A 132,146-nucleotide genomic window follows, 5' to 3' on the forward strand; every position below is an offset into this window, starting at 1 on the left:
TCTGAGTTGTAATTAACCTTGGCTGAGTTGTAGCATTCTGACCTCTGAGGCAGAAGGTTGATATTTAAGCACCACTTGTGAACACCTTTTGATCACATCACTTTCCAGGGTGTGTTTATATCATGATGTACATATTGCACTTGTGTGGGACAGGCTGGACAGACCAGTAAATCTTTTCCTGTCTTTCATTACCTGTTATTTAAGTTGTTGTGCGAGATTAGTGAAATAAAAGCCCCAACTCAGACATGCCTGCACCACCATCTCATTCATAAATTGAGACAAACTCTTAAAAAATCAAGAGGTTTGGTATAAAAATCAGTTGCTATTTTGTCAAGCATAAACCAATATAGACTGATAGTTGGTTTATAAACTTCATTAGTGGCTTACTTAATCTTTAACTATTCAGAATGCCTTACAAAAACTATGGACTGGATTTAATGCCGCCTGTCATGGTGGGAAAAATGGCAGCTGGGACCATTTAATCATGGGAGAGGCCCCGTTTCAGTCTTCTGGTGGAGGCAAAACCTCTCCTTCATTAAGTCGGACCATGGAAGAGGCTGACATGAAATTCTTAGCCGCTGCCATCTGAATGTTAATTACGCTCATTAACGAGCCAACTCACATCCATTATTCCTGAGTCCACAGCAATTTAATGATGACTCAGGGGTTAAATGGAGGCTGCATAGATTTCCCCTCCCTCAGAAGGTCACAAACAGTGACCTCCTGGGGCCTCCCTCATAGTTAGGCACTCTGTGCCCAATCGAGGGACGCAGCATTGGGCGGGGGGGGGCAATGAAAGCCATTCTTCTGCCCTTGCCTCCGATCATCCCCACTCCCATCTTCCCACAATCCCCAACTGCCTTCCCTCACCTTTGGTCTGGGGTATCATGATGATCCTGGGTGTCTAGTGGGTGCATTGACACCAGAAGCCACTGCTGTCGCGGGCCTCTGATTGGGAAGCGGTTCTCAACCTGTGGGACTCCCAATGCCAGGGATCTCAATCACAGGGAAGGCCCAATGGTGACCACTTCAGGGCACTTGATTCCGTCAGACCTCCCCCATGGAACCTATAGTGGTTGCATCTGAAAACAAAAATTCTTTCAAAAAATCCTCACCATTTGTGCATTCTGACTCAACGTATTTGCTGGCTTACTTTCTCTGTTTTATGAAGTTGGTAAATGGGGTGGATATATTGATAAACTGTTCTGCCTACAGCTTTACATCTGTTCTAGACCAAATATGCTTGCAAATAATCAATTACAAATTACAACACCTCTAGAAGTATTGTATTTTGATTGACAGTTTTGTAGCCAAAAACTTACAAAAATAAGGTATGATGTGCTTTTCCTTGTTGACTAAATCTCTTTTCACGGTATTACTATAGGTTCATTAATGTACTTTGGGTAGACTGTAAATAAAAAGAGTAGATCCATCTGACCTGACATTACACTCAGAACATAAATTATCTGAAACCCCAACTTCAGTGGACTGGGCACTCAAATTTGGCATATTTCCTCTATAACGCAATGTCAGCCCTCGGACGCTCCGTAACTCACTCTTATCCCTCCAATAATCTGCACATGCCTTTCTTTGTTACCTCTAGACATGACTGTTCCAATGCATTCCTGACTAGCTTCCCACATTCTACCCTCCATAAACTTGAGGTCATTCAAAACTCTATTACCTGTGCACTCTCAATTACTCACACCAAGCCCCATTCTCCCATCACCCCTGTGCTTGCTGACTTAGACTACTGTCAGTTAAGGAGTGCCTCAATTTTAAATTGGGAGGCAAGCCCAAATATTGTATAACTCACTGCCAGCTCTCTATTACTCTCAATGTTGCAACTTACTGCTAGCACTCTATTACTCCATAACTCGCTCCCAGCCCTCTATATGTATGTGTGTAATAAATTCCCAAAATGAATTGAAATTCGATTCTTTCTACAGTGACTTATTCTCCAGATTAGCACTTAATTCTGTGCACTCTTGGTACAATTGCATTTCCAGAGTATGTGCTGTGTTTTACAGATATATGTAAAGAGCTTAAATAATGTCCCAGCAATGTCTATAACCCCTTACCTTAACCTGGTCCTGAATGGAGGTGTCCAGGCTCTTCACTGCTGAAGAAGAGTATTGCGACCTGGAAAATGGGGACACAAGGTCTCAAATCTTTTAAGGGCTATAAAGTTTAGTGAAAGAAATTTACATCCCTAATTGCCCTTTGTACGGTAACGGTGAGCCAACTACTTGAACTACTGCAGTCCATCTGGTGTAGATACACCTACAGTGCAGTTAAGAAGGGAGTTCCAGGTTTTTGACCCAGAAGCAGTGAAGGAATGGCAATATAGTTCAAAGTCAGGATGGTGTGTTACTTGAATGGGAACTTACATGTGTTGGTGTTCCAATGCATCTTTTTCACCTGTCAATCTAGGTGATAGAGGCCATTAAATGGAAGGTGCTGTCGAATGACCCTTGGCAAGTTGTTGCAATGCATCTTGCATTTGGTGCACACTGCAGCCAGTGTGTATCAGTGGTGGAGGAGTGAATGTTTGAGGTGGTATATGGAGTGGTTCTTGAATGTTGGAGCTATACTCATCCAGGCAACCGAACAGTGTTCCATCATACCTCTGACTTGTGCCTTGTAGATAGTGGGCAGGCTTTGGGAAGTTAGGAGAGGAGTTACTCGCCACAAGTTTCTGGTCAGTGATAATGGGGGATTCAGCAATGATAATGCCATTGAATGTTAAGAGGCAATGGTTAGATTCACTCTTGCTGGAGATGGTCATTGCCTGGCACTTCTGTGGCATGTATGTTACTTGTCAGCCCAAGCCTGAATGTCATCTATATCTTGCTGTGTGGGGGCTCCAAATGGTTTTGATTTTAGGCATTTAAAATAAAATGCTTTTCAAGTTAAAAAAAAAACAGGTTAGTGATCCCTGCGCTTGGAGAATGAGTCAAACAATGGTAAATGGTATTTAACCTAGACATATGCAGTGTGATGAACGTAGATAGGACCAACAAAGAACATACTTAGCATTCTTACAGGGAGCATATTGAAAATAATTGCGAGAGAAAAGAATCTAGATATTGTGTACAGATCAGTCAAGGCTCACAACTAATGCACAGAAGCTATAACCAATTTGAATTGTATTAATAGATCCATTCAATACAAATTAAAGAACACAATTCTGTCCTTATGCAGGTCCTTAGATATACTGCACCTACTACTGCACCGATTTTTGTGCCCCTCACATGGTAGGTGATATTATGGCCATGTAAGTCGTTAAGAGAAGGGTTGCAATAATTATTCCTAGCTTAAGGAACCTTAGTTGTTCCGATAGACTTAAAAAGCTGGGTCTATTTTAGAGAAGTGCAGACTCAGAAGAGACATGACAGAGGTGTAGAAAATATTGATATGTTATTTTAGTTTGATGGACTGGGGAAGGCTTGTTCGTGCATTTGGATCTAAGACAATTTTTCTTTTCTCAGAGTAGTGAGACTCTCCAGCGTCTTGCTGGCATGTGCAGTGACTTGTTGCATCTTCAAAAGGGAGCTGGACTACTTTTTGGTTGAGACAGAGATCATATAATTTAAAAGATAAGTAGATTAACAAATGGCACATGTCCAATGTGATTTCCCGAATTGGTTTGAATCGCAGGGTGGGGAGGATGTTGTGAGAGAAGCGTAAAAAGGAATTTTCCATATTTTCCTTTCCCTTATTGGTTCTGTTTACTTTCCCTTTTCCAGGACATTGTTTGGCTGCTGGGGTGGGGGGGTGGGGCATGTAAAATTGATGGATCAGCTGAGTCTTTTTTTATGCCCATTATTTCCATATATTCATGAAAAATGTAAATAAAGCTTACACATATAGGGGAATATTCAATGGTAATTCACAAAAGATGCTAGAAGTAATAGATTTGTTTCAAGATCCATCAAACGGATATTCCACTTTATTAAGATCCACGCTGGTCACCATAGCATTCTGTTTCTTCAGACTTGGTCAAGAACAAACAACAGGATTACTCACTATTGTTTGCTCTCATGTTAAGTCCACGCTAGCTACTGTTTGTCCTGTCAATGGTGAGGTAATCAAGCAATAGAGGAAAACATACTGCATATTACCACCAACTCACTGAATTCAGACAGGTTCTTCTCCTAAATTGAAATTGGTACAAAGCAGCAATGTTAGGTAACAAATTTAAATTATATCAACACACAGGATATGGCTATCAAGGAATTCTTATTTTAATGAAAAGCAGGAACATGCCTGTTTTCTCACCCAGCAATTAATGACTGATTAAAATTGTGGCTGTGAAATATAATTTCTGAGAGTACATTTGTTAGGTTAATTAAAGAAAAGCAGACAATATCTAGTTTATTAGAAGAGCAGTTACACCCCTACAATCTTGTTACTTGTCAAGTGAATAGGACAGGTGTTTGTGAGCCTACTTGTCTTATGAGGATGGTACTAGGAATGATTAAATTTATGCTACAATGGTTCAATCACAGTGAATCACAGAGAGAATTGTAGGCTTCCAAACGTAGAGGTAATAGAACAATCTGCTGAAGAAGAGGAGGTACTTCATTACACTTACTGGATGTGTTTTCTATCCAGGGGACAAGTACTGGTAGTGTTATGGCCTTTTGCGCACAGATTTTCAGAATGATATCTATCCACAATATTAAACTGTTGTCTTTTGCAGACGTTGACACACTACCACTTTTTAAATTGTGAATTTCTAGTGGTTATAGGTATACTATAACTTTTTATAATTATTCACATGTCCAACATTTCCTCATTTTCATTGACAATATCACTGTAGTAAGTTTCCAAGGGGCAGGCACTGCCTCTGACCGCCCCTTTTTCCTTACGTAATTAATATGCTTATTTTGATGTCCCTTACACATTTCTCATCATATTCCCTTTTTGTAGCTCTTACTTTGTCACCCTTTGCTGTTCTTTGTATCTCACCCCTTTGCCTAGATCTGTGCTATTTATTGCATTATTGCATGCTGTTTCTTTTAGATTTGTTTTCTCTTTAGTCATCCAAGACAGTCCCTTTTTTAAGCAAGTAGATCTCTTGCCCCTTTGCGTTACAAACTGGCTCTATATCACAATTTTTTTTAAACACTTCCCACTGATCTTCTGTGATTTTCCCAAATTTACCACAGGTAGTTTCTATCTCATGCCATTGAATCAGCCTCATCTAAACCTAGAATCTTCTAACATTTTGTGTTTCTCCTTTTCAAACACTATATTAAACTTGAGCATATTATGATTGCTGTTAGATAAATATTCATGCACCAATAAGTGGTTATTCATAACTAAGTTTAATATGGCATGGTCCCTTGTTGGTTCTAAGGCATAGGGGAGAATTTTCTCCCCATTGGGGGGGTTGTACAGGGGCAGGCACGCAGCCAATCGGTGCCCTCGATCGGCTGGGTGCTGCCATTTTATATGGGCAGGCCAATTAAGGCCCATCTAGCGTGATGTGCGCCCGGAAGTGCTGAGCGCTCCCTGTGTGGGTGGGGGGCCTGCGCTCTTTCACGCATGCACAGAGCTGCCACAGGGAGATTAGTTTCACATATAAAACATTGAATAAAGGGAGAAAAATGTTTTAAGGACATGTCCCCTCATGTGAAACTGTCACATGAGCTAGGACATATCTATTAAATGTTAATAAAAAATTTTCCAACACTTTAAAAACATTCAAGAAACCTCATCCCGCCCGTGGATGAGGTTCCATGATAAATGCGAAGGCCACCTGGCCTCTTCGCCTGCCCACCAACTTTAAGGTTAGACGGGCAGCTCAGGTCAATGATTTAATTGATTGTTAAATGACCTTATTGGCCTTTGAGTTTGGCCAGCGGGCGCATAGCCGGGTCGGCTGCGCGCCCATCAAACTGAAAATCTGAATGACATGCAGTGACGTTGGGACGCATGCCTGACGTCACCCCATTTACCCCTCGGCAAGCAGGCCCCGCTCTCGCTTGCCGAGCCAAAAATTCTACCCATAATATAGCAGAAAACCTCTAGTCTAATCTCTGCTTTAATACATTCTGCCAATTCACAGCTGCTGTGAAGGGACCTATAATACACAACTCCTACTATACAGTCTTAAATCCTTTTCTATTCCATTATTCTACCCATAACAACTCATTTTAACATTTTAACCCTCTCTTAACATTGAAGTGATTTCATTCTTAATCATTGAAGCTACACCCCTTCCCTCAACCATTTTTCCTAACCATCTTGTAGACCTTATAATCTGGTACATTTAGTTTCCAGTCCTGACCATCTTGCAGCCATATCACAGTAATGGCTACCATGTCATACCCTCCAAATTAAATTTGGGCCTGCAATTCATTCAATTGGTTTCTTATACTCTGTGCATTTGTATGAAGAATGCTTGTTTGGGACACAGACCTTAACCTGAGCTGCTGCTCTAACGTTTTACGCAAATGTTTTTTTTCTCTCCTGGTTTAATTACTTGACTTTTTTTTTAAAAAATTCACCTGTGGTGCCTAAAGTACAACTCCTGACTGTTACTCGATTCTCTTCCCTTTCATTTGAATAGAAGCTTTTATTAATACTGCCTTTTCCACTTGATCCTAGGGTTCTAAAAGAGGTAGCTGCAGAGACAGTGGATGAGAGAGAGCGCAAGAGCAAAAGAGTGAGTGAGTGAGTGAGTGAGAGCGAGAGAGAGAGAACGAACGAGAACTACTTGTTAGTTACTCTAAGAATCCTGACAAATCACTACATCATGTTACTTGCTAATTAATGAAGGGCGACGTAGTGGTGATGTCACTGGACTAGTAATCCTGAGCCCCAGGCTAATGTTTTAGGGACATGGGTTCAAATCCCACAATGACAGCTGGTGCAATTTAAAGCTATTATAATGGTGACCACGAAACCATTGTTGATTGTTGTAAAAACCCTAATAATGAACTAATGCCCTTTAGGGAAGGAAATCTGTTGTCCTTACCTGGTCTGGCCTACATGTGATTCCAGCCCCACAGCAATGCCCTCTGAAATGGCCTAGCAAGCCACTCAGTTATATAAAACCACTACAAAGCCTAAGAAAAAAAGGAATGAAACCAAACAGACCATTCAATAATGACCTAAGCACAGGAAATGACCACAGCAAACGCAGCCCTGTTGACCCCGCAAAGTCCCCCTTACTAACATATAGGAGCTTGTGTCAAAATTGGGATAGCTGACCCATAGACTACTCAAGCAACTGCCTGACATAGTCATACTCAACGAATCATACCTTACAGACCATGTCCCAGACACCACCATCACCACCCCTGGATATGTCCTATTCCACCAACAGGACAGATCCACCAGAGGTGGTGGCACAGTGGTACACAGTTGAGAGGGAGTTGCGCTGGAAGTCCTCAGTTCCAGAACCCATGACGTCTCATGGCATCAGGTCAAATGGGGCAAGGAAGCCTCCTGCTCATTACCACCCCACCTCCCCGCCCTCCCTTGGCTCCTGAATCTGTACTCCCTATGTTTAATACCAATTGGAAGAAGCACTTAGGGTGGCAAGGGTACAGATGTATCCTGGGTGGGGGACTTGGATATCCATGACCAAGGGTGGCTTGTTAGCACCTCTACTGACTGAGTTGGCCAAGTCCTAAATGACATAGCTGCTAGACTGGGTCTGTAGCAGATGATGAGGGAACCAACAAGAGGGAAAAACCAACTTGACCTCATCCTCACCAAGCTATGTGTCGCAGATGCATCTGTTGATGACAGTATTGGTAGAATTGACCAGCATCCCCTTCGGAGATGAAGCCTCGCCTTCACATTGAGGCTATCCTCCATCACGTTGTGTGACACTCACCATGCTAAATGAGACAGATTGGGCATCCATGAGGCTATGAAGGCCAACAGCAGCAGCAGAATTGTACTCAACCATAATCTGTAACTCATGGCCCAGCATATTCCCCACTCTACCATTATCATCAAACAAGGGGATCAACCCTAGTTCAAGGAAGAGTGCAGGAGCGCATGCCAGGAGCAGCACCAGGCATCCCTAAAAAATGAGATGTCAACCTGGTGAAACTACAACACAGGGCTACTTACGTGAACAGCGGAAGCAGCATGCGATAGCCAGAGCTAAGCAATCCCACAACCAGTAGATCAGATCTAAGCTCTGCAGTCCTGCCACATCCAGTCATGAATGGTGGCGGACAATCAAACAACCAGAGGAGGCGGCTCCACAAATATCCCCATCCTCAATGTTGAGGGAAGCGCAGGACATCAGTGCAAATGACATTTTCAACCATCTTTAGCCAGAAGTGCCATGTGTTCCATCTTGGCCTCCTCTGGAGGTCCCCAGCATCACAGATGCCAGTCTTCAGCCAATTCGATTCTCTCCACATGATAACAAGAAATGACCAAAGGCAGTGAATACTGCAAAGGCTATGGGTCCTGACAACATCCTGATAATAGTATTGAAGACTTGTGCTTCAGAACTAGCTTCACCCCTAGTCAAGCTGTTGCACTACAATTACAACACTGGCAGCTACCCAGCAATGTGGAAAATTGCCCCGGTATCTCATGTCCACGAAAAGTAGGAGAAATGCAACTGGCCAATTACCACCCCAAATAGCCTACTCACAGTCAAAGTGATAGAAAGCATCATCGCCCTGGTTGAGGTTTTTTTTTCCATCTCCACATGGCTCCAGATTGTCCAGTTGTGGATACTGGATGATTGGCTATTGAGGTGGCATATGGGTATAAAGGGGACATGAATTGAAAGAGGTGCATAAAAGGGCTATTGGGGCATGGAAGGGGCTGGGGAAGTGGTGGTTGGAGGGGTGAGAAGGCACGAAGGCTGGAGCCATTAACAGCTTTTAAACAAATGGAAAGAAGTCCTGGGGAACTGAGGTGAGCCTTCTAACCAACCTGCCTTGGCACTCTTCTGCATCATGGTCACCTCAGATCTGCTTCATGGGTTGGCGGGCCTGACTCAATCTTGCCCCCACCTGCCCAGAGCGAAGATTCCTGGTGACGGGGCCCAAGTTGGACCTGCTGCATCAGAAAGTTTCCCAACTCAAGCTACCCATTTTGAAATTCCGGCCCAAAATTCCCACTCAACAAATTCCCTACAATTGCACTCTATTTATAATGCTCTCTTTTTGCAACTGCTCTGCATCAGCAGATTAATGGATGTTTTATTGGTTCTGATACCTGTATTTGGGGATAGGAAATGGGAGATTAGTTAAGTCTGTTGGAAAGTATGTATTTGAACTCTTCCCGGTTCAGGGCTGCCTTCAGAGACAAGTATGAGACTCTTTGTGAAAGCAAATAAAGTTCCTGTAATGTCTGAAACATACTTGAGTGAGGAAGGAAGAGTCTTCTGGACACCTTCAGTGTCTGCGTTGTGTGGGTACAGTAGTCTAGCAACAATGGTATTGTACTGGGTGAGAGGACCTGATGCTGGGTTCAAATCTCACCATGATGAACTGTGAAAAAGAATTCAGCAAAACAGCTGTTGGGACAATTAGAGAATGGTAATAACCAGACATTACCATCCAGAGAACAAATATGTAAAATAAAAATGCCCAATATTAAGTGCTTGCATGGACAATACTGATCAGGGTAGCTGGGCTTTCCAGAAATAAATTTATGCGAATTAGTCAGTTGGGATCTTATTACCAGAAAGTAAAAATATGAAAGGCTAGGTTTGAATTCTAACATCTAAATAACACAAATTATAACGTGCTGCAGAAAGATTGAGCAAACTCACTTCATACTGATAAAATTAGTAATAAAATTAATCATTAATGATATCAATGGGTAATTGTATCTCTGCAATTTGGTTGAGATATGAAAGCCAATTAATGTGAAAAACATTAAACTTCTCAATCAAAAAAGTGCAATAGATAACGAGAGACATAGGCCTAAAAATTGGTCTGCACCAGTTCTTTTGGGGGGGGGGGGGGGCGGCAGTACTGGTGGTTGGGGACTTGCAATTTGCGAACTGTGTGCCTGTTTGAGCAGGCAGTAGTTGGGCTGCCAACTCATTTCCACTTTGTGTAAAATTCAGCAATACTCGAGCTATTCACTGCCTGCATTCACAAAAGGAGGCCTAACAGTATGCAAGTGAGAGAGAACAGGAGGCATGGAGGCTGGGGGGGCAGGGGTGGTGGAGCAAAACACGCAGCAAGAGAGTGAGCGCATAAGAGGGGGAAGTGAAACCCACACCAGTGATGAGGAAGCACTGTCATTTGCAGTCACCAGATACTGGCATTGTGCAAGCTCTTGCAGGCTAGCATCGGGGTTGGATATACTCATGGCAAGTCACCGTGCATGGGTGGGCTGCAGCAGGCCAGGAGAAAAGGATAGTGTCTACACCAGATCACCCTAGGATAAGGTCACAATGAGTTCTGCTACAGGGGACACAGATGAGAACTTTGGTCGGGCAGCATGCAAGAGAACACTGATGAACATGCACATCAAGATACTTAATATATGGTATCTAGCCTGCCAAATGCAGTCACCTTTCACTGTCAAGGAGCATGGAGGAATCTAACTTGGTAGAGGGCATGGAGGCCAAATTTTCCACCATGGAAATGATACCAAATCCATGGCAGTACAAATGGATTCAGCTGTCATTCAGCACCTGGTTGCCAATATCTCAACTTCCATTGCACCACAAACGGAAGTCACTCAAAATCTTAGTGCCACAGTGGAAGTTCAGACAAGATCCATGCTTGCTGCTATGTAGGCACACACTGCTGCCATCATGGCTACAGAGCATCATGCTCAAAGGAACATGTAGGCTTGAGATAGTCGAGCAATTGGCAGCAGTGCCCGAGGTGATTCTGCTTCAACATGGACATGGTCACAAAATTGTGGTAACTCCTATGACCTGGAGCCTTACACTATGACAAAGATGGTGCTATGGGAGTGGTCATGGCTCCATGAAGGAGGAACCCATCACTGCCACTCACCAATGCATTTCCCATTCAGCCCAGACTGCTGCCACCTATGCCAGTGGTACAGTCCTAAGCTGGACGCTCAAGGCCCAGAACACTTCAAGGATGCCCTTCAAGGCCAAATGCCGCCTTACCCAGCAAAAATCAACACCCTTCCACCAACTATGCCACAGCCATTAGAATTGCACTGCTTAGGAGCACTGGGACAGCCAAAGGCAAGACAGCACCAAGGGATTTCACAAGGGTGAATTATTCGTTTCCATTTATATAATTACATGTGATGTTGAATAAAGATGTTAAATTAAAAAGATTTCTGTAGGTGGCTTCTATTATTTGATTGTGCCAAGGGGACATCTAACATAGAAGTAAAGGCAGAGGATGGTGGATCCACGGTGGTCAAGAGTAGTAGTTTTATTTAAAGTCTCAGCAGGTGCTGTCTGACAGCCATCTGGGGCAACGTGGAACAGGATGCATCCTTCCTGCCTCATCTTCCTTCCTCAGTGATCTCTAGATACCTGGAGGTAGTGAATGCACCCTCATGATGATTATATATCAGGCACAGCAAACTACCATAAACTTAGACACCTGCTCCAGTGTGTATTGGAGGGCTCCCCTCAAGCAGTCTAAGCAGTAGAAGCAGACTAATTGTCTGCCCTACAACGTGCTTGATGGTTCCATGGCTTTCATTTTACATATGCTGTCCTCACATGACTGAGGAAGATCATCAGTCTAGTGTGCCAGGGGTAGACTTTCTCCCTAAGCAAGTAACTTCTGGTCCTCCATGGAGGCCTAAAGATAGCTGGAAGTGCTGACTGCCTCAGAATGAATGCATCATGGCTGTTACCAAGATAGCAGGCATTCACCAACATGTAATGTGACTGGTTGTACACCATTGCTTGTTAATAGAAAGGTAGCCCTTACTATTCCTTTACCTGTCTCACTGCACCATTGGAAATTCAAATATCCTAGCAAAGCCACATGTCCACTCATCCTGCTTCTTCCTGCTGAAGGATGCACTCATTTCTGACACATCTGGCCTCTGTCACATCCTGAATGATCTAATGGATGGTATATTGGGAGATGTCACCTACTCCTACCTGGAAAGATCTGGACGTATAAATGTTCAATGAGTAGGTAACCTTTAAGGCCAACGCAGCATCATCTTTGCCCTAGTGTAAGGCTCCAGGTCACATAAGAGTTATCACAATTTTGTGACCATGTCCTTGTTGAAGCAGAGCTACCTCAACCCCTGCTCCTAGATCAGGTGGAGGGAGAAATACTTTTGACACTTGGTGGAAGAGGGCCTTTTGTAAGAACCCTCCTCCACCTCCTTCTTCAGAGCTTTCCCTCTCTGCAGAATACAGTCCATTTGCTGGTCATGTTGCAGACCGAGAGTTATTGCAACCACAGCCCCATACCCATCACCACATCCTTTGGCTTCCCTGATTTTTATGCAATAATTATTCAAAACACCTCCAGAAAACAAAAAACACAGTACTTTGAATAATTTTGTCTAAGCAGATGAATGTCAAAAGTTCTTTAAGTAATGCTAGTGAGATGTTCCTTGTGCTGCTGATCACACTGGAATTGATTAGCACTGGTGCTCAGTGCACATGCACGGACCAAATTTGTTAAGCAATTAAGTGCCAAATGTATCAGGACAGCACTGCTCCTGGTGCATGTACACCCATGCTAGCACCCTTCCTGGAATGGGGTGCCAGATGGACGGTGCCAGAAATACGCACATTGCCATTGGGACATCCACTGTGCCAGAACCAGAAGCTACAGAGTCTAAGGCCATGGCCCTAGTCTTTAAATTTAGTGTAACTGACAAATGAGCACAGTAAGAGCTAATACATCTTTCCCCAATTTATATTACTTGCCTAGAAGTGGGATAACTATGCAATGCTAATATTTTTAATGTTTTAATTTTCTGCGAGAAACAGTTACTCCAAGGCATCCTTACATCCCTAAGTCATCTTAAATGTACAATACTAGTTTCTGAATAATTGTAGACAGTACAATTAAAATAGTTACAAATACATATCTGAATTCTTAAAGCCAGCATTATTACAAAAGTAAACATTTCTAGTCATTGCAAATATACAAAATCTAGCAAGACATCAAAAGCAGCTATACCTATTATCTATCCCTTTGAGAAACACCTAACCAGTTATTTTAATGTGTATTATGTTTTACAGTGCATGTCTGAAAATATTCTAGATGGTATCACATGTTACAAGGTGACATTTAACAGCATTATTTAACTTGGATCATTTCACCTTTTAATCCAGAATTCATTTTGATAGAATGCATATGGTCTTTTCAATTAGACTCTCCCACTATTGCAAACTCCAAGGAATAACTCTGAATAATAAAGTGCTATGTTAGGTATTCTGGGAATATGACAACAGAAGTGTGGAACACAGATAAACAATACTGCAGCAACAGTCAAATTATTTTTACACTAATATATAAAATACATGGATTAGTGGATATCCTAAGTATAATACTATTGAGGCCAACTATTACATTTCTCAAATCTGTTCACTCTCCAAACTAAAAAGATTTATTATATCATTTAAGTCCTTATGCCATTCCACACTTAAGGCATCATATAGGCATCTACAAGACTCAGTTTATAAAGGTACTCTTGGAACCAAGTCACACTGACCAGGAAAGTTTCAGGTTTGACCCTGGTCTGCATAAAATTGTCTCAGTCTTAATCTGGGCACTAAAATATGCCTTGTACTAGACAAGGTAAAGTAAATAGCTGATTTCCTGCTCTTACTTGACTCCCATTGATCCAACTGAAAAAAACTCATGCGTAGAAGTTGAAATAAAATTGAGTTATGTTACAAAAAGGCCATATTTCACTTCTGTACAAAAATAAATGCACAAATTTAGCTACCTAAAACAATACACGTGAGCAAGACTTAATGCTTCAGTGAAATATAAACTTTAAAAATCCACTTGAATAATGGCTTTATTCTTTCAGTAACTGCAATATGTTGTTGCCTAACAAAAATTTAAAAACATGGAGAAATATAAAAATCTTCAAGGAAAATAATAGCAATTTGTAGAAAAATGATCAGTTATTTTCTATTAAGTAATTTTGCTCGTAATTTTATTTTTCAATGTGTATTTTAGCTAGGCAGTAATAGTCAATAAACGGTTACATTAAAATGAGCATTTCTGCTCAAAGTGCTACAGTGGTAGCATGAACCTCAATAATACCGAGATAGATAGGTTCTTGATTGGTAAGGGGATCAAAGGTTACAGGGAGAAGGCGGGAGAATGGGGTTGAAAAACTTATCAGCCATGATTGAATGACAGAACAGACTCGATGGGCCGAATGGCCTAATTTCTGCTCCTATGTCTTATGGTCTAATAGGACTGACTTTTGCAAAAACTACCAAGGATGGTGTTGGTTCCACAAGTCAGCGTCTTCCATTTCTGGAAATCGTGGTTGACCAAACATAATAGAAGTTACTGATGAGAGGAGATCCTAGGAGTTGAAACACTATACACTATTGTAAATATATACTATTGTAAGTAGCTTTTGTTTATAAAAATGCCTTTGAAAAGGGATGAAAGATTTAAATGTATATGCGTGTATATGAATGATATACACATACATACATGCACATAATTTAAATATACAAGATAGCTACATAATTCAGTTCAATTAAGTTCATATAAAAATTCTACATTTACATTACTACCTTGAACTCAGTTTTTTTTTACACTAGCAAATTTCTCCTCAAAATACAATTCCATTAAATGTGGTAGAAATAGCTAACAAAATAACAAGTTCTCAATGATATAAAAAGCTAGACAGGTCAAATCAGAAACAAATTATTACAGGTGTTTCTTCAAATGAGAAAGTTCTAGGTTTTCCATTATTATTAAAGTTAATTGCTCAAAAGATAGTGTTTGGATAAAAATACAGAACACAAATGCACATTAATAAAGGGTTCTGAAGAGTTATGCACCATCCCTTTTCATTGATGTTCAATTAATACTTTAGTTTTTACAGGTACATTAATGATAAAAAAAATGAAACCTCATACAGTACTTATACTCTGTAAAAAATACAGTTTTGCATTGACAAAAATCAATTTATACTGATTACAAAAAATAGAATCTTTTCTTTAATGCCCATGTTGCAAAGTTACATATCTGGTGACAGATGAACATTAAAACCAGGTGAGCAGTGTTGTTTCTGCTGTTGTGGGATGGAAGCTTGAAGGTCTTGATCAGACACAAGTGCAAGTCTGTCATCCTGAAGGCTGCAAGCGGAGAATCGGTTGGATTCTGCTATATTCCTATTTGCGGCACTGGCTGGACTGCTTCCAATAAAAACACCACTAACCTGTTCAAAGGATTTACTGAAGAGGGTTGTAGCTGTGCTAGCCAGATTGTGGCTTCCTGGTTTAGGCAGGGACTGACTACTCGTTAGAGTCAGTCTTTTCATGGCCACAAGCTCTAGATTCTCACTCACTGCTCTTCGAGAGTGCTTACGAGAAAAGTGTTCACGGCAGGTCTCATCTGCTATTTCTTTATCTCTGCAAGGTTTGTGGCCTAATGGTTTCCATTGACTTTTCCCAGCAGATGCCTTGTTGCTTGTATTTCCAATTATAATATTTGTGTTTGTCACCTTAGAACAAAATCCTTCATCCATTTCAGAGATGTCCATAAGATCCTCCTGGGCTTTTAAGTCTATTGCTTCTAGAAAAAGATGACAAAGATGAAAAGGTCCAACCTCATTAGATCAGGATTGATCCAATCTGACTACCTCTCACTCACACATAGCAACAATAAATTTACATTTTTAACTGGTAGAAGAACTAACTCATTAAACAATTCCTCATTCTACAAGTGAAGATAGTTTTAAAATAAATAATGTACATCTGTACATTATATTCCTATAAAAACACAAACTGAAAATATGAAAAATATAATGCAACTGTTGGAGCTACATAAGAGAGTATAGTCAATGTGGGAGGGAAATACTTACACCGTCATGCTCATTACCTGAAATTCTCTCAATTCCAACCTTACCTGCCTGGAGGGAACAGAGCAGGTTCTGGTCGGACATCTGTTTTAGATCTCATTTTGACTTTAACTGCGAAAATAGGATGGGGTGCAAACTGAGCACCCAGCCTAAACCATTCCTGCCAAGTGAATTAGGTTAAAGTTAGGGCCAATGACTTGCATATCAGCTTTTGTAATTAGTTGGTGTGGCTCAGGTTACAATTTCTCATCTTTTCCCTGGTTAGCTTCTCTACTCTCGAGGGAGGTGAAGCAGACAAGCCATTCCCTCCCAGATCTCCAAAACCACTCTTTAAAATCAGCAGTTCTGGAGGATTTCCGCTGTGGAGAGACCACAAGGCCTCTGGCCTCTCACCTTGCCACAGTGACACAATATAGATATGATGTGAACTCCTGCCATTCCTCTTTGGCACAATAAATTAAGGTTTCAAAACACCACATTAATGCTGGAATGAAAAGATTTCCACAAGGAAGCATTAACTAATATTGGATGCATGCTAAAATGTTATCCTCTTCAAAAGCAGCACCAGATGAACTTCGACAAAAAAATTAAGTTGCAAGGAGGTTTTTAAACATTCTACACAAAAGCACGTCTCATGTGAAATAGCTATTTTTTTCCTATGAGCTCTAGTTAAACTAGCACATCATAGTACAGTAGGCCAGCTATACTGGCATTTTTGTGCAGCTGAAAAGCAGCTTCAGTTGCATAGACAGTCTGCTGTATAGATCAGGATTGATGGTTACAAATGCATTATAGGCTACTTTAATTGCAAGAGTTGGGACCAAACTTTAGATGGTAGTTCCGCACAATTTGCTTTTTATATCTCATTTCTAAATGTTTTTATTCATTCACAGGATGCACACTTCGCCAGCTGGGCCAGCATTTATTGCCCATCCCAAGTTGCCCTTGAGAAGGTGGTGGTGAGCTGCCTCCTTGAACCACTGCAGTCCATGTGGTGTAGGTACACCCACAGTGCTGTTAAAAGGTAGTTCCAGGATTTTGACCCAGCGACAGTGAAGGAACAGCGATATATTTCCAAGTCAAGATGGTGAGTGACATGGAGAGGAACTTGCAGGTGGTGGTGTTCCCATCTATCTGCTGCCCTTGTTCTTCTAGATGGTAGTGGTCGTGGGTTTGGAAGGTGCTGTCAAAGGAGCCTTGGTGAATTCCTGCAGTGCATCTTGTAGATGGTACACACTTCTGCCACTGTGCGTCGGTAGTGGAGGGATTGAATGTTTGTGGGTGTGGTGCCAATCAAGCAGGCAGCGTTGTCCTAGATGGTGTCAAGCTTCTTGAGTGTTATGGGAGCTGCACTCATCCAGGCAAGTGGCGAGTATTCCATCACACTCCTGACTTGTGCTTTGTAGATGGTGGCCAGGAGAAGGGCTACTTGTCGCACAATTCTTAGCCTCTGACCTGTTCTTGTAGCCACAGCATTTATATGGCTAGTCCCATTTGGTTTCTGGTCAATGGTAAATCCCAGGATGTTGATAGTGGCAGATTCAGTGATGGTAATGCCATTGGACATCAAGGGGCAATGGTTAAATTCTCTCTTGTTGGAGATGGTCATTCCCTGGCACTTGGGTTGATAAGTGGCAAGTAACATTCGCGCCACACAAGCCTGGATATTGTCCAAGTCTTGCTGCATTTGGACATGGACTGCTTCAGTATCTGAGGAGTCATGAATGGTGAACACTGTGCAATCATCAATGAATATCCCCACTTTTGACCTTATGATAGAAGGAAGGTCATTGATGAAGCAGCTGAAGATGGTTGGGCTGAGGACACTCCCCAGAGGAACTCCTGAGGTGATGTCCTGGAGCTGAGATGACTGTCCTCCCAACAACCGCAATCATCTTCCTTTGTGCTAGGTATGACTCCAACCAGCGGAGAGTGTTCCCCGATTCCCTGACTTCAGTTTTGCTAGGGCTCCTTGATGCCACACTCGGTCAAATGCAGTCTTGATGTCAAGGGCAGTCACTCCCACCTCAACTCTGGAGTTCAGCTCTTTTGTCCATGTGTGTAAAAGAATTCTGAGGCAGTCCACTAATCACACAGGATGCCCTGGGGAGCAGGGAGGAGGGGCATGACTCTTTAATATATTTTCTCTGTATGGACTTACTTCCTTTAGCTTGGGAAGAAGCATTTACATAATTACGTAAATCCACTACGAGCTACCAAAATGTGTGGGATGGTGGGCTGGCTCTTCACATTGCTGGTCCAGAGGGTTTGTAGCTCTGCATTATCACCAAGGGAGGTTGAGAAGTGCAGGGGAGTTAAATTTTTTTCACGCTGCTGGGGCCAGGTAAGCAGGTTCTGGCGATTGGAGAAAAAAATCCTTCCAGTGATGGCGTTGGGGCTATGGCGGTAGCCTTTGATGCCAGTGGCCCCTCCTGAGCTATGGAGCTTCTAGCTGCCTGGCCCTCAACCCCAGAAGCTACCAACATGCAGCTGGTGGCCTCCCTGCATGGCGCAGGGCCACTCCCCCACCAGCAACATGCCAGTAGCCTGGGATGATAGCCCTCAATTGGGCCTTTTAATTGACTTGAATAAAAGCAAAATGCTGGAAAAACTCAGGTGGTCAGGAAGCATAAATGGAGAGAGAGAGAGAAACAGAGCTAATGCTAGGAGTCCAATATGACACTCAGGTTCCGAATAAGAGTTATATGTGACTCAAAAGTTAATTGTGTTTCTCTTCACAGACGTTGCCAGGCTTGCTGAGTTTTTCCAGCACTTTGTTTTTATTTCAGATCTCCAGAACTGCAGAATTTTGCTTTCCTTTTAATTAGCTAAACTTGCCACCTGCCTCCAGTCGGCAGACAGCTAAGCTGATGCTAATAAAGCCACTGATTAAATGGCCTGCCAGTGGGACTGCATCAGGGATTGCTCCTGACACGGTTCCCTGGCTCTTTAACCGCCTCCCAGCTGAATGCCAGGAAAATCTTGCCAGGCAGGATGTAAGCAAAGAATAAAACAATTATTAAACTTTGACATTTATGTATACTTTAAGTGCTAAGTTTAAGTGATAACTAATCTCAACTTCCAGCAGTGTGAGCAAGTGCTAAACAGGTTACTGCTATAGCTGGGTGAAAATAAGTGGGAATGTAGGAAAGTGTGCTGAATGCAGAAAGGTTAAAAGCATAATTGAATGTTTAGTAGTAGCACATGGTGAAAAAGTGCATTTGCACTTCAATGATAAACAGTGCTCAATCAATTTTACTTTGGCCTCCTAAATTAGCTTTTGCTGCCATATATCATAATAACTGAGACCAATGTCATTCTACAGGAAGTAACAAAAATGGAAAGCTTTGCAATACAATTATCTAAATTCCATGATGAAAAACTCACTTTTTTTATTATTCATTCACGGGATGTGAGCTTCGCTGGCTGGGCTAGCATTTATTGCCCATCCCTAATTGCCCTTGAGAAGGTGGTGGTAAACTGCCTCCTTGAATCTCTGCAGTCCATGTGATGTAGGTACACCATTGTGCTGTTAGGAAGGGAGTTCCAGGATTTTGGCCCAGCGACAGAGAAGGAAACTTGCAGGTGGTTGTGTTCCCATCTATGTCCTGCCCTTGTCCTTCTAGATGATAGTGGTCATGGGTTTGGAAGGTGCTGTCGAAGGAGCCTTGGTGAATTCCTGCAGTGCATCCTGTAGATGGTACACACTGCTGCTACTGTGCGTCAGTGGTGGTGGGAGTGAATGTTTGTGGATGTGGTGCCAATCACGCAGGCTGCATTGTTCTGGATGGCGTCCAGCTTCTTCAGTTATGGGAGCTGCACTCATCCAGACAAGTGGGGGAGTATTCCATTACACTCCTGACTTGTGCCTTGTAGATGGTGGACAGGCTATGGGGAGTCAGGAGGTGGGTTACTCATCGCACAATTCCTAGCCTCTGACCTGCTCTTGTACCCACAGTATTTATATGGCTAGTCCAGTTCAGTTTCTGGTCAACGGATTCCCCACTATCAATTTCCTGGGGGTTGCCAGTGATAGCAATGCCATTGAACATCAAGGGGTGATGGTTGGATTCTCCCTTTTTGGAGGCAAGATGAAACTTAAATTCACAAGTTTTTTTTTGGAGAACATGAGAATCACTACTTCAGTACTCCATTTCTCTTAATGGAGTGTAATACAGCTTAGTAAAGGCAAAAAAACTCCTGAATATTGCCACGGTAATTTAATTGATTTTAAATATCAAAACAGCATTGGTAAGAACCACCAGGCCAGCTTGGCTTAATTGGTAGCACTCATCTTCAAGTCAGAAGTTTATGGGTTAAATGTATAATTATATGCAGACACTAATATAACTCTAAGCAAATGCTGCTTCATTAGGAGTGCCATCCTTTGGATGAGATGTTAAACTATTTGTCATTTTAGCATTTCAGCTGGATGTTAAGAATCTTACGCCACTACTTGAAGAACAAGGAATTCTACCTTCATCCAAGCAGAACTAATACCACAAAGAAAAGCTCAACAAAGTTGGCTGTCTCACTATTGTGAGACTTTATATCCAACATGGTAGCTGCATTAGATTATATAAATATATTCACTGTGATTCAATTAATTGTAAGGCACAAAGAATTTCTAAGTTACTATAAGTGGAAATCTTATTTGAGTTGTGCGTCTGGGGTTGTACTTTTTGCAGGTGTGAAGTGAGCTTGTATGTCTTTGTGGTTTCATCTATTCAAAAATTGTCACTGGGTCAAAATCCTGCAACTCCCTCAAACACCATTGTGCGTGTACCCATACCACATGGACTGGAGTGGTTCAAGGTGGCGGCTCACCACCACCTTCTCAGGGCAATTAGGGACGGGCAATAAAAATGCTGGCCTAGCCAGTGACGCCCACATCCTGTGAAATAACTTTTTTTTTAATTCACATGACAAAACATTGTTACATTAGCATGGAAGAAACTGTCAGTCTTTGTCAAAAGGCAAATTTGACGGCTACTCAATTCCAAAGTGCACACCCCAGACTGCAATCATTATTTATAACTCTTACTTTATCCAATGATTGACTTTCATGTCGTGCTGAACCAAATTCCAAGATTTTCTATTACTGATGCCCTATTAAAGGCTTAACTGAAATGTAAATTTTTAACCATGAGCATTTCCACAAATAGAAAAAAATATGGTCATAGCTCATTGTAAGTACATAGTTGATAATGAAAGCAAACACTTTATAACTGAAGTTGTGCTCCTGGATTCCTTTGGTGGCATATCACTAAGTGGCAAAATGCATTATGGGAAAGCAATGTGCACTGGTTACAGTATAGAGAGTTCTGTGAACACTTCAATCAACAATCTTTTCCATTATTTTAATTCAAGTTTGTGTTATCATAGTCATAAATCTATTTTAACTTGTGTTTGATAAAAGGAAATATAAAACTACACTATAAATATCTAGACAATTTAAAGTTAGTTAGAAAGAGTTGCGTTAGTTGTTATACATTTCCTATCCAGAAGGCTGCAGTACATTTCTGTTCAAATGGTTAGTTGTTGATTTCCAGTTTTAGAATGCATGTGGTTATTATTTTTAGGCTGTTGCCAGAGACTTTCATTTTGTGAGCAATTCTATTCAAGAATCATCAATAGATTAATGAGGTTCACTCAGTCACTCAACACCCTTTAAATAGCTATCTTGAGTGATAATTAACACGTTGATTTTAAGCAAAGTTTCTAAAGGATAAGTTATCAGTGCTGTTTTTAGATACATGCAATCTTTCTGTTAATAGTTAGAATTGTGGATCATGCATAATTGGCATATTACTCAGGTGGATATTTTACATTGCATTTAGTATCAATTCAAGATTCCCTTTTTGGACTTCCAGAATATTGTATTATGAGGTTCTTAACCCTCAACTCCCAGATACCTTTGGGTGCTAGCATGGAGCACTCAGCTAGTACTAGACTCTGCTAGAGGCATGTACTCCATCCTCCATCTTTTTCCTCAGAGATTTTTGTCTCTTGATTTCTTTGCCATCTGTCTTAGGATCTGAAGCTGGTTCTTGTATACCCTGATAATGCTGAGCATCATTCTCTGTTTGTATTTTGCTTCTCTCCCCATTATCATGTTTATCTTCTTGTACATTTGTCACATGAATGTCTGATAAAGGAAGCTTGTGAGATTCGACTGAGTCAGTATGGTTGGTAGATATATCTAGGATTGAAAATGACAAGATGTATGATGGCTGAAACACAAAAAAAAAACAAAAAAATGTAGAAAATATACATGGCAAGCAAGTTTGGTTTTAGGCTAATTTTTGATTAATGAACATATTTCCAAAAATGGATGAAGGGGGAAGTTGTACCTTTATTTAAAATTAATGCACTTTTGATACATGGTAAATTCATCCCTCCTAATACAAACAGTAGCATTTCTTATAAGAATTTAAAAGCCAATTGATTACTGTATCTTTTAAAAATAGTTCTAATGTTTACTGTTCCTCAACATCAAATAAATGTTAAATGACAAACTAAAATGTTACAGCCTGGCTAAAGTTTACTATAATAGCCAAGATCCTCATACTCACTTGAGGTCAAGAGGGGGAAATGCCAAAAGATATATTCCATTTTTTACCTATTTTGTGAAAGTACATTTTTTTGATTTCACAAACTAAGTTATAGCTCCTTCAATTTTTCTTAGCCTAATTAGCACAGTGCACAAATTATCTACTGTAGTGCATATCACAAGTGACTACACTTCAAAAGTGCTTAATTGTCTATAAAGCACTTTGGGACCTCCTGAAGTCATGAAAGGCAGTATATAAAAATGCAGGTATTAATTCTATAATACAGCAATATAATGTATCTGGACCAGTGAACTCACTTTAACATCATGAATTTGCAATATAGGTACTCAAAGGTCTACACTAAATTGCATCACTTGGTTAATCAGTTTAATGAAGCAAAACTTATACTTAGAATTGAGAAATTGACCTATAGATTACACCAATCACTACAGGATCCCCCATAATTTTCTGCAGATTTCTACAATTTCTCATTTCCCTTTGCCTGGATCACATGGATTGCAGCGATTCAAGCGGCAGCTCACCACTATCTTCTCAAGGGCAATTAGGAATAGGCAATAAATGCTGGTCTAGCCAATGATGCCCAGACCCAATAAACAAATAAATTTTTAAAAAATGAAAATTGTGTACATTATTTAATCAGTCCTCAGACAATACACATGCACAATCTTACAAAATGATAGTGTTATGCAGTAGCAGCTATTTTTACATGCCGAGAGAAGGCCTTTGATCAAGTCATCTTTAACTCCCGAGCTCATCAATTGTCATGTGTGAATGTCTCCTACTAGGAGTTCTCAGAAATGAAGACTAGTTTCTAGCCCCCTTCAGTATACAAAGGAACAAGGATGCTTGTAATCTTTAACTAATTATTTTTCAGCTTTAAATTGCAGGTAATTCAATCTTAAGGCAGGGTATAAAATTGCACATATTTTAGGAACAAAGGATCCTTTTATCTGATTAATTTTATTTTAAACAAAGAGGCAACTAAAATGACCAGTGCAAAATAATTTTGATTAAGCCAGTTTTTGTGATAAAGAGCAGAGGCAAATCTCCCAAATGAAGACTCAGAGCAAATGCAAATTTCTTCCATCCTATTACAAATATAAAACTTGAAATAAGAAGCACTTTTTGCTGAGCCAAATATTTTTAATTAAGTATTCAATTTTGCACCTTTAATTTTTAAGTTTGAAGTAATTTTGTCTGTGACTTTAGATGACTTGTTGTAACCACCAAATTAGTAACTTAACCCAGATAAACCAATTAATAAAGCTAAAATAATTGAATCAATTAATGACTTAACTAATCAAATAAATAAATAAGGTTAAACAGACATGGCAGACTGTAACTGCAGTATGTGGGAGTTTGTGGACAGCATTGTTTTCCTGGGCAACCATATCCGTATGTGTTGCAGCTCGAGGAACTTCGGCTCAGAGTTGGAGTCTGAGCTACAGACGTTGCAGGGCATCATGGAAGAGGAAAGTTATCTGGACGCTTTGCTCCAGGAAGCAGCCAGTCACATCCCCTCCCCTTAGGTGGAGCTGAGAGTTGATCAGTAACAGGAGGAGGATGCAACTGCGAGTCAGGCAAATATGGGGATTCAGAATATAGCAATGGACGAGATTCAGCCTTCGACTTAGACCAGCAGATACAAGGTAATTGTAACCTAGGTAGATAAGGACTGCAGGGTAGATGGGCAAACTGACCATAGCTTCATGTTGCAGGAGGCATGCAAATGAGGGAAATGTAAAGGAATGTGGTAGTAATAGGGGACATTATTGTTAGGGGAATAGATACTGTTCTTTGCAGCCATGGCCAGGATTTCCAAAGGTCGTGTAGCCTGCAAAACACCAGGGCTAAAAATATCTCATGCATGGAGTGGGATCCAGTTGACATGGTCCACATAGGAATCAGACCTAGAAATAATAGTGAGCTTGAGGAGTTAAGTCCAAATTAAAACACAGAGTCTCAAAAGTAATAATCTCTAGATTGTTACCTAAATCATGCACCGAATGGCAGGGGATAAACAGATTAGAAGGTTAAATGCGTGGTGGAAGGAGTGATGTGGGTGTGGGAGACAGGGTTTCACTTAATGGGCCAGTGGCACCAGTACTGGGGAAGAGCGAGCTGTTCCCTTGGGCTCCACTGGGCTGGGACCAGTGTCCTACAAATAACCAGGGCAGTAATAATGTTGGGGGCAGGGGGGTTGTTTGGAAGAATTCAGGAAAGGATACATTGAAAAGCAAGGGAATATGCGAGTCCTAGAGCACAGAAGTATTTTGGACAAAATAAGCCAACGTCGAGGAAGGGACAGCGAGAGTAACAAAGGTAATGGCATTAGTTGTTTTTAGTTATTTCATGGGATGTGGGTGCCACTGACAAGATCAGCATTTGTTACAGGGAGGCAGTGGCATAGGGGTATTGTCACTGGACTAGTATTCTAGGGACCCAGGGTAATGCTCTGGGTACCTGGGTTCGAATTCCACCACAGTAAGATTTGAATTCAATAAAAATTTGGAGTTAAAAGTCTCATTATGATTATTGTCATAATTCACTAATGCTCTTTAGGGGAAGGAAATCTGCTGTCTTTACCTGATCTAGCCTACATGCGACTCCAGACCTGCAGCAATGTGGCTGACTCTTAATTGCCCTTACGGCAATTAGGGATGGGCAATAAATGCTGGCCTAACCAGTGATGTCCACATCCCATGAATAAATAATTAAAAAAAAAAAACCAGCCCTAATAGCCTTTGAACTGAATGATTTACTAGGTCATTTCAGAGGGCATTAGGGAGCCAGATGGGTTTTTACAACAATGATAGCTGTTTACTGACTAAGCAATGTATCACAGATTCATAAAGTGGCTACAGCCATTCTGAAGGCGGCAATTTGGCCTGCATGTACGTGTGTGCTCTCAACAAGAGCAACGCTGCTGGTCTCCATTCTCCCACACTTTCCCCATAACCCTCAAAATTCTCTCTTCCAATGCAAAGTCCCTTTTGAAAGCTCCAATTTGTATCTGCTTCTAACTCGAATTTCAGGTAGTGCATTCAAAATCTTAACCATCTGCTCTATATAAAAGATATTGAGTCACCGTTGATTTTTTTTCTCCAGCCCCCCCCCCCCCCCCCCCCCCCCTTTCCTAAACACACTGAAGCCTTCCTGAAGCGCAGTTCCAGTGCGCTGGACACAATACTCCAGTTGAGGCTGAACCACAAATTTATAAAGGCTCACCATTATTTCCTTATTTTTGTACTCAATGCCCTGTTTATAAAGCCCAGGATCCCAAATGACTTTTTTAACCCCTAATCTGGGCTGGGATCAGTGTCCTGGTGAATCATATAACTAGAACAGTGGAACTGTAGATCATGCTTTAAACCAAAAGTGGGGAGGGGGAGGGGGGGAGGGAGGAGGTCCTTGGCTGAAGGGAGTTTATAGGAATCAGAAAATTTGAGGTAACAGTGATTCTGGTGAAGACAAGCAGAATGGGATAGAAAGAGACAGACTTTAATGATAAAAGTGCATCAGCGAATAAGGTCTAGACAAAGAACAGAAGTAAAGAAAAACTCAATACGATTGTTTCACACATTCAGGTGTAGATAAATTAGCGGTACAAATAGAAATAAATTGTTTAGATCTAACTGCCATCAGAGACATGGTTACAAGGTGACCAAAGGTTGGGAAATAAATATTCCAGGTGCACAGCATTTCAAAAAGACAGGATGCTAAAGGAGTAATAGTCCTGATAGTAAAGGGTGGTGTAAGGACAGTAGTGAGAAAAGAACTTGGTTCAGAAAATCAGGAAGTAGAAATCAGAAAAAAAAGGAACTACAGTCTAATTAACCTGACATCAGTCATCAGGAAAATTCAGGAAACCATTATTAAGGAAGTCTTAATAATGTACCTTGTCTGATCATACTATGATTTTTCTGAGTCCAAGTAGTTTTAGGAAAGGAATATTGAGTTTGATAGATTTAGAGGTTTTTTTGAGGACGTATCCAGTTGGGTAGATGAAGGGAAGCCGGTAAATGCAGAATACTCGAATTACCAAAAGGCATTCAATAAGGTGCCACACAAAAGACTAATGCGCAAGATAAGGGTTCTTGGAGTTGAAGGTAATATATTAGTATGGATGGAGGATTGGTTAAGTGACAGGAAACAGAGACTACCAACAAATGAGGCATTTTCAAGTTGACATGCTGTAACTAGTGGCATGCCACAAGAATAAGTGCTGGGGCCTCAGCTATTTAATCTATATCAATGACTTAGACAAAGAGACTGAGAATAATACAGGAAGAACACAAGAATTAGGAGCAGGAGTAGGCTATTCAGCCTCTCAAGCCTGCTCTGCCATTTGACAAGATCATGACTAATCTGACTCTGGCTTGAACTCCACTTTTCTGTCTGCCCTCTATCACCCTCAACTCCCTTGTCGATCAAAAATCTAGCTCAGCCTTGAATATATTCAATGACCCAGCCTCCACTGCTCTCTGGGGAAGAGAATTCCATAGACTAATGAGCCGCAGAGAAAAAAAATACAAGAATTAGGAATATATGCAAGTTTTCTGACATACAAAGTTAGGTACAAATGTAAGCTAAGAGATGCAAATAGATTAAGTGAGTGGACAAGGTGGCAGATGGCATGTAATGTGGGGAAGTGATAGTAAATATAGATTATTTTTTTTAAAAGCATGAAACTCAGAAATGTTGATGCTCAGAGAAACTTGGGTGCACTCATGCAAGGAACACAAAGTTAGCATTCAACTACAGCAAGCATTTAAGGCAACAAATATTGCAAGGGAGCTGCAGTACAAGAACATGGAAGTCTTACTACAATTATATGTTGCTTTGTTGAGACCACACTTAGAGATCAGATTGGAAAATAGCAAATTTGACTCCTCCATTAAAAGGAAGGAGGCAGAAAAGCAGGAAACTACACACCAGTTAGCTTAATATCTGCCGTAAGGAAATTGCTGGAACCTTTTAAGGTGGTTATAGTGAGGCATTCTCAATGCATTCAAGCAGAGTCAACATGGCTTTATGAAAAGGAAATCATGTTTAACTAATTTATTGGAGTTTTTTGAGGAAGTAACAAGCAACATGGATAAAGGGGAACCTGTTACCTGTTAACTTTCATGCAAAGAATTATGAATTTTTGGAACTGTCCACCCCAGAGGGTTCTAGAGACTCTATCATTGAGTATATTTAAGGTTAAAATAGACAGATTACTGGTCTCTGAGGGAATTAAGGGATATAGGGAGTGGGCAGAAAAGTAGAGTGAGGCAGGTCAGGCTGAAGGGGTCAACTCTTTCTCTCTCTCTCTGGGGGTCCATCTTCGAACAAAGGCCCACCTTTCCGATACAAACATAACAATCCATATGCACTCATATTTGAATCTCATAATTGTTATGAATGCTGTGATCACGATCATTTGTATTGTATGAAAATAAATAAAATTATAGAAGGCATTGGTGAGACCACACCTGGAGAAATGTGTGCTGTTTTGTCTCCTTGCCTAAAGAAGAACATACTTGCCATAGAGGGAGTGCAACGAAGGTTCACTTGACTGGTTCCTGGAAAGAGGGGACCATCCAGTGGGAACAAACAAACGAGACGTGATCTAACTAAAATATACAAAATTCTAAGGGTCTTAGATGTTGAGAAAACATTTCCTGTGGTTGGGGAATCTAGGACAGAGTCAAAGTCAGAATAAAGGTTCAGCCATTTAGAACTGAAATAAGAAGAAACTTCTTTACTCAAAGGGTTGTGAATCTTTGGAATTCTCTACCCAGAGAGCTGTGGATGCTGACTCGTTGAGTATATTCAAGACGGAGGTTGATTTATTTCCCTTGGTACCCAGAAATCTGAGATATGAAGAAAGCACAGGAAGGTAAAGTTGAAGTAGAAAACCAGGCATGATCTTGCTGAATGGCTAAGCAGCTCAAAGGGCCAAATAGCCTACTCTATTTCTTATGTCCTTGAGTTTAATATTTGCTACTTTGGTTTCCATACACAATCATGCTTCATGCATTTGATTAAAAGCTTTGTGAATTCTATAACTACTTAATATTTTAATATGCACAATGATCTGGACCTCAAAACCAGTGAGCTACTGTTAAGAATAAAAGTAATCCTTAGGTTCTAAGAAAAGATCTTCTCCAACCAGAGACATTTTAGGATGTTAATCACCACTTCCTTCAAATCCTCATTTTCCATTGTCTACCCAAACTTCTTAAAGGCCAGCACTGCTTTCATCTCAGCTTCTGCGTCAAGCAATTTCTCACCCTGAGTGATTTTAAACCTGATGTCAACTCACCTTTGCACTCTCTGCATCGAGTTTACTCAGCTTTTATCATCTATTAATCTCTCCATCCCACAATCACCGCCATATCCTCAATATTATTATCTCACCTGGTCTCTCTATTCTCCTATACCCTATCACAGTTAAGACCATTTCTGTTCATTGTATACCCTGCCATTCAAATCTCCCTTCCCCCTTGCAACTCCATTTCTTTTTATATTTGCCCCTAGGAATTTAAACAGTGCCCCAATCCACTACAAATTTTCAACTGTCCAGCCTTTGGCCCTTCATGCACTACAATGCACTTATAACTTGCTTGAGCACATCCTTATCTTTTCCCACTAAAACCCTCACTTTCTCAACCTGGTTATTCCCTTTAGTACAGCCTCATTTTCACTTCCTAAAGCCAAGGAACACATATTGATGACACACAACAGGCTTAGTTCTTCGTTGCCAGGTCTGGCTTGACCATATCAAACACCATCTTTGCTAAAACTGCTTATTCGGTCCTTGGCCCAACCATCTTCAGCTGCTTCATCAATGACCTTCCTTCCATCATAAGGTCTAAAGTGGGGAGGTTCACTGATAATTGCGCAATGCTTAACACCATTCACGACTCTACAGATACCAAAACAGTCCATCTCAAAGGCAGCAAGACCTGGACAATATCTAGGCTTGGGCTGATAAGTGGCAAACAACATTTGCACCACACAAGTGCCAGGCAATGACCATCTCCAAGAAGAGAGAATCCAGCCATCTCCCCTTGATGTTCAGTAGCATTACCATCACTGAATCCTTCACTATCAACATCCTGGGGATAACCATTGACCAGAAACTGAACTGGACTAGCCATACAAATACTGTGGCTACAACACCAGATCTGATGCTAGGAATCCTGCGATAACTCACCTCCTGACTCCCCAAAGCCTGTCCAACATCTACAGGGCACAAGTCAGGAGTGTGATGGAATACTCCCCACTTCCCTAGATGAATGCAGCTTCAACAACACTGAAGAAGCTTGACACAATCCAGAACAATGCAGCCCACTTGATTAGCACCACATCCACAAACATTCATTCCCTCCATCACTGACACACAGTAGCAGCAGTGTGTACCATCTACAAGATGCACTGTGGGAATTCACCAAGGCTCCTTCAACAGCACCCGTGACCACTACCATCTAGAAGGACAAGGGCAGCAGAAAGATGGGAACACTACCACCTGGAAGTTCCCCGCCAAGTCACTCACCAGTCTGACTTACCATTCCTTCACTGTCGCTGGGTCAAAATCCTGGAACTCCCTTTTAACAGCACTGTGAGTGTACCTACACCACATGGACTGCAGCGGTTCAAGGCTGCAGCTCACCGTCACCTTCTCAAGGGCAACTAAGGATGGGCAATAAATGTTGGCCCTGCCAGCAAAGCCCACATCATGTGAATGAATTTTTTAAATGCAAAGATAATCCCCAGCTTCTTTCATCAACTATCAAGGGTCTCCTTAAACCCCTCTCCATGCATCCTCCAACAACACTTTGTCACTAAGATGGAGACAAATCCATTCAGTTGCCTATGTCACATGCTTCTTCCCTAGTCCACCAGGTCAAACAATCCCCAATAATTTGATCTTCCCTAGTCTTGAACCCACATCTTTCTCTAGTTTCACTTCCATCACATCATATATACTCATGGAACTCATCTTGTCCATGACATTCACTTCCTGTTCCCTTTACTCTAGTCCCTCTTCCTTTCAAGTCTGCCATTACCACCTGTCTCCACAAAAAAAAAGCCAAACTAGATCCCTCTGCCTCACCGATCTTAAATGTTCCTTCATCTCCAAAGTCCTTGAACATGTTTGTAGCCTTGCAAATCCCTGCTTAACTTTCCTGCAATTCCATGTTTGAACCTCTCCGATCAGGTTTCTGCCTCTGTCACAGACTTGAAACGACTTTAATCAAAGTTACAAATTACATCCTTTGTGACTGTGACCGTAGGGCACTATCCTTCCTTAGCCTTTTTGATCCATATGCAGCTTTTTGACATGGGTGACCACACCATACTCCTCTATGTTCAACCAGGCTTTTGACTTATTCTGTTCCTCTTTATTCAATCGTAGTTAGAGAATCTCCAACAATAGCTTCTCTTTTCAGTGCTCACAGCACTGATCCTTGTAGAACACCTTCTGCCAACCTGTGTAACCATCTTTAATCCTAATGTTTTCCGTTTTGTAATTCGCTTATATCTATTTTGCCATTTGTCTTGATTCCATGTTCTGACCTTGATTCTACTATGCAGTACCTTAAAAGCCTTTTGAAAATCCAAATATATTCTACTACATTGCTTTTGGTACCCTTTGTTACTTCTTCAAAGAATTCTATAAAGCTGGTTAAGCTTAAACTTCTCTTTTGAAATCTGCATGGAACACTAATATTTTATGTTTTTAAATGTTTATCTATTACATCTGAGTAAGAAATCCATTATCTATCCTACCGCTGCCATCAAGCTAATTGGTCTATAGTTCCCTAGACTTGTTCTATATTCATTTTTTAAATATAGGAATCGCATTAGCTGTCCCCAGTCCTCTGGCACTGTCCTTTTTTCTGATGAATAGTTTTACATTTTTTTATAATACATTAGTGCCTCTGTCATTTCTTCCCTAACTTTTAATACATGCAGATGCAATCCATCTGGATGAGAGTTTTATCCTAGCAACAACTTCGAGCCTCCTTTCCAATTTTTTTTTTGAGAACTGTCTAAACTTCAATGATTTCTTCAATGTATATGTCAGTCAGTGGCTCACTGAAATCTTCCTATGTCTTCCTCTGAAGTAAATGCAATTAGCTCTAGAGCTGGGAATCCCAATGTAAATTTATTATCCATTACATCATATTGTAAGAGTGGGTGACTACATAGCCAAGGCACGAAAACAATTCCTAGTTTTGTGTTGCTGAAGGACATGCACGAAAGTTTGACAAATTTCCCTTGCTGCCCAATTTGACTACACAATTCTTCCTATCGCAGATATATTTCAACTGGGTTTATTGGGAGGAGTTTCACCTTGTAATTTGAAAGTAATACATTTCCACCACTGACAACAGAATAAGCATTAGATGTGTGGAGTAAGAAAGTAGAAACAGATTAAGTCTACTGTACTTTTCCTAACAAATTAAACTGGCATCCAATTCCTATGCATCTCAGGAGTATATTCAGAAAATACAAAAAGCTGCATTATTATAATCAATTACCAAAATGGCAATATTATGGTATAGTAGGTAACTCTTAGCTGAGGTAGGTCAGAATTCAGATTACCAAACTTCCCTTCATTTGGATCTCTCGCTGTTTATAGTTATTCCTCTATACATCATAGAATCTGCAACAGAATGGATAAGCAGCTGATCTGCTGGTAATCATTTCCCACTTCCCCCAAATTGCTGCTAGTGAGTGGAGATATCACTTCCAGAACTTGAAGATATTTAAATTTATTACCATAAATATAATTTCTGTTTCATTGAGTTCAATATCTTGCAGTTTTCCTGAAGGATTAAACTGAACAAGCAATAGTTAGGTTTGTTCCACCCAGATAAATGAAATAACTTATTTTTGCTACTGCAAAATCATGAGCCCTTGTATTAGATGATCAGAACAAGTGAATTAAGTGGCTAACTTTTTGAAAACAAAAGATGAAACATTTTAAAGCACAAATTTCATGTACAGAGCTTATGTTCCTATATATTTGTTCCCAGAGCATGGGTGACACTGCAAGGCTATATTTATTGCTCTTAGGTCATTATGACTCTAGTGTGGGACTGGAGATCTCATTGAGAAATGGCAGATCCTGCTCCCAGAGAGTCGAGTGAACCAGTTAGGCTTCTGCATTTACAGAAAGCTTTTAGGTTCATTTTCTGGTACAAGCCCGCAAAATGACCAGATTTGTTGACTTCAATTTTACTAATGCCATGCTGGGATTATAAACTCAAGCTTTGGTCAATCACCGTGGTACCATAGCCATTACAGTTAACATACCCTTTATGCAACCTAAAAAGGGCACACGTTTTAATCTTTTCAAACAGTAATTTATCAACCATACATGTTCAGTTAAATCACTTTAGATTTATAAGTTTCAGTATTTAATGTAAATGAGGGAAAATAGTTCCCATATTTTTCTCACTTTCTTTAGGTACATCTTCCTTTCCTCTACATAACTCTAAAATAGTATCCTAATAACCAACTCCTTGGTCCGAGTCAATGTCTCAAAACAAGAGACCAAGAGACTTCTGGGAAGTACTTGGCGAGGAATGCACATTGACTAGCCTTTTAAATTTTACACTCCTTGCTATTCAGTTATATTGGAAATCATTTTTTTCTTCCCCAACTAAAATTTACAATATCCCTTCCTGCAACAAGAGGCAAATTAGTTCAAAGCAAGGTATTAAATGTTTACTTGAAGTTTTTTTTTTAAATAAAGCTTTGTTCCATGGGGATTAAATCTATGGAACCTTATTCATTCTGCTCATATTAATCTCTTTCTTACCATTCCTCTTCCATCGATGCCCTCTAATTGATAAACTGGTGACTGCATTCCTTGATATTCTGGACGATGTTGGCGTTATCTCCACCTGAATAGATCGTGGAGCATCTTTAGATGACTTTAGGGCACCAAATGGTAACATATTTTTGATTGCATTGCCAACCTACATAAAAAGAATTACATACAAAAATTGAAATGCAAGGTGTTTATTTAGTGTTTTTCCATTTAAAAAAGCTTAATAGAAAGGGTTGGACAAAATATACATAAACAAGTCTTATTTTTCAGTTTTCATGGCAGAATACAAAAATAAGTAAGCTTGTTGAGATTGTTACCAAGTCATTTATTTCAATGTGATGGCAAAATTAGGACAATATAGAAAGAGATGAATATCTGGACTTGAGCATAGAATAATTTCAAGTTCGGATATCAGTTTAAAGAAATTTCACATTGATTCAAAGCTTTAAGATTGCTGGAAACAAGTTTGTACATGTGAACACTGGATGAGACATAGTTGCAACACCCCACACAATCTATCAGCCATTCTGCATTCACCATCAAGTCTCACAGATGGATAATTGTCACTTGCATGAGGCACCAAAAGTGACCAATATCCTTACAAATAAGTTGTATCTTTCAAAGATGGGAAAAGGAAAATTGATTAGTTTAAAAACAAATGGAAAAAATATTACCAGCCATTCATTGAATTTTTTAACATTTTTTTCAAACAAGGAAATATCCTGTAGCATGGAAAATGCTGAACTGAAGGATGTGCTGTTTTATGATAGAAGCATTATGGAATGCAATGTGTACTGTAATGTTAAACAGCCCGATTTCCTTGTTTATGGAAAATTTGGGGTTGCGCCTGCCCAACATGCAGATTCACTGGTGCAGAGGGATTGAATGAATTTTCAGATACCTTTCCTTCCAGTCTAGGATGAACAGACCAGAGACTGGGGTAAAGCTTAACCAGAAATCTTGGACTGTGGCACATTTGACTGGAGGTCAGAAAATTCACCTAGGAATTTTTAACACAATGTAAGTAGCCATTAAAATTGAAATGATACTAGAAGCAAAAAAAGTGGAGAAACTAATCAAATGGGTAGCAGAGATATCTGGATAATACTGCTCCCTTTGACAATAAATAGTTAAAAAGGTCCTGCCGTAGGAATTGCACCAAAGGAAGGTGGACACTTAACATCAACCTCCAATAAAAGCATTGGTACCAGCTGCTTTGATTCTGCCTCAATGAATTATCTGGTCGCCAGTCAAATGTGCCGCAGTCCAAGATCTCTGAGCAAGTTTTACTGGAGTCTGTGACCTATTCAAATTAGTTGGGAAGTACTGGTATCTGAAAATTCTGCAAAGGCAAGTCATCATGGGAATTTTCCAAAGTCAATGCAATTATCAAAATCCCTTAGACATAGATGCATTTGAGAAACAAGTTTTCTGATCAAGAGGAAGGCAAAGGGAAGTTCATTCCTCACTTGTGTACACATTCCTTCTGAGGCCCATCAAGCATAGCATACCGAGATAATCCATTTTACCACATTCACTGACTGTGTCAAAGCTGGTGTGACAAAGTATATTTTGGTTTATTGTGAAGGAGGTTTATGGGTGTGATTATAGTTGGTTTCGTCTGTGTGATTTAATTACATTTGGGAATCAAGTAGACTAAGTTTGGAATCATCAAAAGAAGCTAGGTATAGAAATGTGCTTGACATGCTAATGAGTAAACATGGATGCTGGCTTAGTATGTAAGGTATGAAGGGAATTTGCATTTTTAGGTAAATGAAGGGATTGTTGGATTTCAAAGGGATCTTACTCTGTTTGCAGCTAGCCAGATAAGCAAGGCTAAGGAGCATGTTTATATTTCACAAAGGTTACTGGCAATATTGGCAACATGAAAGTTTTTACATTAAGAGGAAGATAAGGTTTCAAAGACATATGGAACAATAGACTTCACATATTAGAAAGAGAAGAACGTATATAAAGAAGAATGAAAGGCTGTGTGGAGAAGGCCATGTAAGATCTAACAGGAATGTGCGTTAAACAACCTTCAAGAGGCCTCCAGCCATTTGTGCTTAAGTCTACATAAAGTAATTGAAGTTTGGGAAAACCATTTGGAATTCCATTGTCAAGTGGGTATTGTGTTAATTTGCTGGTTCTGTTTTAAATCAAAAAACTATTTTGGACTGTTACCTTAAAAGGTGTATGTAACTGGCAGTCAGGTTAATTAGGAGTCTTAGGATTTGTTATAGTAGTAGGTAATTGTAGTCTTATGTGCATGCTTTAAATCTTTTATTTTGTTAATAAATATTTTAATTTAATTTTTAAAAGGTCTTGGTGGACTCATTACTTCTGAAATCAGTGCACACATTTTCTTGTCGTAAATACAAATGGCAAAACTGTTGTGACAGGGCGACCAAGTTTCCCTTGTGGATTTAGTCCACCTGGCACATATCATCTGCCATGTCATAATGCTGAATAGAGTGCCTTTTCTGCAGGAGAAAATGTCAGATAATCCAGCTCCCAATCAAAGGAGCTCACTGCCTGTTGTGTTACTTCTTAATAAGGAATTCCGATGAAATAACATTTAAATAATTATTCATAGGAAATGAGGCCTCAAAAGGGAAACTAAAGTGGGGGATTAGATTGCATAGTACATAATAATGAAAGACGTGTGCATATAAGGTTGGACTTCAAGAGCAGGGGGCAGAAAAATACTGTAGGTGTAGGAGATTGGAATTTCAGAGTTTTTGCTTTAGCAATGCACTAGATGTTTTGCCTTCTAACTCTTGAACCAATTGGTTATGTGGCATTTCAAAAACATCCCTGAAATCAAGATGTATTTCATTTTCAACAGGGTGCATTATTTCAAAGAATTCCTGTAAATTATTACACAAGATTATACTTCCAACAATACAGCATTTTCTCAACACCTCACTGAAGTACAAGTCTAAATTACATATTGAAAGGGAATGTCAAGGCAAATTGTGTGTCCTGGACCTTGCTATGGTTAGCTTTTCATCACCAGATCTTCCTGGCACCATCAGGTCTCCTGCTGTCCTTTGCCAAAACTGCTCTGCGTGCAAGCATATTCCTGGAATGCAAAGATGGCCTCCAGCATTTCTTCACTACAAGTAGTTTTCTTAAACCCTTCTCACTGTAACTCTTCCACTCACACCTCTAAATAAGTGGGAGCAGCTTATGGACATCTTTGTCACATAGATTGAAACCATATGTTCAATTACCACTTCCCTCCGTTCTACTAGCTCAAGGAGCCAAATTATTCCTAAGCTTCCCCTCTGCCCTAGCATCTTTCTTTAGTTTCGCTCCCATCTCCCCTCATGCCCTCTCCAAGACATGCACCACCTGCTCCCACAATTCTATCCCCAAACTGGTGACAACCCAACTTCCATTACACTGGCCCCAAAGTCAACAGATACTGATGGTTCCTCACCTCAGGAACAGTCCCACCCCTACCATTCAAATCTGCCACCAAAACCCCCTCAAGAAATATACCCTTCACCCCTTTCCTCCTTGCAAACCATCACCACACCCCCTTTCCTCTTGGATTTGAAGTGATAATATTCAAGGAATTCCATGCGCATATTTCCCACAACTCCAGAGTGGAAGATGGTGGCATAGTGGACTAGTCACTGGACTAGTAATCTAGAGGCCCAGGCTAATGCTCGAAGGGCTCAAATCCCACCACGGCAGCTGGTGGAATCAAATTCAATTAATAAATCTGGAATATAAAGCTAGTCACAGCATTGGTGACCACGAACCTATTAAATGTTGTAAAAACCCATCTGGTTCACTAACCGTCTTTAGGGAAGGTAACTGATCATCCTTTTCTGGTCTGGTCTAGATATGATTCCAGACCCGCAGCAATGTGTTTGACTCGTAATGGCCTTCTGAAATAACCTAGCAAGGATTACTGGGGGTGGGCAACAAATATTGGCCTTGCCAAAGATGCCCACATCACACAAAAGAATAAAACAAGTCCCATTCACCCATCACAACTGTACAAACTGACCTACACTAGCTCCCAATTTGGCAATGCTTTGATTTTAAAATCCTCACACTTACCAATCCCCAACTCCACTAGCCACATACCCTTGTGAAATCTCTGTGCTGCTCTAATTCTGGTCTTTTTGTATATTCACATTTTAATCGCTTGACCTTAGGTGACCATGTCTTCAGATGCCAAGACCCAATTACTGGTATTTCCTCCCAAACTATTGTAAGGTGTTGGGCATAGTTTGGTAGATTTTAAGGTATTAGTAGTCTTAGGTAGTTCAACAGCAAGTAATTATCAACTACTAGAAACTGTATACAAAGGTACAGTAAAAGTCCAAGCTAAGAGATGTCTACATGCTTGCTTTTACACACGACCCTGTCCAACACTACACTGACCCCTAGGTGCGGGTCATGTGTTCCCTTACATCACTGTGTAGGCAGCACTGTATTCAGTCTACCCTTTCTGCACCAGACCCTTATACCACACTTTCCCCAAGTCTTTATCCAATGTATTTACAAATTATCCCATGTATAACATCATTACTACTACCCCAGCTCACTGGCAAACCAGCCCCCCCGCTGTCCTTCAAGTCTGCATTCATAGGTTCAGGCAGCCTGAAGGCCTTCCCTTGGCCGGAAGTGTCCCTGTTTGTGCTGTTTCACGAACTAGAAAGTTTACTTTGTACCATGGTTTGCTTTCTCCCCTTAATACAGATTTCAGATTGCCTGACAATAGGATAGCTCTCTCAAGGGTTAAATCTTCCTTCGCTTGAAACGTGTCTGAATACATCATCTGTCACTCCTGCAACTATTCTGTCTGTCCCTCATTAGTTCAGATTTCAGGTCACCATAATCACAGCCTTCAACCTTTTTGTACAGCTCATTAATGAATAGGTTGGCAGGTTCTCCTGGCTGCTGGACACATTTATTAAATTTAGCCCTTTAAAGGATTTTGTTACTTGAGGTTAAAATAAGCATTGAACGACTTTAAGACTTCAAATTTTACAGATGATTTGTTGATCCCTTGTCTAGCTATTATATCATCAGCTATCAGGCCTATCGAATAAAGCAATGCGTTAACTTGTGCAGCTTCTTATCCAGACTTGAAGCAATCATGTATCTAAGGAATCTTTTTCCAGAGTCCCCAACTTTGAGATTGATTGGGCCTTGGATAAGTCCAACTGATCTGGAAGAGTGGATTTCTGATCCATAGTTAAAATTTTTAAATTGCAGGTTCAGCTTTAAGAGGTTTCCAAAAATTCAAAATGATGCTGCAGTACATTCTGCACAAAGCTTTGCCCGTGCTTGCCAGTTTTGGCGGGCACCCATAGTAATGGCGTTCATGATCTCAGCTTTTAAATTTTTCCAACCATGGCTGCCTGGATCGACTGGTTAGAGTCTTCCCCATTTTAGCACAATGTTCTTGGGTCTTGGAAGTGTCAAATCCTGGCTTCTGTCAGGTTTTTATACTGTCTACTCAGTCGTTAATAATTTTTATAAAAGCAAAAAACTACGCATGCTGGAAATCCAAAACAAAAATAAAAATACCTGGAAAAACTCAGCAGGTCTGACAGCATCTGTGGAAAGGAACACAGTTAACGTTTTGAGTCCGTATGACTCTTCAATAGAACTAAGGAAAAATAGAAAAGAGGTGAAATATAAGCTGATTTAAGGGATGGAGTGGGTGGTGGGACAGGTAGAGCTGGATAGAGGGCCAGTGATAGGTGGAGATAGGCAAAAGATGTCATAGACAAAAGGACAAAGAAGTGTTGAAGGTGGTGATATTATCTAAGGAATGTGCTAATAAATGACATTAAAGGTAGAGAGCAGGACGAACAAGGTACAGATAGCCCTAGTGGGGGTGGGGTGGAGGGAAGGGATCTAAATAGGCTAATAGGTAGAGATAAAACAATGGATGGAAATACATTTAAAAATAATGGAAACAGGTGGGAAAGGAAAAATCTATATAAATTATTGGAAAAAAGGGGGATCAGAAAGGGGGTGGATATGGGGGGGGGGGGAGTTCATGATCTAAAATTGTTGAACTCAGTATTCAGTCCAAAAGGCTGTAAAGTGCCTAGTCGGAAGATGAGCGCTGTTCCTCCAGTTTGCGTTGAGTTTCATTGGAACAATGCAGCAGGCCAAGGACGGACACACGTGGGCATGAGAGCAGGGTGGAGTGTTGAAATGGCAAGCGACAGGGAGGTCTGGGTCACGCTTGCTGACAGACCGAAGGTGTTCCGCAAAGCAATCACCCAATCTGTGTTTGGTCTATCCATTGTAGAGGAAACCTCATTGGGAGTGGTGAATGCAGTAGACTAAATTGAGGGAAGTGCAAGTGAACTCAATATTCAGTCCAAAAGGCTGTAAAGTGCCTAGTCGGAAGATGAGCGCTGTTCCTCCAGTTTTGCGTTGAGTTTCATTGGAACAATGCAGCAGGCCAAGGACGGACACACGTGGGCATGAGAGCAGGGTGGAGTGTTGAAATGGCAAGCGACAGGGAGGTCTGGGTCACGCTTGCTGACAGACCGAAGGTGTTCCGCAAAGCGATCACCCAGTCTGTGTTTGGTCTATCCATTGTAGAGGAAACCTCATTGGGAGTGGTGAATGCAGTAGACTAAATTGAGGGAAGTGCAAGTGAAATGCTGCTTCACTTGAAAGGAGTGTTAAGGAAGAAGGAAGACATGTCAGAGGAACTGTTTTTGAAAGTGGCATCATCAGAATAGATGCGACGGAGGCGAAGGAACTGAGAGAATGGGATGGAGTCCTTACAGGAATTGGGGTGTGAGGAGCTGTAGTTGAGGTAGCTGTGGGAGTCAGTAGGCTTGTAATGAATATTGATGGACAGTCTATCACCAGAAATTGAGACAGAGAGGTCAAGGAAGGGAAGGGAAGTATCAGAGATGGTCCATGGAGATAATTCCTAGCTTGGACCTTTACTAGAAACTATATGCATGAGTACAGTAGTTTAAATACTTATTGTTGAACTACCTAAGACTATGGATACCTTAAGACCTACCGAACTATGCCCAATACCTTACAAACATGGTGGCAACGAATGGAACAGCTCAAACCTTGCACAGATTGCAGAAGAGAATTTAAATCCTGGAAAACTGAAGGAAAAAAAATCAATGAGGCATTCTGACCTGAAGAAAAGCTCAATCACAAAAATACTTCCAGATCAGGAGGAAATTACAAGAGAAAAGCTCCAAAGGAAGGCTTGGAAGCTGAAGGCAGAAATTAAATTCCTCACTGCAGCAGAAGACTCTGCTGAATTCTATCGAAGTCCAGCTTCAATACCCAGAGTATGCAGAGTCAGCGGACCTAGCAAGGATGAGCTAAAATGTTAAAATTCCTGTACAACACAAGTCATGAAAAATGTTAAATACTGTAGTGGTCAGAAATTACCATTTAAATCACAGCCCAAGAAGCTCAATTCCCAAGTTGGTGCTTGAAAACATGGTGATCAAGCTTGCTCTGAACAAAGGGAAAAAAATTAATTAAAAATTAATAACAAAGTAAAAATACCTGGAAAAACTCAGCAGTCCTGTTTGTAGATTTTGGTGCTGTTGTTGTCTGGCGCACTGACCTCTAACTCGCAGAGGCTGAGCGTCAACTCGCAGACATTTCCTCCTACCTCCCCCTGGACCATGAACCCACCACTGATCTTCAAGCCATTGTTTCCAGGACTGTTACTGACCTCATCTCCTCTGGAGATCTTCCTTCGACAGCTTCCAACTTCATAGTCTCCCAAACTCCCAAACTTCTACTTCCTACCCAAAATCCACAAACCGGACTGTCCCTGCAGACCGATCGTGTCAGCTTGATCCTGTCCCACGAAACTCATTTCTTGCTATCTTGACTCCATTCTCTCTTTCCTTGTCCAGGCCCTTCCCACCTACATCCGAGATTCCTCTGACACCCTACATCATATCAACAATTTCCAGTTCCCTTGCCCCAACCGCCTCTTCACCATGGACGTCCAATCCCTTTACATCTCCATTCCCCACCGGGATGGTCTGATGGCTCTTCACTTCTTCCTCGAACAGAGGCCCGAACAATCCTCATCCACCATTACTCTCCTCCGTCTGGCTGAACTTGTTCTCTCACTGAACAATTTCTCCTTAAACTCCTCTCACTTCCTCCAAATAAAAGGTGTGGCTATGGGTACCCGCATGGGCCCCAGTTATGCCTGTCTCTTTATGGGATATGTGGAACATTCCTTGTTCCAGTCCTACTCTGGCCCCCTCCCACAACTCTTTCTCCAGTACATCGGTGATTGCTTCAGTGCTGCTTCATGCTCTGGTCTAGACCTGGAAAAATTTATTAATTTTGCTTCCAAATTCCACCCCTCCATCATTTTCACATGGTCCATCTCTGACATTTCCCTTCCCTTCCTTGACCTGTCTCAATTTCTGGTGATAGACTGTCCACCAATATTCATTACAAGCCTACTGACTCCCACAGCTACCTAGCTACAGCTCCTCACACCCCGCTTCCTGTAAGGACTCCATCCCATTCTCTCAGTTCCTTCGCCTCCGTCGCATCTGTTCTGATGATGCCACTTTCAAAAACAGTTCCTCTGATATGTCTTCCTTCTTCCTTAACCGAGGTTTTCCACCCACGGTGGTTGACAGGGCCCTCAACCGTGTCCGGCCCATCTCCCGCGCATCCGCCCTCACACCTTCCTCTCCCTCCCATAACCATAATAGGGTCCCCCTTGACTAACTCTTGTGGGGGGAGGGGAGGGAGGGTGTGGACATGTAAGGAGAACAGAAGGAGTTTAACTGAGGGGAAATTTAGAAAGTCAAGGAGGAGAAGGGAAAAGGCAACAGTGCGGGGTAGTGATAATGTAAATGACATACTTTATTTCTGTTGGACTGTAGATTAAAATTATAATGGCTGCAGTTTGAAAGACATGTCTACTGGAACAGCGTGAGGGATATCCACAATGTTTCTGTCCTGGAACAGAGTGTGCCATGAAAGACGGGATGGTGCCAAGGAGGAGTTTGGTCTAATGGGGAACTGCCTGGCAACATCATTTTAATTGATTCCTAACCAGGTGACCAGGGTTTGAGAGAGAGCAGTGCAGCAAGAGAAAAGGCTCCTAGCCTAAAAAGAGAAAAGACATAAAACCCCTTTCTCCTGTGGGTGTAATCCAAAGATTACAACAATAACTAGCTGTTTTTCCCCCTCATCTCTCTATAATCTACTCTCTCTCTGAAAAACCTCTGTCAAGAGGAAAAGGGGAAAATCACCATTATAGACATTGAAAAGCAAGTGCTTAACCAGTGAACTAAAGACTGAAAGTGCTGGAAGACATCAATCAAAATCAACCAATCAAATCCTGTACTCCGGAATTGATGCTATTGAACTGTTTTATCCCACCCTTAAAATCCATGTTTTTGGTGTGTCTTGTATATGCGTATAGGGATAAGAAGGGGTAGAGTTTAGGTTATAGAGTTAGAAATTAGCAGTTCATATTTCTCTCTTTTGCCACTGGTTAAAGACAATTTATTCAATAAACAGTTATTTACTTAAGTTTACAAACCTGGTGCTCGTATTCTGTTAATCTAAATTAAACTATTATGTGGTTTGATCAAACTTGTCAGTTGTTGCGGCTCACGCACTATCCCCAGTGAGTCGTGAAATAACCAGAGTGCAATAGGAAAGGACAGAATGTACAAATATAAGGAGTGCACCAGCAAATAGGATCAGAGTGGTAAAAATCAAAAAAAGATGGAATTAAAGGCTCTTTATCTGAATGCACCCAACATTCATAACAAGGGAGATTACATGATGGCACAAATAATGGGAATGCTATGATAACCTATACCAAGGCCTAGTTACAAGGGTACTGAACATTCAGGAGTACTTGACATTTTGAAATGATGGGAAGAAAGGAAAAGAAGGTAGGGTAGATCTGTTAATGAGGACGAGATCAATACAATAGTGAGATACGATTTTGGCTCAGAAGATGAAGATGTAGAATCAGTTTTGGTGGAGATAAGAAATAACAAAGGAAAGAAGCCACTGGTGGGAGTTTATGCACCCCCCAAACAGTCGCTACGCTGTAGGAGAGAGCCTCCATTATTTGTTGTTGTAAGAAAGGCACTACAATAATTGCAGGCAACATTAATCTTCATATAGATTGGAGAAATTAGCCTTGAGGATGAGTTTATTGAGTGCATGCGGGACAGTTTCTTAGAATAATGTGTTGTGGAACCAACCAGTGAACAAGATATTTTAGATCTGGTAATGTGTAATGAGACAGGATTAATGGTCTTATAGTAAAGGATCCTCTAAGCAAGAGTGATCATAATATGATGAATGTCATATTCAGTTTGAGGGTGAGAAACTTGGGATCTTAAACTTAAATAAAGGTAACTACAAAGGCTAAGTTGACAGTTGGCTACAGTGGACTGGGGGAGTAGATTAAAAGGTAAGATGGCAGATAAGCAGTAGAGGTAATTCATAGTTCTTAAAGATATATTCGATTGAGTAAGAAAGATTTCTACGAGAAGGATGCACCATCCATGGCTAACTAAGCTAAATGGTATCAAACTGAACAAAAAAGCAGATCATATTGCAAAAATTATTGGTCAATCAAAAGATTGAGAAAATCTTATTAGAAGCCAGCAAAGGATGGCTTAAAAAAGGATAGAAAATTGATCAAGTGTAAACCAACAATATAAAAAACAGACAGTAAGAGCTTTTGTGATTACTTAAAAAGGAAGAAAGTAGCTGAAGTCTACCTCCCTTAGAGGTGAAACTGGGGAATTAATAATGTGAAACAAGAGAATGGCAGATACTTTGAACAAATATTTTGTATTAGTCTTCGTGGTAGAAGACACAAAAAGCATTGCAATAAAAGTAGAAAGTCAAGGGACAAGAAGGGAAACTTAAAATAACCACGATCACTAGAGAAAATGTGCTAGGAAGACTTAAGACTGACAAGTCCCCTGGACTTGATGGCCTGTACCCTAGGATCTCAAAAGAAGTGGCTTCAGAGATAGTGGATGATTAATTGTCCAAAATTCCCTAGATTCTAGAAAGGTCCCGGCAGAATCCAGAAAGCCGCAAATGTAATGACCCTATTCAAGAAAAGGAGAGAGGCAAAAGGCAGGAACTATAGGCCAGTTAGCAAAACATCTGACATTGGGAAAAAGCCAAAATCTCAAAGAATTTAGGAATAGGAAGGGACAATGTACGAAATTAAATCCAAAAATTAAGAACGAGAGATAATCTTATTGAAACATACAAGATTCCTAATGGGAAAAGCAAAATACTGCGGACGCTGGAAATCTGAAACAACAACAGGAAATTCTAGAAAAACTCTACAGGTCTAGTAGCATCTGTGGAGAGAGAAACAGAGTTAACATTTCAAGTCTATATGACTCTTCAGAGCTCTGAAGAAGGGTCATACGGACTCTAACCTTTAACTCTGTTTCTTTCTCCACTGATGCTGCTAAACCTGCAGAGTTTTCCCAGCATTTTCTGTTTTTGTTTCAGATTCTAAGGGGGCTTGATAGGGTAGATGCTTAGTTGATGTTTCTTCTCATGGGGTAATCTAGAACTGGAGGCACAGTTTTAAAAGTTTAAGTTGGAGAAAAGGCGGAATTTCCTCTCCCAGAAGGTGGTGAGTTTAAGGAATTCTCATCCCCAGAGAGGTGTGGAGTCTGAATCTTGAGTATGTTCAAGGTTGAGACAAACAATTTTTTTTAAAATGGGGAACAGACAGGAAAGTAGAGTTAAGGCCCAGATCAATCATGATCTTATTGAATGGCAGTGTAGGCTCAAGTGGCCTTAGGAATTACACCTACTTGTGTTCTTATGCACTGCATTGAATAATCATTTGTTGTTCTATATTTTGTACCAGTGATTCAGTTTAAGCCAAAAACTTAGAAGTTACTGCTGGTGATACTAGCAGGCATACACAATGATTTTATTTCTGTCATTTTAGTTGAGATTATAAATCGGTTTAAATTGCCTTCTAATAACTTGAGTTTTGTTAATTTTGCTCATGTAGGCACATTCCATATTCACATATGTAAAATTATCTGTTTACATTAAAGACCTGGCAGTCCTGTTCCATTATGCTGAGCATACTTCCATTTTAGGAATGATAATAAACCTAAAAAGATCTTCTTTTCCAGAAAATAAAAAAGAATCTTGATTAAGTGCCAATGGAATGCACGGAAGAATGAAAGTGGGCGTTCTGGGAAATGGGTTATCAAACTAAATGCTGAAAAGCAATTTTCAGTCATGTTTAATAAAACCACCCTTCAGGCATAGCTTTATAGATAGGTGCACTTTTCTTCATCCATGACACAGCCAACTAAGCCAAATGCCCAATATGTAATGAAAGATTTTTCCCCCCTATTGGACAGCAACAATAAAGTAAGAGTTCAAATCAGTGGGACTGTGCTTCAATTCTGAATGATTCAAAAAGAGTAACAGAAGATTTAATACCTTCTGCAAAAATATCTAAAAACTACTTTACTACCCAGAAGGCAACCAGAAGTATAATCCTATAACTAGTAATGAGATGGAAGATCAATTAATTTATTATTTAGTGATGGTTGAGGGAAGGACTTTGGTCAAGGCACCAGATGAATGACTTTTTTATAAGTTATCAACACTCACTTGTTGATGGAAAAAGAGAGGACATACTATGTTAATTTTTTAGCGAAATATTCACAGGTGAGATGCCTACACCCGTTGCATCTTGTAATCAAAGAGACTCTTATATTAGCAATAATATTTGCATAAGAAAATTGGAAGGAAGTATCTAGAAAACTTCTGAGAATTCATTATGTGCCAACAGTAGTAACAAATTCAATTTTTTTCCCTTAAAAAAGTTATTTTCCTTTTACAGTTAAATATCATGTCATCCATTTAAGTTGAAAGGGTCAGTTGACTACCCACCAGTAAAGGTTCTGGAAACATCTCCAACTGTGCTCTATATAATACATCATCCAACGCTTTGCAAGCCAAGTCCCATTCTCCATTATACCTGAAGAAACATGAAATAAAGCTTAATGTTCAAATAGTATGCACTGTCAAAGCAGTTATTCTGTTTAACTACATTGTAGCATTGGATATTAATCTATACATAATTTATGAAAATAGTGAGGAAGTATTGGAAAACATTCCAAGGCTGATGTGTGGAAAGCACTTTTTTGGCACATCTCGGATGTTTAAATTCTGACTGACAGCAGCTGAACTCTTGGTCTGTTTGCAGTGATGAAGAAATTCTAAAAAGACTGCTGGAAAAAAACGCTAATATGGCGTGCAAAATAATCCATGTCTGGGGCAGTGTTGATGTTCATTCTGTGGGTATTTCATACACATCACCACCAAGACAGACCACATACACCACAGATGCAAACTTACAATTTGTCCTTTTAATAGATTTATCATTCCTCTCAATATATCAATCACAAGTAATTCAAATCAAAGCAAAATATTTCTTGGCTTGAAATCATATTCTATCTTATCAACATAGTTGCTAACACTCCAGCATTTTCCCCAAAGTCCCCAACAAGCAAGGAAGAGCTTTTTTATGTAGTGACTAGTAGTGACCTGGAACAACTCTGCCTGCAAGGGTGCTGGAAGCAGAGGCGGTCAATGATTTCAAAGGAAATTGGATGGGGAATTGAGGGAAGGAAACTTGCAGGACTATGGGTATAGAGAGGGGAGGAATGGAAATGGCTGGGTTGCTCTACAGTGAGCCAGCATGGATTCGATGGGTCAAATGGCCTCCTGTGTCATTATGACCTCATGACTCTTAAGGTGTGACTTAATTGCCTTGGAAGCATTTCAGAGAAGGTTCAATCAGCTGATTTCTGGGATGAAGGGTTTGTCATATGAGAAAAGGTTGAGCAAGTTATGCCTATACTCACTGGAGTTTAGAAGAATGAGAGGTAACTTTATTGAAACCAAGGGGACTTGACTGGGTGGATGCTTGGAAGATGTTTCCCCTTGTGGGGGAGTCTAGAACTCGGAGGCACAGCTTAAAGATAAAGGGTCTCCCATTTAAGGCAGAGATTAAAGGAATTTTTTTCTATCAGAGGGTCGCTAGACTTTGAGATTCTCTTCCACAAAGAGCAGTGGAGGCTGAGTTATTGAATGTATTCAAGGCCAAGTCAGAAAGATTTTTGATTGACAAGGGATTCGAGGGTTATTGGGGTAGACTGAGAAATTGAGTTAGGGCCACAGTTAAATCAGCCATGATCTTACTGAATGCAGAACAGGCTCAAGGGACTGAATTGCCTGCCCCTGCTCCTATTTCTTATAGTCTTATGATCTTAAGTAACCAACTGAAAATCCAGTGTTTTTGTCCTTTAAAACAGCCCATTAAGCAACTCAAAAGATTAAATACAATATTTATACTTACATAGCATAATAAATAGCTGTTAACATGTGTACCATAAACTCAGATGAGACAGGTATTCTACTTTCAACATCTTTGTATTCCTTCTGCAACTTTCTTGGATACCCACTAATACATATTCTGTAAATGAAAAAATAGCATGCATTACATTTTAAATGTTTTTACTTTAAGCACCAGGAATTCAAAAGTTTACATTTTTAAAAAAATCCTCAATCCTCCTTCCCTACACCCCACATGTGAAATGCGAGGCAAATGATCACAAGTTGTACATAAAGTACAAATGGTCACTGGCACATTGGCTTTTCAATGATTCGGATGAATGCCCATCAGTACCACTTGGAAAGAGGTAAATAAAGCACTTATGATAACAATGAATAGGGGAATAGGGTGTAGAACGTACACTGGGTGGGGGACTTCAATGTCTATGACCAAGAGTGGCTCGATAGCACCACTATTGACTGAGCTGGACTAGTCCTAAAGATCATAGCTGCTAGACTGGGTCTGCATCAGATGGTGAGGGAACCGATCAGGGAAAAACATACTTGATCTTATCCTCACCAACGTGCCTGCCACAGATGCATATGTCCATTATAGTATCAGTGGGAGTGACCACTGCACAGTCCTTGTGGAGACAAAGTCCCGCCTTCACACTGAGGATACTTTCCATGTTGGTTGTGTGGCACAACCACCACGATAAATGGGATAGATTTCGAACAGATCTAGCAACTCAAGACTGGGCATCCATGAGGCACTGTCAGCAGCAAAATTGTACTCAAACACAATCTATAACCATAACCCAGCATATCCCCCACTCTACAATTACCATCGAGCCAGGGGATCAACCCTGGTTCAATGAAGAGTGCAGGAGAGCATGCCAGGAACAGCATCAGGCATAGCTAAAAATGAAGTGTCAACCTGGTGAAGCTATAAAACAGGACTACTTGCATGCCAAACAGCATTAGCAGCAAGTAATAGACAGAGCTAAGCGATCCCACAACCAACTGATCAGATCTAAGCTCAGCAGTCCTGCCACATCCAGTTGTGAATGGTGGTGGACAGTTAAACAACTCACTGAAGGAGGAGGCTCCATAAATATCCCCATCCTCAATGACGGAGGAGCCCAGCACATTAATGCAAAAGATAAGGCTGAAACATTTGTTGCAATCTTCAGCCAGAAGTGCTGAGTGGATGATCCATCTCGGCCTCCTCCAAAGGACCCCAGCATCACAGGTGCCAGTCTTCAGCCAACTCAATTCACTCCACATGATATCAAGAAACAGCTGAAGGCACTGGATAATGGAAAGGCTACGGGCCCTGACAACATTCTGGCAATAGTACTGAAGATTTGTGCTCCAGAATTTGCTGCCCCCCTAGTCAAGCTGTTCCAGTACAGCTACAACACTGGCATCTACCCTGTTTTGTGGAAAATTACCCAGGTATGTCCTGTACAAAAAAAGCAGGACAAATCCAACCCAGCCAATTACAGCCCCATCAGTCCACTCTCCATCATCAGTAATGGAAGGGATCATCAACAGTGCTATCAAGCAGCACTTGCTTAGCAATAGTCTGCTCACTGACACCCAGTTGGGTTCTGCCAGGGCCATTCAGCTCCTGACCTCATTATAGCATTGGTTCAAACATGGACAAAAGAGCTGAACTCCCAAAGTGAGGTGACAGTGATTACCCTTGACATCAAAGCTGAATTTGACCGAGTGTGGCATCAAGGAGCCCTAGCAAAACTGGAATCAATGGGAATCAAGGGGATAAAACTCTCCACTGGTTGAAGTCATACCTAGCACAAAGGAAGATGGTTGTAATTATTGGAGGTCTCAGTTTCAGGACATTACTGCAGGAGTTCCTCAAGGTAATGTCCTCGGCCCAAGCATCTTCAGCTGCTTCATCAATGACCTTCCCTCCATCATAAGGTCAGAAGTGGAGATGTTCGCTGATGATTGCACGATGTTCAGCACCATTCACAACTCCTCAGATACTGAAGCAGTCCATCTCCAAATGCAGCAAGACCTGGACAATATCCTGGCTTGGATTGACAGGTGACAAGTAACATTCGCACCATACAAGTGCCAGGGAATGACCATCTCCAACAAGAGAGAATTTAACCATCGCCCTTGACGTTCAGTGGCATTACCATCACTGAATCCCCCACTATCAACATCCTATAATGGTATAATTACCATTGACTAGAAGCTGAACTGGACTAGCCATATAAATATTGTGGCTACAAGATCAGGTCAGAGGCTAGGAATCCCGTGAAGTATAACTCGCCTCCTGACTCCCCAAAGCCTGTTCGCAATCTACAAGCACAAGTCAGGAGTGTGATGGAATACTCCCCACTTGCCTGGATGAATGCAGCTCCCACAACACTCAAGAAGCTTGACACCATCCTGGACAAAGCAGCCCGCTTGAGTGGCACCACATCCACAAACATTCACTACCTCCACCACCGATGCACTGTAGCAGCAGTGTGTATCATCTACAAGATGCACTGCAGGAATTCACCAAGGCTCCTTAGACAACACCTTCCAAACCCACAACCACAACCATCTAGAAGGACAGGAGCAGCAGATAGATGGGAACCAACTAGAAGTTCCCCTCTAAGTCACTCACTACCCTGACTTGGAAATATATCACTGTTCCTTCATTGTCCCTGGGTCAAAACCCTGGAACTCCCTTCCCAACAGCACTGTGGGTGTACCTAAACCACATAGTCTGTAGCGGTTCAAGGCGGGAGCTCACCACCACCTTTTCAAGGACAACTAGGGGTGGGCAATAAATGCTGGCCCAGCCAGCGAAGCCCACATCCCATGAATGAATTTTAAAAAGCTATGTTCCAAATAATTCACTGCATCATCTGTTTATAAGGAAATAAAACTTTGCTGACTCAAATCTTTGGTGACGATATTAGTCTCTGAAAAATGTGCAGTTTCAACTCAGTGAAGCATAGTAATTCAAATTTCATCTGCCTGACAACACTATTTTATTGCCTTTGTACTAATTCAGTGGATCTTTCGCTGTTACTACAGTCATGTATTAGCTATGTTACCACCCTGTGTTTAGTCTAACTAATTATCAAATTCAGACGCCACTGCAACACAATCGGATTTTAAAAATATACAAATGAAAGTTCTGAAGTTGGAAATAGTACAGTAATTAACTACTCTTGAGTATGTTAGACAAAATGCATCATCCACACTGCAAATGCCTTCAAAAGCTTGATAGCATACACTTGGAGATGAATGCCAAATAAGCTCTTATGAAAAATATTTTTCAAATAATTGCATGATTCTCAGTAATGCAGATTTTGCTGCAGCAGGGCATCGAGTGACATTTGTCATTTGTTAGATTTTCCATAGCCATGCAAAAATTGAAAAAAATCTACATGACAAGTTGTTGAAAGTCACATGGGGAAAACCAGGCATCCAGGATTTGAGCAAACAGTGCAAGCAACTGTCTCCTCAGTCAGATTGAAGGATTATCACAAAGACTAAGAGGAAAGTGTTATGATCCCCCTTAAAGACTGATAACTTTTACAAAGTAATTCAAACTTCAAATGACTGAAAGGATCACACAAGATTTCAAGTTAAGATTTTTACCATAAACTAAATGCAACATTGGCTAAACACTATTTCAGTAGGCAACTCTATTTTAAAACTATGAAATAGATACCCATTAAACTTTTACAATGATTAAAAATGCCCCTGCCACATTTATACTTTAGATTTCCCTTAAGTGGACAATTCATTCTTCAGGAACCAGTGCAAAGCTATGCTCAGCTCCCCAAACTGACTTTCACAGTGAGGGACAATTGGAAATCCCTCCCTCTAGGCATCTTGCTCAAGCCTTACATACAGGTAAAAATGCTAATAAGCTATTCTCCAGACACCCGAATAGACAGTTTAAAGTATAACTGTTTACAAAGCCCGACAATCCTAACACCTCCCTGGTACTTGAAGCTACCCACCAATAGCATAGCTGCCCTTGGCCATTGTTTACCAGTCTGAATATCTTACACCTTCTTTAACGAGCAAACTAGAATTTGGAGGTCACATGACCCTATTAATTTAGGGTAGAATGGAAGAATAAAAGGAGAGTCAAGAAACACAACAATCTTGTAAACCACATTTGTAACAGGGTAAATTAGCGGGTGAATTTTATGTCAAATCAGGTAAGGAGGGAGAGAGAGAGATAGAGAGAGAGCGAGGGGGGGGCGAAAAAGGGAGAGCGAGGGGGGGGCGAAAAAGGGAGAGCGAGGGGGGGGGGCGAAAAAGGGAGAGCGAGGGGGGGGGGCGAAAAAGGGAGAGCGAGGGGGGGGGGCGAAAAAGGGAGAGCGAGGGGGGGGGCGAAAAAGGGAGAGCGAGGGGGGGGCGAAAAAGGGAGAGCGAGGGGGGGGCGAAAAAGGGAGAGCGAGGGGGGGGCGAAAAAGGGAGAGCGAGGGGGGGGCGAAAAAGGGAGAGCGAGGGGGGGGGCGAAAAAGGGAGAGCGAGGGGGGGGCGAAAAAGGGAGAGCGAGGGGGGGGGCGAAAAAGGGAGAGCGAGGGGGGGGCGAAAAAGGGAGAGCGAGGGGGGGGCGAAAAAGGGAGAGCGAGGGGGGGGGCGAAAAAGGGAGAGCGAGGGGGGGGGCGAAAAAGGGAGAGCGAGGGGGGGGGCGAAAAAGGGAGAGCGAGGGGGGGGGCGAAAAAGGGAGAGCGAGGGGGGGGCGAAAAAGGGAGAGCGAGGGGGGGGCGAAAAAGGGAGAGCGAGGGGGGGGCGAAAAAGGGAGAGCGAGGGGGGGGGCGAAAAAGGGAGAGCGAGGGGGGGGGCGAAAAAGGGAGAGCGAGGGGGGGGCGAAAAAGGGAGAGCGAGGGGGGGGCGAAAAAGGGAGAGCGAGGGGGGCGAAAAAGGGAGAGCGAGGGGGGCGAAAAGAGAGCGAGGGGGGCGAAAAGAGAGCGAGGGGGGCGAAAAGAGAGCGAGGGGGGCGAAAAGAGAGCGAGGGGGGCGAAAAGAGAGCGAGGGGGGCGAAAAGAGAGCGAGGGGGGCGAAAAGAGAGCGAGGGGGGCGAAAAGAGAGCGAGGGGGGCGAAAAGAGAGCGAGGGGGGCGAAAAGAGAGCGAGGGGGGCGAAAAGAGAGCGAGGGGGGCGAAAAGAGAGCGAGGGGGGCGAAAAGAGAGCGAGGGGGGCGAAAAGAGAGCGAGGGGGGCGAAAAGAGAGCGAGGGGGGCGAAAAGAGAGCGAGGGGGGCGAAAAGAGAGCGAGGGGGGCGAAAAGAGAGCGAGGGGGGCGAAAAGAGAGCGAGGGGGGCGAAAAGAGAGCGAGGGGGGCGAAAAGAGAGCGAGGGGGGCGAAAAGAGAGCGAGGGGGGCGAAAAGAGAGCGAGGGGGGCGAAAAGAGAGCGAGGGGGGCGAAAAGAGAGCGAGGGGGGCGAAAAGAGAGCGAGGGGGGCGAAAAGAGAGCGAGGGGGGCGAAAAGAGAGCGAGGGGGGCGAAAAGAGAGCGAGGGGGGCGAAAAGAGAGCGAGGGGGGCGAAAAGAGAGCGAGGGGGGCGAAAAGAGAGCGAGGGGGGCGAAAAGAGAGCGAGGGGGGCGAAAAGAGAGCGAGGGGGGCGAAAAGAGAGCGAGGGGGGCGAAAAGAGAGCGAGGGGGGCGAAAAGAGAGCGAGGGGGGCGAAAAGAGAGCGAGGGGGGCGAAAAGAGAGCGAGGGGGGCGAAAAGAGAGCGAGGGGGGCGAAAAGAGAGCGAGGGGGGCGAAAAGAGAGCGAGGGGGGCGAAAAGAGAGCGAGGGGGGCGAAAAGAGAGCGAGGGGGGCGAAAAGAGAGCGAGGGGGGCGAAAAGAGAGCGAGGGGGGCGAAAAGAGAGCGAGGGGGGCGAAAAGAGAGCGAGGGGGGCGAAAAGAGAGCGAGGGGGGCGAAAAGAGAGCGAGGGGGGCGAAAAGAGAGCGAGGGGGGCGAAAAGAGAGCGAGGGGGGCGAAAAGAGAGCGAGGGGGGCGAAAAGAGAGCGAGGGGGGCGAAAAGAGAGCGAGGGGGGCGAAAAGAGAGCGAGGGGGGCGAAAAGAGAGCGAGGGGGGCGAAAAGAGAGCGAGGGGGGCGAAAAGAGAGCGAGGGGGGCGAAAAGAGAGCGAGGGGGGCGAAAAGAGAGCGAGGGGGGCGAAAAGAGAGCGAGGGGGGCGAAAAGAGAGCGAGGGGGGCGAAAAGAGAGCGAGGGGGGCGAAAAGAGAGCGAGGGGGGCGAAAAGAGAGCGAGGGGGGCGAAAAGAGAGCGAGGGGGGCGAAAAGAGAGCGAGGGGGGCGAAAAGAGAGCGAGGGGGGCGAAAAGAGAGCGAGGGGGGCGAAAAGAGAGCGAGGGGGGCGAAAAGAGAGCGAGGGGGGCGAAAAGAGAGCGAGGGGGGCGAAAAGAGAGCGAGGGGGGCGAAAAGAGAGCGAGGGGGGCGAAAAGAGAGCGAGGGGGGCGAAAAGAGAGCGAGGGGGGCGAAAAGAGAGCGAGGGGGGCGAAAAGAGAGCGAGGGGGGCGAAAAGAGAGCGAGGGGGGCGAAAAGAGAGCGAGGGGGGCGAAAAGAGAGCGAGGGGGGCGAAAAGAGAGCGAGGGGGGCGAAAAGAGAGCGAGGGGGGCGAAAAGAGAGCGAGGGGGGCGAAAAGAGAGCGAGGGGGGCGAAAAGAGAGCGAGGGGGGCGAAAAGAGAGCGAGGGGGGCGAAAAGAGAGCGAGGGGGGCGAAAAGAGAGCGAGGGGGGCGAAAAGAGAGCGAGGGGGGCGAAAAGAGAGCGAGGGGGGCGAAAAGAGAGCGAGGGGGGCGAAAAGAGAGCGAGGGGGGCGAAAAGAGAGCGAGGGGGGCGAAAAGAGAGCGAGGGGGGCGAAAAGAGAGCGAGGGGGGCGAAAAGAGAGCGAGGGGGGCGAAAAGAGAGCGAGGGGGGCGAAAAGAGAGCGAGGGGGGCGAAAAGAGAGCGAGGGGGGCGAAAAGAGAGCGAGGGGGGCGAAAAGAGAGCGAGGGGGGCGAAAAGAGAGCGAGGGGGGCGAAAAGAGAGCGAGGGGGGCGAAAAGAGAGCGAGGGGGGCGAAAAGAGAGCGAGGGGGGCGAAAAGAGAGCGAGGGGGGCGAAAAGAGAGCGAGGGGGGCGAAAAGAGAGCGAGGGGGGCGAAAAGAGAGCGAGGGGGGCGAAAAGAGAGCGAGGGGGGCGAAAAGAGAGCGAGGGGGGCGAAAAGAGAGCGAGGGGGGCGAAAAGAGAGCGAGGGGGGCGAAAAGAGAGCGAGGGGGGCGAAAAGAGAGCGAGGGGGGCGAAAAGAGAGCGAGGGGGGCGAAAAGAGAGCGAGGGGGGCGAAAAGAGAGCGAGGGGGGCGAAAAGAGAGCGAGGGGGGCGAAAAGAGAGCGAGGGGGGCGAAAAGAGAGCGAGGGGGGCGAAAAGAGAGCGAGGGGGGCGAAAAGAGAGCGAGGGGGGCGAAAAGAGAGCGAGGGGGGCGAAAAGAGAGCGAGGGGGGCGAAAAGAGAGCGAGGGGGGCGAAAAGAGAGCGAGGGGGGCGAAAAGAGAGCGAGGGGGGCGAAAAAGAGAGCGAGGGGGGCGAAAAAGAGAGCGAGGGGGGGGGGAAAAGAGAGCGGGGGGGGGAAAAAGAGAGCGGGGGGGGGGAAAAAGAGAGCGGGGGGGGGAAAAGAGAGCGGGGGGGGGAAAAGAGAGCGGGGGGGGGAAAAGAGAGCGGGGGGGGAAAAGAGAGCGGGGGGGGAAAAGAGAGCGGGGGGGGAAAAGAGAGGGGGGGGGAAGGGAGAGAGGGGGGGGGGAAGGGAGAGAGGGGGGGGGAAGGGAGAGAGGGGGGGGGAAGGGAGAGAGGGGGGGGGGAAGGGAGAGAGAGGGGGGGAAGGGAGAGAGAGGGGGGGGAAGGGAGAGAGAGGGGGGGGAAGGGAGAGAGAGGGGGGGGAAGGGAGAGAGAGGGGGGGGAAGGGAGAGAGAGGGGGGGGAAGGGAGAGAGAGGGGGGGAAGGGAGAGAGAGGGGGGGGAAGGGAGAGAGAGGGGGGGGAAGGGAGAGAGAGGGGGGGGAAGGGAGAGAGGGGGGGGGAAGGGCGAGAGAGGGGGGGGGAAGGGCGAGAGAGGGGGGGGAAGGGCGAGAGAGGGGGGGGAAGGGCGAGAGAGGGGGGGGAAGGGCGAGAGAGGGGGGGAAGGGTGAGAGAGGGGGGGAAGGGCGAGAGAGGGGGGGGAAGGGCGAGAGAGGGGGGGGAAGGGCGAGAGAGGGGGGGGAAAGGGCGAGAGAGGGGGGGGAAGGGCGAGAGGGGGGGGAAGGGAGAGAGAGGGGGGGGAAGGGAGAGAGAGGGGGGGGGAAGGGAGAGAGAGGGGGGGGAAGGGAGAGAGAGGGGGGGGAAGGGAGAGAGAGGGGGGGGAAGGGAGAGAGAGGGGGGGGAAGGGAGAGAGAGGGGGAGGGAGAGAGAAGGGGGGGAAGGGAGAGAGAAGGGGGGGAAGGGAGAGAGAAGGGGGGGGAAGGGAGAGAGAGGGGGGGAAGGGAGAGAGAGGGGGGGGAAGGGCGAGGGAGGGGGGGGAAGGGAGAGAGAGGGGGGGGAAGGGCGAGAGAGGGGGGGGAAGGGCGAGAGAGGGGGGGGAAGGGCGAGAGAAAAGACAGCGACAGCGAGAGAGAGAAAAGACAGCGAGAGAGAGAGAAGACAGCGAGAGAGAGAGAAGACAGCGAGAGAGAGAGAAGACAGCGAGAGAGAGAGAAGACAGCGAGAGAGAGAGAAGACAGCGAGAGAGAGAGAAGACAGCGAGAGAGAGAGAAGACAGCGAGAGAGAGAGAAGACAGCGAGAGAGAGAGAAGACAGCGAGAGAGAGAGAGAAGACAGCGAGAGAGAGAGAAGACAGCGAGAGAGAGAGAAGACAGCGAGAGAGAGAGAAGACAGCGAGAGAGAGAGAAGACAGCGAGAGAGAGAGAAGACAGCGAGAGAGAGAGAAGACAGCGAGAGAGAGAGAAGACAGCGAGAGAGAGAGAAGACAGCGAGAGAGAGAGAAGACAGCGAGAGAGAGAGAAGACAGCGAGAGAGAGAGAAGACAGCGAGAGAGAGAGAAGACAGCGAGAGAGAGAGAAGACAGCGAGAGAGAGAGAAGACAGCGAGAGAGAGAGAAGACAGCGAGAGAGAGAGAAGACAGCGAGAGAGAGAGAAGACAGCGAGAGAGAGAGAAGACAGCGAGAGAGAGAGAAGACAGCGAGAGAGAGAGAAGACAGCGAGAGAGAGAGAAGACAGCGAGAGAGAGAGAAGACAGCGAGAGAGAGAGAAGACAGCGAGAGAGAGAGAAGACAGCGAGAGAGAGAGAAGACAGCGAGAGAGAGAGAAGACAGCGAGAGAGAGAGAAGACAGCGAGAGAGAGAGAAGACAGCGAGAGAGAGAGAAGACAGCGAGAGAGAGAGAAGACAGCGAGAGAGAGAGAAGACAGCGAGAGAGAGAGAAGACAGCGAGAGAGAGAGAAGACAGCGAGAGAGAGAGAAGACAGCGAGAGAGAGAGAAGACAGCGAGAGAGAGAGAAGACAGCGAGAGAGAGAGAAGACAGCGAGAGAGAGAGAAGACAGCGAGAGAGAGAGAAGACAGCGAGAGAGAGAGAAGACAGCGAGAGAGAGAGAAGACAGCGAGAGAGAGAGAAGACAGCGAGAGAGAGAGAAGACAGCGAGAGAGAGAGAAGACAGCGAGAGAGAGAGAAGACAGCGAGAGAGAGAGAAGACAGCGAGAGAGAGAGAAGACAGCGAGAGAGAGAGAAGACAGCGAGAGAGAGAGAAGACAGCGAGAGAGAGAGAAGACAGCGAGAGAGAGAGAAGACAGCGAGAGAGAGAGAAGACAGCGAGAGAGAGAGAAGACAGCGAGAGAGAGAGAAGACAGCGAGAGAGAGAGAAGACAGCGAGAGAGAGAGAAGACAGCGAGAGAGAGAGAAGACAGCGAGAGAGAGAGAAGACAGCGAGAGAGAGAGAAGACAGCGAGAGAGAGAGAAGACAGCGAGAGAGAGAGAAGACAGCGAGAGAGAGAGAAGACAGCGAGAGAGAGAGAAGACAGCGAGAGAGAGAGAAGACAGCGAGAGAGAGAGAAGACAGCGAGAGAGAGAGAAGACAGCGAGAGAGAGAGAAGACAGCGAGAGAGAGAGAAGACAGCGAGAGAGAGAGAAGACAGCGAGAGAGAGAGAAGACAGCGAGAGAGAGAGAAGACAGCGAGAGAGAGAGAAGACAGCGAGAGAGAGAGAAGACAGCGAGAGAGAGAGAAGACAGCGAGAGAGAGAGAAGACAGCGAGAGAGAGAGAAGACAGCGAGAGAGAGAGAAGACAGCGAGAGAGAGAGAAGACAGCGAGAGAGAGAGAAGACAGCGAGAGAGAGAGAAGACAGCGAGAGAGAGAGAAGACAGCGAGAGAGAGAGAAGACAGCGAGAGAGAGAGAAGACAGCGAGAGAGAGAGAAGACAGCGAGAGAGAGAGAAGACAGCGAGAGAGAGAGAAGACAGCGAGAGAGAGAGAAGACAGCGAGAGAGAGAGAAGACAGCGAGAGAGAGAGAAGACAGCGAGAGAGAGAGAAGACAGCGAGAGAGAGAGAAGACAGCGAGAGAGAGAGAAGACAGCGAGAGAGAGAGAAGACAGCGAGAGAGAGAGAAGACAGCGAGAGAGAGAGAAGACAGCGAGAGAGAGAGAAGACAGCGAGAGAGAGAGAAGACAGCGAGAGAGAGAGAAGACAGCGAGAGAGAGAGAAGACAGCGAGAGAGAGAGAAGACAGCGAGAGAGAGAGAAGACAGCGAGAGAGAGAGAAGACAGCGAGAGAGAGAGAAGACAGCGAGAGAGAGAGAAGACAGCGAGAGAGAGAGAAGACAGCGAGAGAGAGAGAAGACAGCGAGAGAGAGAGAGAAGACAGCGAGAGAGAGAGAGAAGACAGCGAGAGAGAGAGAGAAGACAGCGAGAGAGAGAGAGAAGACAGCGAGAGAGAGAGAGAAGACAGCGAGAGAGAGAGAGAAGACAGCGAGAGAGAGAGAAGACAGCGAGAGAGAGAGAGAAGACAGCGAGAGAGAGAGAGAAGACAGCGAGAGAGAGAGAAGACAGCGAGAGAGAGAGAAGACAGCGAGAGAGAGAGAAGACAGCGAGAGAGAGAGAAGACAGCGAGAGAGAGAGAAGACAGCGAGAGAGAGAGAGAAGACAGCGAGAGAGAGAGAGAAGACAGCGAGAGAGAGAGAAGACAGCGAGAGAGAGAGAGAAGACAGCGAGAGAGAGAGAGAAGACAGCGAGAGAGAGAGAGAAGACAGCGAGAGAGAGAGAGAAGACAGCGAGAGAGAGAGAGAAGACAGCGAGAGAGAGAGAAGACAGCGAGAGAGAGAGAAGACAGCGAGAGAGAGAGAAGACAGCGAGAGAGAGAGAAGACAGCGAGAGAGAGAGAAGACAGCGAGAGAGAGAGAAGACAGCGAGAGAGAGAGAAGACAGCGAGAGAGAGAGAGAAGACAGCGAGAGAGAGAGAGAAGACAGAGAGAGAGAGAGAGAAGACAGAGAGAGAGAGAAAGAGAGAAGACAGAGAGAAAGAGAGAAGACAGAGAGAAAGAGAGAAGACAGAGAGAAAGAGAGAAGACAGAGAGAAAGAGAGAAGACAGAGAGAAAGAGAGAAGACAGAGAGAAAGAGAGAAGACAGAGAGAACTCCATCTGTTGAAAACCTGAAAATGACCCACTTATCGATTGTTTCCCATTAGTTAGCCAAACCTCTATGCATGTTAATGTTACCCCAACATCATGAGCTCTTTTGTGGTAACATTTTACCTGACACCTTACCGACTGCGCACCGCGCCACCATTTTACGTGGGCGGGCCAATTAAGGCCCACCAAGCATGACGTCCACATGGAAGCACTATGCGCTCCCTGTGTGGGTGGTGGGGGCAGGGGGGAAATGCCTAAAATCAAGTGCACGCTCTTTCGCGCATGCACATGATAGAAAGCACTCATCTCCCTGAGTCTAAGTGTCTCCTCAGGGAGATCGCCTCTACTTTGAACAATGTTAAAAATAGAAAAAAAAAAAATTCCCTTACATGTCCCCTCGTGTGACAATATCACGATTTGGGACATGTTCATAATTTCCATAACAACTTTAAAAAAAATTTTTAAACCCTACATGAAACCTCATCTCGCCGGTGGATGAGGTTTCATGTTTTTTCTAGTTGCTGCTGGGGCTCCTGGCCTGTCTGCCAACCTTAACGTTAGACAGGCAGGTCCTTTAATTGCTTAATTGATCCTGTCAATGGCCACAGCTGATTTTGCTGTGCTCTCGCCATCCTGAAAATTGAAATCGGGCACAGTGATGTCGGGAGTTCCCTCCGACGTCACCGCGCATTATTTTATGCGTCGGCGAGCGGGCCCCACACCCGCTTGCCGACGGTAAACTCCTGCCCCATGTACTGGTGCCCTTTTATCCACCCTCATTACATCCTCAAAGAGCTCTGATAAATTTGTCAAGCATTGTTCCCTTTCACAAACCATGCTGATTCTGCCCGACTGTATTATGATTTTCAAAATGTCCTGCTACTACCCACTTAATTGATTTTAACATTTTTCCAATGACAGATGTTAGACTAACAATCACTGAAAACTATAGAATTATAATTGTTCAGTCTTTATAATATCACCATAAATGAGTAACTCTGAACACATTATGCAATGCAGGGCATTAGTTATTAAACAGCATATCCTGCAACTCTGACATCAATGTGGGTCTGTATAGATTTATACATTGATGTGACATTTGCGTACATTTTGTTCTTTTATGTCCATCCAACTGTCACCTCATTTCCCAATTCAGTCAACCATTAGGGTAAAAATGCCCATCCCACAAATTACCGTCAAAGTATTCAGAACATTCAGCAGAAGACATATGCTATACGGCAAGCAAGCTTTGCAGTTTTACTTTCTCCATTGCCTTGCATCTGGGTACCTGACTACATGTCAGCAGAGAACTATACAATATCAAAGTTTATGGATATCACCAAATTAAAGACTATAGTTAACAATGAGGAGCTCTGAGATAAAATACAAATGAACATTAACAACACGAAAAATGGATGTGTAAATGGCAAATGAAATTCAATAATATATGCAAGGTGGTGTACTTGGGAGGAGGAATTAGAAGGCTACAAGAGGTCAGAGGCTGGGAATTCTGTGGAGAGTAATTCATCTCCCAACTCCCCAAAGCCTGTCCTCCATCTGCAGGGCAAAAGTTAGGAGTGTGCTGGAATACTGTACTTGCCTGAATGAATGCTGCTCTAACAACACTCAAGAAGCTTGACACCATCCAGAACAAAGCACCCCATCCATCACTCTCAGCATCCACTCCCTCCACCACTGACACACACTGGTGATCCTTCAACAGTACTTTCCAAACCCACAAACTCTACCATCTAGAAGGCCAAGGGCAGCAGATAGATGGGAACACCACCACCTGCAAGTTCCCCTCCAAGTCATTCACCATCATGACTTGAAAATATATTGCTGTTCCTTCACTGTCGCTGGGTCAAAATCCTGGAACTGCCTCGTTAACAGCATTGTGGGTATATCTACACCATGTGGACTGCAGCAGTTCTAGAAGGCAACTCACCACCACCTTCTCAAGGGCAATTAGGGATAGTCTAGCCAGCAGCACCTACAACCCCTAAAATAATTTTTAAAAATATTCCTTGGAAAATAAGAGTCTAAATGGGATGAAAGCACAAGGGGATCTCAAAGCACACAAACAAATCATTAAACATATCAATACAGATTAACAAAACCATGAAAACCACAAAAACACTGGGGCACAAGAAAGCAGAGAAGCTATGTTAAACTTACAGAACCTTGATCAGACCACACTTGGGTGTACTGTACACAGTTCTAGTTTCCATTTTACAAAATTACAGAAGCTCTGGATAAAGTGAAAAAAGATTTACACATATGATACCAGAACTGAGAGGGTAAAACTATTAGAAATAAAAATAGACTGTACAGACTGAGGCTCTTTTCTCTAAAAAAGAGACAGGGGTGACCTGATACTGGTCTAAAATTATAAGGGGGTTTGATATGTTTCCACTTGTGGGGAGTGCAAAACCAGGGACTACAAACAGAAGATAGCCATTAATAAATCCAATAAGGAATTCAGCAGAAACGTCTTTACTTAGTAGAGCAGTGAGAATGTGTAACTTGCTACTACATGGAGTTGTTGAGACCAATAACACAGGTGCACCTAAGGACAAGCAAGATAAGGACAAGAGCAAAAGAAATAGAAGGATATGTCAGAAGAGTGTGATGAAGCAAACAGAGGTGGAGGAGACTCATGTGAAGCATAAACACCCTGCTGGGCCAATGGCTTGTTTCTGTACCGTAAATTCAACGTAATGAGGGTAGTTGAGTGTGGTCCTCAATCTGAGCCGCAGTTCAAATCCAAAACCTTGTGCACTGACAGCCAAGCATTTTGGTTCTTAGGGCTATTAAGTTGCACCATATTTTAGTTTATTTAGTAATTATGTTATGCCAAGATTTTGAGATATTAAGCTTTTATTTGACTTAAGCTCATCTATTCCAGATATTTTGGCCCCGTTACTTACTGGGGTGAGATTTCTAAAGGTGAAGGATGGACCTCAACATGAGGTATAATCCAGAAGCTTGGAAATCTGTGTTTCTCCCATTACCATGTATTTGTAACACCAGTGTGTTGTGTGTTTTATTCCCCCAAGCTAAAAACAGGTTCCCTACCTGGAAGACAGCCTGATTGACAGGCTTGGCTCCCGGTCAGGCAGGGCGTACTGTCAAACAGGCTGCAGCCCAAGAGCATCTATGTTTAGTGTGGTTCGGCATTGAGATGGCTAGGGAATGACGGTCAGGGTTTTTGTATCTGAAGTTTGAAGGATCTGGGATGATCACAGAGATTAGAGGCAAAGATGTGGAAGTGAAGAAGGATCGGGAATAGATCAGAGGAGCACGTGGGGTCAGAAAATGTTCAGCAGCAGAGACAGGGCTCAGGAGGGATTGGAAGATCAGAAAACTGAGACAAAGATGTGGTGGGTGTGGCAGAAGTCAGGGGAGATATCAAAAGCAGAGATGAGTGGAGACAGTCAGGGGAGAATAAACTGGGGAAAAAGTCAGAGATCACGGGTAGGGGCGGTAGGAGAGGTCGGTGATCAGAGGGTGGTTGGGCAATTTTCACAGGGGAAGACTGTGGAGGTGCTGGGGGAAGTGGGAAATGGCATTTATAGGTCTGCTTTCTGGGCCTGGAGGAAATTCTTCTATTCCTCCTACCCAGAAAGAACAAGTTTTATAAAAGCCACTTACCTGAAGTACTCAGCCCTTCTGACCTCCTTTTATCTGCCAGGTTGCCCTGGGGCCAAGAAACCTGCCCACAATGGTTAAAACAGAAGAGCTTAAAATGAAGACATGTAGCCTCCTTAAAAGATTTCAATGACCAACCTGCCTCCTGGGAACTGGATCACCTGTCACATTCAAATCAAAACAGATAATTTGGGTTCCCATTTCAGATCTTTAACATTTTAACTTCTGACAGAGTTTCACCTGTTTTGGGGTGCTTGAAATTACCTGTTCACAACTACCAGGAGAGACCAACCTAAAAGTGCATCCATTATCCTTAAAAAAAAAGACCTAATTTAAATGTGATATTTCTCAATTCTCGACAAATTGATTTGAGTCGTAAATTCTCGGGATCTCACCTGGAGCATGTGTGGCACAGAGATCGTAGAGAAGGGGAAGGCATGTAGATTATGGACGCATTGTAACAGAGAAATAGAAATGTCAGCACTTCAAACCTGTTTAATAAGTAAAGGAAAATTAACCTAATTTAAGGGCATCACAAAGCATAAATGCAAGTTTACAATTTTGCATTTTCCCATCTCTAAAGCAGTTTTCATACCTGTTTGCTATTATTTAAAAATTAATATAAACAATTTAACTTGCTACAGAATAAATTATTTTACATGATAGAAATGAGACAAAGCATACAACTCATCTACAGTGCTTGTGCAAAAATTGGGCCATCATCTAAAAGTACTTTTGTACTTGAAGAAGATGAAATCATTACCAAGATCAGATAGTACTGTGAAACCAAAACCATGTCTGCAATCCATGCATTAATTTAGTTAACGTAAAAATCAGAATGAATCTATTTAATAGTTTATCTACTGCGGTACAAATAGACAACAATAAAACAGAGTAAAATTCTATACCCCAGTTGTGACATTCATCTTGACCTAACATAATCTACATGATTACATGAACCAAATAATGAGATTTGTAATCAGCTTTAAGAAAAAAACATTTACTATATTCTCTCGAAATTTTTTTTTAAATTGTCAATTTTTACAATTGAATTTTAAAACAATAATACATTTATTCAGTTGATACTGTTTGTTCCATGAGCTACTTTACATAATTTCAAACATCTGCAGTCTAATTAATATCTTACCTGTTTTGTGCTGTAAATGTTTCCCTTTGACAGTAAGGTCCAGAGTGTACAACTCTAGTCAAGCCATGTCGCGATAAAGCGCCTTCTGTAAGTGCCATAGAACCAAAACTAGAAGGCTAAAGCACCATTGAAAAGGTTAATCAACAAAATATACATCAAACACAAAATCTGGACACGGAGTAATTCTACCACATAACATTTTGAAAAATAACTTTTTGTATGATAATATGCATAAGATAGCATATTGTAACATCAAAGTATTGTGCCATGGAGTGGTAGGTACACATTTGAGCCTTGTCAACGAGATCTCAATCACAGTCACAATGCTGTGGAGATGGAATACTGAAAAGCTGTATTGCATCACCATCTCCCAGAGAGCTAATGAAACTACTTCTTTCAGTTGCCCCACTGCTTGCACTACCATGCCATCACAAATGTTTGGGCCAATTTGGAATTCAAAATTTAATTCTATAACCAGTGATGTAACTAGTCAGAGTTCAGTTTTCTTTAATTTACATAAAATTCAGCTTTTGAAGACTCCATTTCGGATTCTATTTTTAAATATGGAATTAAAATATTTTTCTACTTCTGGCACTAGGTATCAACATCAAGCAAACAGAGATTTGCCTAGCTTCATTTGACCCACCCAGGTAGAGTGGACATTAATCTCAATTAAGTATCCTTACATAAACTGCCATTCAAAGCACAAATAATATCTAAATAAGGCACAAGCAATTCCAGCAGTTTCACTGCTCTGGGACTTCTTGTGAAAATTGATCAGCTTGGACAGCAAATCATACATGCAATAAATGTGGAAATTCAAAGGATTTGTTGCAGAAAGTGGGTGACAACAAATTCACTTGTTCCATCTAGAAAATAGAAAGAGATCAATAAAGCACAGAGGGAAAGCAAGGAATTTATAAAAATACAACTTAGCATCTCAGAAAAGTAATGGAAAACAGGTACACACTCCGATAAATATTTTAGACTTTGCCTCAATACAAGGGTAAAGATTATAATCCTGATTTTTGAAACAGCTTTGTGATATCAGTCAAGGTAATTGAGATGCTAGTCTAATGAGGGTTAAAATAACACATTCAAGAAAATTTTATAGATCATTAACGCTGATATTTTAAAAATGTATAAGGGCCATAAGAAAAGCTTGGCTTTAGAAGTAATTGGGCACATTATCGCAAGACCTACAAATATGAACGTGCAGTGGGTGCAGGGAATGATCACTATGTCAAAATGGACAGACCAATGGCACACACAATATTGCTAACAGGTTTCCTCATTGAGCCACCAAGGCGCAAACACCCAACAAATGTTTTGGATGCTTTTATTCCCACTCGGGAACATTCACCGCGATCGTCTGCAACCAGATTCTCTACGTCTCGCCATTTGCGTTTTTTACCAGAACTTGCTGGTTAGCATCCAGGAAGAGAACTTGACTGGCATTTGGTCCCTCGTTAGAGGTGAAGACAAATTATGGCACTGCATGTGATACTCTGGGGGCTGAATTTAATGCTCCCTGCCAGTGGGTTTGAAGGCATATTAATTCCAATTCCTCTCTTACTTTACAATGAACACCAGAAGAAATGGATAGCAGAATGAGAACATTTATTTATACTGCAACAGGATACATTTGCATTGCAAAATATTACATACAAGGCATTTTAAATTTAGCTCTTCTTTGCAAAAGCAATTTACTGAAAATGAAGAGCTCCTATCTAGATGCTAAAAACACTTCCAGTATTAAAATTAAAAGCACTTTCATCACCGTGTTCCAGTAATCTCAAAGTAATAAATTGCATGTGATTTGCCAACAAACATTAAAAGTGTTTAGAATACACTAAAATAAGTCTCTTACCTCATGATACACAGAAGGTTTTGAAAGAGATGGGATTGTAAAAGACTGCACTTTACTACATCCATCTTTATCGACAATTTCCTGGAAAATAATTGTAAATTTGAGTCTTGATTTAGACAACAATTTGGTGTTTAAACAAAACAGCAAGTAAATAAACAAGCAAACCATTTGCTCTGGGTAAAATCATAAAATGCTGGAACTCTGGTTCTGATGAAAGGCCATCAAGCTAAAAGGTTAACTCTATTTCACTTTTCACAGATGCTGCCAGACCTGAGTTTTCCCAGCACTTCGTTTTATTTTAGATCTCCGGCATCTGCAGTTTTTTGCTTTTATTTTAAAGAAAATGCTCCCTTGGTTGGAAATCATCTTTCACATAGATATCATTTATCTCCAATTTTGGATTACATTGAATTTAGATAGTGAACTTGCTCTAGCATAGTATCTTTTCAAGTCTAGGAGCTATTAACTACTATAAAAAGTGCAGTCACTGCATTATATAGACAAAAACATTAACTTGTGTCATGTCAAACAGAACACGAAGGGCAATGTGTCTAAATGTCTAAGCAAAGTTGAAATGACTTAAGCCTTGCTCTGTGGTCTTAAAATAAATTGCAACACCAAATTATAATTTTATGGCAAAATATTTAATATTACATACCAAATTGTAGATGCCCAAGAGGAGTGCTTCAATGCAGCCACTACTGTGCATATCTCTTGTTGCTATGACTGAAAGGTAGCTCCATACAAGCTCAGGAAGATACTGTAATGTGAATCTCTTCAGCTCAACCTCACCACTGCGATAAAATTCAAACAACTGGTGGCAAACTGGCTCCAGCAACTAAAGTTAAAATAAGATGTTGAAGAGTTTCCAGAAAATGTCAATACAAATAAACAAGATGAAGGAGGACATCATAAAAATCAGCAGAGCATCAATAATTAAAAGAAAAAAAATCCACAAGCCTGACAGCCTCATTCATCTTACAGAACACTAGCATTCTTTAACTTTAGGAAGCTGTTAGGAAGTCTATTCTGAAAGCTCCATTCATTATAGAGCAGTTGGTGAAGTCTCAGTGAAGGGGTTATTTACAAATTTGGCACCACTACAAAGACAAAAAGCAAAGACAAAAAAGGTGGTCCTTAGTCCTACTTTGTTCACTTTTCTCACAAATGTGTTGCAGAACATCCTGACCTTTAAAAATTCCATTGCTTTGGAAAAATAGCAATGCTAGCCAACTAGTCATAGATTAAACTTATTTAAATGCCAAGAGTTGTATACTTGGGCTCGCGTTTCTTCAAGATATATTTGTCCACTCTAAGGGAAGCAGTCAAGTGCCTTAAATGAGAATGAGTTGTGCCTACACTTCCTTTTGGGGAGGTCATCTTGGATTGTTACCTGCACCCTCTCTGCCCCCCCTTGGTAGATGCCAATATTGTAGCTGTACTGGAACAGCTTGGCTGGGGACATGGCTAGTTCTGAATCACAAGTCTTCAGTACCATTGCCGGAATGTTGTCAGGGCCCACAGCCTTTCCAATATCCAGTGCCTTCAGCTGTTTCTTGATATCACATTGAGTGAATTGAGTTGGCTGAAGACTGGCACCTGTGATGCTGGGGTCCTTTGGAGAAAGCTGAGATGGATCATCCACTTAGCACTTCTGGCTAAAGATGATTGCAAATGCTTCAGCCTCGATTTTAGCACTGATGTGCTGGGCTCCCCCATCATTGAGGGCATTTGTGGAGCCTTCTTCACCAGTTAGTTGTTTAATTGTTCATCACCATTCACGACTGGATGTGGCAGGACTGCAGAGCTTTGTCTCAAAGTCAGGAGTTTTCTGATTTTTCAGCTTTCCTGTCAGGACATTGCATGGACTTCTGAAGGTGAGGCCGGGGTGGGGGTGGGGAGGGGGGTGGAGAAGTGAGAGAGAATGTCGGTCGGTCGTTTTGGCTGGGGGGTGGGGGGGTGGGGGGGGGAGGGGTGGAATGGAGGATGGAGAAGAGAGAGAGAAACAGTGAAGGGCTTTCAGTCAACATGGTGGTGGAAGATAGAACTGGATGTCAGCAGCATATGTGGAAGCTGGAAGCTGATATCATGTCACCAAGTAGCATGCAAATAAGAAATGAAATCCAGCCAAAAACATAATAGTAAGGCAAAGAAAGAGTGATGGGTTGAAGTAAGGTGAAAAGAAAGGCGGCCCAAAGGAGTCAGGACAGTAGGACCGCAGAGGGATTAGGAAAAAAAGATAAGTATTTAGCATCGAGAAAACACATTACATTGATATGGCAGAAATTAGGACCAACCTGGAATCATTCGGCACACATGGTGGTGATTCAACACATTGTGTCTGTGTTGGACATGATGCAAATAAAGAACAGGGAAGAGGCGATATCAAAGAGTCCAAAGTTATAGCCTGAGGTTCAGTGGTGGAGTGAAGTTGCCCTGAATAACCTACATTTATATTGTAGCCTTATTGTTAGACAAACATCAAAAGGTGCTACAGGGACACATGAGCAGCAATGAATGTCAAACCAAAAAGAGCAAAGAATAAGAATGGTGACCAGAAGCTTGAACAACGATGTGGGTTTTAAGGAAAATCTTAAAAAGGATGGAAGAGACAGGGTATATGGCAAGAAATCCAGAGCATTGATATCACAAGTATTTGAAGAATTAGGCAGACTTGGATACAAAGTGTGGCATTTTAGATTTTTTATTTATTTTTATTCCTACCTCACTATGCGGCTCACAGATGACTGTGTATAATTCTGAAACCAGAGTGCTCTTGCCTTTTAAACTTGAAGCATAACTGGATATAGAAGTCTCAGGCAGTGTCTGAATTCAAAGTAAAAAGCAAGTTAAAACTGCAATATAATGGATGCAATTTTAAAATAAATGTTCACTTCACTTATCAAAAATTAAAAGCCTATTTGACTATTTTTCCATCAACAATGAGAGCTTTTGACACAGCAATGCCTTACAGTCACATCCTGTTGTGACACATCTAATATAATTCTGGTTTCACCACAATTCTGCTCAAAGCAGACCACCAGTAACGGCAAGAACATGCTTTTGTATGCTACCAGAAAACTCGGTAATATCTCTATTTATAATCCAACTTTTCCACCATCTATATACAAATCATATACATTGATTGTATGCTAATTTGCATCAGTATAAAAGCAAAAACTTTTATATTTATTCATAGTAAAGGGGACATTCCACAGGATAACCCAGCTGTCCAAAATCTAAATTGGCCTGCAACTTACTGATATATTTTAAAAACATGAATATGAATAATTTCATATGCAACTTTTTTTTTCCTCAAGTGTCAGCTTAGTTCATTGGTAGAGGGTCACTATGATCTGGAGCAATTTCAGCTGCCAATTCAGTGTGGTACTGAAGGTGTGCAGCATTGTCAGAGGTGTTGTCTTTTAGACTCTAAACAGAGATCTTATCAGCCTGTTCTGACAGGACATAAAAATCCTCCAATCCAGTACTCAAAGAAAAGTAGCAGAGTTCTCCCAATGTCCTGACCGACATTTATCCAATCAACAAAACTGATTAGTGATTGCTTATCTCATGCACTGTTATGGGATTTTACTGTGCAAAGTGGTTGCAGCTCAATTTTTCCTCTGATCTAAATTAATGAAAATGACCAATTAAGAAACCTAGTGAAGCTCCAACCATGACCTGAGCAAATTCTGCACCACTCCTGTAATGACAACAATCTGTAACAGTCCTCCTGTCACATCAGAGAATGGCAACACCATGATACATTCTTCTGGCCAGTTGAAACAAGTCAACCACCGCAGAGATAGATATGGGTTCAAACCATAGAGTCTGGAGAATCTATAGATATAGCAGTATAGAAACATTACAAAATGAAAAATTGTATACTTTGTGGGTAAATAATTATGTGCATTTTGACTGATCGATATGGAAAACAAACAGAATGTGTTAATAGTCTGAGAAAACAACTTTATTAATAAACAGTGGTTCATGACTTGGAGGCATTTCTGAGGTATCTGAAGTTCCTGGTTCCAATGTAAAATCAGCTCCCCAGAACATCCAATGCAATTGCAGCCCTCAACAGCAGTGAACATTTCAGAAGATCTGGGTCATTATATTTTTCTCCAGATAACAAAGCAACTAAATGCAACAATAGTACAGGTAGACTTTTCCTAAAGATGACTCAGTGGGAAAAATTTAGACATTTTCAGCAGGCAGATTCCTTGCAGCCTAGGTCTGCAATCAAAGAAACAAAATCATACTCATCATAGAGCTTTTGAAAGTTATATACCAAGTGCCATAAAAACGAATATGCTTGTTGAAGAGACGGAGGTGAAGTATAACATAATGATTTAAAAAGTTACAGTATATGAAATATATTTTAAAATAAATTATAAAAAGACACTTAGTATTGCCTACTGCAACAGAAGTCATGAAGTCCCCACCACTGAAGGGGAGTGCTTTGATGCTAACATGGCTTTGCCCCAAGACACATTGGACAGTTTATATGAATCAATGTTGTTTGTTCATAAGCCTGTTCAGTAGTACAGATGAATCATTTCCTCTTTTGTTTATGCTGCCATGAGAAATCTGGAAATTAAGCCAAGTCTTGCACAATATTCACTAGCTGCATGCAAAACATGGCATTACTTCCTGCAATCTGAATATTTAATTATTTATGTACTATTTATTGTGCATATTTAGCAAGCATAACTTTTAAAGCTTTGTCAGATGTTACAGCTCTCTTGGGCTGGTGTGCCCCTTTGTTGTGAATCTCAATTCTTGCTAATCTGTTATTTTGCTCCTCTCTTCCACTGTTGTTACTTAAGAAAATTCATCATATAAAAGGGACAAAACACTCCACCATTTTTAGTAAACTAATGGAAAAAGAAAATCTAGTTAACAGTTTCACAGAACAAAACCATGCAGAAAACAAAATTTCTGAAATGGAAGAAGTCCGACAAACATCTGCGTTGATGTCATAGAGCAATGATCAGCATAATAAGTTAAACTACAACAACTTCACAGAGTATGGAGAGTGTGTTTTACACACAGACAGGATATTAGTGAGCATACTTCCTTTATTATGCTAATATCAAGGGGCTGGGGATATGAAAGTAGAGCTGTAATGTTCGTATTATATAACAAGAGTTTTCTTCCTCCCCCAATCCCAACAAGCTGTGTCAGCTACTCTAAACAAGACAAAATGACTCACCAGCAATTCCACTGGAGAATTGTCTATGTGATTCTGCACTGTAATCACAATTCTGTGGGTTATTTCATTAAATCTAATGTGCAAGGACTATTTTGAGAATTTTTCATCAAGTTGCTTTCTTTCCTTATTGCACATTGACTGAAAGCCCACATTATCTTCCTCTCTGCACCAACCCCCACCCCACCCACAACTTTGGCACACCTCTTACCTAAAAACCTGAAATCTGTCTCCCTTAGTCCTTGTACCATCAGCTAATAGGAACAACTTCCACTGCCTACCCTGTCACTATTTTGTACACCTCTATCAGACCTCCCTTCAGCCTCCTTTGCTCTAAGGAGGGCAACTGCAACTTTGCCAACCCTACATGTAGCTAAATTCGCTCCCCTCTGGAACCATTCTGGTAAATCTCTTCTATTCTCTCTCAAGGACCCAAACATCCTAAAGTGTGGTGATCAGAAGTCGATGCAATACTCAAGTTAAGGCCTCACCAGAGCTTTATAAAGGCTCAGCATAATTTCCCTGTTTTTGTACTCAATTACCTTCATTTATGAAGTCCAATATCCCATATGTTTTGCTAACTGCTCTTTCAATGTGTACTGTCATTTTCAAAGATCAATGCACATGAAACCCTACATCCCTTTGTCCCTGCACACTAGATCTGTGCCATTAAGCCTATATTGCCTCTCCCTATCCCTTCTGCCAAAATGCTTCACCTCCTATTTCTCTGTATTAAATGCCATCTGACACTTGTCTACCTATTCTGCTAACTTATTCAAGTCTTGTTGCAGTAGATCGGCATCATCCTCATTTTTTGTCACACATCCAAGTTTGGCTCACTCCCCTCTATTGCAGAATATTCTGCATCCTCTCCCTGATATCCTTTATCTGGCACCAGGAAGGCAACATACCATGTGCGACTCACACCAACAGTTACAGATTCACCTATCAGTTGCCCTGACAACAGAATCTCCTACGACTGCATTCCTACACTTTGCTGCTTCCCCCCGTGCAGTCCCTTGCCCATTGGTGTCAAGGCCTGGACTTCACTCCTTCAATGTGTCATCACTTCCAGCAATCTCCAATACTGAGTGGCACACACCCAAATACTCCTGCAGTTCCTGCCTCTTCCTACTCTTCCAAATGGCAATCCATCTAATATCCTGAACTCTTTCTACCTGGGTGGTGGTTATGTCCTGGAATGTAAAATCCAGGAAACTCTCAGCTTCTCTCATGCTCCCTGATTGAGGGCTGACCCTCAAGTTTAGAAACCCTAATCTTAAGCTTAAACAGCTGGAGACACTTAATACACATGGTCTCAAGATACAAAGTGCCCTGAAGTTCCCATATGGCTCAGGGAATTGTAAGCAACAGGCCTCAGCTGCCATTCATGGGCTGAAAAAATAACTCTGTTCCTTTTTCAGAATATTGTCAGTACCTTATTAAAGGTATCAATTTTAACTAATATTTCTAGACTTGGCTATCAGGTCATACTGACTCATGCTCCCGCTCTTGGACAGCTCCTTGTTTTTTTTTAAAATACCAGAACAGCACCTTTTCCTCAGCTCACCAAATTCCCAAGTTTAGCACTTTGTAGAAGCAGTACTCCATAGAAGTGGACTGTTTACTATATGCTTTATGTGACGATTTAGTAAATGACAATAATGTTATGATGAATGGTTTGTGCTGTCTGCTCGATTTAAACATAGGCATTTAAGTAATGGGAACTGTACCTTAAATTCTGACAGCCACTCCACCACCCCTTTGTCTGAAGCCAACATCTTGGTATTTCACTTAGGTCAACCTTTCAAAAAGAAAAAAAATTAGGAACAATATCTAAAATAATTACATAAATCTAATTGTTAATATGCAGAAAAAATAATTTTGGGTAGTTTTTATACTCAGTGATAATTGGGATGCTTCCAAAGGAAATAAGATTTAATGAAACAACTAAGCCATGTAGAATTAACAAAATGGAAGTTAAATAAACTAGTTGCTTATTAACTGACCAAGTTTACCTGAGATCAAAATTAGTGGATAGTAGAATTTGTACATGCGATGATCTAACAGCTACAAATATAACTTGAGAATCTCACCCAAAATAATTGAGTTACTCGAATGTGCATCTTCCAGACCACATCAAAGTCCTTAATGTATTGTACTCTACTGGCTTTCAGTTGTGTCATTTCAAATCTAGAAACAGAGGCCATTGCCATCACGTACCCATGTCCAGTGGTTATTAGAACGTAAACAGCAAAAAAAAACTGCTAACTATATAGCAACAGATAAAGATTCTATATCTGATTCTTTTTTTAAAAATCAATTAGAGGTAGAATGTCTCAAAACCAGCAACCACAGAGTTTGGTCCATGCCAGATTTCAGGGAAAAAAAAATCAGAACCCCTTAATTCAACAAATAGGGGACACATGAAAGGCAAATTATATGATTGCAAAGCACTTTAGGTTAACAGCCACATATCTGCTGATATGCAGTTCTCATGCATTGCATTTCATAACACTTTCATGCCTCCCCAATTCCCTTTGTCAGCGCACCCTGTTTAAACTGAGATAAGATCAAACTGGAATATAAAAGTTATAACTGAAAACTATATATTTTTTAATTCATGCAAGATTGTACAGTACTCTTTAATAACTCTCTTTGGAACTGACAGGCCAGCTGCAAGGTGGCAACCAGTGCGCATGGAACTTATAGACTTTTGGGAATTAAGTGCAATGTTTGAATTTAAGCCTGTGGGCTTCTATTTGGCAGGCCTTAATGGCATCAAAACTCAAAGCTGTAGCAAGAATAGGTACATGTCCTGATCCCAGGCACAACACATAGCTAAATATTGGATTCTATAAGACTCTTACTCTTCCTGGGTGAGTTAACCATCTCTGCCACATCTCCGACCACTCAGTGCAGGAAATGACGGGCACAGAAAGTCACGCCAATGCTGGAAACCCTCGAACTTTCCCAAGCTAGGTTGGGTGGTGTTACGACACAGCAATTGGTAAAGGCCGAGTTGTTTAAATCCCAGAAGGAAACTTGAACAACCGACATAAACTATAATTTCAATTGCTATGTTTGAGATGCAGCTCTGAATTCAGGAATAAAACCACCAATCCTCAAGAGGTTTTATATATTAAAAAATTAAACATTTATTAATTTAACAACAAATTAAACATATATACAAGCCTACAAATTACTACCATAATAACTTTTAAACAAATCCCCAAATTAAATCACTCCCAGGCAAATCTTCACCAAGGCAACAGTAACCCATAAACTTTAAACAGACACCAGGCAAAGCACATTTGATCTTATGAATTCAAAATGAGGTGCCTTTCAATTTGGTTCCTTTGCAGGCAGTTGTAGGCTTACAGGCTGGTTAGATCTTAAATGCCTCTGACCGACACACACAAACTCCTTTCTGTTTATACCTAGCTTCCCCTCTGAATGTAAATTTTCCATTACATTACTAGGTTTTTAATTTTACCTCTCCTAAAAATCCTTTCATTCCACCAATTAGTAATATGAACACGTTGCTTGCCGTCTCCCAGCTAGGTACGAGATTTTACTCCCATTTTTGAATGCTTTATTCAACAAATGAAAACTTTCATTTTACCTTCTATCCTCCTTACCTTTATCTAATTAACATCTCAAAACTACTATACATCAAAGCACCCAGATTAGCTGGCTTTAATCCAATAAAACACACACAGAGTTAACTGCAATTCCAATTTAACAATAATTTCCAATAACATTATTGATATTAATACTTCTTCATGACAGGTGGTTGCTAAGCCACTCAAAACATCAGGCACGCACCAATGTAGCAACTGAACAAGCCAGTAAATTTTTAAAAAATTTTTAATTCTTGCACAGCCTACTTAAAAAAAAGTGGATTTTTCATAAGCCACTTGTTTTTGGGATAGCTGGATTTGAGGTACTGTATCTGTATTAAATTTTGCAAGATCAAAGATTATTGGTCAGAAACTTACCTGTGTTGGGCGGGCTAGGTGGGAGTGAAGCCGATCGCTGCCTGCAATCGGCTGCACGCCGCCATTTAACATGGGTGGGCCAATTAAGGCCCACCCAGCGTGACACTCATGGCTGGTAATGCTCAACGCTACCTGTGTGGGCCGCGGGGGGGCGGGGGGGTGTAGGGGGGAAGGGAGAGTCGGGGCCTGTGCTCTTTCACACATGCGCACGAAAGAGCACAGGAATCTCCCTGAAGCATGTGCTGGCTCAGAGAGATTAAGTTGCTTAAAAAATTTAGCTATAAATAAAGTACAAAATTATTTAAACATGTCCCCTCATGTGACATGTGCTGGGATATGTTTTTATGCTTAGGGAAATTTTATCATTTAATTAATAAAAGCTTTAGGAAACCTCATCCCGCCTGTGGATGAGGTTTCCTAAAAAATGCGAAGGTCGCTTGGGCTTTTCACCTGCCCGCCAACCTTAAGGTTGGACAGACAGCGTTGCAAACAACGTTGACAGTTTGGCGGGCGCGCAGCTGTCTCCTGTGCACACCCGCCGAACGAAAGATCTAAATGATGCATGGTGACTTCGGGACACACACCCAACGCCATCTGTCGTCATTTTGCACATCAGCATGTCGGGCCCGCCCCCGCATGCCAACAGCAATATTCAGACCATTGACTTTCTCAGTCCTTTTGTGTTCATAAAGGCAGTTTCCATAGACATATGGAGTCTTCAGAGAACCAAAACTGCTTTCTTACACATGCTATTAATAGTAAAATCCCTGCGAGCAACACCGACCACCTAATCGCAGTACTGAACATTGGTGGCCTCATGGGATACTCTCCACGTTTCTAGATTCTATTCAAAAGGTCAAAAAAAATCATGCTATTGGAACAATGTGCTCAGTTCATCAGCAGATTAAATGATACATGTAAGCAATAAGATACAGTTAAATATGCATTGCAATATTCCAAAACAAAAATATCCTTTTGTAATTAAGTCTTCATTAATCATCCATTATTAAACTTTTAATTGTGGTAAAAACTGCGCAGAATTCAGACACTGACACCTTATCTTGATTCTTTCATGGGATGAGGGTGTCGCTGGCAAGGCCAGCATTTGTTGTCCATCTCTAATTGCCCTTGGAACTGAGTGGCATGCCACACCATTTCAGAGGGCAGTTAAGAGTCAAGCACTGAGATAAAAGCAAAACACTGCAGATGCTGGAAATCTGAAATAAAAATAGAAAATGCAGGAGGTCTGACAGCATCTGTGAAACAGAATTAATGGCCAGGATTTCCTGCTCGCCAACACGTAAAATGACACGGGTTGACATCACCCCAACTCATTTCAATTTTCAGATCAACGGGGGCTCAGCCAACCTGTCAATGGCCTATTGTGGTCTTGACCAAGTACTTAACCTAATTAATGGTCTTGCCTATCCAACCTTAAGGTTGGCGGGCAGTCTGGGAGGCCTGGCAGGCTTCAGAGAAAGCATGAAGCCTCATCCATGGGTGGGATGAGGTTTCATGTAGGTTTTTAAAAATTTAATAAAAGTGTAACATCTTTCCCACAAAATCCAGTCCACTGTATCCATCAGGAAGGTAGAATATTGACTTATCCAAACCCATAAAAAAAACTTAAGAGGCAAAACCAAAACCAACATACCAAAAAAAATGTAAGCAGCCAGTGTCACAGAGGAAAAGCAGTGCCAACCCACCAATAGTCAGAAGCTGGCAGCCAGCACAAAATGAAAGCCTGTAAATTACAAACCACCAGGGCAGTTCATAGCTCTATGCTCAGGTACAACGGAACTTATATTATACAATTACATTTAAGAAATTGGAATCATTGTGTACTTTCATCTTTTAAAGGGAAAGATGCATTTACTGCTTGTTTTACATCCAGAGTAAACATACTGACATTTTGTTTGGTTAAATGGGAGAAAGCACAAACGTTACCAACTATTTAGTTACATGTCTCAAGTACATGAAAGGGAAAACTGTACACTATGTGTTGGTTGAGGTTTTCAATGGACTCAGTGTCCTTTCCCCATTTCATGTTGTAATAATTTACTCATTCTGAATTGTAACGATTCCTCACCACCCACCATCATTAAACTAAAGCTGGAAGTTGCATAAGTACTATCCTGTATAATCTTCAGATTCAGATTGCAGTTCTAAAACCACCCAGCTTTTTAATACACATTTAATTAGATAATTGCTACCTTGTAATAAATGTGAAGCATTTATTATTCCACATCATACAATTAAATTCCTTACTTTAGAATGGAGAGAATATGCTACTGTTCTCAGCAAAACCTTTGTTGATTACACCAAACAGCAATTTAAAAACATTTCATTTTCAAAAGCAGGCACATTCCATTCAATCCATTATGTTCATTATCTTCAGTCACTCTGTTAAGATGGAGCATACGTTTTTTTTAAAATACATACTCAGAAGGTACTAAAATACTTTTTTCCACTATTGGAGTTTTGAAAAGTTGGACCTTCCACAATCTTCCATAAGGGAATAGAATGTTGTGCTTCCAACTCCAGTCAAGTCAAAGTAGTGCGACACATTAACTGTTGTTAAATGGCATAAAAAAATGAAAATGCTTGAAATAAGCAGCAAGTCAGGCAACATTGAAGGAGAAAGAGTTAGCATTTCAATACAATGGTCTTGCATCAAAACCAGGTACCTGATTTTATGCAGGGAACAAATAAAATGGAGGAATATCGGTGATAGGATGGAGGGCAGGAAAGTTTAAGAATGACAAAAAGGGTGATGGTGTAAGGCAAAAGGAGATAACAGTAAAGAAACAAACAATTGATCTAGAGGAAATGTAAATAGGGGAAAAAGTAGAAGCTATACCCAAAAAATAAGTGGGGGCAGAGGTTATGATCCAAAATTATTGAACTCAGTGTGGAATCCTGAAAGCTGGAAAATGAAATCAAAACACGAGGTCATGTTCCTCGAGCTTATGTTCATTGGAACAGTATATGAGGCCAAGAACTTAGAAGTCAGAGTGGGAGTTGGGCAAGGAATTAAAATTACAGGCGATCAGAAGCTCAGGGTCACATTTGCAGACTAAAGAGGGGTGAACTGCAAAACAAACAGTCACCCAATCAGTGTTTGGCCTTCCCACATAGAGGAGACAGTACTGTAAACTGGGAATATGCTACATTTAATTGAAAGGATAACTAAACCCCAGCTTTACCTGGAAGGAATGTTCAGGGCCTTGGCTCTTGGGAAGGGAAGGGGTTAAAAGGGCAGGTGACAACTCCTTCCCTTGCGCACAAAGCTGGCACAGGAAAGGAAAGGGATGTTGGAGATAATGAAAGACCTGGGTGTCACAGTGGGATCAGTCCTTTCAGAATGCTGAAAGGAGGGGAAGGCAACATGTGCTTAGTGTCAATGGCACACTGGTGATCTCAGAAATGGTACAGGATGATCAGCTGGCTATGCGAAGCTGAATGTGCAATGGTAAAATTCAATTCTACAAGTTATCAAATTCTTGCATAGATCTATATAGTTAAGCTAAGACTCTCAATTTTGTCCTTAATAGCACATTTGAGTAAACTCAAGCTTCCCTGATGTCTCTGCAAGTTCAATCAATTAGCAGCTGAGCCATACACACTAGAAAGGCCCTCAGTTTGGTCTTCAGTGTACACCAAATTAGTTGTTTCTAGCCACGTGGTAGGAGTATAACAGTTAGCATCAGCAACCTTAGGCCCCCTTTTCTAAATGCAAGTTGTTGGAAGTGTATGTCTGCAGATTTGGCAAGGACAGTCAATTGCAGAGCTCATGTCTCATGGATTAAGTACTAGAAGGTCACATAGGAAGAATAGATCACAAATGGAACCACAACCCAGGTAATCAATGCTTTACCAAGAGGAAGAGTACAAGAACACAAGAAATAAAAGCAGTAGACCACAAAGTCCATCAAACCTGCTTTTATTTCATTTGTTCATGGGTGGTGGTGAGCTGCCTTCTTGAACTGCTGCAGCCCCTGTGGTGTAGGTACACCCACAGAGCTGTTAAGAAGGGAGTTCCAGGATTTTGACCCAGTGACAGTGAAGGAACAGAGATATGTTTCCAAATCAGGATGGTGAGTGGCTTGGAGGGAAACTTCCAGGTGGTGGTGCTCCCATGTGTCTGCTGCCCTTGTCCTTCTAGATAACAGAGGTCATGGGTTTGGAAGGTGCTGTCTAAATGGCCTTGGTGAGTTTCTGCAGTGCATCTTATAGATGGTACACACTGCTCCCACTGTGTATCAGTGAATATTTGGATGGGGTGCCAATCAAGTGGGCTGCTTTGTCCTGGATGATGTCAAGTTTCTGAATTGTTGTTGGAGCTGCATTCATCCAGGAAAATGGAGAGTATTCCATCACACTCCTGACTTGTGCCTTGTAAATGGTGGAGACTTTGGGGAGTCAGGAGGAGAGTTACCTGCTGCAGGATTCCTAGCCTCTGACCTGCTCTTGTAGCCACAGTACTTATATAGCTAGTCCAGTTTCTGGTCAATAATAACCTCCAGATGTTCATCGTGGGGATTCAGTGATGGTAATGCCATTGAATGCTATGGGGCAATGGTTAGAGTCTCTCTTGTTGGAGATGGTCATAGCCTGGCACATGTGGGGCACGAATGTTACTTGTCACTTGTCAACGCAAACCTAGATATTATGCAGGTCTTGCTACGTTTGGACATGGACTGCTTCACTGCTCTGCCATTTAATATGATCATGGGCTTCAACGTGACTTTGCCATGCACTTCCCCAAATCTCTCGATTCCACAAGACACCAAAAAATCTTTCCATCTCAGCCTTAAATATGCTCAACAATGGAGCATCCATAACTCTATAGGTACAGAAATCCAAAGATTTGCAACTCTAAGTGAAGAAATTTCTCCTGAGTCCTAAGTGATCAATCCCTTATTCTGAGACATTGCCCCCATGCTCTCCCTTGTCAGTGGAAACAAACTTACACTGTCAAGCCTGTTATTTCCTTTCAGAATCTTGTATGCTTCAGTGAGCTCACCTCATTCTTCTTAACTCCAATGAGTATGGGCTCAATTTACTCGGCCACTCATCATAGCACAACTCCCTCATCCCTGGGACCAACCAGCTGAACTGCCTCTAAAGTATATGCTTCCTTAAATATGGAGGCCAAAACTACACACACTACTCCAGGTATGGTCTCACTAAAGGAAAGGAAGTTGAGTAGTACAAAAACATACACAATCTCTACATATTGAGCACATAGGTAACACGCAAACTATCAAATTTGCCATCTGGAATGCCAGCTCATAGACCACATTTACCTGCTTAAATTGCAAACGAATATTTTACGCTATTTGACACATTGTATGCATATATTAAGTGTATAAACGTTAAGGCAGGGAAAAGAATAGAGGTAAGAATCTATTGACATTTTATCTACCTCTCTGCAGTATTTATAATAAATGACTGCAAGGATCAATGGCACTCTGAGAAAAGATCAATATGTCAGGGAGAAAATGGACGTGAATTAAATACTGAACGCAATTATCTCAGGATTTCTAACCATTTTGCCTTTTACACCAAAACATTACTACAGGTAATTACAGGACCAGCAGCTCCAGAATCTGTTCCAGAGAGGCAAGACTTCAGTTTATATTGCCCATTCCATAGCAAGCTTATATGCTCAGAGAACATACATGCTAATACACATGTACAGAGCATCCATAGAGGCAGAGTTCATTTTGCCAAAACATTTTAAACAATCTAGGCATAGTCAGGTGATGGATGCCACAGAGTGGCTGCAGACAAGCTACAATGGATGTGAGAGGATGGTGCAAGACAGACAAACGTGGCATACGACAACAGGTCTCCTGGCAGGAGCAGCTACAAGCAGCAGCATATTTATTAAGTGCTTAAGGTACCACTAATATTTGTAAAACTGTTTGACATCACATGAGTGAGGTTCCATTAAGTTGCAGACCCATGTGGTATGACATTAACCCCTCCCCACCAGAGTCAGGTTGAAAACAGATTCCAAAACTATGATCACATTTGTTTAAGGTGCAAAGCACAGTCTGATGTAAAAATATAATAATTTTTTGTGTGCGCATGCAGGAAAGGAGTTAACGGCAGATATAGTTATAAACCCAGGGTGATTCAAGGGCTCTTTTGCATGATCTCCATAATCTTTCAAAGCCAATAACATGGATGACAATATCAGTTTCCACCATCTCAAGACCCAACCCAACCCAAAGTTAACACCTACAGTAGTGCATATGGTTTTAGTCTCCTTACTTTGAGGGATATTATTGCATTGGAGACAGTTCAGAGCTGGTTCATTAGGTTGATCCCTGGGATGAAGGGGTTGTCTTATGAGGAAAAGTTGAGAAGGTTGGGCCTATACTCGTTGGATTTAAGAAGAATAAGAGGTTATTTTATTGAAAAGCAAGATTCTGAGGGATAAAAACAAAAAACTGCAGATGCTGGAAATCCAAAACAAAAACAGAATTACTTGGAAAAACTCAGCAGGTCTGGCAGCATTGGCGGAGAAGAAAAGAGTTGACGTTTCGAGTCCTCATGACCCTTTCACAGAACTGAGTGAATATTAGGAGAGGGGTGAAATATAGGCTGGTTTAAGGTGGGGGGGGGGGGGGGGGGGTGCTAGGGACAAGCAAGCAGTGATAGGAGCAAATAATCAAAAGATGTCACAGACAGAAGAACAAAGAGGTGTTGAAGGTGGTGATATTATGTAAACAAATGTGCTAATTAAGAATGGATGGCAGGACACTCAAGGTACAGCTCTAGTGGGGGTGGGGTGGAAAGGCTAACAGGGCATAAAAGATATAGATTTAAAAATAATGAAAATAGGTGGGAAAAGAAAAATCTATATAAATTATTGGAAAAAACAAAAGGAAGGGGGAAGAAACGGAAAAGGGGTGGGGATGGAGGAGGGAGTTCAAGAACTAAAGTTGTTGAATTCAATATTCAGTCCGGAAGGCTGTAAAGTGCCTAGTCGGAAGATGAGGTGCTGTTCCTCCAGTTTGCGTTGGGCTTCACCAGCTGGATTGAATATTGAATTCAACAACTTTAGATCTTGAACTCCCTCCTCCATACCCACCCCCTTTCCATTTCTTCCCCCTTCCTTTTGTTTTTTCCAATAATTTATATAGATTTTTCTTTTCCCACCTATTTCCATTATTTTTAAATCTATATCTTTTATGCCCTGTTAGCCTTTCCACCCCACCCCCATTAGAGCTGTAACTTGAGTGTCCTGCCATCCACTCTTAAATCGAAACGTCAACTCTTTTCTTCTCCGCCGATGCTGCCAGACCTGCTGAGTTTTTCCAAGTAATTAAGATTCTGAGGGAGCTTGACAGCATAGATGCTCAAAAGGACATTTCCTCTCATTGGGGAATCTAGAACTAGGAGGCACAATTACAGAAAAAGGGGTCTCCCACAAGCTCCACAATAGGGTTCCCCTTGTCCTCACTTCCCACCCCACCAACTTCCAGATTCGACAGGAAATGATTTCACCATTTCCGCCACCTCCAAACACGTTTTCCCCTCCGAATGGATCATTCCGTCCATCAGTCTGCAAACATAACCCCGAGCTTCCAATGGCCCCGGCATTTTAATTCTCCACCTTGCGCTGACATTTCTGTCCTTCACCTGCTGCACAGTTCCAGTGAAGCTCAGTGAACACTTGTAAAACAGTATCTCATTTTTCAATTAGGCACTTTACAGCCTTCAGGACTCATTGGGTTCAACAGCTTCAGGCCATAATTTGTGTTCATTTTGTTTTCTTTTCTGTACATCTTTAGCTTTTTCTCTTGTTTTTTGCTTGCAGTCAGCTCTAGGCAAATTGTTTGTTTATTTTCTTGCCCCATCAGTCTTGCAGGGTCAAAGAGAATGCTACCTCTTCTGTTTTTCAATCTTTCCTGTCTTTCACTCCATCACAGACCTGTTTGTCCTTGTCTCACTGACCCCTTGCTCAAAACCTATTATATTTCTAACTTTTCCCAGTTCTGATGAATGGTCACAGGCCTGAAACGTTAACTCTTTCTCTCCACAAATGCTGCCATTACCTGCTGAGTATTTGCAACATTTTCTGTTTTTATTTAGGAGGAGGAATTTGTTCTCTGAGCATCTGGAATTCTCTAATCCAGGGAGCTGTGGAGTCTGGGTCATTGAACAAATTCAAGCTGAGTTAAACAGATTTCTTTTTCTCTATAAAAAAGGGAGTAAAGGGCACGGATAGCAAACAGAAAATTAGGAGCCGAGGCCACAATCAGATCAGCCATGATCTTATTGAATAGTGGAGCAGGTTCAAGGGGCTGAATGGCCTACTCCAGCTTCTTATGAATCAATCATTCATTTAAGAATACAAGATAGCATTTTACAGTTATATACTTTTAATGTAAATATGTTACATTTTTCTGCTAGATGTTATGGAAGTTCAGAGAACAGGTTTTATTTCACTGGTCCGGAAGAGTATATTATGCTGGTTTAGGAATGTAGTCTAATGTAGTTAGAAAAGATAACTGGTCAGTAATAGATATTTAGAAATATAAAAATTAAAGGCTACTCCAACCATCAGGTTAAGTGCATTAAGGATTGCTCTATGGACCGCCCTTCTTTCTAAAAAAAAACGTAGGTTCCTTACTCCATCTCACCTGAACAACTCTGGAAAAGAGAATTCAAGTAATGAAATTTTCTCTAACCTTTAATCACCTTTAAACAGATGCAGTTTCTTTTTACAGTTGTCAATGCACAATTAATTATCTTCTCTGGGAGTCAGTTCCCCATGCTCACGATCCTGTGGGTAAGCTTCTTTCCAAATCATAGTCTTATTTGACGTTTCTGAATTTTGTTCATGTTCATCCTCTGATTACTGACCAAGGTAAACAATTTGCTTCCTTTTCTTTATGACACACTATTTTAATTGTGCAAACTTCAACTGCAAATGAAGAATTTCTAACCAAGCGTTCTTAGAACACTTTGAAATTACCTTATTTAGGCATAACCATGAATATTACCACTTATGGCTTGAAACTAAGTTGTAGCATGTTCTGTACTTCACACTTATTCAGTGAGTCAATAGAAAAAAAATGTGGCACTCAAAAAGATCAAAGAACAACGAACAATCATTGCCCTCGCCCTTCAAGAGTTTCATAGTTCATGCTGAATCACAAAGATTTGTCAAATTGGTGCAGAATCTTCTAAGCCATTTAACTAATCACAAATATCTTTCTACTCTTAAAGTGCTTGGTTGAATTAAGCTACATTTTCTGTCAACCATTTACATAAGAACATAAGAACTAGCAGGAGTAGGCTATTCAGCCCCTCAAGCTTGCCCCGTCATTCATAACAATCATGGCTGATCTCATTTCAGCCTCAACTCCAATTTCCTGCCCTCTTTCCATAACCTTTCAACCCAATACTAATTAAAAATCTGTCTACCTCCTCCTCAAATTTATTCAGCATCCTGGCATCCACTGCACTCTGAGGTAGTGAATTCCACAGATTCACAACCATTTGAGAAAAGTAATTCCTTCTCATCTCTGATTTAAATCTACCACCCTTTAGCCTAAAATATGGCCTCTCATTCTAGAATGCCCCACAAGGGGAAACATCCACTCCACGTCTACTTTGTCTATGCCCTTTAGCATCTTATATACCTCAATTAGATCTCCTCTCATCCTTATAAACTCCAGCGAGTATAGGCCTAAACTGCTCAATATCTCCCCATAAGACAAGCCCCACATCTCTGGAATCAATCTAGTGAACCTCCTCTGAACCGCCTCCAGTGCAACTACATCCTTCCTCGAGTAAGGGGACCAAAACTGTGCACAGTATTCCAGCATGGGTCTCACCAATGCCTTGTACAGTTGCAACAACAATTCCCTATTTTTATACTCTATTCCTATAGCAATAAATGCCAAAATTCCATTTGCCTTCCTTATTACCTGCTGTACCTGCATACTAGCTTTCAGTGATTCATGCATGAGGACACCCAGATCCCTCTGCACTGAAGCATTCTGAAGTTTCTCTCCATTTAAATAATAAGTCGCCTTTTTATTCTTCTGACCAAAATGGATAAGCTCACACTTATCCATGTTAAACTCCATCTGCCAAATTTTGGCCCATTCACCTAACCTGTCCATATCCATTAGTAAATTTCTTATTTCTTCCTTGCAACTTACTTTCCCACCTATTTCCTGCTTAGAATTAGTATCAACTCCTACGAATAATGGGCGCAACACATACAAGGGACTGAGTGTCCTATGCCTGTCCCTATGTTCAGCTCCCAAAATTTATGCAGAGAAATAGTTGGGCATAGTGTAATGAATAAACGTGCATCAAGGTGTCAAACATTGGATTCGCTTTCTTAAATGCATCATACTTCAGTCTGGAGCAGCTCAAATTTCAATCGAGGAGCAATAAGTCACAGCTAGCAAAATAGGTAATGTTCCCAAATTTGTACATATTGGTAAATGAAATAACTTTTAAAAATAAATTTAAAATATAAAGGAAATATACTAACTTTCTACATACCTCCCGCTTGCAGTCGATCTCACTTCCTGATTGATTCTTGCTTCTTGATTGCTGGAAGTTTAGGTAAGTAACGCATTGTAAATCTCTTTGTTAAAATCTAATTTTGGTTGTATTTACCATTTCACGAAATTTGACTGCCTAAATTCTCAATCTCCCAGCCTTAAGCAGGGTTTCAGGGAACTACTGGAAGAGCAGCTGAAGTTGGCTAATCAAGCACAGCAGCTTAAATCACTTGTTCTGTAACTGGGGTCAGCTAACTCAGTTTCAGAAGGACATATAAACAGCCACTTAAGTGCAACTTGACATGGAGTGCAACTTCAAATAGAGTTCTGGAGTTGGGTGATTAATTGAGGTAGGTGCTCCTTTGCTTTTGCCTGTTCTAATGTTTTCATCCTGTAGGAATTGGTTCTTACTCTACTACAGGGGCAAAAGCTAGTTGTTTGGTGAGAATCTGGGAAGTGTTAAGGTCTGTTCCACTCTTGTTTAAAAAGAATACAAACTGGTGGTAAGGTTAATAAATAAATAAAATAATTTAAGTAGTTAAAGACACATTAACGAAATCATGACAGGCAACGTGTTATGGCTGCACGTGGGAGATCTTGGATGAAGCAAGTGTTTGTGGCTAGAGGAGCTTCAGCTCAGAATCTTGAGCTGAAGGCCAAGCTGCAGACACTGCAACACATCAAGGAGGGGGAAAGTTACCTCGATACATTGTACCAGGAGGCAGTCACACTTATTAGGATCAGGTCTTCTGATTTGGTCAGTGGTCAGGGACAGGAGATTGTGACTGTGAGGAAGGCAAATAAGGGGACCCAGGTGGCAGATGCACAGGAGCTTCAGAGTTTGCCATTATTCAAAAGGTCTGAGATTCTTTCAGCTTTTTTGGATATGTGTAGGCTGCGGGATGGATGAGCTGACCAACCATAGCACTGTAGTACAGGAAGCCATTAAAGTGGGGGGGGTACCAAAAAGGAATAAAGTGGTAGTAGGAGACAGTATAGCAAAGGGATTAACACTGTTCTCTGCAGCAAAGATCAAGAGTCCAGGCAGCTGTGTTGTCTGCCTGGTGCCAGGGTTCAGGAAATCCACTCAGGGGTGGAGAGAAACTTGTAGTGGGAGGGAGTGGGTCATAAGACAATAAGACATAGGAGCAGAAATTAGGCCATTTGGCCCATCGAGTCTGCTCAGCCATTCAATCATGACTGGTAAGTTTCTCAATCCCATTCTCCCACCTTCTCCCCGAACCTTTGATCCCCTTAGCAATCAAGAACCTATCTATCTCAGTCTTAAATACACTCAATGACCTGGCCTCCACAGCCTTCTGTGGCAATGAATTCCATAGATTCATCACTCTCTGGCGAAAGAAGTTTCTCCTCATCTCTGTTCTAAAAGGTCTTCCATTTACTGTGAGGCTGTGCTCTCGGGACCTAGTCTCTCCTACTAATGGAAACATCTTCCCCATGTCCACTCTATCCAGGCCTTTCAGTATTCTGTAAGTTTCAATCAGATCCCCCCTCATCCTTCTAAACTCCATCGAGTATATACCCAGAGTCCTCAAACGTTCCTCATATGTTAAGCCTTTCATTCCTGGGATCGTTCTCGTGAATCTCCTCTGGACCCTCTCCAGGGCCAGAACATCCTTCCTGAGATACGGGGCCCAAAATTGCTCACAATATTCTAAATGTGGTCTGACCAGAGCCTTATAAAGCTTCAGCAACACATCCCTGCTTTTATATTCTAGTCCGCTTGAAATAAATGCCGACATTGCATTTGCCTTCCTAACTTCTGACTCAACATGCCAGTTAGCATTAAGAGAATCCTGGACTAGGACTCCCAAGTCCCTTTACACTCCAGATTTCTGAATTCTCTCCCCATTTGGAAAATAGTCTATGCCTCTATTCTTCCTACCAAAGTGCATGACCACACAATTCCCCACGTTGTATTCCATCTGCCACTTCTTTGCCCATTCTCCTAACCTGTCTGAATCATTCTGCAGCCTTCCCACCTCCTCAATACTACCTGTCCCTCCACCTATCTTTGTATCATGTGCAAACTTAGCCAGGATGCCCTCAGTTCCTTCAAATAGATCATTAATGTATAAAGTGAAAAGTTGTGGTCCCAACACTGATCCCTGCAGAACTCCACTAGGCACCGACCACCATCCTGAGAAGGACCCCCTTATCCCCCACTCTCTGCCTCCTGCCAGACAGCCAATCTTCTATCTATGCTAGTGCCTTGCCTCTAACATCATGGGCTCTTATCTTACTGAGCAGCGTCCTGTGCAGCACCTTGTCAAAGGCCTTCTGGAAGTCCAAGTGGATAACATCCATTGGCTCTCCTTTGTCTAATTTACTCGTTACCTCCTCAAAGAATTCTAACAGATTTGTCAGGCATGACCTCCCCTTGATGAAACCATGCTGACTTTGCCCTATTTATCATGCACTTCCAAGTATTCTGAAATGTCATCCTTAATAAACTCCAGTGATTCCTGAAAGATGAGCACTAACACCTGCACTATCTGTTCAGCTATCTCCTTCAGAACTCTGGGGTGTAATCCATCTGGTCCAGGAGATTTATCCACCTTCAAACCTTTCAGTTTTCCTAGCACCTTCTCCTTGGTAATGGACACACACACACACACACACTTGCTAGTTTAAAGTCCTGTTGACCACCCTATTTAGCCTTTTCGCTAGAACATTCGTCCCAGATCGGTCCAGGTGGAGACCGTCCCAATGGTACGGATCCCTCCTATTCCAATACTGATGCCAGTGCCCCACGAAATGGAATCCCAATTTCCCACACCACTCCTTTAGCCACGTGTTTACTTCCCTTATTCTCGCGTCCCTATGCCAATTTGCACATGGCTCGGCTAGTAATCCAAAGATTATAACCCTTGAGGACCTGTTCTTTAATTTAGTTCTTAGTTCCTGATAATCCCCAAACAGGTCCTCTTTCCTAGTCTTACCTATGTTTTTTGTCCCGACGTGGACCACAACAACTGGATCCTCCCCCTCCCTCTCCACTATCCTTTTCAGCCGGTCAGAGATGTCCCTCACCCTGGCACCGGGCAGGCAACATACCTTGCGGAGCCAGTCGGTGTGGTCCACGTAGGTACCAATGACATAGGTGGAACCAGGAAAGAGGTTCCGCATAGTCAGTATGAGGAGCTAGGCACCATATCAAGAAGCAGAACCTCAAAAGGTAATCATCTCTGAATTATAACCTGAGCCACATGCAAATTGGCACAAGGCAAATAAGGTCAGAGAAATGAATGCGTGGCTCAAAAGACTGTGTGGAAGAAGTGGGTTCCGGTTCGTGGGGCGCTGGCACCAGTACTGGGGAAAATGCGATCTGTACCATTGGGACGGTTTACACTGGAACCGGTGTTCCAGTGAGCCGCATAACAAGGGAAGTAGAGGAGGGCTTGAAGCTAAAAATTGGGGGCAAGGGATCAAATCTGGGAAGCTGTGGCATATCAAAGAGTAAAGGCAACACAAGCAAGAAAGCTATGAATATGGGAAATGATAAATAGACCTTGACAGGAAGTGATGGAGAGTACAACGCTAATAGTATATCAGCAGTTAAGGCTAGAGGTTACAAAATTAATAAAAAAGTACAAAGCTAAAGGCTCTGTATCTGAATGCAAGTAGCATTCATAACCAAACAGATGAACTGAGAGTGCAAATAGAAATAAATAAGTACAATCTGATAGCTATTACAGAGACATGGCAGCAGGATGACATAGATTAGAGCCTGAATATTCAAGAATACGTGACATTCAGGAGGACAGGAAGCTAGGAAAAGATGGTTCTGTTAATTAATGATGGTATTAACACAATAGAGAGAGGAATTACTTAATTTCAGGAAACCAGGATGTTGAAGTGGTTTGGGTAGATGAGAAATGTGGGAATGGTGCACTGGCCCACCTAACAGTAACCACATGGTAGGGCAAAGTATAAAAGGACATAATAGTGGGGGCTTATAAGAAAGATACAATGATAATCATGGGGGATTTTATTCTACAAATTGGAAAAGTTAGCCTGAATGAGGAGATCATAGAAGATTTTGAGGGATATTTTCTTAAAACAGCACCATCTGAAGCCATCCAGAGAACATACTATACTAGATCTGGTATTATGCAATGAGACAGGATTAATGATCTCATAGTAAAGATGCCCCAAGGTAGCAGCGATCATAATATGATTAAATTTTACATTGAGTTTGAGAGAGAGAGAAGAGAGTGGGTCTAAGACTAGCATTTTTAACTTGGGCAATTATGCAGGAATGGAAACAGAACTAAAAACAGAACTGGAAAATGAGGTTAAGAAATAGGTCAATAGAGATGCAATGGCAGACATTTAACGAGATATTTCAGAATACACAGAATGGATGCATTCCAATGAGAAAGAAAAATTCCAAGGGGCGGATCCACTATCCATGGGTAATTAGAAGAGTTAAAGATGGTAACAAACTTAAAGAAAAAGCATTTAATTGCACAAGGATGGATGGCAGTTCAGAAAACTAGATAGAATATAAAGAGCAGCAAAGAGAGACTAAGATTAATAAGGAGGAAAATATTAGAGTATGTGAGAAAGCTAGCTAGAAGCATAAAAACAGATAGTAAGAGTTAAGAAAATAGTTAACAAAGTGAGCACTGGTCCTATAGAAAAAGTGAGTCTGGGGAATTGATAATGGAAAATAAGGGAGGTGGCATATGAATTGAACAGGTATTTTGTATTGGTCTTCACTGTAGATAATACAAGTGACATCCTAGAAATAGCTGTAAATTGGAAATGGAAGGGAGGGAGAAACTCAGGAAAATTACAATCACCAGAGAAGTGGTACTTGGCAAATTGTTGTAACCATGGGCTGGCAAGTTCCCAGGTTCTCGAGGACTTCATCCTAGGGTTTTAAAAGGAGTGGCTAGTGAGATAGATGATGCACTGGTTTTAATTTTCTAAAACTCTGTAGTTTCAGGGAAGTTTCCATTAGATTAGAAAATAGCAAGTTTAACTCCTTTCTTCAAAAAGGAAGGCAGACAGCAGGAAACTACAGGCCAGTTAGCTTAACATGTCATAGGGAAAAGAGCTATTATTAAAGACATTATAGCAGGACACTTGGGAAAAATCCAACGAAATTAGGCAGAATCAACATGGTTTTATGAAAGGGGATTTATGTTTAAGCAATTTACTGGAGTTCTTGGAAGGGGTCACATGTGCTGTGGATAAAGGGGAACCGGAGGATATACTATACTTTAGATTTCCAGAACTCATTGATAAGATGCCATATCAAAGGTTATTGCAGAAAATAAAAGTTCATGGTGTAGGGGGTAACATTTTGGCATGGATAGAAGACTGACTAGTTGACAGGAAACTGTAGGCATAAAAGGGTCTTTTTCAGGTTGGCAAGATGTGTGCTATAGGAATCAGTGCTGGTGCCTCAACTTTTTACAATATATATAAATGATTGGATGAAGGGACTGAAGGTATGGTTGCTAAATTTACTGTGTTTCAAAGATGGGTAGGAGAGTAAGTTGTGAAGAGGACATGTCCTTTTGTAGCCTCCTTAAGTGATTAGGCAAAGATTTGGCAAGTGGAGTATGAGAGCAAAATGTAAAATTGTCCATTTTGGTAGAAGAATAAAAAAAGCATATTATCTAAATGGTGAGAGATTCCAGAGCTCCAAGATTCAGAAGGATTTGGATGTCCTAGTGCATGAATTGCAAAAGGCTAGTATGCAGGTACAGCAAGTAATTAGGAAAGCTAATAGAATGTTATCATTCATTGTGAGGGGAATTGACTATACAAGTAGGGAGGTTTTGCTGCAATTGTACAGGGCACTAACGAGGCCACATGTGGAGTACTCTGTACTGCATTCGTCTCCTTATTTAATGAAGGATATAAATGTATTAGAAGCAGTTCAGAGGAGGTTTTCTAGGAATGAGAGAGCTGTCTAACGAGGAGACGCTGAACAGACTAGGCTTGTATCCACTGAAGCTTAGATGAGTAAGAGGTGACTTGATTGAAACATATAAGACACTGCGGGGTCTTGACAAAGAAGATGTAGCCTCTTGTAGGAGAATTTAGAACTAGGAGTCACTGTTTTAAAGGGTTGCCCATTTAAGACACGGATGAGAAGAAATCTTCTCTCGAGGGCAGAATATCTTTGGAATTCCTTCCTCAAAAGGCAGTGGGATCAGTGTCTTTGAATATTTTTAAGGCAAAGGTAGATAGATTCATGATAAACAAGGTGGTGAAAGGTTATTGGGGTTGATGGGAGGTCACAATCTGATCAGCCATGATCTTACTGAATGGCGGAGCAGGCTCGAGGGGCTGAGTGACGTATGAATTAGGAGCAGGAGTATGTTCCCATGTTCTTCCCAAACCTCCCACTCATCACACAACCCGCACTCCTTGACCTTCCTTCTCACTATGACCACAGAGTTTGCAGCCTCTGCCGTTTCATGGCTCTCCCTCACTGCTAACCTTTTGGGCTTGTGGGTCTCCCACTCCTTAACCTACACACTCGCTGCAGATCCTCCAGCTCATGGCCTCTGCCATTCTCTGACCCTTCCTCTCGCTGAACCTCCCACACTCCAACTCTCCCACTCACTGCTTCTTGCTCCTGAACCCTCACTGTGAATGCAGAAGTGAGAGGCAGGAGAAGTTGTTTATGGCTTGCAGGAGGCAAGTTGTGAACCGGAGGGTCAGCAGTGAGAGGGTGGGTTAGGGAGCTGCCGCTCCAAAATGGCACTAATCAGGCAGCCCTGCTTCAGAATGGCACGAAACAACTTTAAAGCAAAACTCGCGATGTGAACCAAGAATACAGACCCCTTTTAATTATTGACGTTAATGCGCGACGACTTAAAATGGGGACTTACTGTGGTAAACAGCTCCCAGAAAACATCAGGCGACAGGGCCTTTTATAAAAATAAAATAAATAAATAAATAAATAAATAAATAAATAAATAAATAATGGACAGTAATGCTGGCCATATCATAATTGGCCAAGCTTTGCTGCTTTAAATTCTGAATCTAAAATCCACCATTCATGGAGGCCTGGCAACTGTGGCCTCCAGGGAAGCAATTATCGAAAGCAGTTCGGATTCTATAAACTAAGACAAAAGTGTCTATTTTGAAATTCTAACAGAAAGCGTGTTTGTCATGAAGCAATTAACGTATATAATATTTTGGAAAATATTTTTCTTTTAAAATAGAAGTTTAATCTGCAGGTACTGGATTAAAGACAGCTAGTTTGGGTGCTTTGATATGTACTAGCTTTGATATGTAAGGGAGATAGCGTGCATTTGCATTTTTTTTTAATAGAGCATTCAAGAAGTAGGGTGAAAACTTGACGCCTTTCTGCAGCTACCAAGCCATATGTTTATATTACTAACAAACTTGGTACAACGAATGGGGTTTCATTGTCTCACCAGTCTCTCTTTGAACTTTACCTTTTAACAATGAGAATTTGAATTCAAATTGGTGGTGGTAGGTATAACTTGAGTAGTTTTTGGTTGTGCAGGCAGAGGCTATGTAAGATCAAAAGGCAGCTGCAAGCCTCCAACTGGCTCCACAGTGAAAAGAACCTAATTCTGAATTCGTAAGGTGAAAATACTTTGCCTGGTGTTTGGTTAAGTCTATAGCTTGCTGTTGCCTTAAAGGAGATTAGTTTGGGAATCTGTTAAAAGCTTTGATAGTAATAATTTGTAGCCATGTGTACATATATTTTAACCTGTGTAAATTAATGTTTCATTTAGTTTAGTGTAACACCTCGCAAACTAATGGTCTGATTCCTGAGTTCAGAGTCGCATCTCAAACATAACACTTAAAATTATTGGTTATGACAGTTGCTTAAAGTTTCCCTCTGGGATTTTTAAAAATAACTCCACTTTACCAACTGCATCGGTCATAAGTGTTCTACAAAAGTAAGTTGCTACAATAAAGTCAGTGAGCAGAGCTCTGACTTACATGTAATCTAAACACTGAGCAGCTGCATTGATTTTATGAGAAAGGAAAATTGAAATTACTGTGGAAGGAAGGGCACTATCATTATTTAATTCAAAAGGAATGCTCTAAACAGTCAAATTTAAATATTAGGTTAAGCAAAACCTTTTGGAAGTATAAAGGCATTTGATAAAAAATGATAAATGTAATTAGTTTGATCTCTTCGGGAAGCTTGAAAATTTGCAATATCTAAGACATTGAACAAAGCCATGGGAGATTCGTAATATTAAATTATATCCAGTGCTTATATTTTCTTTGCATCAGTGATGCACAACGAGCTCAACTTCAGGGCTTAGATTGCATCTGGCAAGTTATAGCACAGGCACATTTGAGTATTTCCATTCTGGTGACAAGCAAGAGCAGTGCACTAAGTTTTAACTAAGTGTACCTTCTCGTCACAGTAGTCAAATCAGTATTTACATTTCTCTGGTACAATTTATCAAACAAATTTCAACTGGGGTTTGTAAAGATCAAATGAAAACTAATGCTACTGTTTTCAGTTCCAGTCTTCTTTTTCAACAATCTAGCAGCAGTTCCTGCAAATGGACCAGAGCACCATAAAAACTGGAAGCTTTCTTCGCCTTAAGTTCTCACAAGAAATGTGATGGAGGAGCCAAAAATGGCCTCATCTGCAGTTACTGGTTTTCAACCATGTGATTAAATTCCCTCTGAAGTCAGATCATCACACAAACTCGAAGCATAATGGAAGAATGTGGCTCTACTGGGTAACAGCTTGTTTTATTTCTTAAACATCTCAGAAGGCCAGGAAGAGACATTAAACCAATATAACTATTCTCTGATTGCAGCTCAGTAACATATCTAGTACGTGGAATTCTCTTTTCAAAGAGCGGTGGATACAGGTTCATTGAATACTTTTAAAGCTGGGTTAGATAAATTCTCAGGAAAGTAGAGTTGAGGCCACAATCAGGTCAGCCATGATCTTATTAAATGGTAGAGAAGGCTCAAGGGGCCGAATTGCTTACCCCTGCTCCCAATTCGTATGGTCATATGCGTGTGTCAAGTTGTGATGCATTCAGAGTCTGTATGGGTCATGACAGGTTGCAAAACATTGCATTTCAGAGGATTACATTTTCTCTCCTGACTTCAGCCATTTTTGCAGATGTTCTTTTCTTTTTGATTCCGATTTACATTTCCGATACATTTAGGAACATACAAGGGCAGTACACTAATTAACGCCTCAAGACTGTTTTGCCAATCAATAACAACATGGCTGATCTGTGACAAATCTCCATATACCTTGCTTTTCCCTGTATTCTGACAATTTTTAATAACAAAAATCTAAATATCAATTTTAAAATTAACAATTTATCTAGCATCAATTGCCATCTGCAGAAGAGAGTTCTAAACTTCTACTATCCTTTATCCATAGAACTGTTTCCTAAATAAATTTTTAGATTATGCCCCTAGTCCTAGACTCCTCAGCCAGTGGAAAATTTCTATCTAGCCTATCTGCTCCCATTAAGATCTCGGAAACTTCAGTCAAATTACTTCTTAACCTTCTCAATTCCAAACAGTAGAACCCTAGTTTGTGTAACCTCGTCTTGCATCATATCTCTTGGGGTCCAGCTATCAATCTGGTAAATGTATGCTGCATTCCCTCCAAGACCAATACATCCTTCCCAAGGTGTGGTCACCTGAACTGCTCACAATACTTGGGTGAGGTCTAACCAGGGCTTTGTATAGCTGAAGCATGACTTCTACCCCCTTGTATTCCATTCCTCTAGATAAAGGCCACCCTTCCTCTAGCATTTTTGATTATTTTCTGTACTTGCTCAGGATATTTTAATGATGTGCAAGATCCCCAAACCTCCATGAATCTTCACCGTTTCTAGTTTTTCATCATTTAGAAAGTGCTTTATTCCAAGTGGAGGTCCTTACATTTGCCTACACTGAAATTAATTTGATAGTTTTTTTCATATATTTAACCTTTTATCTATGAATTTTAAGTTTTCAATATGACCGGTCTTGGAGCAATCAGCAAATCTGGATGTATCACCCAAGTTCTTAATAAAAATGGTGAACAACTGCGACACTAACACAGATCCTTGCATGATACCACGAATTGCATCCTGCCAATTAGAGTACTGCCCATTATCCCATTATTCTCCTGCTGCTCAGCCAATCTCTCAACCAAATCAATAATTTGCCTTCAATTCCATGAGCTAACAATCTCTTTGAAAATTTTAAAGGACTTTATCAAATGCCTTCTGGAAGTCCACATAAATAACATGCATGTGTATTCCCTTATCCACTACTTCAGTCATCTCTTCAAAAAAAATTCAATCAGAATTGTCAGACATAATCTATCCTTTACAAATTGATGCTAGCTCTCTCCAATCAAATGAACATTTTCAAGATATTCAGTCACTCTACCCTTAATTAGATTAGTTTTATTTTTATCCAACAACATATGTTAGGCTAACTGGATTATAATTCCCTGGATTCCTCCTCTTACTTTTCTCAAATAGTGGAATGACATGCAATTTTCCAGTCTAAAGCAACATTTCCTGAATCAAGAGAACTTTGGAAGATTATAGGCAGGCATCTGCAATATTCTCACCTACTTCCTTTAAAATTTGAATTGAAAACATTTTGTCCTGGGCATTTATCACTCTTTAGTGGCATTAAATTTCTTCATTTCTATCATTTTGTTCACATGAATCTGGGTCTTACCAAAATTAAATAGGCCCCTTGTGATTTCCAGCATACAAACATGATCTTATTAAATGGCAGAGCAAGCTCGAGGGTCCAAATGGTTTACTCCTGCTCCTATTTCTGTTCTTACAACAACCTTCTGTGTAGCAGCTCACATAAGCAACAGGAAGAGTAGGCCATTCAGTCCCTTGAGCCTGCTTTGCCATTCAATAAGATCATGGCTGAAGTGATCATGCCCCTGGCTTGCAAAATTCCTTCTGAAAATCCAGATAAACTACATCCACTGGTTTCCCTTTATCTACCCTCTTAGTCGTAGCTCAAAAGAACTTTAATAATACTACTTTATTGTGCAATCAAAAGCGGACAACAGAACAATGAGGGAGGGCTGCCAGGGCCACAGTTGAGTGCTACGATGAGCACAAACAGAGTATTTGAAGACGACAATTTTGGATCTAGCTGCTGGTCGGCAGTAAAATAACTCCAGCCCGCTCAGCATATCTGCCTGTTAAAATCTCAGGACACAATCGTCCTAGATTTGCACTAAATGCAGTAGTGGGGTGGGGAAAAAGGCATTTTATCCACCAGCCACAAATGGCGGGTTTTTTGCACCGCATCATCCCATTCCTGCCTCATTCATTATGCATTCCTGGGAAAAATGTCAAGTTGCTGGTTGGGCATCCTCTGATTCGCCTGCCCCGTCATCACCTCAGGCCTTCAATAAACCGGGCACCATATTTAAGGGCTGCCCCTGCAAAGAGCTACCACTCTTCCAGGGATAGGAAGCCGCTGGGAACGGATGGTTACAAAAAAAAAAGGAAACGCGCTGCCCCCAGATTTAGTGACGCCTCTCTCGAGCACCTCTGGACATAATGGAGGCCTGCGATGTCCTTACCCCTGCTCTGGGCGAAGGCCATCACGCAAGGTCACCAATCCTGCATGGGAGGCAGTGACAATGGTGGTCAGTGCCAACACCCTGCAAAAGAGGACAGCCATCCAGTACAGGAAGAGGATGAATGATCTCTGTTCTGCCAGGGTAAGTCACTCTTCTCAAACACTCTCAATTCTCACACTTACAAACATATCACATATCTACAGAGATCTCACTTGCTGCCAGTTCAAGGGACAAAACCATTCATTCTCTCTCACACCTTCATCTGCCTTGTGAATCGTATCCTCATCCTGTCCATGGCACCACTCAGCACCCACACATGCCAGGCATCTTCTCATCTGGCCTGGTAGGTGTCCTGTTTACAATCTCTCCATCTGTCTTCATGCAGGACAAACTGGCACACAAAAGGGAAAGGTCACAGACTAGTGAAGGAACGCCTGAAATCAAGGTCTTCTCGGACTTCGAAAATAGAGTCATCCAGCTGGCAGGCAATCTGCACCATTCCTGTGCTTACAGCAAGATCGGCGGTGCTTATCCAAGTGAGGATCCAGCAACATCCATCAAACAACTGGGCTGTGAGTAACTTCCCGTTGCGCAGTCCCCTGCCATGCACTAATTATCCCTCCTTGCTTTCACAGGCACATCTGGGAAACAGCTGAGGGGTCCATGACCCAGGTCCTCGACTCAAGCCCTGAAGAATCTGCTGAAGACCCATCACAGTGCACACCCACACTGTCCACCAGCATAGAGACACACCTTGGTGGGGCTTAGGTTTAGAGCAGCCTCGGGATCACAATGTAGCAAACACATCATACTGACTGATCCACAGCAGTCCTCCCCGGCATTTGGAGACCAGAAATCTGCTGAGTCCGAGTCAGATGAGCCTCTGGACTTGGTGTCAGTTGCTGTAGCTGCAAAGGCAAGATCGGGAACATCAGGAAGGGGTGTCTGCAGCAACGCACACGCACACACACACGCACAGAAGAGCAAACAACACAAAAGCAAAAAGCTTTTCAAGTAACTAAAGGAGGTACAGCCTAAAAACTGCTTATATAAGCATGGTCCGTGGACTCCACAAGGCCGCAAAAGACACAGGCATCTTGGGAGTCTGAACCAACACATCTTATGGTTGTATGGGTTGGATAGCCTGAACATGGGTGTTAATCAGTGGTATTTATTGTTCACTATAGTAAATAAGCTCCCAAGAATGTCTCCTTGCCTATTGGCTCCTTGTTTTGGTGAGCAATGTTCACATCACTCAGATGTGAAACCTTGGTCCCCGCACAAGATAAAGGCAGGTGTCTCAGTCCAGGGCCTCTTCCCAGTGTTTAGTGTGCCTTCACAGTCACTGGACACATCAGTCATGCCTACACCTCATGGGGCTCATCATTGCTGCCAGAACGTCCTAGGCCAGCGGCTTATAGACTTCTCCTTTGAAGTACTGCTGTCCCCTATCTCATCAGCATGTGTGTCCAGTGACAGTGTGGCCCTGGAGGGTTCAACTCACAAAGGATTGCAAAGATCAGGAGAAGTTCAAGTTTTCCCGCTGCATCTCCATGATATGACCCTGTTCACAGAGCACAAACAATCTGCCATCCGCCAGGCAGGAGTCAGACATAAGTTATGTGAGGATCTACAGAGTGTCCCCACTGCATGTCGTCATCATCAACCTCGAATGTTGGGACCATGAGCATCCGCAGCGTCTCCATGACAGGCGGCCTTATGACAGAGGGTATATGCACTGGCATCAGTCAGACAGGAGTCAAACATTCACAGCTGCAATGTGAGGATCGATGGTGTATCCTCTCTGCATGTCGTCATCATCCTCCAAGAGCCTAGCAGCTATGAGGGCCTCCCGAGCACGCCTGCCTGATCTAGCCAGTGAGATGGCCACATCGCCATCACCCTCCCCTTCACGGGCCTCCTCATCCTCAATGTCCTTTTCACCAAAGGAGACATGTAGCTCCTCCATCTCCTCTCCCTGTTGCAGCGCCAGGTTGTGAAGGGTGCAGCAGGTGACAACTATGCATGACACCCTCTGTGGACTGTATTGCAGGGCTCCACCAGTCCGGTCCAGCACCAGAACCTCATTTTCAACATCCCAGTGGTTTGCTCCACCAAAGTGCGAGTTGCAACGTGACCCTCGTTGTACCTTTGCTCTGCGGCAGTCTGAGGCCACCGCACAGGCATCATCAGCCACATCTTTGGTGGGTATCCCTAGTCCCCGAGGAGCCAAGCCTGCAGCTTCTGTGGACCCTGGAAGACGTCAAGGATCTGAGACCTACTGAGAATGTAGGGCTTGTGGACACTCCCTGGGATCCACGCACAGACCTATAGGATGTATTTGTGGTGGCTGCACACCAGCTGAACATTCAGCAAGTGGAAGCCCTTGCAGCTGACATAGTTAACCGCTTGTTGCCACAGAGATCTGAGCATCATGTGAGTGCAGATGATGGCACCCTGCACCTGCAGAAAACCTGAGATCTGGGCAAATCCCAGCACTCTTGCTTCCTGACTTTCTTGATCCTGGGCAAAATGCACAATGTTGTGTGCCTTCATAAGTATGACGTCCATCACCTCATGGATGCATTTATGGGTGGAGGCTTGCGATATCGTACAGTGGTCACCAGTGGAGCCCTGAAAGTAGCTGCTGGCATAGAAATTGAGTGCCACAGTCATCTTCATGACCATGGGCAATGGATGCTCCCCATGGCACCAAATCCTGCAGCAGGTGACAGATACAACTGAACAGTTCCCTGGACATGCGCAGTCTTCAGCAACACTAGTTGTAGGTCAACTGCAGGAATGACAAGCGCTGTCTATAGACCCTGGGTCTAGCCAGGCACTGACCAGTGATGGCTCACTGTGGCTTTTCAGCGGCACGCGCAGGACCCCATCCACCCCTTCTTCGAGGGTGCTGTTCCTCTCTCTGTCCAACCAGGAACCTCCGTTGCTCTCTTGTCCTTCGTCTCCACTCCCTGTAAGCCAAGAGACATATGCTGGGTTACCAGGCTCCATGCTCCTGATGCACTACTCCTGCAGGATGAAAGAGAGAGATACATGGGTTAGCATGGGTGTTCCAAGAATCTCTCATGGTTAAGTCTGAAGGCCCCTTAGCTCATCCCGGAGAGTGCTAGCCATCACATGGATGGCCAGTGCTTAGTGCGCTGCACAGCTGCCCGAAACCCCTCCCACCTCCGCTTCACTCCACCTGACTGATTGGAGGTAGCTTCACCCACTGTACTCCACATGCTGTGCTCTCAGCTCAGCTGCACTGCAAGGCTGCACTATTAGCTTGAACCATGGGGAAGACTAGTACAAACCAAGATGACGACATTGCAAGGTGCTGTGAGCACCTCCACCAGTGACTGCTCCATGGTCAGCCTTCACAAGGGGATTCTACTCTGAATTATTTGGTGGCACTTTGATGCCTCTGCATTGCTCAAGTAGGCAGACAAGCTGGAGGCCCGACTCCAAGCCATGTCAACATAGCTGCACCTGAACTGTTCCAGCTGCAGAGGAATTTATACAAGGTTTCCTAATGTATGGCTGCTTCCCTCCCACCCCACATATGCTTGTGCACTCCCATCAGGCCAATGACCCAGCACGGGGCTGGGGCTGGGATGGAATGCTTCCGGCGAGCAGGGCTTATAGATGATAAGAAGATGTATTAAAATTATGTTCCCGACATGTGGCGGCAGGAAATGTGGCCCGCCATTGACAGACGGAGCAGACGATCGCAAACTGGTTTCAAGGCAGCGCGAAACAGATTTTTGGCCTTCCCTCCATATTGTCCACTTACACTCACCATGACATCCAACGGCAACAGGGATGAAAAAAATCCAACCTCAAGTACCTTGTCTTGCAATTATATCAACTGCAATAAGAGAGAGCTAATCACACATTTAAAAGGAATCCAGACATTTTATTCTGAAGCATAGACTGTTGAAATCCACATTTAGAAGTATCTGGTCTGGTGTACATTTCATAGCTGTCAGTTGTTCTGTTCATAAAAAAATGTTGGAAGTTTACACACCACTCAAATTGCTCCTATCCCCACTTCTAAAAACAGAAACAATGAAGCTATTCTATAATTACACTAATCAACTGTAACTTTAAAACCAATCTTTTGTTTAAAAAAGCTTCATTTATAACAAGCAATAGCTTGTTAATTTCGTGTACACCACCATCAATGGAGTTATTCTCTCCAATCCCCACTAGACTCCATCACACACTATTCCCATTGTATTATTCTAGATCTATGCTGATCATAATTAAGTATGGCACTGCACAAAAGCATAAAATAGTGTCCCTTACCAGCAACAGGGAGAAAAACATAACAAGTGGTGTATAAAACCATCCTCACATTGCTTGCAAAAGCATCTAAAGATTATGCTGATCCTTATACAAGTAGTTAAGGCAACCTTCCAGCCAGTAAGATGATTCTTTGCGCTGTGCTGGTCAACTCTATGGTTAAGCATTGCCGGGTGTGGCTCAGGAGCCCAACTACGTGGCCATCTCTACAGCATTTCCTGCAGAGGATGACGGTGGGCTGAAGGTGCACAATTCTCTGGCCTGTTTTCTCTGGGCCCCCTGTTGGCCATTTTAACTTTCAGATGCTGCTTGCCCCTTCCCATGCCCTTCCAAACAGTCAGCCTCCAAAGGTCACAGCTATCAGAGACTGCCTCACAGTTGTCAGTGTCAATATCCGGCACCTTCATATCTTGCTTACACGTGTCCTTGTAGCAGAGGTATGATAGCCTCTGGAGGACCCAGGAGGTCAGGACCCTGTAGTCTGTTCACTGTACAGAAGGTCTTTGTATATACAGTGGTCATCCATCCAATCAACGTGACCAAGCCAGCGCAGATGATGTTGTTGTTGGATTAGCATTTATACTGTGCGCTGACTGAATTAACACACTCCAGGACCTCCAGGTTGGCAACCATGTCCTGCCAAGAGATAGAGGATACATCTGAAAGAACGAAGGTAGAAACTGTTCAGTCTTTTCTCCTGCCTAGCATATTTTGTCCAGGTTTCACCACTGTAAAGGTTGACACTTAGGATGCAGGCTTGGTAGGCGAGTAGTTTTGTATTCTCAAACAGGTTGATGCTTTACCACAGCTTTTGCTCAGCTTGGACATAAGGATGGTGTAGTAGTATTATCGCTGGACTAGTGATCCAGAGACCCAGGGTAATGCTCTGGGGATCTGGGTTCGAATCCCACCACAGCAGATGGTAGAATTTGAATTCAATAAAAATCTGAAATTAAAAAAAGTCTAATAATGACCATTGTCGATTGTTGCAAAAAGCCATCTGGTTCACTGATGTCCTTTAGGGAAGGAAATCTACTCTCCTTCCCTAGTCTGGCGTACAGCAATGTGGTTGAACAAGGGCAATTAGGGACAGGCAATAAATGCTAGCCTAGCCAGCGACACCCACATCCCATAAACAAATAAAAAGAAACTTAAAACAGCTGCAATTTTTGCAATGAGGTGTGTTGAATTCAGCATCAAGTGACAGGTTGCTGGTGACTGTGAAACCATCAACAACCTCCAGTATCACATTCAGTGCAGATGGATGGCAGTATGGCAATATTCTAGACCTTGACATTTGTCTTCCTAATGCTGATTGTCAAAAAAACTCTCTTGCCTGTAAAAGTCTGCTAATTTGCCACTGCAGGCATTCCTGTGTGGATTGCTAGTGCAGCATCATTGGTATAGCACTGCTGTCTGATGAGGACTTGGCGCACCTTTGTCTTAGATCTCAGGTAAGCAATGCTGAACAGTTTTCTGCCTGTTCTAGTACGTAAGTAAACCCCCATCAGTGGATGACCTGAAGGCATATGACAGCAGCAAAGAGAATATGCCAGAGTGTCACTGCCAGAACACAACCCTGTTTGATCCCACTGCAGATCTCATAGGGTTCCAATGTTGCCCCAGCATAGCTAATCTTGCCCATCATGTTATGGAAAGAGATCACATTGAGCAGCTCCAGCAGGCAGCCAAATTTCTCCAGAAGTTTAAATAGACCTCCTCTGCTCACATGGTCAACTATCTTGGTGGTTCTCTTTGTTCACGGCATTCCTCTTGCAGTAGCTGGACTGAGAAAACCATGTCAATTGTAGATCTTCCATTCTGAAATCACACTGGGAATTGGGATAGTATGTTCTGCCGAGATCTACAGTCTGACAAATCACACTCAATTAACATCACATTCAGCAAAAACAGCAAAGTTTAAGTGATGTATGAAATGAAAAGATGGTTGTGCTACATGCCATATTGTTTGCAAGTTCAGATTAAAAATTATGGACAGGGTTCGAGGCTCTCTCCGGGTACACAAAAAGGTTTATCCGCAAGAAGCAATTTCCTGACTATATCATGAACGCGAGAAATCTGGGCAAGAACCGTGCACAAAATCATGAGTAACAGGTATCCAAATTTTCAATTATAGGTGGCTTTTTTTTTATTACTCATTCAATGGATGTGGGCTTCACTGGCCAGCCAGCATTTATTGCCCATCCTAAGTTGCCCTTAAGATGGTTGTGAGCTACCTTCTTGAACTGCTGCAGTCCATGTGATGTAGGTACACCGACAGCGCTGTTAGGGAGGGAGTTCCAGGATTTTGACCCAGTGACAGTGAAAGAACAGCGACATATTTCCAAGTCAGGATGGTGAGTGATTTGGAGCGGAACTTGCAGGTGGCGGTGTTCCCTTGTGTCTGTTGCCCTTGTCCTTCTAGACGGTAGTAGTCGTCGTGGGTTTGGAAGCATTAGTGTGTTTCTGCAGTGCATCTTATAAACAGCACATACTGCTGCTACCGTGAGTTAGTGGTAGAGGGAGTGAATGCTTTTTGTGGATGGGGTGCCAATCAAGCAGGCTGCTTTGTCTTGGACAGCATCAAGCTTCTCAAGTGTTGGAGCTCCACTCATCCAGGCAAGGGGAGTGTATTCTGTCACACTCCTGGCTTGTACCTTGTAGATGGTGGGCAGGCTTTGGAGAGTCAGGTGGTGAGTTACTCGCTGCAGGATTCTCAGCCTCTGACCTGCTCTTGTAGCCATAGTATTTATATGGCAAGCCCAGTTCAGTTTCTGGTCAATGGTAACTCCCAGGATGTTCATAATGAGGGAATTCAGTGATGGTAATGTCATTGAACATCAATGGGCGTTGGTTGGATTTTCTCTTCTTGGAGATGGTCATTGCCTGGCACTTGTGTGGTGTGAATGTTCGTTGCCACGTGTCAGCCCAAGCCTGGATATTGTTCAGGTCTTTCTGCATTTGGACATGGACTGCTTCATTATCTGAGTCGTCACAAATGGGGCTGAACATCGTGCAATCATCAGCGAACATCCCCACTTCTGACCTTATGATGGAGGGAGGATCATTGATGAAGCCGCTGAAGATGGTTGGGCCGAAGACACTACCCTGAGGAACTCCTGCAGTGATGTCCTGAAGCTGAGATAACTGACTCCCAGCAACCACAACCACCTTCCTTTATGCTAGGTATGACTCCAACCAGTGACGAATTTTCCCCCCCTCAGATTCCCACTGACTCCAGTGTTGCCAGGGTTCCTTGATGCCACACTCGGTCAAATGTGGCTTTAGTGTCAAAGGCAGTCACACTCACCTCACCTCTGGAGTTCAGCCCTTTTGTCTATGTTTGAACCAAGGCTGTCATGAGGTCAGGAGCTAGTGACCCTGGCGGAACCCAAACTGAGCAAGAGTGAGCAGGTTATTGCTAAGCAAGTGCTGCTTGTTAGCACTGTTGATGACCCATTCCATCACTTTACTGATGATTGAGAACAGACTGATGGGATGGTAATTGGGCAGGTGGGATTTGACCTGCTTTGTGGCATACAGGACATACCTGGGTAGATGCCAGTGTTGTAGCTGTACTGCAACAGCTTGGCTAGGGGCGTGGCAAGTTCTGGAGTACAAGTCTTCAGTACTATTGTCAGAATATTGTTAGGACCATAGACTTTTCAGTATCCAGCGCCTTCAACCGTTTTTTGATAGCACGTGACGTGAATCGAATTGGCTGAAGACTGGCATCAGTGATGCTGGGGACTCTTGAGGAAGCAGAGATGGATCATCCACTTGGCATTTCTGACTGAAGATTTTAGGAAGCGTTTCAGTCTTCTCTTTTGCACAGATGCACTGGGCTCCCCCATCATTGAGGATGCCCAGCATCAAGGTTCCCACCTGTGGTCTCTTTGGCATATTCATGTGGGGGAGGGGGGGGGTTGATAATTGAGCCCAAGAAAATCAAATAATTGTTCCCCTCTAGTCTCAAACTCAAGAAAACCAATTAACTAAAATCAGGAAGTCAACCATTGAAGTCAATCTCCTCTACCTTACTTTTGTTTAAGCTGCAAACCAATGCACATCGTCAGACTGCTGGTAAGTCAGGTTTGATATTCCATCCTGCTGACATTCACCATCTCAGCTATGTCTCTGTGGAGAATGCCAAGAAGCAGCTTCACGCCATTTTCTTATATGGATAAAAATTAGAGTTATTTTTCACAATAGTGCAACTCCTGCTGGGAAAATCAGTGACTCTGAAAAAAGATCAAAGCAAGTCACCCACTTTTTAACGCCCTTTTGGCCATTGTACCTTTAAGGGAATGTAATTAATTGACCACGTGACTGTACCAACCAATTGATATACAGTTACCCAAGTAGCCCATACTGTAAGTCTAGAGCTGGAGGTGACTGAAGAAGCACACATTGTGTTAGTGTTCTGTGCTTAGTTTCAATAAACCACCAGTGTTTGTTAAGTAAATCGGCCTCTCTCTGCCTACATTGTTTCAAGCACTGACTAGTGCGTAGATATCAAGGGCACAGTTCGTGTTCACGGGACAGAGCAAACACAATGACCCAAAGCATAAAAATCCCAATTACTATTTTAAATATCACTGCGCTCCCCTTTCAGTCCCAAACCCCAACCTCACCCCCATACATCAATAACAGGCAGGTTTATTTCCCAAAACAATTATGGAAATCAGCTTTGTGGTTCTTCACTGTAGTGCCTCCAAGGCTTAAACAAATGTCCCAATAACAAATTGGATAGTGTGATTTGACTACAACCGTGCACTTTTGGTGCGATATCCTTTGAATTATACTCTATGGTTTTGACTATAAAGTTCAGGATTCTATTTTGACCTGTGATTGCTGCTCTGTAGTGATCTGACATATTAGGTGTCAGATCTATTAATACTCCCCAAATCTATTTTAATTTTTCCCCCTTAGCTAACTTAAGACCAGCGTGTGTATGTCAGCTATTTTTCTTCTTATGCCGTACGTTGTACTACTGAAATTTATCTGCCATTCATTGTCCGATTTAAAACAAAGTATGGCACTGATATAGCTTTTGGTCAGCTGACCCAAAATCTGCTTATGCAGTTCAGAGATAGGCTTTCAGGAGTGTCTTTGAGGAGAAAGAGAGAGGGAGAGAGAGAATAAAGAGAGCGGGAGAGGCAGGTGGATATAGGGAGGGAATTTCAGAGTTTAGGGTCCAATGGTGGAACAATTGTAATGAGGAATGCACAAGAAGCCAGAATTAGAGGAGTACATATAAAACTCAGAGGGTTGTGGGGCTAGGGAAGATAACAGAGATAGGGAGGGGCAAGGCCATGAGGGCAGGGGCGGGGGGATTTGAAAACAAGGATGACAATTTTAAAAATCAATGGCGTTGCTTGACTGGAAACCAATGTAGGTCACCATGCACAGGGGTGATAGAGAAATGAGACTTAGTGCTGCCCAAGTCTTAAATCGCAGCGCTCCTACTGACATCATCATCAATTCCTGCCTTTAAGTAACTCTTTAAAACTTACCTCTTTAGCTGTTTCATTGTACTAAAAATGCTACATAAATACAAGTTGCTTTGTTGTTGGTCTGTCTTCATATTCAACAAGTTGTGCTGCAGCCCATCATTTCAAAGTTTGGCATCAACAAATCTGATCATCTTAGATTGAATTAATTTAGGTTCATTAGACCCATAAAGCCAAGACACTTCAGCTATCATCTAAATTAGCCCTGATATATTTCAAGAATATTATGCCCACTACAACTAAAAGCCAAACAGTATTTCACATTTAATAAATTGCATTTACTATTCCATTGTGCTCTCTAAATCATTAATGCATAACTTGGCATAAATTCCCCATACAAGACAAAACAGTGTATGACCCTATGACTGCTCCCTAACCCATTGAAGTTTCAGCAGCAAAAACTCTAGGACCAAAGGTTAAATTTCAGAACGTTTTTTTAAAGCGTTAGGAAAATGTTCTATCCAGTAATGAGCAATCTTGTCTACAAAGAAATCTATTGTTGGCTTTGTTACCAATTATACAACTGAACTTTACGACTGTTGCCAAGGCTAGATTCAGTGTTGTTGGCTGCTTAGAGAATTACTAATCAGAAGCACAACACCAAATATGTCATAAATAGGTTGTGTTTTTCCGGGCTTGCAGAATTTACATAATTATCACAGCTGCACAAAGTAGATTTAACACAGCACTATAAAATCAGCAGAAAGTCTGCTAATATCGGGTATTTTGTTAAGTACATATCTATAATGGTGCCATGAGTACTCGTGGGAAATGCAAAATTAAAAGCATAGTATAATGATGCATTACTCTTATGGAGGTGTAGGTGGCATGATTTAAGCTATATTGTTGAACTACATTTCTTTTCTGGCTGTTAAAATACCATCCAATTTGCCCATAAGTTAAATGATGATCCCAAACTTGCATTTCATTAGCACAATGCCGCAATAAGAATTTCCTAATTTGGCAATATAATGCAAATTGCATAATTTTTGCAAAGGGGCTGCAGAAAAGTGAAAATTAACCACAAGTAGAATCATTCGAATGCTACCTGATCTTTACGCTTTAGATATATCTGAACTAATGGTAATTTAAACTGTACAAACTGTCTGAAAGATACCTTTGTGTTCACCTGAGCAGCTACAAAGACAATGTTCAGGCACCACCTACATAACCATAAAGAACCAATAATCCACACATTACTTTGATAATTGTTTGTCCAGCTACAATTCATTTGTAATTCAGCCTGTAGCATAAATGATCCTGAGATGAGTTTCTAAACTCTGACATGTCATCGCTAAGATCCCCTATTTCCACCTCCATAACAATTGCAGGGCTTCACATCATCTCTCAGTTCATCAGCAGCTGAAACCCTCATTTGTCATTTCTACATTCTACTATTCCAAAACACTCCTGGCTGGTTTCCCAGATTTTACCTTCCATAAGCTTGAGATCATCCAAAACGCTACTGTCTGTGTCTTAATTTAAGCAAGTCGTGTTTCCCTATCATCCCTGTGTTCACTGACATTGGTCCCTTGTCAAGCAATACCTCGATTTTAAAATTCTTAGTTTTCAAGTTCCTCCACGGCCTTTCCCCTCCCTACCTCTGTAATCTACTCCAGCCCCACAATTCTCCGGTATCTGCACTCCTCTAATTCTGGCCTCTTGTGCACCCCCAATGTTAAATGCATCATTATTGATGGCTGTGCTTTCAGTTGCCTAGGCCTGAAGCTCTGGTATACCTTCCCCACACCTCTCTACCTCGCTTTCTTCCTTTAAGACACTTCTTAAAACAGAACCCTTTGACCAGGCTTTTGGTCATCTGGCCTAATATCCAGTTATGAGTCGGTTTCATATGGTTATTATGCTCCTGTGAAGCATCTTGGGACATTTCATTATGTTAAAGGTGCTATAAAGTTGTTACTGAACTCCAACAGTATCAGAGTCCAAAAAAGATTGATCAGCCATATATTTTGGGGGCAGGGAGGTGCAAACTCTTCCATTTCCTTATATGAATATTGCTTATAGATTTTTAAGAATCATCTATGCATATGAATGCAAAAGACATTAAATGTCATTTGTAATGGTAAAGATCAGACTTTTTTCAATTAAATCATTCCATTATAAAACAACCAAATTATTTGCTCAAATCAGTGTTGGTGTAATTCAAATTTCTCACATCCATGGAAGGTTTTATGATGTTGCCAATTCCAACAGAAATCAGTATAAATTGGTAGGGAACAACAATCCTGCAGGACCTTATATAAGGATCTCATCTAGTCGATGAACATGCTTGCAGAAGTCTACTACATATTGCAATCATGACTATTAAACAGGTCAGCTCATTCCAACCCACACATTTAAATTTGAATTATTTAATTCTGATTACAGCCTACAAGAGGTATAACCAGATGGTGCCACAAGTAAGTGTAATCAAGGCAGATGTCTCTTAGAATTTGGACCAAGCAGTCGCTCGCAGAACAAAAAGATCCAAATGTGAAACAACCAGATATCCTGTAGTCAAATACACGCTCCAAGTTCTCTCATGTTTAAACCATTTTCATGATCTGTGTCAAGATAATCGCAGCAAGACAATCATTCCCAGAACTGCCATAAGAGCAAACTGGTGCAGAACAAAAAAAATGTATATAGATAGCATTTTCACAACCTCAGATGTTACAAAGCACTTCATAGCCAACTAATTACTTTTGATGGACAATCATTGTTAGTTAGGCAAAGAAAGCAAAGCAATTGGCAAACAGCACAGCCCCACAAATAGGAGTTAAATGTATTGATAACCCATCTTGGGTAATCTTGGTTGGGTCAATACACCAAAACTCCTGTGCAACTTACCACTACCATTTTTTGCAATTTTTTTTCAGTATTTTGCCCATCGATACTAGTCAACAATGCCTCCCCTCCCCCAAAAGCAAAATACTACAGATGCTGGAAATCTGGAAACAAAACGCAAGATGATGCTGGAAAAACTCAGCAGGTCAGGCAGCATCTAAGGAGAGAAACAGCGTTAACGCTTCAGGTCGATGACCTTCCAGCAGAACAGTCCTGATGAAAGGTCATCGACCTGAAGCGTTAACGCTGTTTCTCTCCGCAGTTGCTACCTGCCCTGCCGAGTATCTCCAGCATTTTTTTTTTGCATTTTGGCTTGCAGGCGCCATCGCAACTTTTAAATCATTGCAGTTTTGTACTGCCATCGACAACATTATAATTCACTTTGTACCATAAATGTAAGGATTTCTCACAGTACTGGCATATCAGATTGTCCATATCAGCTGCAAATTGGAAGGGAGCTTGCGGACGAAAACTCCTTCATTTCCTTTATAGGAATTTTATAGGCAATGCTCGCATTTCAAGAGAACCCATCTATACACGCCTATGACTCCATGCATCCTCTCTCGGAGAGGAGGGTGTATTCGTTGCGATGTTTACGCAGAGGAGAATTACAGTCATACAGGTAGTGGTCATACGAACAATAAAAATCAGTTTTTTCCCCTGCATTTCACTCCCTATGAACACCAACAACTTTTGTGCATGAAAAGTGCGCGCGATGAGTCTGGTTCGCTGCCTTTTGTTTCACTGACAGTTGCCTGGTCCCTCAGACTGTGGGTGTGTCTCAATGTGTGTGCGAGAGAGATATATATATTTCACCTACCCAGGAAGTCGCTACTTTCCGATTCTCAGCACAAGTTAATTATAATTGAACCGTTTACTTGCCAATTAGCAGTCATCAGGGAGCCGGCATTAAACCACCGAGACTTAAGCAACTGCCCTCCTGCGGACCCAAAGGAAAAGGCAACTGAATCCCCTCGGGTTCCCTCTCAAATACACAAACCCAGGGGGCGGGACTAGAACAAACTCAAACTTCACTCTAAACCTCGCTGGCCCGGACAAGAGCCCCGTGCAAGCTACTCCATCGGACCCCTCGTCCGCCCCACATCCCGGCTAGTCCAACACAAGAAGCCGACCCACCTGCAGCCAACCAGCGAGCCAGCTTCAAAAACTGACTGAACTCAATCTTCACCGACACCTGACCCGCTCCAAGCCGCCCGTTTTAGGCCGATTTTCCTTCTGTGACTCGGTCCCCTCACTCACTTACTGTCCGAGTCGCCACTGTCTCAAGATTGGCGGCCGGAATCATCCAATCACAACGCGGCTCCAAACGCACGACCAATGACAGGCTGCTGCGTCATAAAGGCGGTGCTTCTGTCCCGCCAGTCATGGGAAGGCGGGGACTGGGCTTTGATGTTAGGTTGGCTCGTGCTGTTGCTGAGTGGCGATGGTGACGGTGGTATTGGAGTCTGCAGAGATGAGCATAACAGGTAAGGCACCCAGGGCCAACCGAATGTAGGGCTCAGAGAACCTTTTTTTGTAAATCGGAGTTTATAGCCTTTTGAAAATAAATTTCGTAAATTCATTGCAATTACGAAAAACTCTATCAACTCTAATTTTCCTACATCAGAACAAGGAACCTCTTCCTGGGATAAAAGCAAAATATTGTGGATGTTGGAAACCTGAAACAAAATCAGAAAATGCTGGAAAAACTCAGCAGGTCTAACAGCATCTGAAGAAGAGTCATAAGGACTCAAAACATTAACATTTTTTACTGACCTCTTCCTGGGACACCACCATTTAGAAACCAATCTTATTTCCATAAATTTGCAATGCATATCATGATTTTCACAGAAACTCGCTGCTTTCAATGGCATGAGATTGGTTCTATTTTTTTTGTCAGAACCAAGAGTGTGCATGAATCAAATGCCATTATTACAAATATAACTCCTAGTGCTATCCCCTCACAAGGAAGGCACCACCCATATAAAGTAAGCAGCCCAGTCAAACTAAAAATAGGTGTATAGAATGATGATTTGGTTCTCATCAATATCATATGGTAGCCTCCAATGGCAAAAAAAATTGATTGAACCAATGGACACCTTTGGAATACAATCATGTAGGCATTGATTAGAGTTCAGAACAGTGTCAGGCAGTCAGAGAAACCCTTCTTTGTCAAACCAACATACCCTGAGCTAGTGCTTGGAGCCTGAGTTTGGTAATATTTCAGATGGATGATATCAGTCTATACATAATTAGTAGCTAAGGAAGTGCAGGATATTTAGAATTGCTTTAACAAAAAGGAAAACCCTCCAATTCCAAAATTCACACATATTAGAGAAAAAAGCCTGTACTATAATAACCTCTTAAAATAAAATTTTGAGCATACTTGAATTTGAATGAGGCTTTGAGGTCAGTTCAAGCCTTGTAGATATGTTAATGCCTCTGGACAATGAAGTAGTGTGTACTCCAATCTCAATATCAGGACAGCTGTGGAGGAGCCATTCCAGAATCAACAGGTTGAAAGGGAAAGTTTCCTCTAAATCTTTGTTTTTAGTTTGGATAGACAATTTCTTTAACTAAGATGTTGTCTGTTTAAAAAAAAGTGAACATTGAACATCTGAGTAAGACAATTACCCTAGGGATACATTAATCACATCACTTTCAGGCACTAGTTAATTGACTCACAGTGGCAGTAGTACTGTGGGTTCCTGTTAGGCAGTGCAATATTTGCATTGTCTTACTTCTACCTCTCTGGAACTCCTAAGTGTCCTGTTTAGAAGAGAATTCTGCACATTGGTATAATGATGCTTGCAAAGAGCTCACTTCCACCCACAGTAATTAAAATCAACAACCATGAATTTCCTGATTCTTTGCAATTCGGAGCTATGCAACCTGGGTAGTGAGGAGGATATGATAGAGGATCCATTGGGTCACCACCTCTTTTCTGGTACATTCAAAATACATTCCATGTATATTGACAGAAAAGGTAAAAGGTCACCTGACCTCTCAACTCCATTTTGTTTTAAAAGTAGTGTTTGTTTTCCTTAAATTTTGGGGTCTTTATTGCATGAGCATGACAAAAGACAATGTATAACTGATGATCAAACTTAATTTGTTTTAGTCCAATTATCACTGTTGGGTAAATTTGTGAAAAGAACAGTTTTGTATTATGTTGTATAATAATTTGTGCTTTTCTTTAATAATGTAACTACTACCTCAACCTATTATAATAATTTGTCTCTGTGGGCTAGATATTGCCAAAAGCACAGTGAAAGTAACTATCCATCCTGATAGGCTGCCTCTTCTCTATGATTATGTCGATCTTGAATGTCCCTGAAGAATGAGCATGTGGTATTCACTGGTATTCTTGAAGCATTTCATGATTGATGGGTGCTGGAGCATCTGAAGTGCAAAATTGACCCAGCCAAAAATGACACAAATTAAGAAGCTTTGCTTTCTGGTTTTAATTTAAAGTGCCAAATCGGGCCTTATTTGCTGGTGGCCCTTTAAAAAGGTGTTAACATTTGTATACTTGGTGGTATTGATTGCTAATACCTGTCACCACCACTTCCCCACCCAAGCCAACCCCCCAACCACAGACCAACCAAAATTGGAAGGATTGATCATCATGGAAACCAGCATAACTGACATTGAATACAAAGGATGAATCAATACTTGAACTATATTCAAGGAAGTCTATGGGTGGCAAATTGCTGTGCCAAAGGTGTGGTCCCAATCAACAGGTAACAATTGAGATTTCCAATCGATAACATCATCCCTAATCTTTGCTCTTTCTATGATATCTGCATAGCAGGAAATGGTTGCAAGAATCCCTTGCACCCACTTGCGATGTACTTTGCCTTGGAACAAAAATCAAGGGAGGTGTACAATGTACTTCTTATACAGCAGTTTCTGTATACTTTTGGTATTCCCATTTTACACCACTCTGCCAGGTATGCAAATAAGCTCAGTGGGTGCAAATAGTTTTTCATTGGAACTTTATTTTTTCTTTCACTGGTGATACTGTATTATTTTGTATCTCCCAGAAAATCAGCTGTTTGTGGGCCTTTAAGAAAGCTGCAATAATTAAGCCAGTTCTTTGGGGTGCAAGAACACTCAAAGATAAATCTTTTGATTTTCTTTTTTATTTACTGAGAAACTGACTACTGTGCCTCAATATAACTAGCAAATGGTTCTGTATTTTAAGTCATTTTCAGTTATTCAGTAGAATAGAATTTAATAGAGCATGCTCAAGCAGCTGAATGGCCTACTCCATTCCCTATTCTATCTGAGGTGGCTGGTGTAAATTTGTTAAAGTGTACATCTATTTCCGCAAAACAACATAGACTATCTACAGCGAAACCTACAAAAACCTGCCTTTTTAAATCCCATGAGCTTCAAAGCTATTTCTTTTCAATTCAATTGAAGTAAGTACCTCAACGATGCTTTTGTGACATTTTCATAACAACCATGACTCAGACCTTCTTGTAACAACCATGATTCACAAAGATAGCTTTGGATGGTGGACATATGTTTCAAAGCTCAAACATAAATGCTTATTCTGGTCAGTTTTTTCAACAAATCTCTGAAAAGACCTGCTTTGTATAATATTTGTTTTTCTTTTAATCATGTAATTATTGTCTCAGTCTATCATAATCATTTGTAGGTTATATGTTGCAAAAACATTTGCAGTATCCATTGGCCATTGAAATATTGTAGCAATGCTGCAATTAACCATTACAAAATAGCATTGTGCTGTATATCATCAAACATGAACAAGTTAAGTTAATGTAATCATTATAGTAGTTAAAAATCAGCAGTAGATATGGATATAAATAATTAATTGCTTACAAATTGCTTAAACATATTTCACAGAAAACTGCTGAGAAAACCCTAGTTAGTCCAATTTACGAAGCATTAATTGGTGCTCTTCCCCTATTCAAAAAACATTTTAGTTTCCTGGCATGTTAACTTCCTGACACATTTATTCGCAAGACAGCTAATTTGTTGGTAGATGCAAAACTAATGTATAGTCAGCAGAGTGGTGTAAATTGGGCCTAAAGTACATGAAAACTGACCAGTATAAAAAGTCCATTATAAACCTTCCCTGATTTTCAATTCCAAGGTAGTCTCCATGAGAAATGTGGAGATGAAGAGTTAAAGTAATCATAGTTGCCATTGTGGAGCAAAGTTTTGAGGCCTCTCTTAATCCCATCAACAAGTGAAAAAAAAATGTTCATCAACTTACCTGTGATACTTTCCAAGTGGTACCTTCTTGGTTACATCCATATTTACTGTGAGCAATGCATGAGACATTTGCCAGTGCACATATAAAACAAAAATATGCAATAAATGATAAGGAAGTAATCCAAAGACCTAACATTAATTTTCATATGTTCACATCTATCGTGAAGATTAAAAATCTGAATTCTGTGAACTTAATTGCATTTTAAGCCATTTCACCTAACATGTCAGGAAATTAAAATGCTTTCTTAAAAATTTGAAGAGCACCAATTAGTGCTTTGTGTGAAACATTTTCAAGTCATTTATGAACAATGATTTATTTATCTCCATCTCTACCACCATGTTTTAACTATGATAATGATTATATTAATTTGACTTGTTTCATGTTTGACCAAAAAAATCAGCTTTGGTAATACTAAGCAGCAGGATGCTATTTTGTAATTGTTCATTGCAGCACCATTACAATGTTGCAATTGCCAATGGTTTCTGCAAATCTTTTGGCAATATCTGGCCTTCAGAGACTAATCATTATAATAGACTGAGGCAATAATTACATTATTCAAGAAAAGCACATATATACAAAACTGTCCTTTTCAGGTTTGTTGAAAAACTAACCTAGAATGAGCATTTGGTGTTTGAGGTCCAAAACATGTGCCCACCATCCAAAGCTATCTTTGTGAGTCATGGCTGTTTCAAAAAGGTTACAAAAACATCCTTGAGGTATTTACTTAAATTAAAATGAAAAGAAAGAGCTTTGAAGTTCACGAGATTTAAAAGGGCTATTTTTGTAGGTTTCACTGTTGATAATCTGCTGTTTTTCAGAAATGGATTTACACTTTAACAAATTTACATGAAGTAAGCCATTCAGACCCTTGAGAGAATTTTATCATTCAATTAGATCATGGCTGATCTATTATCAACTCCATTTGTACCCTTCAACAGCAGCAACCGTTTATATTTGGAAATGACCTTTACAGTAAAATATCCAGGATCTTTAAGGTAATAAAACATCCAATATGCTCCACAGAAGCGTTATAAAGCAAAATTTGACACCAAGCCATATAAAGCAATATTAGGGCAGGGGACCAAATGTTTGGTCAAAGAGGTGGGTTTAAAGGTACAAAAGGAGAAAGTGAGATAGAAAGGCTGAGAGGTTTAGGGATGGAATTTCACTTGACCAATATCCCACGATACCCTTGCATAATGAAAACTTATTACTCTCAGTCTTGAAAATTTCAATTAACACAACATTCACAGCCTTTTGGGGAAAGAATTTTACATTTCTGCTAGCCTCGTATGAAAAAGTGTTTCCTGATTTAACTCCTGATGACCACCTCAAATTTTAACATTGAGTCCCCTTGTTCAGGACGACCCCTGCGCCGCAGCTCCCCCCCCCCCCCCCCCCCCCCCCCCAATCTGGTGATTAGCTTTTCTATATCTACTTTATCAAATTATTTCTTATAATTTAAAATATGTCAATCAGGTCATCCCTTAACCTTATAAACTTGAGGGAATACAACCCAAATTTAACCAATCTGGTTATAAAAATTAACTCTAAGTCCCTGTATAATTCTGGTGAAATCTGCTCTGTAGCCCATTAAAAGCCAAAATATCTTTCCTGATAAGGTCTGACAAAGGTTCTGTGTAACAGAAGCATAAAGATCACAGATACTGCACAGCACAGAAGGAGGCCATCGTGTCCATTGTGCCTGCACTGGCTCTTTGAAAGGGTAGTCATGCTTAGTCCCACTTTTTGACTATAACCCTCTAGCTCTTCATTCTCAGGTAGCGGCTGAGCTTCCTTTTAAAATTATTAATGGAATCGGTTTCCAACATCTTTTGAGGCAGAGCCAATGGTTTCTGCAAATCTTTTGGCAATATCTGGCCTTCAGAGACTAATCATTATAATAGACTGAGGCAATAATTACATTATTCAAGAAAAGCACATATATACAAAACTGTCCTTTTCAGGTTTGTTGAAAAACTAACCTAGAATGAGCATTTGGTGTTTGAGGTCTAAAACACGTGCCCACCATCCAAAGCTATCTTTGTGAGTCATGGCTGTTTCAAAAAGGTTACAAAAACATCCTTGAGGTATTTACTTAAACTAAAATGAAAAGAAAGATCTTTGAAGTTCACGAGATTTAAAAGGGCTATTTTTGTAGGTTTCACTGTTGATAATCTGCTGTTTTTCAGAAATGGATTTACACTTTAACAAATTTACATTTACAGATCCTGACAACCTTCTGAGTGGAAAAAAATTCTCATCTGCCTTTTTCCTCTGGATGTTTTGGTAGTGGCTTTGACTCTTGCCAGGCCGGGAGGTGGGGTGGGTGGTCGTTGGCGGGGGGTGGGGGGGGTGGTGTGTGGTGGTTGGGTGGGGGAGTGGTGGTGGGAGGTGGGCCCCAGGAGTTTGGACTTCTTATCACCGAGGAGGTACCTCCTGGATGCACTTCCTCACTCAGCCCTATCGGAGATTCCAGCTTCCCCAGGCGGGCAGGCGCTATTGGTGCAACTGTGCAGATCCTCGTGGTTTCCCCAGTCAGCCCCACTGTCTTGACCCCTATGCTCCATTATGGGGCTGGCGCCTGTGTGGAAGGGCGAGATATAGAACATGGCTAAAGTTGGAAAGAGCGCACAATGTGGAAACAAAGGAGGGGAAGCCACTCCCCTTCACACTGCTCACTGCTTCTCTAATCACAGACTGTTTCTCTCTCGAATTTGCTGCTAATAGGTTCACCAATTACAGTGAATGGTTACAACAGAAGGAGGCAATTCGGCCTGTCATGTCTGTGCTGACTGTTTGCAAGATCAACTCTGCTTGTCCTGCTCCCTCACCCACCTTTGCCTATTGCCCTATAATTCAAAATAGAATGACAGTTGGTTTATAAACTTCAATAGTGGCTTATTTAATTTTTAACTAATCAGAGACCTTTACAATACATCTGAAAATGCTTTATAAAAAACTTTTGAAACATCCATTATTTGCATATGATCCTGGCCCCAACTGAGGGGGAGGGGTCAATTGCTACATTCTCTTCTCAGAGCCAATGAGCCGGCAGCAAAAGGCATTGGATGCATAACATGGACCTCACAGCTGCTGGATGCCAGGCAGGGAGAGCCTGCTCCGCCATTCAATAAGATCATGGCTGATTGTTGTGTTTTGAATTCCATATTCCCATCTGCCCTGATCCCCTTCCTGAACAAGAATCTATCTACCTCTGCCTTAAAAAGATTCAATGACCTGGCCTCCACTGCCTTTGGAGGCAGAGAGTTCCAAAGTTGCACAACCTTCTGAGATATTTCCCCTCAACTCTGTCCTAAAAAGGCGCCTCCTAATTTTAAAACAGTGTCCCCTAGTATTGGGCTCACCTACAAGAGGAAACATCATTTCCACCTCTGCCTTGTCAATACCATTCAGGATCTTACATACTTCAATCAAGTCAGCACTCCAGAGGAAGCCCAATCTATCTAACATTTCCTCAAAGGACAACCTGTTCATTACAGGTATCAATCTAGTAAACCTCCTCTGAGCTGCCTCCAACACATTTACTTCTGCTCCTATTTCGTATGTTCGTATGTTACTTGTCAATGTGTGCTAACCAAGAGGCATGCCAGTACACTTAGCTCTCTGACTAAGCTAATCTCAACAAATAATAATGATGCACACATTAATAAAGTGAAACCAATTTAATACAAAATATTTACAAGTGGAACTTAAATTTGAAAAACACCCTTTGTGGTCTCAAGTCTTATGTTATTGGCAATGTAGTTGGGCAGGAATGTTTGTCCAGGAGGCTCTTGTATAGCCCACCCATATCTGCTGCACAGCTGATGCCGGGCTTCACCAATGAAAAGCTTCCCCCAGCACTGAATCACACGTTTTCCGTGCACTCTATCAGCACTTGGAATTTTAATTGTAATCATGTGGGAAACAGAAAAAAAGAGTGTAAGTGGCGCACGGTTCCAGTTACGACATAAGGAATGGCATGTTGACAAAATCCCAGCCTTTCAGCCTATTTTACATTACACACAATTTTCTCAGGCAGGGTGTAAAATTGGCTGCCCAGAATTGTTCATTTTATACCCATTCATCAAATTTCAAACCCCACCTGGTTCCTTGGCCCCTGTGGGAAATGTTGGGAGCAGGGAGTTTGTTCAGGAGAAAAGTTGGCTGAAACAACAGTGGCCTATTTTATGAAGTCAGGAGAAGCAATCCCACTCATTCCAAAAAATGGAATGTTAGAGCATAAAAATAGGGAAGTCTTGCTACAACTGTACAGCACATTGGTGAGACCACACCTGGACTACTGTGTACAGATTTGGTCTCCTTACTTCAGGAGGGATATAGTTGCATTGGAAGCAGTTCAGAGCATGTTCACTAGGCTGAGTCCTGGGTTGAAGGTGTTGTCTTGTGAGGACATACATACATTGGAGTTTAGAGAAATGAGAGGTGGTGTTAATGAAATATATAAGATTCTGAGGGAATTGTAGATGCTGAGAAGATGTTTTCCCCTGTGGGATAATCTAGAACTTGGGGGCAGTTTAAAAATTAGGGGTCCCCCATTTAAGGCAAAGATGAGGAGGAATATCTTCCCTCAGAGGGTCATTACTCTTTGGAGTTATCTTCCATAGAGTGCAGTGGAGACTGGGTCATTGAAGATATTCAAAACTGAGCTAGGCAGCATTTTGATCTACAAGGGAGTCAAAGGTTATGGGGAAAATACAGGAAAGTGGAGTTAGGTCCACAATCAGATCAACCATGATCTTACTGAATGGGGTTCTATGTGCTGAATGTTCCATGCCTGCTCTATATCTTGTGATTCTTATGATTCAAAGGGACCACAAGGGGCTACTGCCAGAAAGTTAAGTCCAAAATTTTATACTTACCTGAAAGTAGAGCCAGTGGAGCAGGAGTGAACCTGCTAGCTCTGCATAACAACAGCACTTGCCCACCTCCTCATTGCCTCATCAACACTTTCCTCCTAAGAGACTCATGCTGCTATCAGCCAGTTCCCAGCCAATTTTATTCAACCTCCTCCTCCACAACCAGATAGCTGCTTCTGGGCCTGCAACTGTCAGACCTATCCCCAGAATGCTGTCACTAGCTTCTTTAGAGCTGTGAAGCAGTTACTCCACCTGAATTATACCAGAATTGATAGTAAACACTTTTGGTCCTTTGGGCATAGCAAAGTCTAATCAGAAATTTGAAAAATATGCAACTACATCACTGGATTTCACTTTTGTTGGGTTGTTCCACCCCAGTGCTGAACTCATCTTATGATATGGGCACATGGGTAATCTTGTGCCTTTGTTGCTTTGCTAGAGTTCTTGAGGGAAAATTCATATTGTGGAATTTGATTGAAAAGTATAACTGTTCAAAGTGGTATAAAAAGTTGTTGCATTTTCGTTCCTAAATTAGTTTTCATTGCTGTATTTGAATTTGCAGTTTTTCATTTTGCCTATACATTATACCTGGTTGTTGCTACAATATAAGTTACACCATACAAAGTAGTCAGGATGCAAAAATCTCTGAGAATTTTGATTGTGCTGAACATAATTAAGGCAAAAAAAAAGGTAAGTCCATGAGGGGCTAACAAATGCAGAGTTGTTCGAATATGGAATTCCCCAATAGCAATAGTGGGTTTTAAAGAGGGAAATCAATTATATTAAAAACAAAACTTTAAACAGCTTTTGGCTGGGCATTACTTATTAGAAGCTGATACTATGCTCAATATCCAAGATTCACATAAATGGATTAGTTTCTGCAGCTCATCCACTAATGTTGCAGTGAAACACCCTCTGAAAATTCATTCTCCAAAGTCAGCAAAGTTACATTTAGTTTATATTCCTTGCGATCAATTTTTAGTCCTGAGTAAGAACGTGAGTAGCCAGCCCATTTGGGTGTGGTTGAAGGAAAAGTCAGCCAATTTTAAATGCCTCCCTCATTGATATACCGCTTGCCAACTTCCTAACCAAAACAACCTGAAAATCGATGTGAAGAAGCTGCCCGACTGGTAAAATTCGGCAGCTCAGAGGTTGCTGCTGGTGATCCAGGACAACAGACTCCGGCACAAGGTAAATCCACCAGAGGGCTGTTCAGAAGATAAATCATATTCAGGAGACTGAGAGTTGGGGTGATTGAGCAAAGATCAGAACAAAGGAGACCCAAGGTTTCCTTCAGGGCCCCAGAGAAGCTCAACAAGGAGACCTGCGAAAAAAAAAGAAATCACACTAACTTGGGTTTCTTCTTGGCCTGGTGGGGAAGCCACTATTGCTGTTCTGCCACAACCAGGCCCCCAAGGTTTCACTGCAACTCAATCAGAATATTTTAAAAAGAGCACAATAAGGCATATTTGCCACCTGTAATTTGACATTGCAGTCAATTTGATAGGGCAGGAACACGGCAGGCAAATTCTCCGTTCCATTTTAACAGCCCCTTAAAATCAACTTGCTTGCACACTGGACAGGTCAGGGGCTTAGAATAATTCTAATAAATACATATAAAGTGCAATGACTTAAATTTATTACTGATATCCTCATAACTGTAGTAATGAATCTTCATCTCCCTGACCTTTGAATTCATTATGGTAGAGATGTCTATCTCATGTTCCTCAAGTGGCTTGTCTTGGGGATGTCATTCCATCCATTGTCATGGAAATTCTCTCTTCTTCTGATGTTAGTTCTCATCTGGTGGAATTAATCTGTACTGAAATATTGTAAGTGCCTGTTGGCATTATTTTGATAGTGTGACCTCCTTATCCCACATACTTTAGTGACACTTGCAGTGGGATGTTATGCCAATGGATTTTTGGGCTCCAAATATTCAGCCATTATGCTGTATTTTCAACAGCATTGTTCTGTTATGTAATGTAGAGATGTCACTTGTAAAACTAGTTTGGCTCAGAGAAGTGCATAACCTTAACTCAGTTTGATTCTGCATCAGAATAAAAGACAAAACGCTGCAGCTGCAGGAAATCTGTAAGAGAATCATAAAGTGCTGCAAATGTTCAGGTCAAACAGCAACTGTCAAGGCACACAATTCAAGTTGATGTTTAGGATTTTGAGGATTTCATTAGAACTGGACCACTTTCACATGTGATCTCTTTCCAGATGATGAGTGTTTCCTGTTTCTGTATCTAACCTCAGAAGTGTCCAACAAGGCTGCCTTTAGATACTTCCATATTTATACTTGTCCACAATTATAAATCAATAGCTTTTTTAGAAAAGAAAATTGGTGCCCATTTTAAAATCTTTCATTATTGTTGCATTGAGGTTTCTCACACTACATATTATTTCCCTATTGAGATACTGGGCAGGAAATTTACTCCTGAGTGTCTGCCAATGCAGCCCTGAAGTAGATATTATGGGCTGGACTTTCACTACCGAGACAGGTAACTCAAGTAGCGAAATTTCCAGACTTGGCAGTTCTGCCTCGGTTTAAAGGGTCACATTAGGCCCAATTTATGCTCCTGGAAGGCAAGGATAGGATAGAATCGGGCCAGCCGACTCTGCAAACAGATCTTAGTTGGCCACGAAGGTGGGCGAGGGCCAAGGTGGACTGGTTAGAAGAACTGCCTCAGTTCTCAGGGATTTTGTCCCATTTGTTTTAGAAACTCTTAGGCCCTCACATCCTCAGTCCTCACAGCCCCTCACTCCCCCCACCTACCCAGATTCCCCCTCATACCCTATGCCACCTCCGTACTAACTCAGGCCCCCAATCAATCCCCTTATGCTCCCATACCTGCGTGCCACTCCATAGCCACTCACTCAGTATCCACCATAGGCAGACCTCAGGAGTGATGTGGAAATGAAAATAAAATTCTAGCAATCTAATTCAGCTCTCACTCATACATACCTGATGGTGAAAAGACTCCCATTCATGAAACCCATTCAAAGCTTTTAAATCTTCTCAAGTGGTTAATTTCTAATAAAAACAAACTTCTATTCAGACACCATATCAAATGGTGAACTCAGAGCCCCCACTGAGATCATTTCAGATTTTGAAATTCAGCCAAGCATTCATAATGACATTTCCCCAGCCCTTGGGGAATTGTCAACAAAGAACTCTATTGAAAATGCATAACTAGATGGTAATGATTTGTTCTAACCTACATAGATGGCTTGTCAATCAGAGCAGCCAGCAGAGGGTTTTTTTTAAAACCCTCAATTACAGCTTCAGTATATTTTTTCATGTTTGAAGAATAGGGGATTTAAAATACTTTGGATATATAACTTAAACATATCTTATCCACCCTTCAAGAGCATTTATATCTACCATATAAATATGTGACTCTCACACAGCGGGTTAAGGCCCTTGGATCAGGCAATTTGGGATCTGTGTAAACTCAGCACTAAGTTCAAATGGCACTGCTAAGTTCAGTTTTCCCTCCAGTGTGAGTTATGCCTTGCCCCTTCAACCTTCCAGCAAAAACTGGATCTGTCAGAAATTGAGGCAGGTCTTCCAGATCCAGACCTGCCTGCCATTTTTCAAAATCTACAGAGCCTTCCCAACTCCATGAAAATCTGGCCCTATGAGATATAAGAGTTGCCTAGGGTAATTCATGCAGTGATTCTTTTCTTACTCCTCATGGGAAAGTGCATTACTGATATATAGCAGCACAGAGTGACAGTAGGAGCTTATCATATTGACAAATAGTGAGAGTAAATGTGTACTCTATAATTATATGGCTACATAATTTTAAGAAAGAGATGGATTTCTGATCCAGGAAATGGGGTATAGCAAGGAAAGGAAGCCTGAAGTTGGGAGAATAGGGTGGGAAGGGAAGCATGAAGTTGACATTAGCTGAATTTAAGATGAAGATGCTGGGGTTGGGGGTGGAGATGTGTCAGAATCTTTGACACAGTGGCCAAGAGGGAGGCATTCTAGAAGCATAAATGATTGGATGGGAAAATATGCCTTGTATTGTTAAGTCCATGCCGTTTTCTAAAATGAGGGGAAAATGTTACCATCTTTACAATTAGCTAATAGGTTACAAATTATTCATGTCTATTTTAGGTCTAGACCCAATACCTAAACAGAGAGGTCTGAAGCTGGCCAAAAGTTGGGCCTCAGGCATCTTCTAGCTGTTCTGGGTGAGTTTCTGGTGCCTGTCATGCCCCCATTAGCCTCTTGCCTTCAGGAGGACTTGAGTTTCTGGGCTATTTGCCTTGACTGCTGTGGGATGGGGGCAATCAGGGGTAGGAGTATCATGGAACTAGGAGGAAAACACTTCTTCCATATCAAAAGTAAGAAAACAAAGCTTTTTCCCTTTTTCTTCAGTTGTAAACCACTGGCTAGGCCACATCTACATCCATAAAATCCCAAAGCAACAGGCCTGCTTAGGAGAGCAGAATTTCTGGAAAGGCTCTTCAAGCGGTATTAAGCCCCTCACTAACATTTCCAAAAGATCTAGCACCACTTTAAGGTGGACACCTGAGTCACCTAAAAAATGGGCCCTGCAAATTTACCAGTGGGACCAGCATCAGTGCAGATTGGGCAGAGGACACTGCTAAACTGACATGTTTTACACGCAGGAAATAGGCACAATACATATTAATTTTCACCCGATAATGTTTCACGCACTGAGTGAAAGTTCATTTTCTAGCGTAATTTTGTAGTAATTTATGTTATAATAATAAAATTTAGTCCTGTTTCTGTATCAGTGCAGATGGAAGGAAAGAAAGAAACAGGACAGCAGGACTGGGGGAAAGATGCTACTGCCTAAACAGACTAGATCAGAAATGACTGATATACATATAATTCAGTTCATATTTTGTGATTTACATTCCATAGCTACTACTTGCTGTAGTAATGTAAGAAATTATTTATAGTATAGTAAAGGAATGTACAAAAATACAGAAAAAAATTATTAACTGTCATTTTATTTCAAACATAATGCGGTTTGCTTTATACAATATGTTATGGCACAGCTGATGGTAAATGCTGAGCTGCTCAAATCTCATAGGGAATCTTGAAACACCTGCTACAACCATTTTGCAACTTGTATTTTATTTCAAGATGCATGCCTTGAATTCAGTAGTAATATGTTCACCGAGACAAAGGGTTTTTTTTTACAAAACTAAATTAAACACTTATTAATAAAAGAAAATATTTTAAGCACATACGTGGGTCTACAAATTACTATTGTAATAACTCCTTAATCCCCTAATTAATCTGACTCTGAGTTACACCTCCATTAAGGCAACAGTAAACCAAAATAGATTTCAACAGATCCAGGCAAATTACACAATACCCTGGACAATGATATTCACAGTGAGTTTTTTTTAGCTTCAGTTCCTGTAGACAGCAACTTGATGCATATAGGCTGGAGGCATTTCAAACTTGTGTTAGATCTTAGAATGCCTTCTCCATTACACACAACCTCATCTCCTTTATATATGTTTCTCCCTTCTGAACGTAAATCCCATTGTTCCAATAAGTCTTTGCAACTTTACTTTTCTCATAACATAAATCTTTTATAGTACTCATATTATCAGTAACCTTTGGGAAAAATAAACAGACTGGTGTAACAGCTTACCATCTCTTTGAAATTCAAACTAACCTAATTTATCTAAAAATGCAAATGTTCCTCAAACCTCACATTCTAAAACTTCAGCCATGTTTGCATATTTAGCATTTCAAATCAACCTTCCCTTTTGATAACTCAAAAGCTTCAAACCAGCTGCCTCCAACTCAACTAAATTCACCACACACACACATCCACACAGAGAAACTAATCCAAACCCCACTATTAACTTACCTTTACAATAAATCACAATAATATTATGAAAATTATTATATTTTCATGACAGATATTAAACTATTAGAAAAAAATCAAACCTGGAGCATGTAAGCTTTTTAGTATGTCCCAAAAGCAAATGTGATAGTGTTAATCTCAATAACACAGTGTGAACAGTTACAGGATAATGTTTTTCACAGTTGTCTAATAAGTATTTATTGTATGTGCATTCAAAAAAATCATAGCAGTGTTGTTAAAAGTGATATCACTTCACAGACATATTTCTCAAATGGTGTTATTTACCCAGGGTTGATAGTGTCAAATTAATCATCAAGTCCAAGGTTGCAGAGAATCTGGAAAGACTGCTGCATCTATATGGAGATAATTTATGCCCAAGAGGGGGAAAAATGTGTTTGCATTGCAGACTTGAATTCCCTAGAAGCAGTCAATAGCAGATGTCATGGCAGATAACTGCTTGGCCAGGTATTGAATGATGTGGACATTGGCCCACAGTATTGCCTGCCCCAGGGGATTGGCGTAAATCTGTGCAGTGTCGCTTGGAACTGCACTACACAAACAAACTTTCCCCTCTTCTAACAGCTGTGAGAATTAACTGTGTTTGATTTTGCTACAAATGGTGAACAGAGAGGAAATCTTTCCCCTGGAATATATGTAAACCTGCAAGTCCAAGAATAATCATGGGCAGAATTTTCCCATTGTCATGTGGGGGCGGGCCCAGAACATCTATGCATAAAATGACACTTGGTGACGTCAGACGAGCGTTCCGATGTCACCACGCACCATCATGATATTTGGCTGGGCGGGCGCGCGATGATGTCTGGCGCCATTAATTAACGGTCCACTTAAGGCCCTTAAGTGTTCAATCGACGCTGATTTTTCTGCGCCTGTGCAATCTTTGGGTCGGCGCATGGGCACAACGGGCAGGCGGGTAGGACACATTTGACTTAACCTCATTCACAGGTGGGATAAGAGGGCTCACTGGGGTCATGAATGTGCACAGTCAAGTATTTATTTTTGAAAGCTTTACAACTTGCCTGTGTGATCTGCAGCACTTCAGAATGCATACCGGCTGCTTTATTTCTGGATTCTTAACCTTCAGATCAGCACCCTGCAGTAAGGAATCTTTCCTGGGCCTGCAGGTTTCAGGAAGCCTTCTCTTAGCCTGGTAATGGGAGCTGAACTGTCCACAGGAGGCAGCTCCTCTGAGAAGGAAGGGAGGGCTAGAAGGGGGAGGAGGCCAGGAATGCACATTCACCTTCCAGGGGAGCCACCTTTGGGAGGACAGACACAGGCACAAGGGGCGCAGAGCCAACAGGAAGTCCAAGGCAGAAGGGGCCGCAGAAGATGCCACTATCCTGCCAGGGTATACAGGCAGCGAAACAGCTACCTCAATATGTCTGAGGTGCAGTGCCGAAGGAGGCTCTATCTCTCAAGGGAGAAAGTCAACTATATCTGTCAGATGATTTGGCTTGAGATTTCCCCTGTGTGGGTGGACACCCCATGCCAGTGGCTCTAAAGGTCACAACTGCCCTCAACTTCTATGCAACTGGCTCCTTCCAGGGCTCGATGGGTGATCTTTGCGGTGCTGTCCACACTTGTGTCAAGCAGGTTACAGATGCACTGTTCAGGCATGCATTGACCTTCATCCACTACTGTTGTGACCAGGCAAGCGAGACACAGTGAGCCATAGATTTCACAGCGATTGCTGGTTTCCCCCAAGTCTAGGGTGCTATAGACTGCACACATGTGACCATCAAAGTGCCAGCAGGTGAGCCCAGAGCCTTCATCAACACGAAGGGCTTCCACTCCTTGAATGTGCAGATAGTATGTGATCACAGGATGCTGATTCTACAAGTCTGTGCCAGGTGTCCAGGGAGCTCCCACGACACCTACATCCTCAGACACTCCCAGGTACCAGGACTCTTCAGTGCTCCAGCCCAGCTGGATGGATGGCTGCTGGGTGACAAGGGCTATCTCCTCCGAAAGTGACTCATGACCCCTCTCTGCCATCCAACAGAAGCTGAGCAGTGCTACAATAGGAGCCATGCCTCCACAAGGGCTGTGTTGGAGAGAACCATTGGTCTTCTCAAGATGCACTTCCAATGCCTGGACCGCTCAGGGGGCACACTCCAGTACCCCCCAGATTGTGTGTCGGTGATAGTGGTTGCATGCTGTGCTTTCCACAATCTTGCGCTGGAAAGGGGGAGCACGATGAAGACATCGACACAGTGGCTGCGGCTGCACACAACAAATCCAGCAGTGAGTCCGAGGATAAGCACGCAAAGGGAAATGCTGAGGGAGTAGACGCTGACCTGGGCGTATTCCAGGGAGGCAGGGACACCCGGGAGGCTTTAATCCAACGAACCTTCAGCTAGCACAACACAGTCCACCAGGACAAGCCTGGGCTGTCAGCTTGACGCTTGACACCTAAGTGCAAAATCTGCCAGGTTAGCAACAGTAACTAAGGGCAATGTTAATAAAGCTGAAAGTCCAAAAAAGCATTCATTATAGTTTTGGAAACCATACACGTGCAGCAGAAAAGAGGCACCCTCAGCCATGGTGTCTAAAAACAATTTAGTGTGCTTACCCACCTCACACTCTCCCTCTTCTCCATGCCAGTGTTTAGCTATTTACAGTAATACCTGAAATTTAACACATAAAGGACGCATCAAACTTTTCACCTATTCAGATTAGGTATCTCAATGTTAATTAGCTGCAGAACTGCTGGTCAACAATACATCATGTTCTATCAGAATGGTGTCAGAAGATCGCCTAACGCCAAGCAGTTTACAATTTTGCAATTCCCAATCATTTCTTACTTTGTACATTTGTCTGTTAAACTGACCTCAGTGCTCTGCAAAACCAATTGATTTGAGGTTACTTAATCCTCATGCAGCTCACACGTTGCACATTTGGGATGCAGATAAAGGAGATTTACATCACTTTTACAGGGTTTCTGCAGTACAATATTCAGTGTTATGTTGGATGAGTGAGAGAGACTGTAAGGAAATATGCTTCCCACCTGCAATGTGTGCAAGGTACTGAATATGGAAATTGAAGAACTGCTTTTAGTGGGGTCTAGATTAAAAACCCAATACCATTTGCAATCAGTTTGTATTATTGTTGATGTACCAGGCATTCATTGCAATGAAGGAAACTGCTGGGAACAGGATAACAATGGGAAATATTGACAGAAGGTAAAGTCCAAGTGGATACTAAATTCCATGGCAATTTTTGCAGCTAGGAAACCACAAAGTATTAGGTGGCCTGATTATATACCAGTTCTGAACTTTCATACTTTTATGCCTGCTAGTTTTGCTATGTCTTTAATCTATCGGCTAATTCTTTGTATACTTTTGACAGATTTTTCGCTTGCTTTACTTCCATGAAGTTACCTGTAGCATTAGACAAGCATCGAGCCTGCTTTTGATAGGAATCCTTCATATGCTTCACTGTTTCAAGATGCTTATCTTCAGCCTGTTAGCGTTGAGTTGATCATCTCCTGCAGTTTAGGGTCAGCTGCGACAATTGATTTTGTGGAAACACAGTTTCTTTGTATACTGCTGTGCAAGCACAAGTTGACTTGGGATTGATTGGGCTGCACGGAAAGAGAGAATTGTCACCCTGCAAGTTTAGTTTGATCGCCTGAAATCACCTGAAGAAAATGGAGAATAAAAAGACCCTGAATTCTTTCATATTAAGGCCTTTAATGTTTTTAACCTCCAAAATATAAAATAGACAGTATCATCAACACATTTCTCTGTAACACTTCACCATCCACTTCACTGGCCCCCAACATGTTCTGAAAACAGAGCGAGTATACAAAGAGTCTGTTCCAATTTTCCATCATAATTTCAGTGGAGGATCTGCAGAAGCCTCAGAGAAATGTTTAATCTGATTCTCCAGGGTTTCCACAAATCTCCCGCTTAAATTAGGGTAGACAATCAAGAGATCCCTCACAGAAAATTTTATCAATGTGAACCCAACAATATGTGAAACTGACTATTGAACATTTGAGCCTAGGAATTGCATTATTTCCAAAGCAGGATGCAATCCAGGTGCAGAGCAAGTTACATGCACCTAAAGAGACATCAGAAAGGGCTAGGACAAAGTGGTCTGCAGGCCTCATTTGTATGTTATTGAGGAGCTGCTGGTGCTGGTTGTGGCCCCAGAGGCAGTGTGTTGGCACAGGGTAGGGAAAAAGAAAATCGTCTAGCCAAGATGCTAGGTGAGAACCTAAAGGAAGGGGGTAGCGCACACAAGTCATCAGCGGCCTGCAGTTTTAGTCTGGAACCAAGAGGAAGACTCATGCTCGTCCAGATTCTACAAATCAAATATGACATTTTGTACTTCTTTTTGTTGGCAGGTCCAGGTGTACTTTTAAGGACCTTTTTTATCGTAGATTTTCAACATTAACAATTTTTCTAAAATTTCACAATAGCAATTAAATCTTTGATAAAAATAGAAAATTCTGGAAATACTAAGTAAGCTTACTAGCACCTATGGGTAGAGAAACAGAGTTAATGTTTCAGGTCATGACCTTTCACCAGGTAAAAAGAATTAAGTCTTTGGACAGACTCAGGCCTGCCTCAGCACCATACCCATAGTAAAAAAAAATCACGGCACTTTGCTGTGGCTCAGTGAATAATAACCAAGGGCTTGCCTTTAGGCAGAGAGCTGAAGACAACTCTATAGAATAACAAGGCTGCTAAAGTGAGCTAAACAGTGCTAAAATAGCCGTTCTGCAGCTATCACTTGGGAAATTGGGCCTATCTCACCCCCACAGCCCTTTTTAAAATATTTATATTGCTCCATTTTTAGGTCTCGTGCCATACAGTGCAACTCTTTGCAAGCTACTAAAAAATGCATGAGAGCACAGTGTGGAGTCGTAATCTCCAGATCACCCCACCAACCTGCCTTTATTAGGCAGTGCACGCGTGACACTTCCTGATAACAGAGATGAGTTCAGTAGCTTAGGATGTGAATTTCCTTGGGGTTTCTTCCATTTGTTCACAATTTCATTAGACGTGCTACAGAAACCCCAAGGAAAAGGGTCATAACCAGTGGATGAACAGGAGAACCCCTGAGGAACTTTCCCCCTTTAGTACACCAACCCATGTTGTATTGTTCTCAGCCACTGCACTACCAGTTGCGCTGACTTTTAGATGTAAGTTTGACATTCTGTACAGACACGACAAAGAAGTGGAGAACAGCTCAAACCCACTCACAGGGTTAAAATCCAAAAGAGGTACAAAGCCAGCCAGGTGAAAATTAAAAGTGGCCAAAACTACAGCACATCAGAAAGGCTTTGAGCTCTTCTGTTTGAAAAATTGGAAACAAATTCAGAAATGGAAACTTTATATATTCAGCAAGTATGGACCACTTCTGGTAATACAAAATAGCTTTTAGTGCAAAAGATTGATTTATTAAAAAGCATAAATAACACCACATAATGACAATTTGATGCTAATAAGCTCAATTTAAATTAAGCAACTTTGATTGGAGTTGAGTACAACAGGCATTTGAAGGAATTTTTAAAATTTCTGTATCTTCAATTGGCTGGGGTAGATGGAGAGCTGGAACCTGGATTAGCATAGGCCAATGTTGGTGTGACTAAAATGTCATTGCTGTGTAATAGATTTTTGTCAAAACTTCAATTTTTTAAACATCACATCAAACCTTTTCAGCACTATCAACCCTCCTGACAGGCTGGAGCTGTTCAGCTTTACACAGCTCACAACAGCCATCTGCCCCTGCAAAAATCCCAGAATGCTAGAAAGCAAGCAGTTAACGAGGTCCTTATTTACATAAATGTGTCCATTCAACGATGCGAGGGATTTCATTCCCCCACCTTTGTGAAAGTTGGCAGGGTCGGAAACAGGATCGGCAGACCACCACACAGGCTGCCAGCACCATTAATTTTGGTTGCCCACCTCCAAGCTGGCCCGATTCAGCACAAAAAAAATATGGCCCTAAATGTTTTGAACTGCACTAACTTACCTCGGAACTAGATGGGCAGTAAGTTAGTACATTATGTTTTCATCTTTGACGCCTGCATTCAGATACAGCTCAATAAAATGGGTAAG

The 132,146-nt window shown here is 42.1% G+C and overlaps 1 protein-coding gene across 5 annotated transcripts; it reads right to left on the bottom strand.

Annotated features, from left to right (window-relative positions):
- Positions 1 to 12,870: 12,870 nt before the first annotated feature.
- On the bottom strand, positions 12,871 to 111,374 carry fam126a (family with sequence similarity 126 member A). 5 transcript variants are annotated; one of them, XM_041184594.1, is made up of 12 exons: positions 111,191 to 111,333; positions 85,809 to 85,859; positions 72,999 to 73,069; positions 68,775 to 68,876; positions 66,709 to 66,888; positions 66,051 to 66,131; positions 64,181 to 64,296; positions 63,429 to 63,524; positions 47,792 to 47,908; positions 46,321 to 46,408; positions 33,373 to 33,532; positions 12,871 to 15,689 (listed from the first exon to the last, which is right to left on the bottom strand). In XM_041184594.1, the coding sequence occupies exons 3-12, from the start codon at positions 73,044 to 73,046 to the stop codon at positions 15,133 to 15,135; spliced, it is 1,545 nt and encodes a 514-aa protein (XP_041040528.1). In that variant the 5' UTR covers positions 73,047 to 73,069; positions 85,809 to 85,859; positions 111,191 to 111,333; the 3' UTR covers positions 12,871 to 15,132. The 5 variants fall into 5 exon arrangements, with proteins under 5 accessions (XP_041040528.1, XP_041040527.1, XP_041040529.1 ...); XM_041184597.1 differs by lacking the exon at positions 85,809 to 85,859 and adding an exon at positions 21,891 to 22,177 and having other exon boundaries at positions 15,447 to 15,689; XM_041184593.1 differs by lacking the exon at positions 85,809 to 85,859 and having other exon boundaries at positions 111,191 to 111,374.
- Positions 111,375 to 132,146: the final 20,772 nt, after the last annotated feature.

Source organism: Carcharodon carcharias, chromosome 3 (genome assembly GCF_017639515.1).
Source record: "Carcharodon carcharias isolate sCarCar2 chromosome 3, sCarCar2.pri, whole genome shotgun sequence".
Lineage (NCBI taxonomy): Eukaryota > Metazoa > Chordata > Chondrichthyes > Lamniformes > Lamnidae > Carcharodon > Carcharodon carcharias.

Coding starts and splice junctions, on each gene's coding strand:
- fam126a (XM_041184593.1), bottom strand. CDS start 73,046: ATGTTGGCTTCAGACAAAGGGGTGGTGGAGTGGCTGTCAGAATTTAAG. Junction 66,132..66,708: donor TCTTGGGCATCTACAATTTG/GTATGTAATATT, acceptor ATTATTTTCCAG/GAAATTGTCGATAAAGATGG. Junction 15,690..33,372: donor GCATCGATGGAAGAGGAATG/GTAAGAAAGAGA, acceptor ATCTTTTTCTAG/AAGCAATAGACTTAAAAGCC.